Source organism: Cupressus sempervirens, chromosome 2 (genome assembly GCF_028749045.1).
Source record: "Cupressus sempervirens isolate cs-2001-9-10 chromosome 2, ASM2874904v1, whole genome shotgun sequence".
Lineage (NCBI taxonomy): Eukaryota > Viridiplantae > Streptophyta > Pinopsida > Cupressales > Cupressaceae > Cupressus > Cupressus sempervirens.
The window spans coordinates 232834823-232979001 of record NC_143119.1 but is presented as its reverse complement, the minus strand read 5'-3'; the positions used below and the strand labels follow the sequence as shown (position 1 = coordinate 232979001).

The 144179-nt window shown below is 36.4% G+C and overlaps 1 protein-coding gene across 1 annotated transcript; it reads right to left on the bottom strand.

Annotated features, from left to right (window-relative positions):
* Positions 1-28211: 28211 nt before the first annotated feature.
* Positions 28212-116406, bottom strand: LOC149571898 (uncharacterized). Its single transcript, XM_089813301.1, has 8 exons — positions 115839-116406; positions 115295-115427; positions 115004-115137; positions 114733-114807; positions 36808-36927; positions 36611-36709; positions 35812-36082; positions 28212-28580 (listed from the first exon to the last, which is right to left on the bottom strand). The coding sequence occupies exons 1-8, from the start codon at positions 116229-116231 to the stop codon at positions 28480-28482; spliced, it is 1326 nt and encodes a 441-aa protein (XP_089669427.1). The 5' UTR covers positions 116232-116406; the 3' UTR covers positions 28212-28479.
* Positions 116407-144179: the final 27773 nt, after the last annotated feature.

Sequence of the window (144179 nt, the reverse complement as noted above, 5' to 3'; positions counted from 1 at the left end):
CAGAGCTTCCTACTCTCAAAAACAATGGGATGCTTCTCCTGCATCAAGACTGCTCTGATCCCATCTCCTAATGCATCACAATGAAGCTCAAATGGCTTTGTGAAATCTGGTAGAGCTAGTACTAAACATGATGACATCACCTTCTTGAAATGATCAAAGCTTCTTTGAGCTGCCTTTGTCCATGTGAAGGCCCCTTTCCTGGTAAGGTCTGTCAAGGGTGTAGTGAGCTGTGAAAACCTTTTAACAAATCTCCTGTAAAATCCACAGAGACCAAGGAATCCCTTAAGTTGTGTAAGATTTTTTGGAGTAGGCCAATCAACAATAGCCCTAATCTTTTCGAGATCTACCCGAACTCCCTTTGCACTGATAATATGTCCAAGATATAGTAGCTCAGTCATTCCAAACTCGCACTTAGATTCCTTGGCATACAATAATTCTTTTTCCAAAGTAGACAACACCATCTCAAGATGTTGTAAATGCTCCTCCCAAGTCTTACTAAAAACTAAAATGTCATCAAAGAAAATCAAAACAAATCTCCTAAGCTACTCCTTAAATACCTGATTCATGCAACTCTAGAATGTAGCAGGGGCATTGGTTAGCCCAAATGGCATTAACCAAAAACTCGAAGTGGCCATAGTGACACCGAAAAGCTGTCTTCTCAATGTCCTCCTCCCTCATCCTGATCTGATGATACCCTGACTGTAGATCAATCTTTGTAAAAAAGCATGCACCATGTAACTCATCAATTAGCTCATCTATTTGTGGGATGGGATATCTGTTCTTAATGGTCTTCATGTTTAATGCCCTATAATCAATGCACATGCGCATTGTCCCATCCTTCTTCTTTACCAACACTACTGCTGAAGCAAAGGGACTCTTACTAGGCCTGATATGCCCTATTTCCAACAACTCCTTAATTTCCTTCTCTATCTCATCCTTATGTTTCTTAGGATGACGATAAGGAGTAATCATGATTGGTTTGGCTCCCTCTTCAAGCTCAATAACATGTTTTATCCCTCTGTTAGGAGGAACCCCATGCAGAATCTTGCCAAATACCTTAGTGTGCCTGTCAAGTATCTCTTGAATCTCTAGTGGATGACTCTTCACCTGTGGCTCTTGTGAAGTTGGCATTGTGAAGCATTCTGCTGCCCACTCTATGTTACTATGCTGAAAAAAATTTTGCATTCTTCTCAGGGAAACTACTTTGCAACTCCCATCTGAAAGTCCTCTAAGTACCATAGTTCTTCCCTCATGCTAAAACTTCATCTCCAATTTCGCTAGGTTAAGTGTGAACTCTACTAGCGAGGCCATCCATACCATGCCAAGGATGATATCATAGTCTCCCATCTCTACCACATAGAACTCATCTTCCAATTCATAGCCATCTTCAAACTTGATGTGAAGATTAGATATCTTCTGAGTGCATAATAGTTTGTCACCATTAGCTACCATAACTCTAAATCCGGCGTGCTCCTCAGTCTGTAGACCTCTCTTGGATACAAATTGTGCATCTATAAAAAATTATGTGTAGCCCCAGTGTCAATGAGTGAGATCACTTTCTACCCTTGGATAGTACCTCTAACCTTAAATGTGATTGCCTTCTGAGCCCCTGTTAATCGTGCTAATGACTTCTCATCCTCAGGAATGGTGCTCTCCTTTGTAGTGTTGTTGTCATCTGAATTTGAGTGTTGATCCTCTCTCTCTGACTGTGACTCTTCTGCTAAGAAATACTCCATTTGATTTGCCTTAGCCTTGAGAGGACACTTATGAGATAAATCCCAAGGCTCTCTACAATGAAAACATAACTTTTTCTTTCTTAAATCATTCAAGGTGTCATTATCCAACGTATCTCTTTTGGGCTGAGCATCCTTGTGAAAAGGTTTTTTGTCCTTCTCCTTGTCCTTTTTCTTGTCCTTCTCCTTGTCCTTTTTCATATAAGAATCCTTCTGCTGAAATTTGCTCCTAAATGAAGAAGGTGCTAAGTCACGAGCCTTTTTAGTGGCCCCCTGCAACATACCTGGGTCATGTCCCTTGACCCAACCTCGCAAGGGTTCTAAGAGTCCATCCATAAACAACACTACTAACCTCCTCTCTGAAATATCTGTGACCAACACAGCTAACGTCTGAAACTCATTGATATATGTTTCAACTGATCCCCACTACTTGAGTTGTGCCAGCTCCTTAAACTGTAATTCAGGATCCCTAGTATCAAATCTCTCTATGAGCTTCTCAGTGAACTCCTCATAAGATGTGATCTGATTATGTCCCAAGGTTACCATGCCATGGTGCCACCACTCATGTGTTGGTCCATCCAAGTGAATAGTTGCATACTTTATAGCCTCCTCTTCAGGCATAGGATTCAGCTACAAGTATGTATCCATATTCTGCACCCAAGCTCGTGCGGTCATCTTCCCTGAAGCATTGTAATAAGGTAAAGAAAGTTTCCCCACTTTCTTTCTCAACTCAAAGTCTTGACTTCGTCCTCCTGATCTGGGCATGTGTCTCATCCTCAAGTCCAAGTAATCTTTGTGAGAGATATCCACCTGAAACTCTAGCCCACTGGCCTCCCAATCCCTCCTAAACTGATCTTGTAACTCTACAATCTGTGGCTCATTAATCAGTTGAACTAGTTCTTTGGGTGGAAAGGTGGGTAGAAGAGGTCTTGAGCTGGTGTTCGAGTTTGTCGTGCAACATGTCTAAAGTTATCAGCCTCATTTCCATTGTTTTCATGTCCATTATTACCATTAATTTTGTCTCGGCCTCCATTATCATTACCCCTATTATTGTTGTTTCCATTGTTGGCATCACTTGGATTAATATTGATGCCCATCTGTCTAGCCATTAGCTGCAACATCATATTCATTCACCTATTTTGCTCCTGTTGCATCATATTCTACTCCTGTTGCATTCATTGCCCCTCCTCTAATGTACCCAGTAACCTGAATATTACATTTTCTTGGTCGAAACTAGTATTTCTATCATCTTGGTCACCCATGTTGCTGTCTTGTTCAAAGAATGTCTCCTCTGTGTCTGTATGATTGGATTGTATGTCCCTCTGCACAAACAAACTATCTCGTTCGTTAAGCAAGTTCGAACTCCTACTTTGTCTTGCTCTGGTATTGCAAAAATTATAAAGCCCTTATCGCATGCTCAAACATAAATGCTTAAGATCTCCACAGGATGGCAGGACTTATAGCTCTAATACCACTGTAATGGACACCTAGGAATGCCCAAAAGCTGAACCAAGACTGAAATTATATTAATGCTGAGAATGCTGCAATCAATTACAAAGAGATGTATTCCAAAGGCCAAACCCTAAGGGAATGATGTCTAGAATGTTACAACAGAGAATGAACGTCCTCTATTGCCAAAAGAAGGGAGTGTGATTCACACATCCAAGCTCTTATCAAATGCAAGTCATAATCATCCAATGATTAGCAATGAAATTTTCAGCCCTATTTATCCTTTTCTTCATCCTTCTGGAAGGAACTAAAACATTAATTAATTGCAAGAGCTAGAAGCTTCCTCCTTCCAATAATTAATGCATACCCTAGAAATTCCTCCTCGGCAATAATTAATTAAATCACGAAAGGCTTTCGTCCTTCCAATAATTAATACATACCCTAAAGCTATTAATACAAAGTCACCTTTTAATTTTTAATTGAATGACTTTAATTTTTCTTATCCTCCACTTAGACTTTGGAGAACATGAAGGCTAAAACATGGGAACATTACATTTCCCTTACATCAAGCCTTGAGCATAGCGACTCTCAAGGGGGTCCCTATTCAGACTTAGTTACTGTTCCTAGTGTGTTGGATATCGCTCCTCTTGTGGGTTGTCCACCTTCCCTAAATAATACAGACCAAGATTGGGGAGGCGAGCAATACGCTTTAGTTTATGTGTGTTTCTTTGTTTTGATTTACTTCACCTTTTTTTTTTTGTTATATGTTTCTTTATATTTCTTTAAATGACCCTATTTCTCTATTGGTGCAAGGTGATAAAGGAATCAAAATATTGTATCCTTCTTCTATTTGTATCAAAATTATTCTATTTGTTATTACATGTTGTGTTGTACATATGCTAGTGAGTGTGCATTTGTCCTTGTGTTCATTCACTTGAATTTGCAACTTGGTAGAACCAATTCTTTTTGTTCTCCATGGCAATAGTCCAAAAAGACTTTTTTTGTAAACTCTTACGTGTCTTTATTCCATTATTTTGTAGTCCTACTTCCTTTGGAAAATGATCAGCTCTTATTTTCAATAATATACATATATTATCCTATGATCATACTAACCTTGAAGTTAGTAAATCCCTTTTGTGGTCTCTATATGTTATGTGATTATTTCTCTTGATGTGTCTTCTCTTGGGGGTATTTCACAATGGAAATGTCTCTAACTGGATGTGCATAAACTATGTTAAAGTCATTGCTCATGTTAAGGTGTTAGCAATGGCTTCAATATGGGGGCATATTCTCTATTCACTTTTTTGCGCACATGCACTTACTTGATAGCTTATACATACATCTTGTGAATCCCTTTATGGATTATGCACAATCCTAAAGATTAAACTCTTCATGCACACTTCCAATCCAAGATGTGTGTATCCTTAGGATGGGCTATCTCTTTCTTTTGCACTTTCAATATATTAAATCCCATATACGGGTAATGCATTCATATTCAATATGCTAAATACCATACACAAGTAACGCATTCAAATTCAAGCACATGGTACATCCCACACACAGGTGATCCATTTTTTGTTTTTGTTTTTTGCATGATTCACAATGAGATGTAGACTTCTCATTGGACAAATTAATCAAACCTTTTCTTGCTTTGCTTCTCTTAGTTAGTGATTTCTCTCTTGTTATGATTTTGGAGTTAGAAAAAACTCAATCCCTTGGGGGGCTTGATGGATTATTTGTCTCCTTCATTGTGATAAAATTATCTAATGCCTTGTGCTCTACTTTACCAAGAGTTTGGATTGAGTCCATACCCTCGCTAAAGTGAGGACTAAATATATCATCTTAAATTGGGAGCACTTCAATTAATAATGATTTAGCACCTATTTAGTGAGATTCAATGCTAGACTTGCATTTAATTTCCATTTTTCTCATTTCTTTTTATCTCTCCTTAGTCTTCCTAGACAAAATTTGGGTAGGACCTAATAGATCCTCCTTGGTATTCTTATTTCATAACACAAAGCTTGAGGTAGGATCTATCTACTTGGGTCCTCCCTTTCCTCTTTCCTATTACTCAAAATCTCTTATCCACACTAAAAATGGGTTTTCTTAGAACTCGTACCAAATTTCTAAAAATTGAGACCTATTTTGGCACAGCGAGGTAATCCTAGGAATTTTTAGACCTAGTTAGTAGGGACGTCACTTCTCAATTAGGGATGCAATGCATCCCTACATGAGGATTAGAGACACAATGTGTCCCTTATTGGGTCCCATTTTAGGTCCCCTTCTTAGGCCTTGAGTTAGGGTTGGTCTGATGTATTAATTTTGATCCCTAATTAGTCGACAGAGAAAGTTATTTTGAGTCTTATATAAGCCCACACATTTGCCTCATTTTGCATCCAAGCATTCCATCCATGATCCATAAACCATCATTAAGCACTAGTACTCAAGAACGCAAGTACTTGAGTCTTTAAGCATTAAAGTCCTTAAGGTATCTTTAAGAGAATTCAAGGAGGTCCTTTTGCAAGTCATTGGAGAGGAGATCTCTTGCAATCAATGTGCTTTCAAGGATCTTCAAGGAGCTCATTTGGGGGATTCATCATCTCTTCTCTCTTCATGTTACAACCTTCCAAGATCTAACTTCCTTCATTGGTGATAGTATAGCATGTCACATTATGGTCAACTTTGTCTATTAGTGACACACTTAGTCAAATGGTTAGTAGCTACCAAGCTTATCTTGTACAATTTACAGTGTTTAACTAAGTAATTCACGTTCTATCGAGTTCTACAGTTGCTACCAAGTTCCAAAATTAGTATTCAGTTCACACCGAGCAACATCTACCAAGTTGATGCAAATTAATGCAAACTAAGCTTCATAGTATTTGCCAAGTTACACAATGCAAACTGTGGTCTCTAGTGTTTGTTGAGTTCGCAGCATCAATGATGTGAATCAAGTGTTGACCAAGCTAGGAAGTGTCAACCAAGTGTTCAGTTTATACCAAGCTCATAGTGTTAGTGTTGATCGAGTCTTGCAGCACCAACCAAGTGATTCAGTTTATTTTCTGAGTTTTGCAGTGTTCACCAAGTCACCAGTGTTGACCGAGTTCAAACTACTTGGAAGTAATTAGCATGAACTATGCTTCTATGTCTACCGAGAGCATGATGATGTTGAATGTTGGCAATGGTTGTTGAGTATCAAAACCTCACCGAGTTTGTCTTTAGAACTCGAGTACCAGCAGTTGAGCCGACTTTATGTATTTTGGTGAAACTTGTATTGTAGTAGACTTTGATAAATATAATTTAGATTGGTATATATGTAATGTATTGTATCACATCCAAAGTAGATATAGAATAAGAAAGAACATATAGTGTGAATTAAGAAGGCTACAAGAAGTATAAGGAGCAGCAAAGATTTATCTATCATAGCAAGGTGATCATTACACTCCAAAGGAATCTCAACCAGAAAATCAAAGTTGCATATCAGAGATCAGCCATTGGTTCATCCTTACAGGTGGAACAGTTAAATCCTTTAACAATGTAGACTTAATAGTCTTTTGCAAATCTCTTTACTGAGTGCATACTTCATTATATATTTTGTAAATCCTTTAGCAAGGTGAACCTAATAGTCCTTATTGCTCCTAACAGGGAAGATCATCAGAAGTGATCAATTGTAAGCTTTAACCAACCAAATTTATACTGCAGTACTAAAGCCTGTGGGTATCATCCCCACCCCAATTTTACTTTCTATTTGGAAGGTTTATGGGTCACCATGTCTTGTGTCAAATTGTTATGAATGTTTTAATGCTTTCAGTTTTTCATGCATGCAATTAGATTTGAATATATATGAAGGATTAATTGGTGAAATAAAAATAACTTTTATTGGTTCCTAATTCACCCCTCCCCTCTTGGTAACCTAGCCTATCTTATATTTCCAACAATTGGTATAAGAGTTTTGTGGTTCTCAAAAGAAGTTTAATAGCTTGAGCAAAGATCAGAGGTAATGGAGGTATTCATGCTAGATAAATCTATTGACAATGAAAAGCTAGATTTGGAATTGGCTATTGGACAACTTAAGAAAACAAAAGAGCAACTCTCTCAATCCTTGAAAAGAAGAAAAGATCTTGCTATACAAATAAATGACAAACTCTACAGTAAAGAAAGAATTGAAGATATATATTTAGAAAGAAATTCAAATGAAGCTAATGAGGCAATTAGAGACCTATTAGAGAAGAATTGTAATCTTCAAGAAGTTATAAAACTGAAAAGAGAACAAGAAATTCAATTAGTAAGATTGTGTAAAGTCATGGAAGAAAAAGGCAATGTCAAAGAAGAGATAGAAGGAAAGAACAATGAAAATCAGCATCTATCCCTTCAATAGGCAGACTTCATTGATCAGCTTACTAATGCAAAAGAAGAAATCATGAATCTAAGATCAGAGAATAAAAGATTGCAAAATGATCTAAAAACTAAAAAGAAAACCAATGAGAGGATGATGAAATCTCAAACAGACATGAATTTGTTGAATGAGCAAAGTCAATATAGACAAAAAAGAAAAGCAAGAATAGGATACAGAGAAGAAGGTGAATCATCCAAGCAAGGAGCTCAAAAGAATCAAAGGCCTACTTGTAATCAATGTGGTAAGTTAGGTCACACATCAAACAAATGTTGGAGTAATGGTAAAGCAAAATTCAATGGAAAGTGTTACAATTGCAATAAGCATGGTCATAGAGCTAATGAATGCAAAGATAAACCTCAATTTGAAGGTAAATGTCACAAATGCAAGAAGCATGGGCATAAATTTTTTGAATGCAAAACCAAGATATTGAACCCAAAAGAATAGATTGTGAAAGCTATTTTTGGTTGGGACTACAACACATGGTGTAAATGCCACTACTGTGGAGAATTTGGGCACATTGGAGAAAATTGTGTGAAACATCACATGAAGACAAGAGACGCCACTAGATGATGTTTTATTTGTAAAGAACTTGGACATCTTGCCAAGAACTGTATGAACACTGGAAGGATTGAAGATGAAAAGAAAGCCAAAGTTGACAATATCAGAAAGCGAATGAGGTAGCAATGGATTCCAAAATCTTTTGAGAATGCAAGTTCGAGCCATGAAGCACATGTCACTCAAGAATTGGGTGACTCAAGCATTTCTACTTGATCTCCCACAGGGATGAGTGGAACTAAGACTCTAAAGCAGACATCTTACATCAGTTCTAGCCATCTAGAAGGAAAGATCCATATCAACATTCAAGATGCAAAGGGATCACCGAGTGTCTAAGGAAAATCTAGACCATACCGAGCTAGGTCGAGTTGCAAGACCTTTCTGAGCAAGGTCAAGATACACTAAAACATTATGTGGACACCAAGTTATGAATGACACTATCAAGCACTAAGGTCGAACCGAGTGGAAGACAGTCTATCATCGAATAAGAGATCGTACCAAGCATTTATGGCAATTGAAAAGTGAAATTTGTTAAAAGGAAGGGAATCACATTCATTTATAATCATGAATTTTTGAAGAGCTATTTGCAAAGGGTGATTTATGTGCCTCCAAGTGATCTATGAGTTTTTTGTTGAAAGATTTTTCGTGTTTTCATAAACCCTACTTAGCATGGCATCCTCCAATGGCAAAAACAAGAAAGGATCTGAGATGTTGGTTCAAGGGGTCAATTGGAAGGCACTAGACTTCAAATTGAGTCTAGCAATTGCAAAAGCTCTTGATCCAACCGAAGCTCAATTGTAGATTCCACCAAAGGTATTACTTATTAATGATATTCGTTCACATTTTCATTGTTTGATACAAGATATTGAAACCCTAGAGATGGATGAGACTGTGGAAAAGTTATGTGTGAATGGTGCATTGAAACCCAAGCATCAACATTTGGAGACCAAGGGTTTAACACACATTATGCATATGCTCCAAGACCTTCATATGAAATGGATAAGGTTTATCCTTAGTTGTGTACACAATGGGAAGCTATGGTTGGAGCAGCCTATTCAAATAACAAAGAAAATGATTCATCAAATCATAGGGCTCCTAATGTTGAACAAAGCAAAGACTAGCAAAACCCTAAGTAGGGTAGAACTGGAAAGCAAAACTCTTGCCAAGTGGGATGGTAGAGGCATGAAGATCAATAGTGTGACTGACATAGAGCTGAAATTTGGAATTCATGTGATAGCTCATAAGATCTATAGCTCCAGTCATCTCAACAGCATGTCATGTGAGGCAGTTAATCTGGCTCTCAAGGTGGTGAAGAACAACATGTCCTTCAACCTTGTCGAGCTAATGTTGAATCAATTCAACAAAAACATGGAGAGCATCAAGACTTCAAAGAACAACCCATGTAAGTTTGGTTCACTCTTGACTTGTTTACTCTTCTTTGTGCAAAAGTTTTTTCCTTCAAAAGGTCCAGTCATATGGAGAAAAGATGTACTAGTACTAGATCAGATTAATGAATATATAGCAAAGATGGGTGAGAACTTGTTAGTATCATGGAAAATTACTTTGATTCATTCAAGGAAAAGATAAATAGCAAATTCAAAATCCCTAAGAAACTTGTAGAAGATTACAAGGATGATGTTTGTTTTATTGTAGACTATGACAAAGTGTACATTCAAGCAGTCAAACCTAGAGTGGTGTGGATTAAGCCTCTAAATTATGAGGTTAACATTGATGACACTAAGGATGTCATTAAGACACTATTGAATAAACCTGTGGATCCCAAGGCCACATATTTTGGTACTATTGATGAAGCCAAAGCTAGAATAGAACTTGAAATTAAGCTTCCTCAAGCAGTCAGCAAAGGAAAGAAGAGGATAGTAAAACTGAGGCAAGCAAGTTCTACTCTCCTATTGATAGAAGGAAAAGGAGATGATGTGGAAGAAGATGATGTAGAAGATGAGGCAGAAGAAACAAAATCTGAAGAAGAAGAGCCAATCAAGAAGGGTAAGGTTATCATAACCAGACCTACCAAATCATCTACTATAGTATTCACAAGAAGAACATCCAAATCAAGAAAGAAATTGAAATTAGGTGAAGAAGATGTAGAGGAAATTATTTTCAAAAGGCCTCCACCTACATTTCAGGAAAATAAAAAGAAATTGATGCAGGAGCTAGCATGGCAACTTCAAATCTCTCGGATATGAAACTAGGAATGCAGATGAGAAGTAGGTTGAAGACATGATAATGTCAAAACTAGGCAAATGGAAATACTCACCTGATCAACTTGCACAGCAAATTCCCAATGAGTTTATGGAAAGAATCAAGCCTACATGGGAAAATGCTTGGAAAATTGCAAAAGATATATTTGAACAAACTTTGAGGCAACTCATGTCAAGTCTAAGTGATAAAGAGGTGAAAGAAACCATGAAGGAAAATGAGGAAAAACTCACTCTAAAATTCAACACATGCATGATATTGGTTAATGACATTGAACATGTTGTGAAGATAGCTACAACTACATGGAAGAATATCTACAAACTTCATCAACAGAGTGATTTTGTTGTTCATGTTAGTGGCATAGATGATAAGGATGAAAAGGAAGAAAATGACAATAATGATGAAGAAGATATAGAAGCAAACAATGTAAATCTAGATGATGAGGAGCAAGAATAGAAAGCTACCAAGGAGAATCTCCCTTAGATTCAAAGTATTGGAGAAACCGACCCAAAGAAGATTCTAGCAGTAGTTAAGGCCTCATTTCCTCACTCTCTGAGAAAATCTTTAATGCCATCAAGCTCAGAGAAAGCTTTTGTCAAGTTGGTTGTGGCTGCAACACCATGCATCCAACCAAACTCTACACCTATTCAGCTAAGTGCCATATTGACTAAAGTAATCAGCACTTCATCTATCAAGCAGCTAGTGCTTCCTCTATCATCAGATTTGGCTATATAGCAACTAGGTATTTCTATTGTCAGTGCAATATCTACTTTTGTTGCTAGCCCTTCTATTTCTATTGTTGTTACTATTCCAAGTATGAAAATAGTAAGCAAAAAGACAGTTGAGAGCAAGCCTCAACCGAGTACTCAAGTTCCAAGCAAAGACAAAGGTAGAGAAGAAGACATTGATCTTGATGAGGATATAGTTATCCTAGATTGGGATATCTCTACTCTGAATCCTAATCAAATGAACATCGTAGCTGAACTATTGCAGAAGAAAGCTAAGCAGCAGAAGCTTAGAGAAGAGAAAAGCAGAGAAAATCAAGTGCTTAACGATGTGAACATATTTGTAGATGCACTAAGTACGAAGGTTGATAGTACACAACCTGTTTTAGTTTAGTTAGCAAAAGTTGCACAAAAATTCAATGAAGATCTGAATGGGTAAGAAAAGTTGTTACAAAGAGCAAAGAGGAAATTTGAGAACAAAGTATTGGAACAAGTTGCATAGAAAATTGCAATATATCAAGTAGAATTGTCTAATATTCTCAGCTCATTAGAAACCTCTACAAATAATGTAAACCTCATTATTTAGCAAGTTATGTGATACATCCATCTTCACTCAAGAAATCAAAGATAAACTATCTAAGATAGATGAAGAGTTGAAGGCAAGTGCACACCAGTTGTCACTTGACTTGAGCTATAGTAATGCTCACTACTCAAAGATAAGATTTCTAACTAATATGCAAGCAGAATTATTAAGGAAAAAAGCTAGAATCAGGGCCACACTTGTAGACATCCAAGGCATGATTCTCCTAAACATGGATGCATTACAGAAACACATTGCACATGCCAAAACTCTCATCCATGATAATAACTTCTCCATAGTTGATCACATGATGGAGTTATCAACAAAAGTATAGATTGCATTACATGCAAGAAAGGTGTTACAAGAAAACTAGGACATGACAATGGCATTGATTTTGAAGCTACATTCTGACTTCTTGTCACATTTTGGCATTACCATGTAGCATACACCTTTGGCATTTATGTCAAAAAGGGGGAGAAGATGAGATATAAGATAAAAAGGGGAGAGGATGTGATATAAAGATACGAGATATATAGTAAGTATAATATGTGATATATGTATGGGGGAGCAACATAATATTCATGTGCAGTTAATCAGTAAACATCTCTTACAAAAGCAATTTTGAAAATTCTCAAAAATAGAGTATTTTACCGAGTTGAAGACACAGGATGGAGACTAAAGATTGTTTTGAACTTGAAATTTTGAGAATTTAGTTTTTGATTGATAAGTTTTTTTGTCACTAATGCCAAAGGGGGAGATTGTTGACATTATGGTCAAATTTGTTTATTAGTGACTCACATTTAGTCAAATGGTTAGCAACTATCAAACTTATCTTACAATTTACAATGTTAACAGAGTAATTCAAGTTCTACTAAGTTCTAAAGTTGCTACTGAGTTCCAGAATCAGTATTCAATTCACACTAAGCAGTATCTACTGAGTTCATGTGTATCAATGCAAACTGAGCTTCATAGTATTTACTGAGTTGCATAGTGCAAACCGTGGTCTCCAATGTTTGTCGAGTTCGCAGCATCAGTAATGTGAATCAAGTTTTGACTGAGCCAAGAAGTGTCAACCAAGTGATTCAGCTTATACCGACATCCCAGTGTTAGTGTTGACCAAGTCTTGCAACGTCAACCAAGTGATTCAGTTTATATGTTGAGTTTCGCAATCTTCACCGAGTCACCAGTGTTGACCAAGTCCAAACTACTTGGAAGTGATTAGTATGAACCAATCTTCTATGTCTATAGAGAGAATGACAATGTCGAGTGTTGACAATGGTTGTTGAGTATCAAAACCTCATCGAGTTTGTCTTCAGAACCCCAATACTAGCAATTCTGCCAACTTTGTGTATTTGGTGAAACTTGTATTGTAGCCGACTTTGATGAATTGTAATTTGGATTGGTATATATGTAATGTATTGTATCACATCCAAAGCAGATATAGAATAAGAGATAAAAGAACATATAGTGCAAATTAAGAAGGCTACAAGCAATATAAGGAGCAGCAAAGATTTATCTATCACAACAAGGTGATCATTACACTCCAAAGGAATCTCAACCAGCAAATCAAAGTTGTAGATCAGAGACTAGCCACTGGTTCATCATAACATGTGGAACAGTTAAATCCTTTCACAAGGTAGACTTAACAGTCTTTTGCAAATCTCTTTACCGAGTGCATACTACATTATATGTTTTGTAAATCCTTTAGCAAGGTGGACCTAGCAATCCTTATTGCTCTTAATAGGGCAGATCATCAAAAGTGATCAATTGTAAGCCTTAACCAGCCAACTTTATACTTCAGTACTAAAGCTTGTGAGTATCATCCCCACCCCAATTTTACTTTCTATTTGGAAGGTTTATGGGTCACCATATCTTGTGTCAAAGTGTTATGAATGTTTTAATGCTTTCAATTTTTCATGCATGCAATTAGATCTGAATATATACATGAAGGATTAATTAGTGAAATAAAAATAAATTTTATTGGTTCCTAATTCACCCCTCCCCTCTCAATAACCTAGCCTATCCTATATTTCCAACAATTGCGAGAGGGTTTCTACTTGTGTTTCATCTTTCTTTTGCATTCACATTCCTTTTGATTCATTCAATTGATAAAGTGATCTCATTTCATTTGATTTGAGAAATCTTATTACTATAAGATTAAATCATGCATTTACTTTACATTTCTAACAATTCAATTATTTCAATTTCAAGGTTATTTCCTAAACTAGGGTTTGACCAAGGAAAACCTTCCATCATCAAAACAAAATCATTTTTATTGTAGGTTGCAGATCTCAAAAAGAAAAATAGGTTACGAGATTTTATGCCCTTTTCACAAAACTTTGGAGATTCAAATTGTTTGCAATTGAAAATACTGTTGAGAAGGGATGCATTGTGGCCCTACCAAGTCAACCATGTTGCCTTAGGTCGATCCTACTACCTTAGGATGACTCTGTTAGACAACTAAAAGATTTATGGGTTTCTAAGATCTCACAATTTCAAATTTAGAATTAGGATTTGTTCATTGATTGGAGTTGCACAGACATTAGAAAATCAAATCCAATATACCTCTTCATTTTCAAGGTAAGTCACTCAATTGCTTTCTTCATTTCAGTATATCTACTTTTCATTTCTATAATCGTAATTGCATTTCATAGCTCTTGCTACATTAAGGGGTTCCAGATCTTGCATTCTTTCTCTAATTCTACAATCATTGGACCTTTGTTTGCATTAATGCTTCTTCATCATTTGGATTGCACTAATCTTCTTAGATCAAATAATTTTAGAGTTGGAATTGAAAAGGCCAATCTCCTTAACTCCCCTTTGAGGTGTAGGGTTGTCAAATCCCCACAATGTGAAGTACTTGTTACCTATTTCGATTGCTTCACATTTCACCCTGCACAATTGGTTCCTTAATTGGTTTGTCAACCAAGATAGTTAGTTTCATGGCTCTATTCTTTCCCACCTCTCTTACTTTATAGGGTCTAGGACAACATACCTTGAACTTACCAAGCTAGATTTCATTACAACTATTATATTTCAAAACTGACTAACCTCGTCAAAAATTCATTCATCGAAGGTGTTTGTCATGCCAAAAATCCATGTGTCATTGTGTGACCTCGATAGCCCATTGTGTTGTCATTCATTATTCATCCAACTTAACAAGTTAAACAAAGGTTATTTTAAAATCTCAATGTATCTTAGTCAGTTCTCTACAACCACTCTTAGACTTGGTAAGGTGTATTATGTAGGTAACATAACTTTCTACCCAGACATGAGTTGGAAGGTGTGTGCCTCATTGTCAAATTTTAGCTGGTGTGGTATGCTTAAACTATGGTTGGAAGTTTTCTTCCCAAACTCCTTGTTCCAACCCCCAGGTCTTATAGAAGATTGATACCAATACTAAAATTTGTAGATTCAACCACCCTATTGACTAGAGGGTAGTATAGGCTTGACAAATTATGGAATATCTAGAATTTTGTTGTTGCACTCCAAATGATCCGGTCCACAAAAAGCACTCCACAATCAATACTGATGGATATGGGTATGCCAAATTGTGTCATTATTTTCTCATATGGAAATCAAGTTGTGTTAAATGTCATGTTATCTAGAAGTCACTTGGGCATTACCCACTTTATTAAATACTTAGTTGTTACCACTATATACCTACATTGTCATGCAACACTTACCTTCAAAAGTCCAACAAACTTCATACCTCGCCATTTGAAGATCTGTTAGGACCATGAAGGAAATAATGGCATGAAATCTCTTTTCAAGGGCTTGTCCACCCTCCGACAAGTGTCACATCCAAGCACCAACTCCCATGCATCAATGTGGAGGGTTGGTCACCACAACCTTGCGAGAAGTACCTTATGTGTGGTTTCATTAGGCTTCATGGGCTCTTTTCTCAACCCTTTATGAGACTCCGTCAACATGCTCAATGTTCCCTCCTCCGTGACACACCTGTGTAGCATGTGGTTGAGTCGCATCTTGTACAACAACTCATTGGTGACTCAGAATGTTTTACTTTTCAACATCAATTTTGTTTTCCCTTGATAACATTTCCTAGGGGAATGTGGCAATCGACATGTATTGGCCAATATGCTCATACCAGAAAGGTAGGACTACTATTTGAAACAAACCAGGATTAGGAAATTCTTAACACCTCCCTTTCAACTGTTCTATAATTCTTTTCAGCCCTTGCCAACAATCTGCTCACAAAATTTATTTGATGGTCCAATTCTTGTGCCAGGGTGGCATCGATGGCATAATTTGAGGAATCCACATGTATGTGGAATTCCTTGTCCTAGTCTAGATATACCAAAATAGGTGCACTTACCAATCTAGACCTGAGTTCTTCAAATGCATCCTCTTGTTCAATGCCCCCTCTTGTTCAATGCCCGAGGTGAATGGTTCACCTTTCCTCATCAACTTGTCCAATGAAAATGAAATATCTGCTAACACTTTGATAAATCGTTGATAATAACCAATGTGCTTAAAAAGTACTTCACTCTTGTCACATCCTTCAAGCTTTCCATCTCAATGATAACCTTCACTTTATCAAGGTTCGACTTCAATCCTTCTTTGCAGGCAATATCCTTAAGTAGCTTACAATTTGATATTTCTTTAAGTTTCAAGCATCCCCTTTGGTATCATTCGATACATTCATGCAACATTGTGAGGTGGGTTTCCTTCCCACTATATATGGACCAATCATTCAAGAAAGCTTTGAAATTTTTTATCCATATTTTGTCAAAAATATGAAGTATGATTCTATGGAAGTTGGCATGGTTAATGCATAGCCTCAAGTTCATCCCATTGTATGTATACACCTCGTCCTCCATGAAAAATGTATTCTTCAATTTACCCTCCTCAACAATACTAATCTACTTATAGCTAGAGAACCAATCCATGAATGAGTACATCTCCAGTGTTGCCTCCTCTTCAAGTAAGTTGCCAATAAATAAAATGTAGAAAGGATATTTGGTCATGACAACATCCAAACATCTGAAGTCTACACAAATTTGTATTTGGTGGGCTTCCTTCTTGAAAGAGATCAGAATGGGTGACACCCAGTCACTCATTTGCATCTTTAAAATGATTCCCACGTCGAGCATTTTCTTAGTTTCTTCCAAAAAAATGTCGAGTTGTTTTTATTCATGCGGTGTGGTCTCCTTCCATATAGGGCATGCACCCGGTACCAAGGGTATTTGATGGATGCATAAGTCTGGTGACATGCCCTTCAAATCCTTATATATCCAAGAAAACACATCCTTGTATTCCAAAATTATTACGAATGTTGTCTTTTGTATGGGATCCTGGTAATGCTCAATGAGAATTACCTTTAGATCATCCTCCTTCCCCAAGTTCACCTTTTATATGCTCAATTCCTCATATTTTATCAATGCATCCCTTTCTAATCAATGGTATCATCCACCCCTACTAGGGCTTAGTTGCATTCCCAATACTAAGGGGAGGTAGGTATCCTTTTATTTTTCTTCGACTTCCACATTCTCCAAGATGTTACAAACTGGGTGAAAGAATTCATAATCTTCCATCTACTAGTGGAACAATCAATTTAGGGAACTAGTATCATCCTTTGAGCATCTCCCTAGTCTTAGTATCCTTCATTGTCAAGTTCCATCCCTCCTTTCATATCAAACTCTCTCCATTTGATACCAGTTCTTGAATTACAACCTAGTTTTGCAGGTCAATGACATTTTTTTTCATCAATCTCAATATAGTGTGTGCTCTTGTTCCAATTGTGATTGGTTTTTTTATGAGTGAACCCCTTCCTAGGAGGGCGACATACCCCTTCATTTCCAGTGTGATGACAAAAAAGTAAGGAAGAAGTAGTGGATCTCAATAATAACCTTTTGGGCCATAAGTGGTCCAATTAGTTTAATGTCATGTTGGTCGACACCTACCAAATGGAAGTTTGGTGGCCAGAGTATTGTCTTAGCAAGGACCTTCTATGTCTCCTCTGGCAATACATTTACACTAGCTCCACTATCCACAATGGTGTTGGTAAGTGTACAACCCATGATTTTCATCTCGACTACTATCGAAGTCCTTCCAACACTAATTGTTAACAACATTGGATCAATGGTATCATTTTTGGAAGTACCCTTCATGGAATCATCATTTTCTACCTAATTTGTCTAATTTTCCTCCATGGGCTCACCATTCTCTTGACTACCACTACTATCACCTACATGGGTGATTATCATCTTTAGTTTTGTTGATGTCTCTGAGAGGTTTGTCACTCATACTAGTTCATGCTTACAACATTTGTTATATGATGCTTGCTTTTGATGTTGATTTTAGGGGAATAATGGCAATGCCAAGTGACTATTTTTGCTCTTCCTCCATCACATGTTCAATATTTAATCTCACTTCCTTAGAGCCCTCTTTCTCCACGTGAAGGCTAGGGCATATGACATTTTTCACTTATCACCTTGTGATTGCCAAGACTTCTTCCTTGGGATGTGTGGTGTTTATCATTTTAGTCCCTTCCCCTTTGGATAGTTAGCATCCTCATGGTTGCCTAGACCACACCATTTGCACAACATGCTTTTTCCACCTTGCCTGCTCTGACAGTCTCATGTGAATTGGCCACACTCGTTGCATCTACAACATTGTATCATGGGTCGTCCCTTCATTTCATATTGGATGCAACTTCTTGGTGTGTTAGTATTGCTATTATTGCTTCCTCATCAAGTGTTACAATACCCACTCAACAATACATTAGAATTTGTCAATCTTGGTGGTGTAGTGGGCAAAGTTGCTTGTTATGTTTGGTTGAAGAGCATTTGAGTACTCCTTACCTTCTGATTGTACATGCACTCCTTAATGGAGTGTCCCAATACCTGGCAAATATCACGAAATATTTTGGGCCATTTGATCTTGGTATGTTATTCACTTTCACATTCAGTGCACTATAATTCCTTACCCACCTTTGTTTCCTTGTCTACTCACATTTATTTCATGATCTTTATCATATCCTTCTAGTATCTTCCAGAATTGCACACTGTGTCGAACGATATGAATTTCAACATTCTAGAATAACATGGGATCATTTTTGAATTGGTGGGGACTTCAAAGTTGAAATGAACCTTCGAGTTTTAGGCCAAATCCTATATAATTTTTCACCTAAACCTTAGAAAGGAAAACTAAATACCTTACTTGAAAAGCAATAAGTTTTTTTACCAAAAATGGACTAGAAGAACTTAAAGGTAATTCACCAAACTTACATGAATGCAACGTAATTCGTACACAATGAATTTTTTATAAAGCTACAGGTTGAATTCAAACACAAACTTGGTGCCTAAATAACTTACATGTGAATATTTCATAGGAAGGAAAATAATGTTTAATATAGGCTAACAGGAAAATTACTTTCAAAATCAACCTGACTAAACAACTCAATTTCATATCAAATGACCTATGTAAGTCTGGACACTATTCAAGTACATATACAAAACTAAGACTTGCAAGATTTATGAAAAGAAACTCACAACAAGAAAATAATTAGATTGGATAACTGCATAAAATAGCATGGACACAAGATAGGTTTCCAAATCTAATCCTTTATTCAAGCTTCAAGGGAATGATACAATTCATCCAGAATAAGCTACAAGTCTTTGCAATAGAGAACCTTAAAGGAATATGAAAAACTCTCTCAAAAGATGTCATTGCATCAAGTGAAACTACTTGAAAATGAGTTTGAAAACTCATTAAGTACAAACATCCCAACAACCTAGGGTTGGATGTAAAGAATCTAGATCAAAAATAGCACCTAAAACTTCATAAAATGAAGTGCCAAACATGGGAAAAGTCACATTCAAGTGCAACCATATGGACGACTCGTCAAAACTGCCCCAAGAATCATTCCAACAACTCATAAAAGCTTCCCAAAGTCTATGAAAAAGTAAAATCTGAGTCCATCCTATATTCCCTCCATGACTCCTAAATTTGTTCCTTATGTTCCCAAACTACTTCAACTTCCAAGAAGCCCACATAAGCGTAAATGGTACCTTATCCCTCCAAGAAAAAAGTCCTCATGCACATGGAAAATTAAGCTCCCTTACCCATATGCATTAATCAAAAGATTAAGTCCCTCACTCTTGCATATCAAGGAATCATAATGAAGAGGAGTTTATAAATCCACTCCAAATTCACTTGTTCAACAATGAACTCATGCAAAACAATTTAAAACTCTATGCCTAGTCATACCTATCATTTTAATAACAATTACATGCTTTAAGGAATTAATTATTAATTTACAAAATAGACAATAGGGAAGAGATAAAATAATATTAATTTAATAAATATCAATAAACAGTGTTGATTAATACCAATTACTAAACTTAATATTAGTTTAACACTAATCCTGCACAAAAAACAATCTTGAGTAAGGTATTTTGACTAATACCTAAGGCCTAGCATGGGCTACATACCCACAAGGTATTCGTTAAACTTGGGGAATTTATTAAAATCCTACAACAATCAAAAGCCTATTCACGAATCTTCTAAGGTATGAACTACCCTAACTCGATATTTGAACTTTTAACATTTGCAAACACGTGGGCTCTTCTGTAAACCCTAGTAGTCCTCACATGAAAGAAGGGTTACAAGTTTTTTGAGCAATTTTTCTCCATAGTTCATTGGAGGTATTGACTTCCTCTACTACGAGCTCCAACACTGATGGTTGTGAAGTGTTTTGCTCATTTATTGGAGGCTTTTTAACAAACTATGCTTAAAGTCATTTTTATTCTTATGCAGTACCTTCTATGGCCATGGACCTTGCTTGCTCTATTCAAAATTCTCCTCTATAGGTATGAATCCAGGATCTTTATTTGGTGCCATGTGTATTTGCCAAGCCTTTTCTCATTCTTCTTGTAAGGAATCAACTTAAATCCCATAAGGGGGTTTGATTTTTTTACCTTTTTTGGCACCGCCTTGTTGTTTTCCTCTGGTATATATATATTCAAATGTTTATTCATGGCTTAAAAGGTAACAATCCCTTGAGATCATTTTTCTCTATGTTTGAATATATTCTTCTATTTCTCTTCTTATAGATCTATGCATTTTCCTTGTACCATATGGTTCTACATAGAAAGCTATCTTCTGAGTTTTTTGTAGAATAAGCTCCTTTCACAATGTTTTGACAACTTCATGATATTTTCCTTTTTTTATTCTATCATAGATAGCCCTGGTCCTTTTTATTTCACATGACATAGATTTGGGTAGTTTTCATGACAAAATACACATTGAATCTAGCACAGGAAATGAAGACTTGTTGCTCCTCTCAGGATATGACTAATGAAAGCATTTTCATCACATCATGTTACTATCTCCAATGCATATAGATTTAGGATTTGGATAACCACCTTGAAGCATTGAAGATGTATCACTAACCATTATAGCATTTTTTATTGACTTTGACAACCTATAACATCACCATCTTCTTTGAGAATGATGTTATTTAGCTACAAGAGTGACTTGGACACTGAATTTTCGAGCTTATTCTGTTGTTCTCATAGATATCTTCATAATTCTATAGCAACAATATGATTGTTATCCTTTTGTAAAAACAACATTTGTAGCCACATAACATACACAATGATATTCATGTAGATCTTTATTTGCATCATATCTTTGATAATTGCTTTCTCTTGCACTATGTAGATTCATACACCACCATAAATTGATTCCCTTAACACTCATAATGCTTCATTGTACATGCTTTTGTAATTGTTGAAGATTTCTTCTTGGATAGTGTAACACAGTTACTGTCATGAATATCTTTACTATTCAAGCAAGACATCCAAATAGTTCTCGTGCATTTTATGGTATGATATATGCTTTTGTTCCACTAGGAATGCCATGCTCTTTGAATTTTTTAATATGATATCTGATGTCACTATTGCTTCATGTAGCATAGAATTTTGCTCATGAATGGGATATGCAAGTTCTCAGGTTGACTTGTTAAGGTTTGACACATTTTGTGGCACCTAATCATGAAGATCTTGTAATAATAATGATAACCTTCTATTTGATCTCTTGTAGTTCTTTATCATTTCTTGAAAGGTCTCTTTCACATTTCATAATGTTCCTCACATTTTGATGTTGCTCATGAATAGCAGAAACAATGTTGAACCTCTATGTTCCTTACTTTTGCAAATATAATATCATTTTATTATAGACTTCCTATTTTGTTTTAACCTTCTATGATTGTCATGAATATCATTTTGTGTCTTCTACGTTTAGCCTTACTTGTTTTCATTGTGGATGTACACATTCTTTTGTGATTTGTAGCAACCAGGAGATGTTAATGCTCTAACTGGTCACTCATCTTTTGGTAGAATGCTCTATATCGATTTAGTTCCAATTGCATTTGTACCTGTCGCTTAATATCCTCTAGTTGTTTGCAACATGTTCTATTTCCAAAGATTTTCTCTTTTGTTGCATTTTTGTTTATCTATGTGTTACCCTACCAATTTAGATGTTGAACTTATTCAAACTCAAAGGTTTCAAATTAAACAAATCTATCCCTTAAATGGGTCTTTGCATTTCCTTGCTGATTTAGTCTGAAAATTAAAAAAGTTTTCATGTATCGAATAGATGTCCCTTTAATGCCATTAGTTCCATCTTCAAATTTTATCTTTTATGCATCTAATAGATCACTTCTCATGCATCCTATATCTTAGGGGTATGTTTGGCTCAAACCCTTGTGAAAGCCTATTTACATCCATTCATCAATGATATGCATATGATAGATCAGACCCTTTTTCTCTTTATGCAAGCTTTGATCAGATGATAGCAGATAAATGTATGACTAGGTGGTTAAGTGCAATTTGTCATTGCTTAGATTTGATGGATCTAACTTCAAATCTTCCACAAATACAGGATTTAGGAGCTACATGAAAGACCAAGAAAGACCTATCACAAAGACATGCAGACAACCACCCCTATAGCCTTATTCCAACTAGCCAATCCAATCAAGCAATGACTAGTTCCTTTTGACATCTTTATTGTACATCTGTCTTCTATTATTTTATCATTGTTTGCATACGAAGAAAAGGTTATCCTCATGGCTTGTATGAGAGAATCATTTGATATTCATTAGATTCTTATATTCCTTTTCAGATGTATAAACACAAATGTATCATGTTTATGTTCAATACAAATGAAAAATTCATTGTTCGTTTATTGCAATATTCTACTTCTTGTTATTTGAATATCAATGAATGGATAATGAGTAGCAAGAAATGTACCTTTCTTTTGTATGGATATTGTTTTTTTGCAAAAATGCAGCAGTAGCAAAAAATTTTAACACCTTCCAAAGTGCTTGTATGGTTTAGGACTCTCCCTCATTGTCCTAAATCAAGCTATCATCATCATTGATTTTGTCTTCTCTCTAGATGTCCTAAATCAAACTGAGGGCCAGGTTCACTGGCCTTGCTTGAGCAACAGTGCTTCAAACATCATTTCCAAGATACTATGTCTAAGATGTCTATCTTAAACTCCCTAATTAGACCTAATGTCCTTTATGGTTCCAATGTCTGGGGACCCTCCCTCCTGACCACTTACTGGGCTTCGATGGAGAGAGTTCAAACTCTCCATCTGCGGCGCCTCATCTGTTGTCAGTCGACTACTCCTACCAGTATTATCTTAGTCAAGTTCAGTGCTCATCCTTTCAGACTTTGCACGATATTTGATCTAGTTTGGTTACTTCATAGACTCAAGGGTTTTGTGGGTTCTCTTGATGGCAGATATCGTTATTCTTACCTGGCTTACTGTTCTTCATCTTTGATTGTTGCCTTAGATTCGAATGGTCATGCTCGTTGCTAGTATGCTCAAGTTTCTAGGCTCCTTAGCACTATCAGGATTGATATTGATCACCTTCCCCCTTTCAATATTTGTTGGACACCCCTGCTCATCTCCTTCCCCCTCAGTCGGAGTTGAACGAGATTACCAGGATGGACATCTATAGGAGGTATATCCAACTGACTTGGGTCGACCCATTGGGGGGTCTCCGTCCTCGTATGGCCTTCTATGTGGAACATTTTATTGACATCTAGGACGGTATCATTGTTCGTCCCTACTATTCTTCTCACCAATGGCCCCATGCCCTACATATCTAGTTGGGCTCTTTCAGAGCAGGTTCTCACCAACTTTGTATTCAAACTAGCAGAGTTGAGAGGATTCGTCAGTGTTGTGACATGGATGCAATCGAGATCGAGATACACTTTATATTCTATTGTCCCATATACTATGAGATTAGAGGGAGGTTACATTGCTTAGTAAGTGCAGGTCCTTGTCCTCCTTTTTCAAGTATGATGACTAGCGGTGCCTTGCTCTTTTTCTATAAGAGGCTCTCCATCTTCAAGATTTCACCCTTTGGGAGTTGTCTGCCCCTAGGTCTGCATCTCTACGTCTGCTTATCACATCCTTCTTCACTTCGATTAACTCTCCTAGGGGAACCAAATGGCCTCAGTTCCCATCCATGGATACTCACACCAAATCGAGGAGACCACACAAAGACCACTTGCACCACCAACAGCAGTGTACCTCCTCTACCCAGCATCGGGCTTAGATTTCTCTGCACATAACTAGCTATCCTTCTATTTGAGTTACTTTTCCACAATTACGAACCGCTAGTTTTGCAGTTTTGTAACCCCCCTTTTGTTGTTTTTCCTCTTTCTTTTCTTCTTGTTCTGCTTGTTTCTATTCTGTTTTGTTGTACTCGAACACTGTTTGGTGGTCTAGCTGCCTTCTGGCCGCTGTTTTTATTCTTAGTCCCTTAGACCCATTTGTGGTCTCCTGTTGGACATTAATAAATTATCTTCTTATCTTATCTTATCTCAATATCTATTGCCCAGTTAAAGGCCTCTATGTAGGAAGATGGAGGCACCACCTTCATTTTTTTCGAAATGACGAACTCAATCCCTCGATGAATCATCTTTTCTTTAAGCCATATGTCAAATGGTTGTCTAACTTATCAATGTGTTCCTTTAGCCTACGAAGGTAGGCTCATACTATCTTATTTTTTCCTCGGATAGTATTATAAATTTATGCCACTACTTCATCATCATCACGAAGTAATTTGTATTCTACTTGAAATACTTGTTTCAAATTATCCCAACTTCTTGCAGAACCCATTGGGAAGTCTTTGTACCAGTCAATTGTTACTCATAAGGTTGTCAAGAAGGCCTTTAACCAATAGTTGTGGTAATCTTGAACATTTGCCTCCCATATGGTCACACATGTTTTATAGTGGTGGGTTGGTTCCTTCAAACCATCTCCACTAAATTTGGGAAGTTTTTGCTTCTCCGAAGTCTTTACCATTTTTCTTCTATGAATAGAAACTTGCATTTTGTTAGATTCAAGTGGGTTGGTTACTCCTCTCCTCATGCTTCTCTTGCACCTTCGTGCATGCACAAGTCCTATTTCCTTCTACCTTTGTCATACACACTTCAATAACCTTCCTCATAATAGTAGCACTTCCTCCTCCCAGAGATTCTTGTTCTACTCCCCCTATTATCGACTCTTTTGATATAGCAAGATTCCCAATACCCCACAAAGAACTAGCAAACAAATTTGCTACCTCACCTTCAAGATTTATTTCCTCACTATTGTCTTCTTAAACAAATGGTTTGGTTGGTACCAAGGTTGGTTGCGTTAGTCCCTTCTCACACCCATGAAATGTCCACGAGCGGCAATTCTCTTGCAATTGCTTCCTGCCCATGTTGTGTGGGTAGTGTTCCACTTTCAATGTTTGTACAAGCACCACTCTGATTGTGGGACTAGAGAATTCTTCCACTAGTTGTTGCAACTATTTTCGTCTCTCAATTTGTTCTTGAATTCGTAGAGCCCTCCTTGCTGAAATTTCCACTTCCTTTAATGTTTGTGCCTTTTTACTTGTATGTTGCCTTTTGTCCTTTTTTTGGCACAAGGGGCATTAATTATCAGAGTTGTCATAGATGTAGCTCCTACTTGTGTCATGTCATGGCTCCCCCTCCCTCTGGTCCATCTCTTCATACCATTGTAGTATTTAGTGTGTGTATTGTTCCCTCTCTCTTGCTTCATGTTTTCCTTGGAATTCCAACAATGTGAGAGACAACAATCTTGGAAGGCTACCCAGAAGATCATACAGCCAAGTGCTTACTATGAGTTTAGCATGTACCGTGTCAATCAAAACCGCTCTCTCCCAAACCTCCCACTGCACATACTCGTCAACCGACATGCCCTGCACCTAAACCAAATCTTGTGACAACTGGTCTTCTCTAGTCACTTTGTTGTTGTCCTCAACATTTTTGTCAATTACTACTACTTGTTGGTCAAAGATGTGACCCATTATGTCATCATCTTGCCTATTTATGTTGCACTAGACCTCCAAATTTGAACTTTGGCAACGACGTTGAATACTTAGCTACCTTATGGGAGTGTTGTTTCATATAATGTACATAGCGACATTCAACTAGACATGAATGAATTATAAGCCATAGCCAACAGAATATGAGCAACTAGAAATAACACAATGTAATGACAAAATGATATATCTTTAATATGAATTGTTCTTGCCTCCATACAAATAATGCTCGACAGTTGGTTAAGTCTGCCAACTACCAACAAGTGACACCATTTCAAAACAAGTGTTTTATTAAAGTACCCAATTAACTAAGGCAGGCATATTTTTGATTATTAATGGCATAACTGCCATCTACAATAACACTAGCAAATCTAGTTGTCTACATTTTGACATTTTGTAGTTGTAGCCTTTTGACCTCTCTTTTTTGTGTTTGCATATAGAATATAAAAACTCAAATGATTAGACAAAAAAGTTATTAATTTGCATATCAACAAATGAATTCTTGATTCAATTCTAATGTTCCATAATATAGTGAATATGTTGGATGCCTTATCATATGAATATTTGAAACTTTCCTATGTTTTTAGATTTCCCATATTTTTCAATTGATCTCCTAAAAATAGGGCCTCGTGCAAAAGCATACACCCTGTCCAAAAAGATTGGTCAAACATAGATATGTTCGTCTATAATCATGGAATATTAATAGCTCTGATTCTAACAACATATTTTCTTTAGTAAATCCAATTTCGTTTGTGATTCTACTTTCTTTAGCCCTGAGTGGATAGTTTTTATCTCCCTTCAAAGTTGCTCATGAACAAAAAGTGTATGTCTGTACATAGCCGCAACTGCTATCACCTTTCAAGATACAAATTTATTAGCTCTCTAATACAAACTCCCTATTGTTCGTTAGCATTGTTTGCAGACACCTGTAGAAAGTTATAAAACTACAGAATTACTGAATGAAAAAAGAGGTGGCTGGGTAAGAAATTATCGATGCATAGGCTTTTTGTCTCCCTTTAAACATTAAACATTTTATCATTAACTTATACATAAATATGGGATATGGCAATGGTAAGAGAAACAACATAAGTGACGAGGTAATTTTGCATATCTGGCCAAACTGAAACTGGAACATATGCTGTACAAAACAAGCAAAACACAACTACAATCTTCTCCCTACAAGCACTTGGGTTTTTAAGCAAACACTAGGTGTTTCCACCAAATCTTTGCCTTCATACAAAGGTTGAGAACACTAAGCGTAGGCTATAATATAAGTCTCAACAATGAGCTAATTTTTTGACCCAGGAAATCCTAGCCATATTTTTCTTTAAAAAATCCTTTCCATACTAAATCAATAAATGTGAAAGAATGTGTGTAAACACTCGTTACCAACTCACTTTAGTAAACGAAGAGATGTCCAACTGCAAACTCAATCTCACCCTTCTTGCATGTGGTTTAGCATTTGTTGGTTTCTTCTAATCTTTCTGCCCTTGTTCCTAACCCCATCTTCCTTTTTTATGGATTCCCTTCACCCCATAATGTTAAAAGCAACTCTCTTAATTCTTTTCCTCCCACAAAATTTTTATTGTTTCAGATACATGCCACCGCTATACTAGATAAATGTGGTTTAATAGTAACGTATTCTTTATTATTTCCAGACAACGCAAATGTTTTTATTTTAGTTTATATATTTGTTCATTCATCAATATTGTATTGTAATAGCGATGTATGCCTCAGTTTAAGCTTTTATATGTATATATCTCAATCTTTAGTAAACAATTATTAATTAGTCCCTAAAATTGTACTATTATAGTTAGCTATAGCTTAACAGTTGATCAAAGACTACATGTCTTCTAGGAATTATTTAAAGATATCCTTTAGGGTGCTAGGCATGTGTGCCAACGAGATGTCCTATAACTCACAACTAGAGAGGAACATTGCTAAATGCCACACGTATGTACAGGAACTTATATTTTGACCAAAACTCAATTTTGACGACATATTATTTTAAAAAGTGAAACTTTAGTTTGGCATTAGAATCTGTCTCTTTGATGAACTACAGAATCCATATCATGTTTCAACCTTGCACCTGCAAAATAAACTAATTTTCCTAACACAATAAGCCAAATAGGCCTTAGTGATCAGATAATCATAAAAATATAACATTTGATTCATAATCATGCAATTATAACTAAAACCATCATTAATTGAAATATTAAAATGCTTATGATAGCACAATGAAGCCAAGACAATCAACATATTTTTTAGGCTTCCACCTTAATCCAAACTACATCAGGACTGGGGATATCACAAGTGTGTTTCATAGGAATATGACATCATTCCCCCTTTTGATTTAAGTCAATTCAGAATTATTAAAAAAGTTTGAATATTTCTTTTAATCATGTCCTCACCGTCACATGTGGCCTTAGTCACCATTTTGGTCCCAAATGACTTTACCCTGTTGTATAGTTCTGTTTTGTAGTTGTATATTTTCCCTGTCTAGGATTACGAGTGGACCAAGGCAGATTTCGCCAGCCCCTTCCATTTGCAGTGCCTGCCAGTCAATCACATACATGGAATCAATAATATATTTCTTTAAGTTAGTAAACATGAAATGCATTGTGAATGTATAAGAGAGGACAGGAGGGAGAGTTAGTCTAAGAAACATGGCTAATCTTTTTTAAGAGCTCAAATGGTCCAATACATCGAAATGACTACATTTGCCAAATCTTATCAAAGTTTTCTATGGTTTGTCAAGAGTAAACACTGTATCAGCAAATACAAACTCTCTTTGACTCCTCATTGCGTCCAGATAATTTTAATGTTGATCTGCAACTTCTTTCGTTCTCTCCCTAATAATATTTAGTTGCTTGTCATATTCATGAACCAAGTCCAGCTCAATGGTCACCCACCTGATTGCCCAATTCATCTCATCCCTTCAGTACCCTGTATTTTCTACCATTAAGTGCTTCAAAAGGTACAATGTGACTGGAGGATTAGTACAAGCTATTAGAGGCTTTAGTACCAATGACTAAACCAAAAACTAGAGGTGAATAGCCTATCCCTACCGAATATTTTTACTGTGTCCATGCAATTTAACTGTCTCCCTTGTAAATCTTCTCGCCAAAATTTAAGCATCATCTTTAATATTGCCAAGTGTGAAGTGTGCAATCTTGGTTAGTTTGTCAACTATCAGTACAATATTGTCACAGTTACTGCTCATTTTAAGCGAACCTATCACAAAATACTTTAACATTACCAGCCATGTAGGCAATGGTAGTCATGTCTGTACAGTACTCTTGCTAGATGGCAATACTCAGCCTTAAGTCACTGGCATTCCAAGCATTTTCCAAGAAGTTAGCTGCCTCGTTCATTCCTTCCAGAAATACCAAGTTTTCAAATCCAAATATGTCTTCATTACCTAAACATATGTTTGACAAAGTAAACTATAGCTGTCCGCAATGATTTTGGCTTTTAAACCACCTTCTTTTGGTACAGATGTGCCTTTGGTTAGACAGATACCATCATCCCCTAAATGATACTCTATATTACTTCTTATTTGCTACAATTGAGCTACATTTGTTGACAAAAAAAGGATTTCTTTCCTACATGTTTTCAATGGTTTCTTGTAAGTTAGATCTCATTTATGTGATAGTCACTTTATCAATCAAACAAGGCATTTGCACCTGATTTTCCTTCCCCTTAACATGAAAAATGTCAAATCTCATAATCGATACAGAATTCCAACTAACTTCTTTGTTGTACATTTAGGTCAGGTTATGTGAAAATATACTTCTGTCCCTTAAGGCCTGTCTATATTCAATATGAATGGTCTTCCCACAAGCTAGTGCCTTTATACCTTTCATGCATGCACAAATGCCACAAGCTCTAGATAATGGGTGGGATAATTGATTTCATGGTCCTTCATCTCACAAGACTCGAATATAGCCACATGGCCATCCTAAACCAAAACTTCGCCTGGGCCATCCAATGACATTTTGTCCACACTACGAATTCCTCTAAATCTAGCACTTGGAAAATTGGTGTTAATGTTAATGGCTGGTTTCAATAGTTGGAAGGTAATTTCACACTTTTTGGTCCACTAGAACCATTTTACTTTCCACTAAGAGAGCTTATGGGATTAGCTATTAGAAAAAATTCTACGAACCTACAATAATACTGCTACCAAAACCAGAAAACTTTTTACTTCTGAAACATTCTTGGTCTAGGCCAATTGACAATTGTTTGGATCTTAGCTAATCCAATGAAATTTTACTAGCAAATGGCTATACAGCAAACAAAACCTTCCTGATGAGACCTCTTTTTTAAATTTATTGTTTACATAGAAAATTGCAATGCAGTTGTTTTCTATTTTGTATTTAATTAAAAAATGAAGAAAAAATGTCCAATCAGGCAGGCTTAGTCAGCTGCGTGGACAGCATCATTTCATTAATGGTCACAATTTTCCAAATAGTGAATCTTGCATCAAAAGAAGAAAAACTTGGGCAACTTCCTATAAAGCTTATGTTCCCTCAATCTCCACAGTACCATTCTTAGATGCTCATATTGTTTCTTTAATAGTTTCTGGATTCAATTGTGTAAAAAAAAAATTATCAATGTTTTGTATCACAGTACATGATCCATCATCAAGATGCAAGAAAGCATAAGAAGAAGAAAGATGATGACAGATTATGCAGCATGATCAGAAAAATGTTGATGATTCAAACAATTTACACAATGAATCCAGAAACTGTTATAGCTTTCATATGGATTGTGGAAATCTAATAGCTTTGCCCATATTATTCCTACAAGTCCTCAAAATAAAGTAGTATGTCACCTACGAGCACGAATACAAATTTGTCCAAATAGTCATGGAAAACATGATTCATAAGGCTCATCAGAGCAAATGGTGCATTTTTCGAACCATGCAGTACCACTAAACAATCATACTCAGCATATCTAAATCAAAATGTTGTATTTAACATACACCCATTCTTCATCCTTAGCTAGTGGTAGTTGGATTTTGGAACAATTTTGAAGGAACTTATGGTCCTAATAGGTCAATTTTGGAAGAAGGTATCTATTTTTAGTAGTGACCTTATTCAACATGCAGTTGTCATTGCACAATTGTAGGGTTACAACCTTTTCATTAATGAGAAGCATTGGAGCTCCCACAGCAACACAAGAAGTTGAATTATCCCTTTACTCACTGTTAGTGTAATTAAATATTCACTAATTACACTCACTTAAAGCTTACTTAGAATAATGCATTGCATAGTAGTTTGTCATTGAGACACTTAGGAGTTTGCACCTCAATTAAGCACATGGTGTAGGAGAATTCCACTCTAGGTAGTCATAGTTGTTATCTCAATCCACCTTTAGTGCACTTATCACATTATCATCCTCATCATCGCACATACTTCATTGTATAATGGAGGATGATCCACCTTTGGTGGACATGTGATTCCACCTTGTGTAGGTGATAGCTTATCTTCTCCTTATCTTTGTCTATTATCGCCTCTCCTATATAAGGAGGCCCATTATGTATATTTTAAATCAATCCATTGGATGTCAAGGAAGTCCATTATCAATAATATCATTCTTGCATCTTCATGCAACTGTCTTTGCCAATCTCTTTTGGAAGTTATCTTGGTCTTTCATTTGATCCTAGAGGGTGTCGTAGAGTCACCTAAAACTCTTAACATGGTATTAGAACTCTCATGGTGGGAAGACCTCTTCTCAAGAAATGCAATCTTAGCTTGACTCATTGTTCATGCAATATTTGGCAATTTGGACATCACAATTTAGAGGAAATTTCGGGATTCGTATTTTGTGACCTATTGCAGGTGAAAATTGAAGTTTGCTGGTGTAAATCAAAGTTTGGCATCATGTAGAGGAGGTCCAAAAACCCCTAAATCAAATTTTGTTTCATCCAAATCAGACATCTGAGACCAAATTTAGAGCCATTTTATTTTTGGAGGTGCAAAGGCAGTGATTTAGGAAAAATAATTTTAGAGACGATTTTCGAACAGTGATATCTCCCTCATCTGGACTCCTTTTTTCGAGCAATTTTTTTGTGTTGTGGTAGAATTTCACGATCTACATAGTGGTGCAAGTGATTTTGGATCTCTATTTCTAATTTTTCTGAAAATCGCAAATCCCATTTTTTGCAACTTTCAAGGCTTTGTTTGGGCACATCCAGTAACATTTTCAGGTGTGATTTTTTTTTGAAAGTGCATGATTTTTCATCTAGTTTTCAAATCTGCAATCAATTTTCAATGATTTGGAGTGGACATATCACTTTCGGAAATAGGCCTTTTTTGGCTATATTTGCACTTGGTGAATTCTTGGATTTCAATTTTCTTAATTGAATTAGTATTTTGAAGGCGATATATGTTAATTTCAGTCATTCTTTGGGTTAGTTATGGATTTTTCAAAAGTTCCATTGCTCACTCCCTAAATCTATCATGAATGGAAACAAACAGTTTCTAATCAGTTGATGAGTATTGGATTGCTTAGAATGATTCTTGGACAGGATCTTAAACCAACTCAAGATGTTGCAGAAAGAAGGAAATGGTTTGATCGAAGGGATAAAGCACTTGGCTCTCTTAGATCTACCATCTCTTGTGATTTTCTATATCATATTGCATCTTGCACACATCCTTTAGATGATGATGCACTCATTCCTACCATCTCTCTTCCTAAGGGGAGACATGTTTCTTGTAGGCATTTATCTTTTGTTTGCAGCGACTCTTCATCTACATTGGAGCTTCTTCATTATGGGGGGGATATCATGTCTCCTTATCTTCTTCCTATCGGGGGGTCATTCTTTGTATATAAATGATGTATGTAGTTCTTAGGGGGTCTTGAGTACTCTATCCATCCATGCATCTTGTTTTCATCTCTCTTTTTAGAGGAGGGTTTTTCCTATGAGGTTTTCTCTCTTTCTCCACTTTATGAGAAATTGCATTTCATGTATTGCTTTGCATATTGTACATAGATACCTAAAATGGCCTAGTAGCTAGGACCCATCTTGCATTGTGAGTTTAAGTGCATTCCCCTAAGTTGCACTTAAGTGGGGGTGTTGGTGTAATTAAATATTCACTAATTACACTTAAGCTTATTTAGAATAATGCATTGCATAGTAGTTTGTCATTGAAATACTTAGGAGTTTGCACCTCAATTAAGCACATGGTGTAGGAGAATTCCACTGTAGGTGGTCATAGTTGTTATCTCAAACCAACTTTAGTGTACTTATCACATTATCATCCTCATTACCGCACATACTTCATTGTATAATGGAGGATGATCCACTTTTGTTAGACACGTGATTCTGCCTTGTGTAGGTGATAGCTTATCTTCTCCTTATCTTTGTCTCTTATCGACTCTCCTATATAAGGAGGCCCATTATGTATATTTTAAATCAATCCATTGGATGTCAAGGAAGTCTATTATCAATAATTTCATTCTTGCATCTTCATGCAATTCTCTTTTCATTTAATCCTATGGGTGTTGTAGAGTCACCTAAAACTCTCACCAAATCCTACAACTTTATCTTAAGCACTCAAAAGTCAACAAAACTCATTTAGTATGAAGAATTTTAGGTAGAAGGCTCAACCCTTGGGACAAGATCAACTAAGAAATAAAATTGATGCTTGGTGGGAAACCCTCGCAATTCTTCAAGAAAGGCATCTCGAATCTCCTGCAGAATCGGATGTTCTTCGATATTGGACATGAGATCTTCTTTTCTATTATTAATCTTGACTAAGATGAGTCTGCTTCCCTTCCTTACAACTTTCTTGGCCTGCATGGATGTTATCATTCCAATGGTTTTGAACTCCCCTAGAACACAATTGGCCTCACCTATTCATCTAGGCATTCAATATTTATCTTATAACAATCAAAATTTACTCGATGTTTCCTGAACGAGTCCATCCCTAGAACCATATCATAAGACCCTAACCTATTGACCAATAGTTTTACTCAATTTTTTGTAAAATCTAAATTAACTTCTGCTCCTCTTAAGTTGGAATCTCTCCTCTGATCCAACCATACCCAAACTAAACTCCATCTCTCCTCATCTTAATCTTTCATAATTAAACATTGCACCTAATTGTCATGTCCACTTTTTATAAAATCAAATCAATTTAATAATTTAATATTTAGGTTCCCACAATAACTTTATTTTATTAGTGAAGTGCAAATAAAATTTTATTATTAAATTAAATTGGTTTTACACATGATATTTCATTTTATGGTGAGCTACTCCAAAAGGAATATTATCTTATTAAGAGTGACTTTAAAAAGATATTATCCAGAAAATTTTGCAGGGGGTTATAAAAGGAGGCTAAGGAGACAAAAGGTACGCACTCTGAGTTTGATTAATTCTCTTTTTGGAGATTTGTAATTGTGACCAGATTTCTCACTGGAGGGACAAAACTCCCTACCACTTTCCTGACAAACAATACCTCAGAAGGCAATGTGGTTCCAAACAGGGATCTGATGAGCTGAAGATTTGGAGTTTGAATTCGCAGGTGCATTTTCATGCAGGAACTGCCTTTGCATTGAATGTGGGATTAAGTTTGATTGATAAATCTACCACATTTGTGGGATTTAAATGTTAAAAGTTTAATAATGTGTGAAGCCTTGTAAGCAACACAAACTATCTGATTTTGGGAAAAAACGGAAGAGCTGTCAGGAAAGAGAATGTGGATGCTATGATATGAGGAATGTTATTCTTAGCTGAGTAATAGAATATTGGTGAGCAGATTATTACCTCATTTCCGGTCGCCTATAAAACTATACAACTCTGGGCGTATGCTTAAGGCAGAGTTTTGTGGGTTGTGGGGCCTCCATACAACTCTGGGTGTATACTTAAGGCAGATTTTTTCGGGTTGTGGGGCCTTCATACAACTCTGGACATAAAATTGGCTTGAGCAACTGCTAGTGATGTTAGTATGAGATTAGATGTCATCTTGCGAGGGTCAATGGTGGAGAAAAGCATTGTTTTGGCTGCGTATTGAGTTTACTAAGTGCTGTCATGAAGACTCCAGTGGGCATGGAAGACATTATTGCTGTGCATTTCAGTTTTATGTGGGAGCCCGGTCAGAACTGGCGTGAGGCAGTCTAAAGACATCTCTCATATATTATAATATTACTCCTTGCTGGGTGCAAACCTTGAAGTGTTTTGAGCATTACTGCTTGTGTGGGTCTCATAGGAGGCCACTTGAGAAAGTTGAAAGGCTTCATACAAATTGTGGCCCTATGCATGTGGATTGGAGGCTCCATAAATCAGGTGCAGATCTTGTATTGGTAGCTGTACATTCTACTGTAACTGCAGAATTGAATAGTGTTTCAGCTCCTCAAAAAAAGTGTGCCCTGGCTGGAATTTGAGGTCAGGTCTCAAGTTTACTGTTATCTATCTCCATAATAAGTTCTTACTCCTTACCCCTCAGAAAAAGGAAGTTCTTACATCTTACAGCAGTTTAATATATGAAAATTCCCTTATTATCAGTTATTTTCTCTGGCACATATATCTCTTGCTCATAAATGCCCAAACTCATTAAAGATCATTCCAATAATAAGTCTGCAAATCAAACAACATGACATTTGCAAATCAGAATGCACACATTTTCCAATAAAATATTGAGGTAAGTTTGGCATAGGAGTGAGCTTGAATCTTTCCACTAAAATGCACATTTACAGAAACAAAGTTATCAGTCTCTCCTCTATCAAAACAGAAATATGTTGACGAGGAAACAGAAATAGGTTGCCGAGGAAAGTACCTTTAAGTTCTACAGGGGAAGCTTGACTATCTCCTTCATGCCTAGTCGCTGCTGCATTGACTCTGGCTGTTGGCTTAGTGGTTGTATCTGGATTGTTTGGGCAATTATTCTTATAATGATCTCCCCCACAATTCCAACATCCTCCAGCTGGTCCTAACCTTCCTAAGCCTCTGGCTTTAGAAGAAGTTGCCTGCAACACAGGCTTTGCTTGTAATTGCCATTTTGCTCCAACACTCCTTTGTCCCATAGTCCCACCATTTCTCCTGAAATCCTGCGTTTTGTAAATTATATAGAATTAAAGCATATTTTGTCAATATCTGAACTTTTCCCTGATTTGCGAAGAAATTAGGAGACAAGATGTCTACCAATATGACAGTCATAGAAACAACAGATTCAACTATTATAATGAGCTGATAGTCTTCTATGTAACAGACTTCCAAGATCCTCTCTAATGCAAAGTTTTACATCTAATTTGCAGCATATAGGTATACACACATCTGATCCAGAAGTAAACAGAGATTCAGATCTACTGTCTGTCACTGATACACTACCACTCTGCTCCCTTATAAGAACCAGCAAATAAATATTAGAAGCATGCATCTAGCCATCTAGGTGGAAAAGAAACTTTATTTAACAAATTTTCCCTGTTTTGTTATGTTGTTGAATCTAGCTCCATTAGATGTTACAGCAGCAATAAGAATTGAAAAGTCACTGTTGTAGATCTCCAACATATCTAGCAGTGCAAGCCTGACTCTAGTATAAAGCTTATCAAGATAGTAACTTGTAAATATTTTAAAACCTGGTTATCTGCGAGTTCTCCCACAGCCGCACCAGCTAAATCAGCTTCAGGAAGAACTTCAGGATTCCTTTTGTGTGTAGCATCAGTTGTGCAGCATGTCTGAAAAAGCACAAACAAATAATTTGTTTGAAATCAAAGATCATAATTTTATGAATCTACAAAAAACGGTGTACTTTTCACAAGAAACAAGAACTTACAACTAATGATTTCCAATGAGACGTATCCTGGATCTCTGAACTTCCATGTGATGAAGCTTCACAATGCACAACATTGAATATAGCAACAAGGACGGCTGCATCAAGAGCAGCATAATGCAGCTGTACCAAAATACTGATATCAGAAAATGCAAATACTATTATATCGAAGAGGATAGACAAAGAGAAACAGCAAGAAAGTCCACAAATGATCACAATGATTAAGAACAATTACCATTTCTGAAATAAGCTGTAAAGCAGACTAAAGGGTTGTACCTCAATTGGTTGAGTATGACTTGTGAGGATGTCGTATGTTTCTTGATTAGGCCATCCCCCAAGGCTCTAATTCTCTAGAGCTCCAATAAAAGGAATGAGGCTAGGATTGTGGCTTGGGTGACTTTGGAATAAGGGATATCTTATATTCCTCAGCCCTTGGTTTTCAGCCAAAGAGGTGTCAGCCTGCATTTGTGCTCCTATATCAGGTTGCAAAACCAATATGAGTTGGACATAAAAAACCTCCAACCAAATAAAGAAAAATATATGAGGAAGTGGATAAGGCATATGAGTTGAATATGGTTTCAAAGATGAAAAGAAAGTAGCAAAGACGATTACCATTATCGATCTAGCAATTGATTTCAATGGCAAACAAAATCATTGCAAAAATTTCCACATTAAGCAACAGTGATAAATTAAACAAAACTTAATTGAACAAAATTCAGAACAGCTAGAAGAATAGTATAGGCTATATTGTCGAATACAATCTACGAGATGAAATGAATAGGATAAAGTTCAATGCTCACAATCTATGCACCTAAGGTGTCTTACAGCCTACCAGATGTAATATTATGTGTAGCGCACGAGATATACCAGATAATACTCAGAATATCTTTAAAGACCATTGCAGTAGGTATAAAACAATTTGTTGCAACACATTTTCTGTCACACCAAAAGATTGACCTATTAACACTCGATACAAAAACCAGAGATAAACGGATCCACAAGAGATAGTTAGTCCATGTCCCAAATCCGAAAGGAGATGTTGGCGATTAGTCCAACAATCCACCCCTCAGCATCACCTGAGGGGATTCAAACCCACGACCTGACTTTGATACCAATTGTTGAAAAACATTTGCTATTGCACCAAAATATTGACCTATAGAACAAATTGTTGCAACACATGCCGTTGCACCAAAAGATCAACCTATTCATGCTCAATACAAATACCAGAGATAAACGGATCCACAAGAGGCAGTTAGTCCACATCCCAAATACGAAAGGAGATGTCGGTGATTAGTCCAACAATCCACGCCTCCTCAGCATCACTTGAGGGGATTCAAACCCATGACCTGACTTTGATACCAATTGTTGGAAAACATTAGCTATTGCACCAAAATATCAAGCTATTAATGCCCGATACAAATGCCAGAGATAAATGCATCCATGGGAAGCAGTTAGCCCATGTCCCAAAGCTGAAGGGAGACACTTTGCGATTAGCCCAACACAAATTGCATTTTGCATCAACATAATTTGATTTACATTATCAAAAAATTATTGCCAGCAGCTTCCAACATAATTAGGAACCATTCCACATAGTTTGAAGCAAATCTGGAAAGGTTTGACCAAGTCACAGCACATGATAGGGAAGGTCTTCAACAATTGCAGAACTTTGCTGAACAATAGTGAACCAACTCGCAAGAGTCCTCAAATGACAAAGTATGGAAAATAGTTTTACATGATTTGATCCCACAAGACCACACAAAACTTGAAACAAGATCCTAGGAAGAGAATCCAGATGACTCACAAACATTAATGAAACAAGGAAGAGTAGAATCAACATCCACTTTTAACACCCACAAGTCTATGACATTATTTACAATTTGATCTTGGGACTATTATTATCATCTATGATAGTTTATGACACCATCTAGATGGTTGATTATGTATTTTGATGCATATACAAAATGATAACAGAAAAAACTATTAGGGGAAAAAATCAGCAAACCGGAAGTATAAGAATTTTTTTTTAAAAATCGGCGAAAAAAATAGATTATCAAAAGCATAGAAAATATGTTAAAAAAAAAAGAGAGAAATTCTTACCATTTTTTAATTCAAAGCATAGTTTTGTGCAATTTCTTGATGTGGGAAAGCCCAAACACAATCTGCAATATAGCATCTGTCGTAGGTAGAGATTGTGTAGCCGATGGGTCCCTTCGGAAAGGTTCTTGTTATGTAGCCGACAAGTTCCTTCGGGAAGGTTCTTGTTGTGTGTATCAGTCGATGGGTTCCTTCGGGAAGGTTCTTGTTATGTAGCCAACGGGCCCTTCGACAATTGTCATGTAGCCGACGGGCCCCTTTGGAAAGTATTTATACACCCTCTTGGGTCATTGTAAGTCATCATTAGAAGCATATTGTAATATCTTTGGCATATATGAATAGAAGGAGTTCTGTTGTTCTTATCTATTATCTGTATGCGTTGATTTCTTTACCCAGTACGGTAAACATTTGGCACCGTTGCCCGATGGACCTGGTACGATGACAAATGGATGAAGACTAAATGCCAAATCAGTTGAACAAGAATAAGAATAAGTTTAAGGAAAAGGACGAAATACGCGCAGCGCAAGAAAATTTAATTTTGGCACAACAGGCTGAATGCAGATGGAGATTTCAGCAAGTTACCAACGGACGCAGAAGCACTGAAAATTTGTTGGAAGAGACTCGACAGCAGCTCGATTTGGTGGAAGAAGCAAGGGAGGAGTTTCTAAACCTGCATACGCCGAGGGAAGGGGATTGACTCGCACGGCTCAGAGTACCAAGAGAGCATGAGCATCGAGTGAACTCTTCATCTAAAATATACTTCCGAAACAGACAGCTTCGATTGACGAAAACCCTTCTTCACCAAATAGCACGACTGTCGAAAATAGCGCAGGTGTTGGAAACAACGCGGGTGTGCAGAATAGTGCGAGTGTGAACAGTGCGGGTGTGCAGACTAGCGCGGGTATTCAAAACAGCGCGGGTGTGCAAAACAACGCGGGAGTGCAAAACAACGCAGGTACACAACAAAATCCACAACATCCAGTACTAATGGCAGGACCAAAAGAAAAGTTGCCTAAATTTGATGGTGAAGGAATCGCTGATCCGATTCGACATTATAAAACATGTGAAACGATCTGGAGGGCAAATGACATAATAGATACAAAGGAATGGGTCCAATAGTTTCCGGCCACCCTACGGGGTGTTGCGATTGATTGGTTTACTAATACAGATCCACAAAAGTTAAACAGTTGGGATAACATTAAGGATTTTATCACAGAATTTCAAATATTGCGCGACAATAATGAGATTGTAGCAGAGATATTCAATACTAAGCAGGGGAAGAATAAAACAGTCCAAGTCTTTGCCAAGAAGTTGAAGGACTTGATCAATAAAATGGAGAATAAGCCGACTGATGGCTACAAAAGAGATGGTTCATTGAAGGCCTTCACCCGAAGCTGCGAAAGAAGATGAAGATCGTACCACCATCGACATACAATCGGGCAAGGAACCTCGAAAGTGAGCAGAAGACAAAGAAGAAGAAGAAGAGTAGCTCGTCCGATTCAGATGACGAGGAACCTTCAGGAGAAGATAGCAGCGATGATGAAGGCAGCAACAAGAAGGTTCGTGCTCTTCAAAAGGACATGATTCGAATGATGAAAGAGTTCAAGAGCATGCACAAGGAGACCAAAGGAAATGAGTTATGGTGCACCGAGTGCAAGAAAGAAAGCCATACGAAGGGATCCCGTCCGAAAGACCAATTTTGTGAGATTTGCCAGATCATGGGACATTCAATAAAGGAATGCCCTTTCAACCTGAAAACAAGAGCACTGCAGCAAGTGTTTCTCACAAAGGAGGCGTTCGCTTCAAGAGGAAGTGGGAACACCAGTATGAAGGGTGCCACATCGGGAGGATACAAAAATGATCGGCGCGGTTAAAACAACAACGGCGGCAACAACAATAATGGCGAGAGGAGTCAAATTCAGTACAATGCGAATGGACGGTCGATAGTTCAATGCCACGCATGCAATTTGTGGGGCCACTTCGCCCGAGAATGCACAACGGTGAGCACACCAAAATTGTTATGCAAATGGTGCGGACCTGGTAATCATGAAGATGCTAAGTGCCCGAAGTCTGGAGTAAATTTGATCACCGTCAGGACAAACGAAGAGGAGGTTCTGGCCATCACACGAAAGCAAGCGAAAGTGTACCCCAACCTGACAGAAGATAAGAAGAGACTGGAGAAAGCACGGGCAGAGATTCAAAAAGCAATGCAGGCAGAGAAGGCCCACCTGAAGGACATGACTGGTACCTTCGCACAGAACTGCGCAGAACAGAACATCGTACGGAAAATATTACAAACCGAGGTACCAGTCAGGATAAATGATCTGTTGCTCACTATGCCTCAACTCCGTACGACACTCATGAATATAGCTCCACAAGCAACAAAACAGGGAAGGGAGAAACAAAGTGGCGCAAGTGCAAAAGCTCCGATGCTGTTAGCCCTCTCATCCGGACGCCATCTGGCAATCGTCCAATTGGGAATTCTCGAGACTGTGTTGACGGAAACAATTGTGAACGGAGGGTCTGGTATCAATGTGTTACCAAAGGACACCTGGAAAAGGTTGGGGCAGCCGACATTGTGGCCACCTACATTCCAGCTGCTAATGGTCGATCAACATGGAATCAAGCCATTGGGAGTCCTTACAGCACAACCAGTGACGATTGGAACACAGCCATTCCTGCTCGACTTCGTCATCATTCCGCTAAAGAGGAGAGGGTACAACACTATTCTGGGTCGTGGATGGCTAGTGCAAGCAAGGGTTAAGCACAACTGGAAGAAGAATACTCTCTCAATGGAGCGCAGAGGCAGAAGATTCATAATTGACTTGCACACACAAATGGTAGGTGAGGAGGCAGCATCGTCAAACTCAGAAGGTGAAAGCAATAATGATGACGAGGGGAAGAAGAGAATGGAACCTGATAAAGAGGGAGTATTGAGACTGGAAGGAGGGTCAAGTGAGGACGATCTAGACTAATTGAACGGCCTTTTTTACTCGCAGATGGAGGATTACGAGCTCTTTCCGAGCTGTAATATGTTAAGGGTCGACGAAAGTAAGAAAGAAGAAGGAAATGAATGTCCGAAGGAATACAGAGAAGCGGAAGAAGTAAAGGCGGTTACGGTTGAAGCTGAAGGGAAGAACACACAATACGAACCCGAAAGAAGGAAAGATTCCACTGTACGATCGCGCAGAAAGGAAATGTCACATCGAACCACAGATATAGCAAAAAGGTGCCGGCAGCAAGGAAAACACATCAGACGGTCTGCACAAAACACATCATACGGTCTACACAGGAAACAAAGAGGAAGGGTTTAATAAAAGTTGCAGCAATACAGAGTGGAGGTGTTACTAACAACAAGAAGGGGTAGCCGACGGAGTCCATGGTACCGAGCTTCAGGAACAAACTGGGCGATATGGAAAACCGGAGGAAGAGATCGTGTAACTTAAATAAACTAGATGAGCGACAACTGCAGGCACAATGGGCCACGAAAGTTACACAAAACAAGCGGAAGAGATGGCAGGAGAAGTTGAAGTATAATGGATGGAACAAGATCAAACCAAGCAAGTTTCAAGTGAAATGGATCAGCATGCCGTACCAGATTTGAGAAGTGGGTGATAACGAAGCAATAAAATTATGGACGCTAGATGGAAACGAAGTGGCTGACATAGTGCATAGGTCGAAGATGAATGTCTACCGTGAAAAAAATAACGCACCTCCGTGGACGAACAACTAAGAAAAGAACGATTGTAAGTATTGTATATATGTAAATATTGTACATATGTAAGATCAGTAAGGATAGGAAAAAAAAAAAATTTAAGAGGAAAAACAAAGTGTCTGTACGACAACTGGTGGTGTCTTCAAAGCCACTGTACGGCAACTTAAAGTTCTCTGAAGGGCACCATACGTTAATTGCAAAGGAAGCATACAATTTATACAAAGCACACCCCATACGGATTTGGAAGTATTTGGAAGGTTGCAAATTAAATCTCAGTGGATGTACAAATTCCCCATTCAGGTGTACGGCTTTTGCATATTTGGTGTACAGCTTTAGCATGATTCTACATATGGAATTGGCGTACGAATTTGGTACTGTTTCCACTATACAAATCTTGGAGGACACTACTTGCTGCCACCGTACGGATTTGTTTTGAATTTGTCATTGTACAAATTTGTTGAATAGAAGTTCCTGTACGGATTTCCAACATAGATCTTGGCGTACGGATTTTGGAAGACTGTAACTTGCAAATTACCGTACGGATTTCCCAGACAAAGCATGGCATAAGAATTTTAAGGTTTTCATTATATGCACTAAGGGGATATTGTTGCCGTACGAAATTGAAGAATACAAGTTGTCGTACGATGATTGAGGGTGTCCTAAAGGACACCGTACGGTGGACTTGCCGTACGGATTTCATGAATAAGACTTGGCGTACGGATTTTTAGAACAAAACTTGATGTACGGATTTTGAAGTTTTAGTTATATTCTTAAACATGTACGGATTGTGAAGGACAGATTTTTTAAGGCACCGTACAGATCTATCTTCTAGAATTTTATACTCTCCATACGGTCTGTTGGTTCCCAAAACCGCAAATTGGAATTCTACGAGCCTTGCCTGCTCAATGCTGGGATATCCAACCGGTTAAAACCAACTTGACGGAACTGAACAACACAGTCCGAGTTCCCTGCACTTCCGACTCTGGAAAACCAAGGCGGGTGTACCTGGCCCTGGCGAAACACTTAGATCCAAGACACATAAAACAGATCAACTAGAACACGAATGCAATGAAAGCTTTCAAAATGGCAAGAATTATAGAAGGCTTTAAGATTACAAATTACGAATTAAAAATAAAAGTTAATAATTGTACGAATGTTTTTAAATAAAAGTGATTATTATAGATGATTGCAATGAATGAATATATTAATTCTTCAATGGAAAGAAATGAAACAATTGCCAGCATATGGATTATAAATCAGGAATAAAAGACCAGTGCCTAATTAAACGGGCAATCAGAGTCAACATTATTAGTTGAAACGTACAACTTTATAAAGTTCAATATATTAAACTATAAATAATTTTAATAATTCAGATGTGACGGATCAATTATATGAACGCAATTTAAATTAGTCTAAAATATATTTTAACTCCTGCGGACACAAATTAGACAAATACGGAAACAATAAAGTATTTCACAATATTTAAGTTTATCTAATTTAAAATGCAATAACGACCCAGTCCACTTATCCAAATATTAAAATATTTATGGAAAATAATAAAAAATGTTTATAAAGGACAACTAAATAAAAAATTAAAACTCTAATGCAAATAAATTAAATAAATACTCCTTACAGACTGTGCCAAAAATAAAAATTATACGTAGAGACACTCCTCACGGATGATCAATCTACTGCAAATTTCAATTTTGGACTCGGATATAAATTTGCTCGATAATTCAAAACCTAGAAGCTTTGTTCAATTGCTCATTTCTCCGCCAAATAAATAATATAACATATCATCATGCATAGGATAGATAAAATTTTAAACAATAAGAATGAATATGAATATCCTCAGTTTTCAACATCATTTCACAAATGGAGGCCTCAAATTTTGCAAAAGTTTTTGGGCTCCATCACAGTCTTAGCTAAGGAAGACACCGTACGACCTATTTATTCAAGCATCGTATAGCTCCTTTTCAAGCACCGTACGAATTTCTACTAAAGGTCACCACACGGCAAGTGCCAGGTTATTGTGTGTTTCATCCGTCTAGAAATCGTCTTGGAATTCTTTGACTGGAAGGAAGTTTAATGTGATAATTTTCCCTTGACACAAGATACAGAAGAAGGGTGGCAGGAGGTTTTCTAAATTTTAAAAAAAAACGAGAGATTGAAACACTTCAGAATGCATAACGGACAATGCCTAAGGGAAGGAAAAAATCAGCAATTGCCAGAAACAGTGTGGGATCAACAGAAAATCACAAAAATAGTGTGTTCCATGCAGTTTTATGTGGGTTTCAAAGTGCTAATTTGGTCTTGGCAGCGAGGGGCGATGCCCCCTAGACCCCCAGTCGTTACAGTTATCAGTCATAGGAAGTGTGACCAGTCGACGAGACCTGGAGCTTCTGCAGGCATGAAGTGTCTGTGTACCAGAGGCACTTGGAGTAGGTGTTGGACGTGAGGCTGTCATGGTGGATGCATAGAGAGCTCGAGAGGAGCTGACCATCCAGTTGGAGGTAGTACAGGGACACTTGGCTCAGGGTACCCGGGAGTTGGAAACCGAAAAAGCGGCACGGGTGGCTATCAAAGTCAGCTAAGGAGACAGTATTGTGTTAGCAGAGGCTGCAGATGCAACGTAGTTTGGAGACCAGTTTGGTGCAGGCACAGGACAAATGTGAAAGTGATGTGACAGAAGCAAATTTATCTTGTTGTACTTAGTCAGTTAATGAAATTTGTTTGTTAATTGTCTCGGATATTTTGTAATTGTCGTTCGGAGACAACTTTTTCTTTTGGGAGGGGATGATGTCGTAGGTAGAGATTGTGTAGCCGATGGGTCCCTTCGAGAAGGTTCTTGTTATGTAGCCAACAGGTCCCTTCGGGAAGGTTCTTGTTGTGTGTATCAGCGGATGGGTCCCTTCGGGAAGGTTCTTGTTATGTAACCGACGGGCCCTTCGATAATTGTCATGTAGCCGACGGACCCCTTCGGGAAGGTTCTTTGGAAAGTATTTATACACCCTTTTGGGTCATTATAAGTCATCATCAAAAGCATATTGTAATATCTTTGGCATATACAAATAGAAGGAGTTCTATTGTTCTTATCTATTATCTATATGCGTTGATTTCTTTACCCAATACGGTAAACAGCATCTTTATGAGTGCCCAATGGAAGGAAAACTAGTTTTCACAAAGTTAGAAGATTGCAACCAATATGCAATGGCATGTGCCATATAGAAAGCAATCAGATGGCATTCTTGGCGAAGGTGGTGGTTTTGTGGGCGGTATGTTTAGCCCAAGTCCCCATGTCTTGGAAACACTCCCATATGGGGGATGTGTTTTTCTTTGGGGGAATACATCCCCATGGAATAGTGATTTAAAGGCATTTTAATAGAATAGATATATAGAGTAGAGATTTAGGGTGGTAGCCCTACATGATCGAGGGGCAATGCCTCTCATGGGGGTTCTAGTTGATGACCAACAAGGTCAACATGTAGTGCCTTTCACATGGATGTAGGGTGCAAAGAACTACAATGCCACTTCAATTGGTCATGCCCCATGTACAAGTTTGTCTTCTCTAAAGAGATTTTTGGTAAGTTGCACAATAATGACGTTTAGATCAGCAGATTCACGAGTTAAAATCCAATTCTTTGACAACCCTTCATTGTAATCAAGTTTCTAATCTGACAAGAGCTCCCAATAACTAATAGAGATCAGGAAGTAGAGACCCTAATGGGATTAAGGGGGCAGCACCCACAAGGGAATCTAAGGGCAACACCCTAGCAAGGATGAGGGCAACACTGTTCATGGGAATCTGACAATGCCCCCACCACAACACCCAAATTTATTTCATAATTTTATAACTTAAACCACGGTTAGAGACTCCTAACTTATAGAGATCAAGAGGTAGAGACCTTAATGGGATTGAGGAGGCAGCACCCACAAGGGAATCTACGGGAAACACCTTCGCAAGGTTGAAGAGCAACACTATTCATGGGAATCTGACAATGCTCCCACCACAACACCCAAATTTATTTCATAATTTTGTCACTTTAACCAAGGTTAGAGGCTCCTCCAAGTTTTTCAGAAAATGATATATATCTACAAATTATATCTAATAAAAAAAAAATTACAATAACACATGGGGACTCACACCCACTCAAAACCTCGAAGTACCCATCCCAAAGACGTCCCAGCACCAGGTACTTGGAGTACCCGAGTACTCCCATCTCCGCCATTCCACAACCACATTGCTGCCAGGATTTAATTTCTATTTGATTTTGGATTTTTGAATGTTACAATAGGGTATGTACTATGTTACTATGTTGAATGTTCAATGGTTTTGGTTCGTGTTGCAACTTTTCTATGTTATAGTATTTGAATTCGATATGTTATATTGAAACCTATGCTCCACGGAGTTTTCGGGACGGGGACATTTTAGGGGACGGGAACATGTCTCTAGTACGAGTACGGGTCAAAGCCAAAATTTAGGGGACGGGACCTCAAGGGACGGCTATAAAATATAGGGGATTTTTAAAAAAATTTCTATGGAGAATTAGACTTCTTTAGAGATATATTTATGATATGCATACCATAACATTGATAAACCATTCACCATAGAATACATGGAACATTGGAAATTGAAAACTATTAAGATTAAAATCAAAATGAGAATATGATATGATGATATATCCGAATATCGCATACAATTAGCAAAAATGCCCAAAGGCTCCAAGTATCAATCTATCATCATCATGCATGAAATGAAAATCAAAATGACATAATGAAAGTAAATACTAGAAGTTTAAATAAGATGTCCAACTCCATAATAATCAAAAGCAATAATGTATCCGAGTATCTGAAAAGCGGAAAGCCAAATATATGGCTGTCCTCTAGGAATCTAAATCTCTATCTAAATCAAGATCATCATCAATCTCATCCTCTAAATCACTAGCAGGGGTAAGCAGAAGGTCCTCATCCAAAGGAACACCAAGCAGCCCTGGGGATGTGTTATCCTTATCAATCTGCAATGCATCCTCAGGATTAACATCCCAACGTAGTGCTGGAGTCTATCGATACTCAAGACTCTGTAGCTCCTGTAGTCGCAATGCACTATGAACAGCCACAAGCTTCTCCGATCGTCTAGAGGTAAGGTTGTTCCTCTTGACCGATTGAATGAAGCTATATGTAGACCAATTCCTCTCTGCAGCAGAGGAACTCGCAACCTGTGAGAGAAGACGGGTGGCAAGGGCTTTCAGCTCAGGTGCGTCTCTACCATGCCATGTCCACCATCCAATCAAGTCCTTTTGAGCTAATGTAGCTCTATCAGTCCTCGCCTCTAGTCTACCAAATGTTGGACCACGAAGATTGGCAAAGTCAAGCCATTGCCCTCAAATTTTTGCAGCATCCTCTGCACTATACATTTTTGAAAGGGCCTTGAAGAAGCCCTCCTTCACCTATATTGAAAAAACAAAAATTAAGAAATGAGAACTTAGAGTTTATAAACTTTACAAATAAACTAAAAATTTTTAAAACGTATTATAAAATCAAAATTCTTTAATAAATTAAACTCACCTCCTCATCATTAGATGGAGGCACTCTCCCAGGCCTTGGTGCATACCATTTTGGATTGACTGCATAGGCTGCCATATGAAGTGGGTTGTTCATAGCATTCCACCTTTTCATTACAATGGGCTTAAGATGCTCCTCATAGAACTCCAAAGTAGGTTCCTTATCTTTAACAGCTTGCCTGATCTGCCCAAGCATGCTATCGAAGGTCTCATAAATCTCTCCAAGGCTAGAAGAGTGAGTATCAACATATCTAATGACCTGCACAATAGGGTCAATGAAGGAGCAAATGTATCTGCAAATAAAAGAAAATTGCAAGTGAGAAACATCATATGGTAAAAAAATCAGCAAGTGCTTAAATCAGAAATGTTTTTTTTATTAAATCAGCAATAATAACAATTATGATGTCCACCAATTCTTAAGTTACCTCATTGTGGTCCACCAATTCTCATCCAGGATTCTTCATTTGACAAGTCTTCCATCTGGGGTGCTTGATTCATGCCATCTATTCCACTCTGCATTGACCACCATGGATTGTAAGGCCTCTTGGACCTCAAGCATCCTCTCCAACAAAATGAAGTAGCTAGCATATCGAGTCTCCACAGGCTTGAGAAATTCTTTTTTGGAAAATGTCCTAAATAATACAAGAGATGTGTGATGATTGCAAATAAACATTTGCACATCTCTAGCCTCAAACACCATAGTTTTTATCCAATCAATTTTCCCAAAGTCCTTCAAGGTGTTATTCAATGCATGTACACAACATGGGGTCCAAAAAATGTGTCTATAGGTGCTCTCTACAATCAATCCAGCTGATTTACACACCTGGGCTGAATCAATGACTACTTGCACAACATTTGAAGCCCCTACCTCCTCTATAGCATCCTTCAAAATCTGAAATTGGAAGGATGCATCCTTTTTTTTCCCGAACAATCAACGGCTCTAAGAAAATAGGCCCTTGCTGTACTAGTGACAATAAGATTGATGAGTGGCCGATGTTTGATATCGGTCCAACCATCCATGATAATAGAACATCCATCACTCATCCATGTTTGCCTCATATCCTCCATCAAAATGTTTACTTTTGAGTACTCTTTGTCAAGGATAGTGGTGCGTAATTTAGTCTCTCCTAGTGGTACAAATGAGGGACCAGCAACATAAATATCTTTGCACATTTGTTTATACAATGAAGAACGAGAAACATGGTATGGTATGTCATGAGCAACAAGAAATCTGCCAATGGACTCTTCAGCTCTCTTTTTTGCTTGTATGTTAAATAAATCAGCGACATTGGTATCTCTCTTAGTCTTGGCCTTTCCCTTCACTTTACTAGCAGTGCTAGTGGGAGTCAATGAGGGTGTGGGTGTGCTGCTCGTAGGACCCCCGGATTTCAATAACTCCCCCTCCACATACAACCTATTGGCCTCAAGTTTTTCTTCCTCCGTAATTTTTTTCCAAACTTTCACCCCTTGCCCACCTATCCATAAAAGATGGCAATACACTCTTGTGTAGCTCCCAAAATAATGCTTCTTACATATATGACACTCCCATTCTCTACTACCCCCCGAATTTTTCTTCTTATTCTTGTCTACTTTTGTGGCAAATTGTAGGAGAGGTTTCTTAGGGTTGAATGGGCCTTTGGCATATTGTTTTAGGGCTTTGGAAGGGCAATCAAATGGATTAGGCATTGCATCTTCCATAGGGACATCTACATTAGGCTCATCAATGGCTGCCCTAGGCTTTTTTCTTGGTCTTTGTAATTGTGACACTTGAGCTTACATGGCAACTTCCATGCTATCACTACTTCCCTCACTCTCACTGCTGCTCATGTTTTTGCCTTTGGATTTTACAATGATTTATAGTATACGGCTGCAAGTTATAGAAAAAAAAAAATTCAATGTTTCATTAACATACCCTCTCTATGTCATTGAAAAAAATGAAAAATGACAACAAACAACAATGAAGTTTGAATCAAACAAAAAGAAAATAAAAAACATACCTGGAATGAAGTAGAAATAAAGGCAAAACCTCCTCTTCCACCTCAGAAACACACTCCTCTTTTGTTGTTGTTGTTTTCCTCTTCCTCTTCCCAATTGCAAACAACTCCAAATGAGCAATGAACTCCAACTTTAACTATTTAAGAAGACACATTAGGATTAACATCCATGTGGGCCCCGGGCAGAATAGAAAAGACTAAATAAATTTTTAAAAAACCTTTTTTTTTGTATTTTTAACACACCCGCAGCCGGCTGGAAAATAGGGACGGCATGGGCAAAAGGGTATGGGCGAGGGACGGGAACGCCGTCACCGGTACGGAAATCCGTACCCAAGTTTCCTATATAAAAAAATTTGGCGTTTCAGGGACCATCCCCTTTTCATTCAAAAAGGGACGTCGCAGGGTACGGCCAAAATTCGTACCCACATCCCTATTTTGTACCCAGTACGGGTACTAGGGTACAGAGGCAGGGGACGCGTCCCCGTGGAGCATAGATTGAAACGTCATTTCATAATAATACGTAGCATTTCAAGTTCTAAATGTATAGTATACACCATACCCCCTACCCTCTTATCACCTCTCGTCGTCCCCTCACCGACGTGAAATTGAAGCCCTATGCCACCCTATCCCTGAAAGTTGTCCGGACATCCAAACATACCCAAGCACCAATGTTATACTGTTTTTTTAATTTTATAAGAGACATTCAATAAGGTAATTGATCTCTAATTCTTTACAAATCACCTATCCCATTCCTTCGACACTAATTTGATGAAGCCACTGTTGAAATCTCCCCCTAATGACCCTCTAGAGAAGGTATATCTATATACTTCCAAAGGCTCTCCACTAATCCAATTTATATTCTTTTTATAAGACTTTGCAAGGAAGACATCTGGCCCTAGAGCTTTCTCCTTGGCAAGAGCCTTAATTGCAAGGTGAATCTCTTCAACAGTTATTTCTCTCTTTGAAATCCTCCATACTCACCTTTTTAGGGATGATATCAATGGTTATTTCCCTAGTCCTTGTCTTCTTCTAAGAGTCAATATAATCTTCAAAAGCAAAGAGCTTCTCATAGAAGGATTTAAAAGTGTATAGGATGTCCTCGATAAAAAAATAAAATCCCTTCCTCACAAATGTACCTTATCTCTTTCTTGGTTGCTTTCTATTTCAAATATTAAAAAAAGAACTTAGAACCTTATCTCCATATTCAAGCCAATTCAACCTTGATCTGATTCTGAGACCTCTAATCTTATTATTATGGATAGTCTTGTGTTCATTCTTCAAATGACACTAACTTCTTCATTACAAGGACTATTTTGAAGACCAAATTTTGTGTCTTTCAGCTTCTCCTAAATCACTTTCTCTTCACTCCTAGGATCTCTAGCCATCTTCTAACCAATTATCTGCAACATAATTCTCCAGAAGCAAACAAACAAGTTCCATCTCATTAAAGGGATGGTGTATTGTTGTGTCCCCTTATTAAAGAGCATAATGGTATTAATAGCCTGCAACACTGCCTCATTCTTGAGTAGATTCACATTAAATGCAAACTTATTGCTCTTCTAAGGTCTGCAATGAGAATGGAAAATAGAAAAATGAATAAAAATGGAATAGTGGTCTAATAAGGTAAATGGAATGACCTTAACCAGATTACCCCTTTCAATTTGCCAAAAATAAACAAATCCTTGAGAAGATAGAATCGATCCAACCTATTGTAAATCCTTTTATGTCCTTGTTGACTATTACACCAAGTGAAATAAACAGATGTGCTTTCCTCTTTCATGCCTACTAGCAGTTCAAATAACTGGAGCCTATCAACCATACCACTCCAAAAGAATGTACCTTCCCCTTTCCGTTCAAATCTAGCCCCTCTTGATTTGTCTAAAACATCCTCCACAATATTAAAAAACCCTCAAGAAACCACGGGACCTCCTCAAGATGAGCCAACCACCTCCAAAGACCAATTCTATCCTTATAATCTTTGTATGAATATACAGAGCACAATCCTACCTCCTTGTCATCCATTGATAGAATTAATCCAGATTGTCTTTTTACAAGAACACCCCCACCTCTTGAATTTATCTCTCCATTTTGGACTGATCAAAATAGCAACACCTCTTCTTCCCCTATAATGACTAGTAACATAAGAGAAAGCATCTGGTCAAATACACTTGAGGCCAGTATCTATTGTGAATCCAACTACTTTGAGTTCTTGAAGCAAAAGGAAATCCAATTTAGGATAAGATCTGGGAAATCTTCTAATAATGAATTTTCTATCTGGGGTCTCCAAACCCCTAATGTTCTAGGACATACAATGCAAAACCATGAAATCTCAATGCCTTGATGCATTTAGGCAATTGAGATCTTGGTAATCTTAGGATTGATTTTTTTGAGAAGGATCCTTTAGTTCTTCCCCTTCTAGCCTAAGAAATAATAGACTGATCAGCCCCCATTGCATAAGAACTATCTCTTTTCCCTCTCTTCTTTTTTGCAAGGGCCACTTTCTTATCTTTGTTCTCAAATTCAAAATCCAGATCTCCTACAAAGGAATAAGCTTCATGACATGGTGGAGAGTAAGGTATAATGGCTCAAATCTCATTCGTATTACCCTCTTCTCCACTCAAAACCTCCTTATTCAAAGAACAAACACCCACATCACTCTCAGTAGGAGAGATAAGCCCACAGTCATTCTCAAGGATCTACGCCTCCACAGGCTCCCTCTTCTTGTCTACAGTAGGGAAAAGAGTAGGAAAAGAGAAAATATTAACCACAACTGCCTTTTTATCCTAATGGACAGGGACCCTTGCCAACTACCTTCGCATTTGTTGTCCTCAAACTTGACATCATTAAATTGAGGGAACCCTCTGAAATTTTCTCATGAATTCGTAGATTTAGCCTTTTTTTAATGTATTGATAAGGTGTCATTAAGGCAATTTGTTATCTCCGAATTGTACTCTATGTAGCTTTGTTAATGCATTTCTTTTTGGAAGTTACCATCAAGTTTAATCCCCAATGTTTGCAAATAAGAGTTTTTCTTCTCTGATTGCAGACATTTGATTTTTTGTATAGTTTCACTTCTTTTGTTTGTTTTTCTTCTTATTGTAAATAATTGTGAGTCTTTCTTTTTGCCTTATTTTAATAGCCATTGCAAACCCACTCGTTTTGAGCTAACATAGGCCTCAAATGGAGTTGTCTAGCTCAAGTTATGAAGGAAAAGGTGGGGTTTTCCAAGCAAAAAGCGCATTGGGATTAAAAAACCTCCAAAAGTGGACTTTTTATTGGCAAAAGCATAAAATAAAATTATATTTAATATTTAAAGTGGATATTGGCATCCATTTTTTAATTTTTGTTGACCATAGTTTTTAACATTTTATGAAAATTAGCCTTTTTAAGTCTTTTCATATTACTTTATTAAAAACTATAGTCATTTTAATAAATTTAATTACATGAGACATTAGAAATGAATAAAGGTAGGGTTCTTATCACTCAGTATATATCAACATGCTACACACTTATTACCCCACTGCCAATAAATTTAAGACCTAAATGTATACTAGTGGGCTTTTTAAATATAAAAACATGTTATTTAATCATTTAAATCACTTCAGGTGGCGAATTTGAAGCCAAAAGCATGTGTTGTATTTTTAAAGTTTATTAATATGTTTATTAACTTGAGTTAGTAATAAAAAGCACATAGATGGGGAATTTAAACTCAAAAAGACATGCAATTGCCAAAACATGTGTTTTTCGCCCTCAAAAATACATCATTACTTCTTTATGAGGGGCTTTTCAATGTGTTTTTGCATAAAGTGGGCTTTTTAAACTCCAAACATGTGATTTTCAATCCTAAAAGCACGTCATTACTCATGCTAGTGTTAAAATGCATAAACTAGAGATTTTATGTCAAAAGCACATGCTTTTGCCATTGAAATGCATGTCTTTACTTTTAAAACATATATTTCTAACCAAAACCACTTAAGGTGGGAAATTTCAACCCAAAAGCGCATGCTTGTGCAACAAAAAAGTGTGTCGATAGTGATTTTTTAACTAAAAAGCACATGGGCAGCAATTTTCAACCCAAAAGTAGATGCTTTTGGCTTTGAAAAGTGCGCATTTAAGTAAAAATGCGTGAGTTTGTTTAAAGTGACGCTTTTTGGTCCAAAAGCACATGCTTTTGTAACCAAAAAGTGTTTTTACTTCGTAATATCAGGCTTTTTAATCAAATACCCAATAGTGGCGATTTTTAGCCCAGAAACACATATTTTTGGCTCTAAAAACTCCACTTTTTTGGGCATTTTTCATCAAAAACGGATTTTGCAGGCTTTAAATGCTCATTTCTTGAGCATTACTTGATCGTTTTTAATGATCTAGGGGTCGTTTTTGCTTAAAATCACCCAAGAATCACATTGGGCTACTCAAAAAGGGAGTTTGTTGAGTGTTTTATTCATTTTTCAACCCATCTAGGACACATTTTTGCTCAAATACATCTTAGTTTTGAGCAATTTGCACCATCAAAATAGAAAGTGTTTGGATCAAGGTAAGTGTGAAAGCATTTCCTATCCTTCCTAGCTTACATTCAAGTCTTTTAAATCACTTGATATGCTTTGAACGCCATTTTTCATATTCTTTGCATGTTGCACATTGCTTGGTCAAAATGATTGCTAAAATGATGCAATATCTTGCTCTAACTTTCTACACTTGGAAAGCTATGAATTTTGAAAACATACGACCTCCCACAATCACCTCCGGCGACGAATTCCCGCGATGCGATCATCCTTCCTCCGTGCCTATTCTCCGTGGTCTTTCATGGCTTCTATGATCTATGTAGATGTGGGCATTTGTGCAGTTGTAGATATTTGTTTTCTGCCTGTTGTCATGAGACCTGGGTTTTTGTTTGTGTTTTTGCTTTTGTGCGGCTCTCCTTCTCTTTACTAGTTACTAGCCATGATTCACGTGTTTAATGGTAACTGCCTCCATGAGATCTCCATGCTCAGGATTCACGTGTTTATTGGTTACTGGCATCTTTCATTTCAGGATTTACCGATGGTCGGATTTTGCTTTGTCGGATATGTGTTTGCGGGAGCTGTTCCAAACGTTGTTAGGTCTGTGTGTTTTTGCGGATTTCTTCTAGACATTGCATACAGTGGCTTGTTCTCACGGGAGTTGTATATGACATTGCCGGCAGCCCTCTCACGCAGTGCCATTTCTTTCTCTGTTTGTTCCAGCTCTCTCACATAGGGTTCGAGGGTTTTTTGTGGTTGCTTAAGCCTATGTTGCTCGATATTGTTGACTTCAGCTGCTACTCGAGTTATTGTTCAACTCGTTCAAGGGTGTTCCGGCTATCATTGGTCGACTGACCTCCTCTACAACCGTTTAGTGTCGAGTGTGTTGGCAGTGGGCCAGTTTCCCTCATAGGGTTTGCAACATGGCTTAACCACCTCCTGTGGTTCTATAAGACTATTGGTTGTATCGGGCATTGACAGGTCGATCTTTTGGTGCAACATCAACCCTAGCCTTTCTAACAATTAGTATCAAAGCTTGGTCATTGGTTCAAATCCCACAAGCCACGGCGAGTGACGCTAGGAGGGGGATTGTTGGCAGTGGGCCAGTGTCCCTTGCAGGGTTCGCAACATGGCTTAACCGCCTCCTGTGGTTCTATAAGACTATTGGTTGTGTTGGGCATTGACAGGTTGATCTTTTGGTGCAATGGCAAACCTAGCCTTTCTAACAGGGTGTGCCTCAGTTTCAAGTTATTGTTGAGGATGACTACAACTGGAGATGCAAGCTCATCACAATCACAACCTCTGACCTACCAGAGGCTCTTTGATCGGGTTACCAAGCTGGAAATGGATAATCAAATGCTTAGGGAGCAAGTACTATCTTTGACCGAGACAATTGCAGAACTCAAACATCTCACAAGTTTGAATATCTCTCAAATTAAAGTCTTCTCTGATACTTTTACTTCTAAAACGGCAAACTTAAAATCCCATCTGGAATCCATTATCGAGCAGCTAGAGGGATTAGATACTATCAAAGTACATCAATCAAAAATTGCAGCAAAACACTCCTCTCTGATTTTGGAAACTAAACGGAAAGTGAAGTCATGGGCCTCTCTTTGTAATACCTCAGCTATTTCTGCTCCTTTATCAAATCTGGAGAAGATCGTTCAGGGGAAGATTGAGGATGAATGTGCGAGATGGGCTCATGAGCTCAACCTGTGACTCCGTGGTCTCCCTCCCACTTCTGAACCTCTCTGTTGGACGTTCTTTCCTTAGTGATCAGCTTGGTATCTCTAACATCACACTGGACAAGTACTGGATGGGTCATGGTGACATCCTTTTCATCTGGTTTCTGACCTTTTCAAATAGGCTCTGTGCCCTTAGGGCGAAGAGTAAGTTGTTTTCTCTCCCCTCTAAGATTTTTCTAGATGAAGATCTCATGAAGGCTTAGGTTATAGAGCTAAAACATGCTCATGGTATTGTTGTTGAGAATAGACAGGCTGGGAAATGGTCAGTTATTAGAAATCTCAAAGCAGTTATTCGGGATTCCCCCCCAGTGGATGGGAGGTGAGACAGGCCCCCAAGATAGGTTGGGAAATGGGCAGTTATTAGAAATCTCAAAGCAATTATTTGGGATTCCCCCCCAGTGAATGGGAGGCAAGACAAGCTCCCAAGACCAAATGACTGTCTCGCTAGCAGTCGAACAAGAGGGAGACCTGCACGTGCTCTCTTCTTGTTAATTGTTGGAATGGTAATGGTTCTTTATGGTCATTACCAGGTCTCTTTCATGATGTTGTGGGGTCCGCTGATATACTTGTTGTCACTGAGACTCACAAGAGTCCCATGCATCCTCTTCCGAGGTTTACAGGTTATCAGTGGTTATCTGTTTGTAGAGAGGAGGTTCATGCTTCTAGTGGGGTCCGTGGGCCCAGTGGCACTGCTTGTCTGATTAGAGATGATATCTTCAGCTTTACTTCTGTTGTCCACTCCAATATGTATGCCGGATTTATGTGGCTCTGTGTTGATCATAAGAGTCAGCGCCAAAGAGATATCTTTATTGTTGTTTGCTACCTCCCGCTAGCTTCCTCTCCTTATGCCATACATGGTACCAAAGATGGAGACCCACATGTAGACCTAAATGAGAGTCTCTTAGTTTGCTACTTTGGGGGACATCATTATCCTTGGTGATTTCAATGCGTTGATCAGAGAACTCTAGCCTCTGCTTTATGACCGATGCTCTGATTCTATCTGCACCACAGCGATTGATCCGACTATTTTGGGACTTCAACGTATTTCTAATGATGCTCTTGGGCCGATTTCCTGCTATGGTCGCCATCTTCTACAGCTTTGCAAGTCCTCTAGGCTTGTGATCTTGAATGGTCTTTCATGCTTTCCAGGTTCTAAGCTCTTTACTTGTTGGCCTCATTGTGGGGGTGGTAGTGTTTTTTACTATGCCCTCACCTCTCCCTCCTTCATTCCCTTCATTCAGAGTTTCATCATTTTACGCCTTCCTCTCGCAAATCATGCTCTCTTCAATATTCATATTTCTCCTCACTTGTCCCCTCCTCTCCAGCCTCCTCACCTCGTTTCCCGTTGATTGCCACCCGACTTATAGCTTCCTCGACAATGATAGTGAGCTCTTTTCATCTCATCTGGCGAGGCTTCTTAATCCTACTTGTTTTAGTGATTCTTGCGAGGCCTCCTCCATGTTTGATCTGTTTGTTGTAGCCATTCGGAAGTCTGCCACCCTTTTTATCCCTCACTGCTCTTCGCTCTCCCTTAGAAGCAAACGCCGTAATACATGTCCCATGAACCAATTGTTTGATGTTGACTACAAAGCCTTTCATCACTCAGTGCGTTTCACTTTCAAATCTCATTCCCCCACTTTTGCTCACTTATGTTCCTCTTACCTCCATTTTCTTCGCTCTAAGAAATGATCCTTTATCGCCTATCAGTGTAAATCCCTATGCTCCATGCTTACCCACAACCCTCATCTTTTCTGGCGCACGTTGTTTCCCCGTTGTTCCCCTCCACCCGCCACTCTTGACTTTCGATCCCTAACCTCTCACACTATAGCTCTTTATGACATTTCTGGGCAGCCTTCTATCCACCCCAATCCGCCTCCTTAATGTCACTTGTTCTCCCCTTCTAACATTTACGAGGCCATCAAATCCATGCGATGCAGCAAAGCGGCGGATGAGGAGGGGTTTCAAGTTGAATTCTTCAAGTTTGGTGCTCCGGTTCTTGGCCCCTATCTCTCTATACTCTTTAATAGAGTGGTTTGTACTGGTTTTCTTGTTTCTTGGTCTAGGCATCTGATTTATCCAATTTACAAGACAAGACTTGTTTCTGACCCTGGTAACTACAGGACCATTATGACCGGACACACGTTTGCAGACTTTATGCTACAGCCCTGAATGTTATGTTATCCAGAAAGCTTGACAGGAGAGATTGTAGAGCTATAGGTCAGGCTGGTTCCCAGGATGACTACCAAACCATGGATCACATTTTTACTTTGCGGGCTATTATTGAGGAGGTTAGACATAGATCAGCGAACGTATACTGCTACTTTGTTGATTTTTGCAAGGCTTTTGATTCTGTTCCTAGGATGGCTCTATTTCAAAGGCTTCATTTGATTGGGATTTCAAAGATGCTACTTACTGCGATCATGAGATTATATGCATCTGTGATGGGTAGATTTAGGACTCCTGAGGGTTTCTCGGTTCTGATCCATAGTACCATTGGGGTTAAACAAGGCTGCCCTCTCTCCCCCACTTTGTTTGGTTTGTATATCGACGAGCTTGAGGGCTTTCTTTTGAAGTCCTCTCTTCCAAGGCATGGATGCTACTTACATCAGGTCTTGGTCTCCATTCTTCTTTCTGGGGATGCTGTGGCTCTTCTTGCTTCTTCTCCTGAGAGTTTTCAAAGGCTTCTTGATGGTTTGGCTTCCTTTTGTGATCAGTGACAGCTTGTGGTTAGCCTAGGTAAGACTCAAGTTATGGTCTTTAATTTCTTAAAGACCTCTCATCTTCACTTTTTCTTTCAAGGACAGGAGATTGAGGTCACTTCTTCATATATGTATTTGGGAGTGAAGTTTTCTGGACCCTGCTTCAGTATGAGACCTGTGATCCAGTCCAGAGTTAGTAAGGGTATGGATCTCTAGCTATGCTTGAGAAACAGGGTTTCAGACACCATTTTCAGGATACCTCATCCAAGTTATCCCTCTTAGACTCTCTTGTTAGACCGACTGTTCTTTATGGCTTAGTGGTTTGGGGACCTTCTCTCCTCGTCTCTAACTGGGCCTCAATCGAACCAGTACAAACATTGCTTCTACAGCGTATCATTACATGTCATAGGTTCATTTCTCATAGTATTATTCTTGGTGAGTTTGGTGCTCATCCATTCAGACTTGCGGCCAAATCTTTACCTGATTTGGTTCCTTCATCGTCTTCTTGGTTTTGCGGACTCGGCTGGGGATCAGGATAGATATTCATACTTGGCGTACTGCTCCTTAGCTATGACTGTGAGATTTGATACTAGCTCTCGTGCCCGTCGTTGGTATGCGCAGGCATCCTCTCTGCTAAGCTTGATCGGGATTGATATTGATCGTCTCCCTCAATACCAGTTTTCACTGAATGCCCTTGCTCATCTCCTCCCTTCTCGTCAGGAGTTAAATGAGCATATAAGATTGGATATCTACAAACAGTACATTATTACTACCTGGATTAACCCTCCTAGTGGGTTAAGTCCGAGGATGGCCTTCTATGTTGAGCACTTTATGGAGATCTGTGATGGGGTTATTGTTCGTCCTAGCTACCTATATTGACGATGGTGTCATGCTCTACGTATTTCTCTGGGGTCCTTTAGGGTAGGTTCTCACCGCCTTCAGGCCTAGCCGAACATCATATTGACAACAGTGAACGGGCTTTCCAGATGTGTACTTTAGCAGAGGTCGAGACAGAGACACTTTATTTTTCGTTGCCCTATCTTTTATGAGATTGAGGAAGATTTCATTGTCTATTCCGAGATTGTTTCTCTCTTTCATCTTTCTTTTGTTACATTGACCAACAGTGTCTCACGCTTTATCTTCAAGAGGCCACCTTGCTTCGTGATAGCACTTTACAGTCACTTCTTCCTTCCTGGCCTTCCTCTAATTAGCTCATTACTGCCTTTTTCTCACCCTTATCCCTGTTATGGGGTGTGAAAAGACCATCCAGTTCTACCGGTCATTCCAGATCCATTAGACCTTGAAGTGATTTCTAACATCAGTGACACTCATCCAGGAGCTCATAGCAACAGATCAGGGCTTTTGTTACCCCACAATCTTATCCTTCTGTGACTGATTTCTTTTCGGCAACAAAGGATTCCTAATCTTTGCCAAGTCTTCTTGACGCTTCTCTTCTCTTCTCTTTTCCCTTGTTCTTGTTGTTTGTTTTTCTCGGACACCGTTTGGTGTTCCTGCTATTGTCTGTTGTCCTTTTGTAAACTCTCAATCTCATAACCTTTTGTGGTCTTTTGTTGGACATTAATACTATTATCTTATCTTATCTTGCAAGCACTGAGTCAAGATTCGAAGTCTATTTAACACTTCATCTTGCAATCTTTCTAAATCCAAGAAATCTCTTTGATTGCTTTTTCAAATTTTTAAGGGTTTGTTTGGTTGTTGGAATAGGAATAGAAAATTTGGAATACATTTTATATTTTCCGTTTGTTTTGTCAATTGGAATAGGGAAGAGGAATACATATTCCCATTTTGCCTCTGAAATGAGCTTATACCCATTCCAAAAAATAGTTGTTATTGGAATAGCCATTCCTATTCCCAATATGCATTTGTATTCTCCATTCCTATGCCTGCAACCAAACCGGCCCTAAGTGTTTAAAAGGGCTTCTTTCCTTGCCTCTTGAGGAAAAGGTATGATTCCTTGTCATTTTTCATAAAATAATTGTTGCATATATTTCTTGTCTTGTTTATGTAAGTCTCTTCATTTCAATTTTCGGATTACATGTATATATAATGTGCTCCTACTTTTCGTTTTCGTCTACATTCTTTAAGTTGCATGTGCAATCACTTCATCCTGCGTGTACGGGCAGTCTAGATTAAGAAACCCATACTTAAAAATAACTCCCATAAAAAAAGCTCATTCACAATATGCTTTGCTTTCAAAAAAGCCCCATCTTCATCCTCACATGTGTTCCTTTCATATCTTGCATACTGCTGTCATATATTTCAAAACCCATAATAGTGAATCCTTGCATGTGCATGCACGTTTGTTTGTGACGAAGAATACGAAATCTCATCATTAACAAACATCTTTCCATCAATTTTCCACACTTTTCATTAGAATACCCTTTCTGTCCACACATGTTTGTGTTTGAAAAACTTGTTTTGGGGTATTATGACCATATAAATGCATGTTTTTGAGCTAAAATCATCATTTGCATTCGTTGTCCCAATAACTTTCAGCTATACCTTTCATGCAGAAGTCCCATATTCCACGTTTGAGGGCTCAAAATTTCACCATGGATCCTCCTCTTAAAGATGTACATACATTTGGGATTTCCATGTCTAAAGTGCTTACACATACACACTTGTTATGATGGAGGATATTGTACCAGGTAAAGGTGAAGAAAGGCGAAAAATGAAGTATTAGTATGATTAATATCATAACTCCATGCCTCCTTCACAAGTTTCCTCTTATTGTGAAGGCATCAAGGACACCGATATCTCACATTTTGATATAGAAGATTTTCTGAAAAGGGTAGATGAAGCATCCGCAATCAATATGGTGTACATCAAACAAAGCAACATCCATCTATTATAAACTTTTCCTTTAGCAGTTCATGAACCCAAGTTCATATTTGCATGTGCCAAGAATTTTGATGTTCCATCAAGAACAATCAAAGATCAAGATGGTAAGACTATTATCAGCTTGGATCCAGAGATCATTGACCGAATTTTCAAAGTTCCACCTACTCCATTGGTGACTAACATCACCAAACAAAACACATTGGAAAGATGGAACAATGACATGGCTAAATGTTGTAGGTATGTTAATGCCAATTGGTTGATCAACAAGAGAACAAAACTTGTTAGATGGCCAAAGGGTGTGAGTCGTTCGTTTTAAGGGATCAATGATCTCATCACTTTGCAATCGCATTGCCAGACTCAACGAGTCTAATGTCTTTGAGCCATGGATGTATAAGTGCATCTCTCTAATCATTCGTTCAAAGCAAAAGATCTTTTGGGGAGAGCTGATAAGTGATATGCAGCTAGCTCAACTTTCTTCTACTATTACCTTCTATGTGAATTCATACCTAGTATACATTGTCACTGCCCTAGGATCTTTCTCAAGTCTTTCCACCAAGGGTGACCGTATAACAGTGCCTGTATAGATGTACTACAATCAACTCACACTGAGATCTAGTCGCATGCATTATTGGAGGGTACAAGATGCCTTATTTGGGAATTATACGTGCTTGTTCGACAAGAAACTTCCAAAGAAGGGGGTATTAGATGAAGCATGGACAAAGTTAGATGTGTATGGTTGTCTCTTCCTCCAATTTCCCAACTTTACCTATATGAGTGTTGGGTTTTTCAGAGATGACCCATACTGATGAAGGGTGCTCCCCTTAATACCACGACAAACAACAAAAACAGAGAATACAAATTGAGAGAACAAAACATGGGCTTCTTATTATCGCTGCAAATGCGGAATTACAGAATTACAATATGCAAACCCACATGGGTGCCTTTCTTACAACAATATGCAAGACAGAGCTGTGACTATCACCCAGAACTGCCCTAGACAACCTTCGAGCCTTCCTTATATAGGCACTTTTAACCACCCGAGAAGGTTCTAGACACTAAGCCCTAACCCTTGTGGCCGACCAACCTCATATTATATCATTTCACTACACTTTATTACATAAGATCGACTCAAGACAATTTACAAACTATATTTTCAGATGGATCCACTTCTGGAGACCATAACTAGCAAATCGTTGACCCGATGGGCTATTATAACCCCATTCCAAAATCCTCGGCTACATTCTATAGCAATATGCCGTGTAACTGTCCACCCATCGAGGTTTTGCCTCATTATGGAGCCATTTAGGCCTTCTTCGCTAGACTCAAAATTTGTATAAGCCAAAATTCATACCAAAAATCAACAATGACTGCACCAATACTTATGATATGACAATAAAACTCAACTGGTAGGCTGATATGTCTAAGATGAACCTTCATATGTGAGATTAGAACAATCTGAGCACATAATACCAATTTATGAAAATTAGCATGCTCCCTCAAATAGCAACTCTATACAAGAATAGCCCTTATTAAAAACACAAAAACTGGAAAACTGGGAATAGAAATATTTTTGGATGATGCAAGATTTCCCTTACACCCAGGATGCTCCTGCATCAAATACCCGAGGTAATTTGAGAAGTGACTTTGTCATGTCTTAGGTAGTCAAAGAAAAACCAAAAAGGTCAACCTCTTCCCATGCTAGCCATGATGACTCCTCCACTGGCCTCCCTTTCCATTTGACCAGATACTCTTCATATGTTTTGTTCCTTGTACTTCTCCCCTCACGACTGTCCAATATCTCCTCAATCTCCTATGTAGCTGAAGTAAATGTCGAAATACTCCACTATGCTTTTGCAACTTCATCTCCATCACCTCCTTCAAATATTCTATTAAATCTGAAATGTTTAACACTGGTGAAATGTTAATTCAGCTAGCAACTCTACTTTATAGGCATTTCTAGAAACATGCATTTTCACTATCTTGCATGGTCCAAACTTCGTCATTTTCAGCTTATTATATGTACCCATTCGAAATCTCTCCTTCCTCAAATGAACCATAACTTCATCACCAATCTGAAATTCCTTATACCTCCTTTTCACATCTGCCTTAGCCTTATACTATGTATTCATCTTTGTAATGTGCTTCCTTGCCTCCTCATGAATGTTCTTCAAATGTTCAACAAAATCTTCTGCTTCAACACTACTTATTTCCCCTTTATCCAACTACCTCAATTCAGAAGCATTTCTGGGATTCCTCCCATAGACAATCTAGAATGGTGATTTACCAGTACTCCTATTGACAGAATTATTACATGCAAATCTTGCCTATGGTAAAATCAGATCCCAACCTTCTAGCTTATCTCCAACCAATCATCTCAGCAAATTCCCCAAACTCTGGTTCACAACATATGTTTGTTTATCAGTTTGTGGATGATGGGATGAACTAAACTTCGAATCTATCTTCAACTTCTTCCATAATGTATGCCAGAAATACCCAACAAACTTGGTATCTTGATCCAAACTATACTCTTTCGCAAACCATGTAATCTCACCACTTCTATGAAAAACAACTTCGCCACATGAACAACATCACTAGTCTTCTTGCAAGGAATGAAATGTGCCATTTTTAAAAATCTGTCAACCACCACAAATATTAAGTCATGTCCTCGTTGTGTCCTTGGTAAACCAAGAATGGAATCCATGCTCACATATTCCCATGGCTTCTCAAGTACAAGTAATCACTAATATAACCCTGTATTTTGCTTCACTTTTTTCACCATCTGAAATAATCTACAACTCTATACAAACTTCACATCTTGTTGCAACTATGGCCAATAATAATTCTCAGCAACCAAAGCAATGGTTGTCTCTACCAAAGTGTCCAGTCAATCCTCCACTATGCTTTTCTTTGATGAGATTCTCTCTCATAGAACTTCAGGGAATGCACGATTGGCTTCGTTTGAACAACATACCATCTTGGATTATGAAATCCAACCACTTTGCCCTATCAAGTGTAACAGGTTGTGTACAAGCTTTCCAAGCCTCACCAAAATCAGAATCCTTTGGATACAAATTCTTGGGTTCTTTGAACCCAACCACCTCAATCTGCATTTTTGTCAGCAAAACTTATCTTCTACTAAGAGCATCTGCAACTTTGTTAGACTTCTCACTCCTGTGTTTCAAAACAAATGTATAACTCTGCAAAAACTCAACCCATTTCAAATGTCTTTGGTTCGATTTTCCTTGACTATTCAAATATTGCAAAGCTTGATGATCAGTATACAAAACAAAATCCTTAGGAAGAAGATAGTGTCTCCACCTCTTCAATGCTTGAACTATAGCATAAAATTCCTAATCATAAACAGAACACTTTCTTTTGGCATCATTCAATTTCTCACTAAAATAAGCAATAGGTCTACCTTCTTGGCTACGCCTATTGCAATACCACTAGCATCACAATCTACTTGAAAAACCTTATTAAAATCTGGAAGTGCTAAAAGAGGCTTCTCTGTAACTTTCTGTTTCAACAAATTAAAACTCTTATCCACTCCTATAGTCCACTTAGATTATTTCCTATCTCCCATTGTTTCAATCAAAGGTCCACAAATACTGCTAAAACCTTTGATAAAATTCCTATAACTAGTCCATTAAAAGATCTTACCTCTGTTGCACTCCTTAGAGTAGGTCATTTGAGGATAGCCTTCACTTTCTCATGATCCATTTTCAGACCTTCTGCTGATACCACAAATCCCAATTACACCAATTCCTTCACAAAACTACACTTCTTCAAATTTATCAGCAACTTTTCCTCCCTCGTCTTATCAAACACCTTATGAATGTGCATCAAATGCTCCTCCAATGTTTTACTATAGATCAAATATAATCTAGGTAAACAATGACAAACTTACCCAGAAACTTCTTCGTTACCTCATTCATGAGCCTCATGAAAGTGCTCAATGCATTGGTTAGCCCAAAAGGCATGACTAACCGTTCGTACAATCCTTCCCTTGTCTTGAAAGCAGTCTTCCACACATCTCCTCTCTTATGTGAATTTGATGGTACCCACTCTTCAGATCTATCTTTGTGAAATGCACAACTCCACTTAAATAGTCCATAATCTCATCCATCCGCGACAATGAAAATATGTATTGACTGTGATCTTGTTGATAGCTCGAGAATCTGTACACATCCTCCATTCTCCATTCTTCTTAGGTGTCAATACTGTTGGTACAGCACATGGACTCAAACTCTTTTGAATCAACCCCTCCCGCAACAACCCATTAACTTTTATGTTCAACTCTTCACTTTCTGATGGTGGCATTTTGTGCACTGCCTTGTTTGAAAAACTGGCTCCTGGAATCAAGTCTATCTGGTGACTGACCTTCCTCACTGGGGGTAATCTATCATGTACATTATTTGACACTATCAAAAAATTCTCCCAACAAATTTGCAACTTCGGCAGGTACCTACTCTACTTCTTTACCATCCTTTGGGATTACAGTAAAACACATGTGCTTACGCCTCATACCCTTGAGAAACTCCTTTCCATCAACAAAACATATTTTGTTAGTACTACATACCTTTTCTTCTTTCTCCTTCAATGGCTTCAACTTATGTTTCACTCCATCCTTTGTCAAAGTGTAGGTATTTGCACGCCCATCATGTACAGCATGCCTATCAAACCGCCATGGCCTACCCAGGAACATATGACATATGTCCATAGGTATGATATCACATAGCACCTCATCCTAGTAGCTTCCAATCTTGAACTTCACTAGGCACTCCTCATTGACCATGACCTTGTGGTCATCCTACACCCAGGCAATACGATATGGGTGTGGGTGTTTTCGCCTCTTAAGATTTAACTTTGTGACCGTCTTTTTTTACACTAGATTGTCAGTACTTCCACCCAAATGATCACATCACAGCACTTATCTGCACATTTGCACCTTGTGCAAAACAAACTCCTCCTTTGATCAGGTTCATTCTCACCACTCAATAAGACTCTTCTATTAACTAGGACTTCTCCTCTTTTAGCATCTTCAAAATGTGATGATTTTGCATCTTCATCAACATACGCTACTCTGGCCTGGCCTTCAATTCTTCTATCACTCCTAACTTGGTGCTGGGAACACTCAAATGCTCTATGCCCTTCTTCTCCGCTGTAAAAACATTTTCCATGGAAACCTCCTCTTCCAGATCCTTGCCCTCTTCCTCTTCTTCTCTGATCTCTATTTTCAAATCATGGAAACGATTGGAATTGTTTCCTCTCTAGTTCTAACAACTACTACTGGTCTCATCCTTGTTCTTTTGATCATCATTTCGACCTTTATAAGACCATCCACCAAATCTTCCACCGCGACCTCTTCCACTATTTTTGTTATCGAACTTCTTGTTTAGCTTTTCCTCAACTCTTAGGGCAAACTGGTGTGCTTCAATATTATTCATTCGGACCAGATTCGATTCCTCTTGAATACTTGGCCTTCACCCATTAAGGTAATAGGCAACTTTCTCCTTATCAGCTTCTACATGGCCTGTTCTAATGAGAACTCGATAGAGCTCCTCGGCATGCTATCGAGCAGATCTTCTCGCTTGCTTCCACCCTTCCATTTTCTTCAATAGATCAAGCTCATAATCCATGAGAATGAATTGTCACTTCAATTTGGTTATCATCCGGTCCCATCTCGTGATTTTGTCCTTTCCTCTTCTATTTCACTCCAACTGGATCTCCTGCTACCAAATCTTTGCATGACCCTTTAGTTTGGCTTTTGCAAATTTGACCCTATCTGGATCTTCAATATCTTCATTCTCAAGGTATTCCTCCAATTCATTGATCCAATCGATCAATTCCTCCGGGTTAAGATTTCCCAAAAATGTGGGAACCTCAAACTTAGGTCTTTTCCAATCTTGGAAATGGCCCTAAAAGGCTTCTTCTTGTGGGTTCAAAATGGCCTCTTCTTCAACATTTATGTCTCCTTCTTCATCCTCACTTTCGTCTCTTATGGCTTTTTCTGAAACCCTGGTGCAAACTGCCTCACAATCGTCGATTTGTCTACATGCTTAGCCCAATCCACAGTCCTGGTGAAAACTGCCTCCCAGTCGACGATCTGTTTACACACTTAGGAACTCCCGCTCTGATACCACTTGATGAAGGGTGCTCCAGTTAATACAACAACAACAAAAAAAGAATACAAATTGAGAGAACAATATATGGGCTTCTTATTATCGCCGCAAATGCAAAATAAAAGAATTACAATATTCAAACCCACATGGGCGCCTTCCTTACAACAATCTGCAAGACAAAGCTGCAACTATCACCCAGAACTTCCCTAGACAAGCTACAGGCCTTCCTTATATAGGCACTTTTAACCGCCCGAGAAGGTTCTAGACACTAAGCCATAACCCTTGAGGAAGACCAACCTCATATTATATCATTTTATTACATAAGATCGAGTCAAGACAATTTACAAATTATATTTTCAGATGGGTTCACATCATTAACCCGATGGGCTATTATAACCCCATTCTGGAATCCTCAACTAGTGATCTACGGTAGCTTATTGGGCAAGCATTCATCAGCCGACGTTTCACCTCGATTTGGAGCCATTTAGGCCTCCATCGCTAGATCTGAAGTTTGGATTGTCAAAATTCATACTGAAAATCTGCAATGACTGCACCAATACATATGATATAACAATAAAACTCAACTAGTAGGCTGATATGTCTAAGATGAACCTCCACATATGAGATTAGAACAATCTAAGCACATAATACGAACTTATGAAAATTAGCAAGCTCCCTCAAATATTAACTATGTAAAAGAATAGCCCTTATTAAAAACACAAAAACTGGAAAACTGGAAATAGAAATATTTTTGGGTGATGCAAGATTGCCCTTACAGCTAGGATGCTCCTGCATCAAATACATCTCTTTTGAGGTATCGCACTGAAAAGATCATTTTCATGTAGTTAGTGAGACAATTGATGTCAATGCAATCATATCAATCCTCATTGCATAGGCCAAGCATTGGTATCTTGTCAAAGAATCCTTTAATATTGGTGGTCATTCACTGGATACAGTACCAAAGGCCAAGATCATGGAATTTAAACTTCAAAGAATCACCTTGAAGAAGTTCATGGCACGTGCTTGTTTTGCTTGGAGAGGAGTGAATGGAAAAATTAAAAATCATACATCCATGTTCATCGCCTTGAAGATATTTGGGTAGATTTGTGCACAGAGCTTGATATTCACAATAATGTTGACCCTAAAGCAGATTGTGGACATTAACCTCGCAATTTTCCATGCAAGAGTTGAAGATGATGGTGAAATCCTAGATCCAGAATATGTCGAGCAGCACCTTCATAGGCTGCCCATTCCACCACCATCTTATTCATCCAAGGAAAGTGTCTCTATTTGGGACCGTTTTCAACCTATTATTGTCAATACTAACATTTGCTGGAGGAAAAGAGGGTTGAAAGCCATCAAGGTGAAGTGGAGGAAATATTTTGATCTAGCTGGTCCAATTGGTCTAGGGGTTGAGATGAGGAGAAAGCAAACAGATGGCACAGAATCTTCGGCAACAACTATTCCAAAGCTCACCATTGAAAGTGACAAGGGAAAGGGTTGTGTGCTTGAGGTAAAGTCTACTGAACCTCAAAAGGTTCACATTATCCTTAGTGATGACGAGCTTCCTCCTTCATCGAGAAAGTACTCACCAAAGAAATATCCTCCTAAAGTCCTTGGTGCAATTGTCATTCCTGATTCTGCACCAGCCTCAGATGAGTCAATAGATTCACCCTTACATGTTGCTATGGATACTTTGTGCTTTAATCCATAGTATATCATTTCAATTTGGATAGTTGGCAAGATACTTTGTGCCTTTTAGTTAATCACCTTTTGTTCAAAAAGGATTGATTGTAAGAAACTTTGGGTTCTTATTATCAATCACACAATTTAAGTTTTAACTGTTGTCTTAAGTTATTCTTACATCAACTACTAAGCCACCGGTATTATCATAGCCGTGGATTCATTTTGTTAAATTTGCTAGTAGTTGTTAGCATAAAACCATTCTTGAAAAAAGAGAAATTGATTTAGAGAACCACCCATTGGTCAATTTCAGTCAAGTTTCTGTTGTAGCCACCTACAGTAAGAAGGTAGCCTCCCCTATTGCTGTGAGGAGAGATTTATCTCACTACAACATTGCGTAAAGTTTCCATTTTGTAAGTTGGAGTCTTAGTAACTTAGAAATTTTTTAGCCAACAATATTATCCCTCTCAAAGATGGGTGTTGGTATTTGTCCAACCAATGAACCAGCAGAAACTTTTCTTCCTATTTTTGGGTAGATTTGTTTTTTTGTCCTTCTCCTAGTCTCCTCCGCCTTTTTCAACTTTTCAATAACCAGTTGTTGAGCATTCTTAAATCAATGTTAGGTGTTGGACTCTACTTTTTAACCCTTAATTTTTTAGGACAATTAGTCTTGGGCTTCACCTCAAATTGGGGGTTTTTAGGTTTGACAGCCTCCTTAATAGCTTTATATGGAGACTCAAGCCAAATAGTTGATGCATTTCTTTGTAAAGCCCCCAATTCAAAGGACTAATTCTTCAAATCTTTTGAAGGGGGAATCTAGTAGTTAAAGGAATGGGACGAGACAAACTCCTTAGCTTTGACATTCTTGTTCATGGAGGGAGAGTTACATTTACAAAGGCCTTCATAGTGATGACTTTGTTTTTATTCTTCAACAAAGGGTGAGCCCTTCTATGGGGTCCATATTTCCAACACAAGAAATAAGCATTCAAACCCCCAAGAAATTCCACAAGGCACAAAACAATTTCCTCTTCAAGTTTAATGATCAAAGACTTCAACAAATCTATGCCCGACTTAATAGTCACTAATAATTGAGCATCCATATGGGGAAGTAGGGATGATGTTTCTTCCATTCTTGAAATGTTCCCTATAGATTCTAGGGTTTTATAGATGACCTTCACAATAGTGGTGGGATGGTTTTTACAGCTAGCCATCTAGGGCACGAAAGTGCCATAACTTCTTCAACATCAACATCTAGGACCAAGAAACAGCCCTAAAGCAGCCATTTCCCACATTCCAATATTCTTTTTCCACAACTTCATTTTGAGATTTAGGGTCATGGAAGAAGATAACAAACAAAGCCATTTGAATCATCCGAAAAATCAAAAAAACTTACAGCCTAATTTATTATTCCAAATAGTCTACAACCAATTATTCAAGAAATTCCTAGAAGGCAACTTTGAATTATCTAGGATTATAAAACATATTGAAGTATCTTGAAGCATTTTCTCAAAACTAAGTTCATCTCCAAGTTAGGTTTGACGACAAATGAATGTTGAAATAGAGGTTTACTTCCTTTGTCGCAATCCACTACTCCATGCTCCATGCTCCACAGTATAGTTTGGCGTTGCTTCCAAAATGAATTGATCCCTAGGGTTGCAACTTTGATGCCCTACCACCACCTCTGAAAATGACTTGCTTGGTTGATCTGTGTATTTACCTAGGGATTCATTCCCCATACAATTTTAATAATTTGCTCAAAAGGTGAAAGAAATGCCAACTAATAGCAAAGAAGATGCAGAGGAAGGGCAAGGACGTGATAGCCCTCATTGAGTGGTAGAGGCTTGCCCGCTTGTGCAAGGTTATCACAAAGTTGCAGAGCTCTATTGTGAATGACTTTTTGATCCTCCTATCACTCTATATTATATATTAATTATTTCAAAATTAATAATTTATAAGCACTTCAATTTACCATTAAAATGTCATTAACTTAAATTTTAAAATATTATGATTAATAATATATTTGAATTGAAATGCTTTTATTTTGATCAACTTGAGAAAATCCCCTTATATTAAATCAGACAAGCAATATTCTATAAAAACTTATGTACAAAATCAAAATACAAATTTTAATAGGAAAACCAGCCATATATTTTATAAAATTGTTCTCTTTTTATGGAGACAGGATATTGAATTAATTTATCAATCCATCAAACAATGCCTACCAAGTGCATGAAGAAACTACAATTTTAAATTATTCTCGTTGGATTCTCCCATCATGGTTTTGAAATGAAGGCATAAGTCCTGCTAAGCCATAAAATAAAATTAATCTTCATAATAAAAATAGCCAATCAAAATAAACAGTACGTAATATTCCAAATCAAAAATAAAATAATTTATAAGTAAACAAAATATCTTATTAATTGGATAAAAATAAAGTGTATAGTATAATTATATTACAAATACTTCAATAATTTTAGAATTAAAACAAAAATTGCATACATATATTTAAGATTGTTAAGAAGTGAAGTCCATGCCTCACAACTGCGGGGGGGATCAATTGTGCATAAATAAAATTGATTCCAAACTTATAAAACTGATCACCAACAATCAAAATAACCATGCACACTAACAAGAAACCATACACCATAACACATTGATTTGTGTTCTTGAGGAAAAACCTAGTGGGGATGGTACTCACGAAATGATGTAATAATATATAGGTTCCTTGTGAAAGGATATGAGTCTATTAGGAGTCAAATACAATGCATTTACAATAGTCCCAATTAAAGAACAAATCCCTGTTAGGAGACCTTGAACCCTTGCTGAAGGTTCCAACCCTATTAGGAGTTGATGAGAACAAAAGGCTCGCTACCCAAGCTCACTACTCAAAGGATGAAAGGTTAAACCACTTGTGCAATAGGATAACAAATCCAAGATTGTGAACTAATTGATCTACAACTTACTTTTAGTATGAGCTTCTGGATTTGATTGTGTAGCAATATTTGAACATCAACGTTTCGAATAACACTCCGTGATCCATCATCAGGATGCATGCAATTAAGTGTAAGATCGACAATAGATAGTCATGGATCATGGAGTGTGATACGAAACATTGATGTTCAAAAATTGCTACACAATCAAATCCAGAATCTCACACTAAAACTTCTTATGGATTGTGGAAATCTCTTTGCATTAATCAATACCCTTCATGGGAGGGAGATGTGTTTCAAATCTAAACTACTTGTTAAAACAGTTATTTTGAGGTCCACTAGGAGTGGTAAATTGCACTCATACCTCTTCTCAAAGCCTCTAACAACATCACAACTCTGCTCTAACAATCCAACTTCAAGGCTCGCATCTATACTTATCATTCCATACATTACATTGAGGAAAATAACGTTCCTATATACCAATTACAAATAGTTAATTAGGTCAACCTGTTAGGGCTTCCCCATTGCATAATTAATTACATAGGACCATGTTAAGGCATACACACCTTCTCAAGCAATTATACAAACATTATATGAAGTGATTCACATGTTACAATACATATTTAACACTTTCCAATAATAATTAACATGCTATAATGATTAAGTCGGCTGCTAGTGAATTACATTGCACGTTAAACATCAGCAACCTTTGCAGAATAAGACAAATGATCCACAAATCCAAATATACGCACACCAAACAGTTTTCTAACATCTTCCATGCTTGCCAGCATTAATTCTTGCTTGCCATCAAGCTACAGCCAAAATAATGCAACTACGTCTAGCATATATTCCTGCTCACTAGTCTGCTACCATTCTTTACTTAACAACTTGTAACTCAACTAGAACATCAAATAAAGTACAGCAAACATATACATGATGTTTGCACTCCTACACAAATGTAAGCTTGCATATCCAAATAAGACAATCACTGCCTTTATTGAACTAATCAATAACCTACAATATACAGTCTAAATTTGTCCGCAACCAAAAAAAATATAGTGATATCAGTGACAAAATATGTCATCAATACAACATGTCTGCTACCCAAATTTACCAATCCAAGTGCTAACAATCTCTCCTTTTTCTAACATCTTCCATGCTTGCCAGCATTAATTCTTGCTTGCCATCAAGCTACAGCCAAAATAATGCAACTACGTCTAGCATATATTCCTGCTCACTAGTCTGCTACCATTCTTTACTTAACAACTTGTAACTCAACTAGAACATCAAATAAAGTACAGCAAACATATACATGATGTTTGCACTCCTACACAAATGTAAGCTTGCATATCCAAATAAGACAATCACTGCCTTTATTGAACTAATCAATAACCTACAATATACAGTCTAAATTTGTCCGCAACCAAAAAAAATATAGTGATATCAGTGACAAAATATGTCATCAATACAACATGTCTGCTACCCAAATTTACCAATCCAAGTGCTAACAATCTCTCCTATTCCCAACAGTCTCCCCCTTTGGCATTTATATGGTGAACAACCACCAATCCAAAAGTAACATCTCTCCCTCTTACATAATATCCTCAACATATACAGTCTTCCAACTTCTCTTACACATACCTTCCCTAATGAAAGGTTTTTTACATGACTCTCTCCCCCTTTGACATCAATGGAAAAGGGTGCCAAAAATGTCAAGTAGTAACATCTCTCCCCCTTAGGAAGATCTCTCTATCAAACAGATTGTCTTTCATTAAGAAAGATATGCAATTCTTCTAATCAAATTGTTGGAAATTTGTTCAGCACTCCCCTCGAGATTCATAACAAGGGCTTAATTGCCTCATGTGTACTATACATTAAGTGGCTGCATCGGGCATTGACAAATCGGTCTTTTGGTGCAATGGTAACCCCACTCTAACAAGTGGTATCAAAGCTTAGTCATAGGTTCGAATCCTCAGACCTTCGGGTAACGCTGAGGAGGAGATTGTTGGGAATTTGTTCAGAACTCTCATTGGGATTCATGACAAGGGCTTAACCTTCTCCTGTGTACTATAATTTGAGTGGTTGTATCGAGCATTGACAGATTGGTCTTTTGGTGCAACGGCAACCTCACTCTAACACAAATAGCTACTTTGGATCAAGCCAATATGCAACCAAAAGGCAATGTCAAGTGCCAACAAACGCTGTCACAAAAATCTGATCAAATAGTAGCTCTCAAATAGCTTTGCACAATGCAACCACTCCCCCTAAGGAGAAGTACCAAGCATCACATCAAGATGAATGAATGTGCTCTAATTGTACTAGATTGATGTATCCCTACATCAATTATTCTTCATAAGGAGGGGCCATCACCCCAAGCATACCTCATAAATATTCGAAGGTGTCAGGCAAAGGCTTAGTAAAAATATCTACAACTTGCTATTTTGTACTTGCATATTCCAGTCTAAGATCCTTCTTTGAAACTTTTTCTCTCAGAAAATGATATTTGATAAGATAAGATAAATGTATTAATGTCCAACAAGAGGCCACGGAAAGGGTCTAAGGCACTGAAAGCGTACAATCAAGGAGGTTAACAACAGCAGGATCACCAAACGGTGTTCGAAAAGAGCAAAGGAAAGCAATAACATGAAAGAGAAGAAGAGCAAGAACAAGAAAATCAACACAAACACCACCTAGGCAAGGACTAGGGATCCTTGGTGTAAAGAAGTCTATAACATAAGGGTAAGGCCCAGAACAACCAAGAATCCTAGTGCATCTCTGAGTACCCTTGGAGGGGTGACACTAACATGTAAGACCGCTGCAAGGTCTCGCAGATCTAGAATGATCAATGTTAGAAGTGTCGGTGAGTGCTTGTTTGGATTGGACATCATATCGAATCTCCCCTACCTCCTGCTTGAGGGTGTGAAGTGAGCTGATCCAAAGTCTAGCTCTATAGAAAAAGTAGTTGCAGGGTATGATCACGGAGTTGCATAGTCTCTTAAAGGTAAAGCGTGAGACATCTCTGGTTTGTATAACTAAAGAAGGTCGAGAGAGATCGGCAATCTCTGAAATAATAGTAATAGCTCCCTTTAATCTCATAATAGGTGGGGCATCAGAAAATGAAGTGGGTCTCTATCTCTACTTCCGCCAAGGGACATAACAGATAAATCCGGTCCTCCCTATCAATGTGGTGATCGGTCTGGATCCAAAGTCTGTGAGAACCTACCCAAAGGAATCCATGATAGCTATATGTTTAATTTTTTAATGTAATGCAGAATTCTTTGACATGTTTATAGTACTTGTATTATCACAATGCATGATAATAGATTGAAAAGAAGTTATACCAATGTCCTTTAGCATCTGTTTCATCCATATCAACTGATTGCAATTATTTGTTGTTGCAAAATATCCCTCTTCTCCAGTAGATTGTAATATACAATCTTGTTTTTGACTTATTCATAAAACCAATCTTCCTTTTAGGGAAAATGCACCTCCACTTGTACTTTTCCTATCATCAATGTTTCTTGCCCAATCTGCATTGGTATAAGCATATGGTGTAAAATCATTAGATCTATTATACCATAAACCAAATTCAAAAGTTCCTTAGAAGTATTTGAAAATTCTTTTCATTGTTGCCAGATGCGATTCTTTAGGTTCTGCTTGATATCTTGCCACAATACCAACTACACTTGCTATCTCAAGTCTAGTATGACTTAAGTATTGTAATCCACCAATCATAGATCTGCATCTTGTCTGAAAAGTGCTAGGGGAATCATCAGTAGTAATCAATTTACAACCTATAACCATAGGCGTCCCAACTAGTTTTCAATTTTCCATACCAAACTTTACTAGCAATTCCTTAAGATATTTAGTTTGAGATATAAATATACCAACTTTAGTCCAAGTTATTTACAATCCAAGAAAGTATTTCATTTCTCCTACCATAGACATCTCGAATTCACCTTTCATTTCCTCAAAAAATTTATTACTTACCTCATCATTTCCTCCAAAACTAATGTCATCCACAAATACCTAAAAAATCAACAAACCATTAGAATTAACTCTCAAGTATAGATTATTGTCTATGGTACCTATCTTAAATCCAAAATACAATAAACATTTATCTAACCTTGCATACCAAGCTCTTGAAGCTTGCTTCAATCCATAAAGTGTTTTCTTAAGTTTACATACCATGTCTTCTTGCACTGTCAATGGAAATCCATCAAGTTGCTCAATGTATACCTCTTCCTCAAATTCTCCATTCAAGAAAGTTCGTTTAACATCCATTTGATACACTTTAAATTTCTTGTTAGTTACATGTGCCAAAAATAGTCTAACTGCTTCTAATCTAGACACAAGAGCAAAAGTTTGTTCAAAATCAATACCTTCCTATAGTGAATAACCTGTACACACCAGTCTTGCTTTATTTCTTACCACTTCTCCTTGTTCATCCATTTTATTTCTGAATACCCACTTAATTCTTATAACACTTTTATCTTTAGGCCTACAAACCAATTCCAATGTAAAAATTTGTTCTATCTTCACTAGCTCTTCCTTCATAGCATTAACCCATGATTCATCTTTACATGCTTCATTAGTATCCTTAGGTTCAACTTGTGAAATTAGACAACTCATTTCTCATTCTTTCTTTAGTTATTACTCCACTACTTGCATTTCCAATAATTTGTTCATCGGGATGATTCAAAGCTGCATACCTTGGTGTTCTCTGTTTGTCATGTCCCCATTTTGGTTGACATCGTTTAGCGTGCCAGATTTGCCTATCATGGACTCTCGTAGGCAAATGGTTTTGGTGAGAGTCATTCTGATAATTATTTAAGGATTGGATGGTCTTATTTGCTCTTGGAGAGATGGTATTTATTATATTTTTATTATTATGTGTTACGCGGGGCCAAATGTTATAATTTTGAGTTGAGTTGCACTTTTTATTTTATAAAGTTACTTTTTATATAAAAGTGCATTATAAAAGGATTTCATAAGAATATTTTATGGATACTTCTAGAAGTTCTAGTGGCTTCTTAGAGAAGTGAATAAATAGAGTGCTTGGCCTCTCATTTGGACATCCCATAACTTGAGTTTACACTACCTTTCTCTTTGAGCATTTGTGGCGCCATCTTGGTCTGCAGATTATCATTTCTTCTTTAGGAACAGAGTCTCCTAAGGATTTTGCATAACTGAGGAAGTGAAATATCCTTTGAAGGATTACACATTTGGAGGTGATACTACAGTCACTTCAGCTAGGGCATCATTGGGCTGAAGGCCATTTTCAGCATTTCAGGAGGCATTTTTAGCAGGGCCGAAATTATAGGTCGTTTTTAGCAGGTCCAAAATTATAGGGAGCCATTTTTAGCAGATCCGAAATTGTAGAAGGCTTCTTTCAGCAGACCCGAAATTATAGGAGGGCATTTTCTGAGGACTATTCATTTTCAGTCATGGATTGATTGCAGGACATCTTTAGAAGGCTTAATTGTGGTGGAGGAAAGATTTATAGCAGCTGGTTCATTTTTGCTACAAGTCCGATCCAATTTTCAGAATTTCAGGATAGGGCTTTGGAACCACATTTTTTGTTTATATCTTCCTCATTACTCAGCATATCATTCTGGGTATTGTTGCATTCAATTGCTATCGTTGAGACAATCATTTCAAAGACAAATTCGAGGAGCTTAGAGGCTGCATTTATTATTTTTAAATATTGCAAGGCAAGAACAGGGGCGGCTGGGTGAAAGCATCGATTGGCCCTAAGAGAAGTTCATTTTGCTTGAAACTTGATTCTTTTATCAGCTATTTTCTAAGGCATCATCATTTCTCCAGGTTCCTTTGTTTATCATTCATGTTAGCATTGCATTTTTGTTGTTATAAGTTTCAGCTATAGGTGTGCATTATACCAACATTATCATATTTTGTAATCCATGTAAATGCCAAGAGTCTTGGCCATATTTCATGAGCATTGTATTAGAAATTTCATTGCAATTAAGGAGATAATAGTTGCTGGTGTCATTTGAGCAATTCAATATCATTTATTATCAGCTAGTTAGTTTGCATACCAACTGTTTGTAAAAATGTCAGTTGGTTGTAGGTGTTCATTTCTCATGCTTAGATCATATATATGCATTGAATATTGCCAAAATTAGTTGCACATTCATGTTAGGTCATTGTTTAGACAATCTGGAGTCTTCTTGCAAGCACTCTTATTGATGCAAATTGAAGAAAAGAGTCATTTTAGCAAACTGGAAAGTTATATCAGTCATATGACCCTTGTATGCAAAGTGTTTGACAAAATTTCTTGAGCCTTCAATCAGATTTGAGTAGGGTCATTACACTATTCTTCTCTTCGCTCCTCAATTTAAACTTGAACCCTATTGTCTATCTCAAAGAATTGTTCCTGTTTTGCATTCTGATTATATTATTATATTCAAATATTTTTTCTTGCACCTGAAACCTTTCATCAATTCTCACATTTGCACTTTCAATGATCTTCTTTAGTCTTCAATTATAGCATTTGTAAGCTTTTCTCTTAGTAGACTAACCAAGAAACATGCCTCCATCACTTCGAGGATCAAATTTTCTTATCTCATCATCTCTTTTGATATAGCATTTACTTCAAAAGAGTCTGAAGTACTTAACTATTAGTACATGACCAAACCAAAACTCATAAGATGTTTTAACTGATCCATGCCCTATTTGAACTCTGTTCTAAGTGTATACCGTAGTAAATACTGCTCCTCTCCAATGTACATGTGCTACCTTACCTTCAAGCAACATAGTTCTTGTTGTATCAAGAATGGTTATGTTTCTCCTCTCTATTACACCATTTTGTTGTGGTGTCCTAGGAGCTAAAGTATGTCTACGAATACCATGTTCATCACAAAATGCATTGAACTTATCAAATTTAAACTCTCCTTCTCTATCAAACCTTAAACATTTTATCTTTAATCCAAATTCATTCTCTACTATAGCTTTATAGATATTAAACTTATCAAATGCTTCAGATTTTTCTCTTAGAAAACCAACCCACATTATCCTAGTGTAATCATCAACAAAAAGGATGAAATATCTCTCACCATAGTATGTTCTTGTCTTTGTAAGACCACACAAGCCTGTGTGCACCAATTCCAACTTCCCTGTAGCAATAAGTGTCTTTTTTTTAAAACTATTCCTTGTTTGTTTTCCCCTTACACATTTCTCGCACCTCGTGTTAGTAGGTTTCATAATCTTAGGTAGATCTCTATCTACATTAGAATTACTGATTCTCACCATATTATAAAAGTTTATATGACAAAATCTTCTATGCCACAACCATTATCAATTTTAGCAACATAACAACTTACATCAGAGGGATTTAATTGAAAAACATTACCTTTGGTCTTAGCAGCTATGGCAATCAAAATTCCTAATCGAGCATTTTCCATCTCTGAACTGTAAGTGATAACCCTTGTTTACAAGTTGTCCAACACTTAGCAAATTAAGTTTCAAACTATCAACAAATAGGACATCATTTGTGTTAGTTTTACCATCAAGAGTTATAGAACCTTTTGCCTTTATCAAGAAAGGAGTATTGTCACCAAATCTGACAACACCACCATCATACATTTCCAATTCAACAAACTTGTCTTTGTCACCAATCATATGATGTGAACATCCATTGTCTATGATCCAATCTAATTTCTTCTCTACATGTGAAACTAAAGCTTTTTCTTCCTTAACAGGAATTTCATCTTTAATTGAAACAAATCCTATTTCATTTTCATTATCATTGTCCTCAAATTTAATATCCTTAATATCAATCTCATCATCACTAACATAAAAGCATTCCTTACGAAATTTTGACTTGTAGCATCTAGGCTTAACCTTAGATTCTCTGGTAGAACATCTAGAAGCAAAATGAACAGTTTTCTTACATGAATAACAGACTATAGGTAGTTTGCCTTGAAATTTTCCCTTAACTCTCAGTACTCTCTTCGCGATCAAAGCCTCAAGCTCATTCAGCTTTCTTTCTTCTTCCTCTATTTATGCCCAATCCTTAGCATAATCTTCAAGGTTTCTACTACTAGTACTCACACTCTTTGTTAGAATTATTTTATCTTTGTGTAGAGCAGCCTTAAATGCGAATTCAACTTTAGGTAAAGAATCTTTTAATTTAGCAGTTTCAAAAGCTTGTAACTTACCAGTCCATGTCACCCTATTGAATATCTTGATGAGAGGAACCACTTCCTGAATAACATTCACTTTGTTCTCATAGGATGGTGTCAAAGATCTGAGAATTTTCAGCACAGTCTTATCTTCAGTATTTATTCCTCCAGTGTTCCTTATTACTATCACAATTTCTATGATTCTTTTAACAGTCACATCTTCATACATTCTTGCATTCTCCAATCTTACTTTTCAGTTCTACAACTTCGATTGCTTGGTGTACTCATCTCCTTCATATAGCTTCTCTAGTTTAGTCCAAATCTCATGTGCTGAATCTAGTCCCTTTACCTATGTAAACTTTGCTTCTGATAATGTGCTAATTAGTGCCTCTCTAGCAATCATGTTACATTGAGATTCTTTCTTATCTTCATCTATGCATGAAGATAGCTCGCTCTCTGATTTTATCCAAGTTTCATTCTTTGTGATCATCCAATAATCAATTCTCATCTTGTTCTTCCATCTATCATAATTGTCTTATAGGCTTTGCATTAGGTTCAAGCTCTATTGCATGTTGAGTCAACTTAGGGTCAAAACCTCTTAAATCAGAATAATCCCACGTAAAGACATCATTAAATTCCTGAAATAATTCAATAAAAGCTTGTCTTTCTTGCTGGGAATTAATTTTACCAACCTTGAGTTTTCCTTGAAATATCTCCAGCTTTTCATAGTGTTCCTCCTTGACCAATATGTTGGTTTTATCTCTTTTTACCTAGTAATTAGGACTGAAAATGGTTTCCAATGTAACCAAACCCGTAGGCAATTTATTAGACTTCAACTAAATAATTTGGTCTCCATATTGATGATTCAATTTATTCTGATTAGAGACTGAAAATACATACTCTTCTAACAGGAAACTCACAATTTTCTCATCTGAATCAGAAACTTGCCAATTGATGTGATTATCAAGTATTGAAGGTCTAACAACCACTTTTACATGCTGCTGTGAATTTTCCTTGTTGATTTCAGTGGGAATATCAAATTGGGCACCAAGAGTAGCTAACCTATATTAAAAGCAGAGAATTCTTCAATAACATCCCAAACTCTATGTCTATACAGCTTATCATTTTTAACTGCATTCAGACCTCTTACCTGGTTAACAACCAGCTCACTATCACCAAATACTTTGATACATTCAGTTCCTCTTTTGCGCACCCATTCAAGTCCTTGGATCAGTCCTTCGTATTCTACTACGTTATTAGAACAAGCAAATGAGAAACAAAATGCAACATAATACTTCTCTCCTTGAGGTGAAACTAACATAGCTCCTCCACCAGCTCCATTCTTGCTTTTCTAACCATCAAAAAACATTTCCCAAACTTGATCTTGTTGTTCAGAATCTTGAATAACGTCTTTGACTAGATTAGGCATGATAGCATCAGGTTCAAAAACCATATAGGCACCAAAACCAGCATCTTGCATATTGTTGTTCTGGTTATCATATACATATTTTGCAGCCCATTCATCCAAAAGGATGTCTGGAATCTCTTCAATGTGAGTTTTTTGAACATCATTATCACCATGCTCTTCTTGATCAAAAATAACACAATTTGCCTTAAGTGGACTAGGAACATAAGGTTCAATATGATTTTTGGCTAGTGTTTCAGACCTGATGGTTACCTTAATACCATATCTAGTTCAGAATAGCATGTGTGACCAGTCACTAGACAAATACCCACCTATTTTTACAATAAGATCTCGCGATAAACATAGTGCAAAATACGGAGGCAAATCTATGATGTATACATCTTGGGGAATGGAAAAATTTGGACAAGCATGTAGAATTAGGTTGGCATTTTTGAGAGAACATATGGTATTTACTATTGTACCATCTAACTGTACCACAACCTTTTCTAATGGTTCATATTTCAATCCTAACTGATCAGCAATCTTTTTGTGCATCACTGAACTAGTGGCCCCACTATCTACCATACATTTGTGAACTAGCTTATTCCCTATGATCAATGAAACATAAAAAGGAGGCGGTTCTATATCTTTACCTTGTACTTCTTCCTCCTTTTTATTGCTGTTATCAGGAACAACAAGCTGATTTATTAATACAGCTTTACGAGGATCATGAGCTGCTTATTTAGGAATAGCTTCACCAAACAAAGCTTCCTTCAATAGATCAGTTTGACCCAGTATTGCCAAAGGAATCCCAAATAGACATTGTAATATTCATTTTTTTTTATTCTCCACAATGTTGAAAGGTACAGTCACATGTACCTTTGGCTGAATCTTAGCAATAGCAGGTTGTACTTGCTGATTTTGTTGTTCTTTATTGGAACTTGGAGGATTATTTCGTGGAACTTCTTGATCAATGGGGCCTAGATGATCCATTGATCATTGTGTTACTTGTATTGCTACCCTTATTGACATTTTCATTGTCAAGTGCTCTTTTTTTATTTCTGGTATAAACAGCAATTTGAGGATTATTGTCATTGACACCACAAAAGTCTTCTCCTTGCCAATTGAGAAAAATCGCATCAATAGGAGGTGCATCTTCTTGTTATTCATATTCAACTTCAGGTATATGTTGTGTACTTGTAGCATTCTGAACCATCAAAGCTTGGTTTATAACCCCATTGGAACAGGTAGCTTGATTGTGGGGCTGATTACATGGGTAACACCACTCATAATCTACTGCCAAGTTATTTTGAGTGGGTATAATATCCTTAATAGGATTAGCAACATTGAGGGGTGTTGGATTATAAGGTCTATATGCCCTCTGATTTATATTTTGCTTATTTCCAGCATTAAATCCTTGATAATTTTGTCTATTTTGAAACTGACCTTGATGTTGTTACTGATATCCTTGATTTTGTTGTTGATATCCTTGATTTGCAGCAATAGTTTGAGTTTGAAATGGCTTTCTAGGTTGGAACTGTTGTTCTTTTAGGTTGACCAGCTCATTACCAAAAGTTTGCATCAAGCCTTCAATCTTTTGCTGGTTGTTCTTTATCTCTTACAGCTCCTAAGAAGGTCCTGCAACTATCATATCTTGGCTGGAAACAACTGGCAAAGGATTGAAAGTTAGTATTTGCAGAGGCATATTAGGCTCTATGTTGGGAAAAATTGGCATAGGTGGCTTAGGAGCAATCTTACCTGCCTGACTGAGACTATCTTCTGCCCTTACCGCTATAGCAAATGCTTGAGGCAATGAAGTACCTCCCATAGACTGAATCATGACAGATATGTTGCTGTTCAAACTCTTCAAATAGGACAAAAATGCATGATCAACACTTGGTCTAACAGCAACAAGTGTCCTATTCCACATTTTTAGAAAACGTGTGTTAAAATCAATCATCTGCTCTTGTGGAGACCTCTTGATAGTTGTCAATTGTTCTACAAGTGACAAATGATCAAATTTGTCTTCAAAAAACTCGGTGAAAGCGTCACCCAATTCGTCCCATGTGTTGACTGAAGCTACTGGCAAACTCCTAAACCACTCCAATGTTTTTCCTTTGTATGAAGCTGCCAATAACCTAACTGCTACGTTTTCTTGTGTGATATGATGAAAATTACAAAGAGATGCTATGTCTCTAATAAGCTCGAAAGTTGTAGTTTGACCTTCTCTAGTAGAATTTGGTACTCCTTTAAGAGTTTCCAAAGGAATGTCATTATGTTTTTGGAGATTCAATGGGCTTCCTTGATTAAAAGGCACAAAAGTGAAAGCTCTTGGTACTGTCATTAGTAGTGGCTGAAAATTAATCTGTTGTTGCTGTATTGAAACTACAGCAGGTACTGAAAACAATTTTTTTGTGGAACTCCAACTTGCTATTTTATCAGTGAAAATAACAAAAATCTCGAGTTCAAAAGGCTCAGTTCTGCAAATTGGACTTGTTGAATGCTTGATATTCTTCTCACTTGCACAATTTCTTCTTTGATAAACTCGAATATCAGGTGGTGACCGCTAAGTCCTCTTTGTTCGCTTTGTTCTAGCAAGAGTTCTCCCACGTCTTTTTGGTATCTCCAACTACAGATACTCAAAAGCATTGGAGCTTATAGTCTATACTTTTCTCATGAACAGCACTAATCTGCACTTTTCTAAGCTACAAAGTCGCCAATTATGTGGATTAAAATATCTTTGAACAATAAATATTAAGACCCTGTTGTTTGCATATCAAAAACAACAAACTCCTAAAAATTTAGGCAAGTGTCCTACCAAGCGTGCCAAAAATTGTTATCTCCAAAAATTGCACCCTGATGCTAACATCTTGAAACTTCAACAATTTTGGAGCAACATGGCATCAATCAAAGGTTTTGGGTAACCTGTAACCTGACTGAACCTCCAAGTTCTAGGTCGGTTCCTATATGATAGATTTGATGATCTCACCTATACTAATAAAAATGTAAACTTGTGTGGAAAAGGGACCAAAAGGGAGAATTGTAAATGGAAAACTTTAAGTGATGAAAAGAAGGTGATATACCAGAATAGTAATGCAGATTACTGTTGTATTACGACACAATGAACATCCTCAACAGACAACCACTAGACACACCTTGAAGAAATTGTCAATACATACAAATATTTCGAGAGAGCAAAAAATGAATATTATGAAAGGTAATATATCATCAAGAAAGCACAACTCAAGACCTATGAATAATAGATATTAGACATGGAAGATGTAAAAACACGACATTACCCAAAAGGTTTTTGGATGAAACGCATCAATCACCAAAGGCATACAACCAAATCTATCTCCAAAAAAGTTGAGTCCAATGAAAACTATATTATGCTCAAAAGCCTAAAGAACAATACATCTGCATGAATAGCTCAGAAAAGTTGAGAAAAAATTCTAAGGACACAAAAATGTCACATATACATCCCTCTCCTCTCAAAATTTGAACCCCTTCTCTCTTAAACAGAGAAGTATATATCAAAATCCAACTCAACCATCTTCCCACAAAATCAGGAAGTGAGGGTCAGATATCAGAGAAATCTGCTCAAAAAAGGACTCAAGAATCTTAGAAATGACGCCAAACGTCCTCCAAACTCTCTCTTTACCAAGTCTCCATGATGACAACTTAAAGAGAACTCTAAAAACTCCAAGAATCTCTCCTATAATGACTGAAAAGTCATCAGTAAAACTCAAGGTCTTAAACAACCACTAGGATACATGGTGATTACAAATTGCCACCACTAGCAAGCTATTAGAAGTCTCCAACTTATATTTTAAGAACTACAAGCAACCCCTAGCACATGGCAACACATACTTGACATGACTCCTTCCATGACTCAAGTTCCCTTTTATTACTATTGCATCCAAAGCTTAATTCTAACAAACTGATTTATTTTTCATCAACTTATTAATATTAATTACATATATCTGATGCAAATAATAATAAATCACTTATTTTGTTTGAATTAAACTTATTATTAATTAATTGATTTATAAAGCACCAATTAATTTAATAATAATTTCATTTTTACATATTTACAACAAAATAATAATATATTTATTAACATAATACATAACTTTCAATAAGTAAAGTCGTATAACTTATGCTAAATAAATACTATATTCTCCTCCAAATCCAAATGGGTGGACCTGAAATGACATTGCCATGTAATTGAGGAACAAATAAAAGGTAAAACATAAGTCATTTTTGTCATTTGAATGTTTTGAAGTTGGAGAAAGAGCTTGATTAGAAGGGTTTGAAACCCTAGCCGCCATGATAGAAGAAATCTAGAGATTTTCTGTTGTATTTGACATATTATTTGCTAGATTCTTGGTTCGAGCTGGCCGTTATGGATTGCTACCCGGACCTGGTCCTTTTGCCTTTATTTTGGAGTTTACTGGAGTTTCACAAGGCCCTTTTATAGCCGTTTTCAATGCTTCTTGGAGTCCTTTTAGTCACGACTAGGTCTTTTAGCTAGGCCAATGCCATGATTGGGATTTTCTTCTGTCAAGCTTTTGGAACTGTAAGTTTTTTATCTCCTCAGATTTTTTTGATTATCCACAAAACATGGCTTTGACTTGCCAGTATTTGATTCATGAGTATGGTCGCCATTTATAGTTTATTCTTGAGATGTTGCATCTGTAAAACTTTGCCATATTCTCATGTTTCCCTCATTGTTGCATTCTAGGTTTGAATTTTAACTCATTAAATCCTTGCAGCTACAAATTCTTCTTATTTAATTTCTGCTAGTGGAAAATATAGGTCTTTGTATATGTGCTTCTTCTGATAACGGTGGGCCCTTTCCTTACAGCTAATACTAGGTGTCTTTGAAACACATGTGACTCTATTTTCCAGCTATAACATGAATCTTTTATTTTGATGTATCTCTTCTTTGTAAGCATAGTTTCTTCATCATTTTTGTTTTCGAGGTTGCTATCATTTTGATGGCTACTGGTATGGCAATTTGAGTGCATATGGATCACCACCATCTTGATATTTTGATGCTATCATTTGCTGGGCATGATGCATTTGCTTCCTCTTATGAAGATGAATATCTCTTATGTTTCCATCATTCTGCTACAGGGTTTTTTAATGAATTAAGAGTATGACCATCTTTTCATCGCATACCCATGTGTTGCAATAATATAGTTAACACCATTTGAAGAATTTTGTAGTTACTATTGCTAGCCCTGAATCAAGAAATTTTTCATATTGTGAGCAAACTATAAAAAATGAATCAAAACGTTTAGCTGGGTTCTCATATTTTTCGTCATTTTGATATGATTTGAAGTAGTCAACTCCATTAAAGACAATTAATTTATGTTTTGTTTCATCTTGACTTGACATATTTATATAAATGATAGCAAAATTTTTTCTGGGCCTTCGTATATTTCAAATAATCTGAGCTGTGTAATGTCCCCGTCATAAAATAAATGTATTTAATTAAACTTTTGTAATGGGCCGATTGATTTAATGTATCTCAGACCCTTCTTTTTTTTTGTTTCCGTACTTTGTGTCGCCATCGGCTATCTTTGTACACCCTCGGAAAGTTTCCTGACGGGTATTTAAGCACAGCTTGTAGGTAGTCTGTAGGTATGCTTGGATGATTTTTGTCTGTATTGCAAATTCCTATTGGAGTTCTGGATTGTTCGCCATTTTGGAAGTGAAAGATCTTCCCTATTTGGCTGGTGCAGTTTCGGTGGGATTCAACCTCACCCTATTCCATCGATGTTCACTCAGTCTGTATCTGGCAAATTGGAGTGCCATCATTATTTGCAATGCTTATATCTATACCAATTGTGAATGTTCTTCCACACTTGTACTGGCGTTATTTGGTATCACTGGCAAATACAATCTTGGACAACATCTCCCATACACCACCCATCCGTACAACTACTCCATACTGCATATTTCCTTACTGTATGGCCATTGCCTAGCTCCACAGTTAGTACTTACTCCTCTTCATAATTTTGTACGGCCCTCATCTTTCCCTCTGTGCCATTTATCACGTTATTGTACAGCCTAAGATTTCTGGATTACAACGTATGTCCACATCTCCTACATCTGCATCATTCGTATGGTCTTCTTTAAGGCACTGTATGGCCTCATACAAGCCAGCCATACGGTCTCATATAAATCACCGTACAATCTCATATAAGACAGTGTACGGCCTCAATTAAGCCACCGTACAGCCCTCTGATATATCCGTACGGGCTGTCCTGTATAGTGCTCAGCCGGATTTTGCTTCCTGTGACTCCGTACATACCTTCGGAAACCAAAATACCATTATACTATTGTCTTTTTCAGACCCCAGAGGAAGGTGGGAACATTACAGGGAAGGCGGGAACATTACAAGCTATATTTTCCTTTGTATGTCTACTTCATGGCTGGGAATGTACTTCTCTGTAGATAATACCATCTTTTCGATGATTTTATGAATAAACGTATGTCGTTGTTATGAAGATCTTTCATGAGCAAGATGTGAATTTGATTTGCTAGTTTTCTCTTATTTCTTTTTGGTTTTAGGAAACCCGAGATATTCATGTGAAACTGAACTATTTACTTGAAATTTGTCTTCATCTTACTATTCCTTTCTATAGCATCAAATCTTGCTAGTACTTGTAGCATCTTGCACTAGAGATTCTAGAAATAATGTATTACTTTTTTGAAATTCTGCTGCAACTTTTCCTTGTACTTTCTTTCAGCTTTAAACACTTGTTCTAGCAGCATGTTTTAACTGCAAAACAAAAGGCTTCAAATCATAATAACATGTCCCTTTAATGTTTTATCTGATATTGAACTAGCTGAAGTATCTCTGTTGTAGAAGCATAAGGTTTCATAAGTGAATGCATCCCTTTAATACTTACGTTCTTACTATTTAGATCAGCTTCATAGGTCCTAACCTTTATAGGCACGTTGGGCTCAATAACCCTCGTGGGAGCCTACAGTTATATTTACGTACTTATAAGAAATTGGACGTTGCAAAGGAAACAAACATATTAGTAATAAAAATATTTGAATCTGATTGTTTGCCTCTTCCTCTGTTGTTATATGTTCTTGTTTTATGGAAGTGCATAGCTTGACAGTAGCATGAATAGTTATATGAGGTGAGACACTTCATCATTGCTTTGATCCATTGGAACTAACACTTTTTACTTATGAATGCAAGGTTCGAAGGCTTGTAGGGAATGTGGTTCAAGGTAGGGAACAGGTGTAAGTGGACGAATGCAACACAACCAGTCATTACAGGCAATGACTAGTGCCCTATGACCCTTCATTTTTCTATTCTCTTCTTTCATGTCATGCATTTTAATAGAATAGAGACATGTATTAGTAGACTAGGGGCCACTCTCATGGTCAATTGTTTGACGGGATTTACTTTCAGCATTTTCCATTCATTTCAAATTTGTAAATATCAATTGTATAATACAAAGGACATTCATGCTATTCTTTTGTTGTTCAGAATTAAATATGATTTAGTAGTTTGATCTTGAGCTGAAAGTAAATGAATATGTACCTTATTTTCACTTGTACAATATTTAGAGCTGAATTTTAACATGAGTGAAAAATCAGTAACAGTTACACCAGGACATGTCCCCTATTTTTAGCCATCTATAAAACGTTCCAGAAATCCGTCTCCTACCATCCGCCCAAAGCCATCCTTGAAACACCCTGAAACATGATTATTTTCTCTTCTAGGATCGATTGTGTGATAGTTTTTAGCATCAACATTTCTGGTCATACTACATGATCCATCATCAAGATGCAAGAGAGCAAAGGAATTGAAAATCAACATTTTAAAAACCAACACAAGTCAATGTTTTTCTTAAAACTAAAAAGCAAATCCAAGTGGGCCTTGACATTAACTAATGGTTGTAAGTCAGCCCTAAGTTAAATTATATGTTTCATGCATACATCAAAGTGTTGAAGTTGCAGTCCTATATTGTGTCTCAAACAAGATATTTTCTCATTTCATCATAAATGCTGTCATTAAAAGTTATTAAAAAACATAATAAAACATATAATATATTAATATATTCTTAAAAAACATCATATGTATATATGTACACACACACACACACACACACATATATATGTATATATGTAAACGTATATATGTGTTTGTGTCTGTACATATATATGTATATATATGTGTGTGTGATGCATGTGCGTATGTGTATAAATATATGTATGTGGGTGTGGGTGTGGGTGTATAAATTTGTATATTGTTGTCCCCTAGCATCCCCTATTTTTGGCTTTCTAGGAAACATCTAGAAGTGCATCACCTTTTGTCCTGTACTTGTCTTTGAAACGCCAAGGGGCATAAATTACTGTTAATCTATTGGGCGGAAGCTTGGGGATTCACATCAATATTAGTTACAGCCTTCACAAAACAAGGATAAACATCTATACATCAATCCATAGACTCTTGGCCTTCCTGTCATAGATAAGGGAAAAGCGGAAGCAGTAAAAGGTGCTGAAATCACTTAATAGAAGCATTCCAAATACACAGTGCAGAAAGCTTGGTCTATTTCCACCACTAGAGGAGATTTATCTAACCATTTTTTCCATAGTAGAGAACAGGTGAAACAATAGCAAGCAAAAGTACAAGGAAGAGGAAATACGCAGTGCAGTAAGCTCGGTCTATTTCCACCACTAGAGGAGATTTATCTAACCAATTTTTCCATAGTAGAAAATAGGTGAAACAATAGCAGGCGAAAGCACAAGGAAGAGGTTGAAGCACTCCATGGTAATTGATTGCAGGCATGATCATTCTTCAAAGAGGCCACTTAGTAAAATTGCATAGTTAGGTAAAAAGGAAACAAAAATATTTTCCCATGCAGTCCCCTTCTAAGCATACACCTTTATCATGTGTAAGGTCTAAAGTTTTTTCAATCTAGTTGAACTATTTGTTGCATATGAAGAATTTGTCAATTGAGCTCCAATTGCCATGGAACTCCACTATATGTTGTCTTCACTACCATATATACTGAAATCAGCAACATATAAATTGAAGCATGTGTAGTGATTAGTGTCAGCAATAAGTTGTGATATTATAGGCCAGATAAGGCCTCAAGGTTTCCAAGACCATGTAAGGGGTTGTAACAACCTACCTATGCAAAGAGCAGATCTTGAGACCACTGGCAAGCATAAAACAACACAATCAAAATGAGAAAAGAAAGATTCCATAATCTCACCAAGGGAGCTTTTGCAGGGAAAGGCATGATCACTTGTTGATCAAAGATAGTCGTCTAGGATAAACATAGCATCAAGTTCCACGATAACAAATGGCACCTCAAAGAAGGTATAGGAGAATTCCTAATCACCTGGACGTGCACAACAATGTTTCGAACAAATCCAGAAAAGTTTCACCATGTAACATGCAAAGATGCCAAGCCCTTATAGTCAGCAATAAGAGAATCCGTATTATAATGGAAAAGTTCTTGGATGACTTGAAAGTTGTAGTAAACACCCATAAGTAGAGTCAAAATAACATCTAATCACTAAACCAATCCTTTCCAAGCTTAGGAGAATCATGCATGCATGATTCATTACACCTTGGCATTCAGGTGAGAGACATGAAGAGGATGTAGAGAGAAGGGAGCAAGCAAGGCACTTAGGAGACTCCAAATAGTAGCAGAAATTTAAAACTCCACAGAAAATAATTTGCATTTCCCCACCTATAGAACATCGTTATGGCCAGTATCTTCCCTCTGGGAAGGAATGAAGAAAAAGAGTGCACCATAAAATTAAAGCTCAATCACTCGATAAGAAAATTGTAACATTATCACTATTACATGACACCCTAGCAAATGATTTTCATGGGACAACTAAGGAATCAGTCCCTTCCAAAACCTAGCAGAGTAATTTGGAACCTTATGAATTCCATTAAGATTTTGTAAAGGACATGATGAAAAAGTTGTCATCCTCAATTTAGTTACCGAAGAATATCCTACATCAGTAGCAAAATGAATGAATGAATGATTTTTAGTGACATCCACAAGACCAAAGCAGTCTAAGGGACCAAAGGACAGCCGCACTAGGTAATTTCCAAATTCCTTTCCATTTCTCATCTTCTGATATGGATCTTAACCAAAAATCCAGCAGTCCGCTTTATCTTGTCCACTACAAATAAGCCATGTATGTTGTCCACCTTCAAGATGACATCATAGTGAGTTTGGATGTTGTCGTATGTTGTGCATTCTGAGATAAAATGTCATTCCGTTTCAACTACTCCCGACCTACAAAATATGCAAGTTCTCTCCTCCCATCTTCTTTGTGCCTCTTCTATCTTCCCATCTCGCACCTGAGGTGATGAGATCATGTCCTCAATTGTGCCACTAATAACTTTTCCTTTCCTTTAATAGCAGCCCCGAGATACACTTTCTCACCAAGTTCCCTGGTTGGGTTGAATTCTTTGATAAATAAGCTTTTTTTCTATCAATGTTATTATTCCACATGGCACTATGAAACTTCTCTCCAACAAACTTTCTTATGTCCACATTTGTGTTCGGGTACTCCTATAATTTGATGTTCCATTTAGCCATTCATTTAATGTTTTGCTTCATCTAGATTTTCTTACTTTGGTTACAAGCCTCTCCTTTCACAGTTTTCGGCCAGCAATGATCCTACATGTTTTCAATCTTCTTTAGGTAACTAAGTAACCGAATTACCGTTGAAGCCTCTAACGGAAAAGCCCCAGCCTCAACCAAAAGAATTTCATAAGGCACAGAAGTTTTGACTTTAAGATTACTTGTGATTAATTGTTTATGAATTCTCTCTATTGGTCTCCACCCACATTTTGATATGCTGCCCCCCCACACCTCGCAGCTATAAAGAACCACCGGCATGACCAGCAAACCAAAGAGAGTCTTCTTGGTTTTCCAATCCCAAAGTTCCGTTGTCCTGCATCTATTCTGGAGTAAAAATGAAGCTTTCCAACCCCCTTGAATCCTTTTTGCTTGACAAGTCTCCCAACTAAGTTTATAATGGAAATCAATCCCAAGGTACTTGTATTCTTTCACAATTTCCAGTGGGCTTCCTTCAAACAAGAGAGTAATATGCTTTTCTTTTCTCCTTAAAGGAAAAATCATGACTTTGGTTTTAGTAATATTTCCCAACTTCCTGGCAAAATTGCTCTAAGGCCCCTAAAATGATCTCTTAACCCTTGAGCAGTTTTTGATATCAAAATAAGATCATCGGCGTATAGAAGAAGCTTCCCCACATATCCTGCCAAATGAACACTCTCCCCCTCAGTTTTATCTAACCAAGCTTCAAGTCTATCGATGTACAGCCCAATCAAGGTAGGAGATAAAGGGCATCCTTGTTTAATGCCAATGTCACTCCCAAAACATTCAGACATTCCATTACTTGTTCTGATTTTGGCTCTAACTTTGTCATATAATCTATGCACTGCTTCTCTATACTCATCCAGAATGCCCAAACCTTTCATTATGTTCTATAACTTGTCTCTAGGGACCGTGTCAAAGGCTTTCTTGAACTCTACAAAATAGTAGTAGGCTTCTTCTCCCTGATTGTCCCACACTTTCTCTATTATCAATTATGTGTTGAAGAGTGATGCAATGATCAATGGTGGAGTGTCTGGATCTGAAACCTGCTTGCCCTCTAGCTCTCTTACCTTCATTTTATGCCCATTTGCTGATTCTACATTCTATCATGCTCCCAAAAAGTTTACCCAAAAGCGGGTTAACCATAATAGTGTGGTAGTTTGATGGATTATTGATATCTCCACTCTTAAAAAGGGGGATAACCACACTTGTTGTCCAATCTAACAGGAAAGTTGTTGAAGTTGTAGCTTCAGTCGGATAAATTCGATCTAAGATACATTGTTGTTATTGGTAAATCATCATTTTCTATATATACGTATTCATGTAATAATAATATATATTATTATATATCTTATAATATATAATATATATATATAATATTATACATATATTAATATATATATATATATATATATATATACACACACATATATATTATACAAATTTTTATTATTAATTATATAAATTAAATGATGATTAAACCTTAGAGACGTGTCTCTTCATGAGACATGTCTCCTCTCATATTTATATGAGATCCAAATCTGCATTTGGAACATATCAACAACAATGGCCATATAATGAGATTTGCGTAAAAGATTCATGTTACTCAACATGGTATCAGAGCAAGGTTTCTTACCAAATCCTCCAGAAGATTCATAGAACTTGAATATGGCCTACATTCCATTGTCTAACTAACAAAGTTTGCAAAGAAATTATCCCACCATTTCAAGTATTTAAGTATATTGCAGAAGTCTCCATGCAACTCAATATTCATAATATTAAATGTTGGACAGTTCTTGTCTATAGCGAGGAGGTTCTATGTGCTCAGAAAATAAATAAATAAATAGAAGGGGATAAAGCCAGAGTCTGGACATTACATAAAAGCCTCGTTGTCTTCCTATTAAAATTATAAAGTTTTGAATACTCTAATAATTCTGAAACTCGATTCATTTTGAGTTTGTATAGTTTACTACAGTGTGGGCCTGATTTGTATTTTATATTTTAAGACATAATTTATGAAACAATACATTTTATATATATGTATGTATTTGCAGATGTCCAAAGATATTTGACACACTTGATTAAATCACAGGCTATGAATATTTCGCAGGCTATGATAGAAGTTTATAAAATTAAAAAAGAAAAAATTCATGCCAACTTTTTGGGAGCTGAACATTATTTGAAATATAGGGACAGAAGATGCGTAATGCCATAAGAAAAATAAAAATAAAGTATCTACTCAATTTTTGTAGGGGAAATAAATGACTAGAGGTGACATCAATTAGTCAAACGCATGACAACCTGCATTCCATCTCCTTTATCGAGCCTTCTCCAATTAGCGTAAAAGGGATTTGTACAGGGAAATGCTAGGAAAAATCTTCTTACATTGAAGCGCAATTCCTTTTCAAGATGGTAATTGACGTATTCTACAATCAGCTAAAATTATCCAGAAAATGCTTAAGAATCGTAGTCAGCAAAAGATTATAACTCAATGATTGGCAGTAATCGATCCAACACATTTGGAGTGGAGGTAGTAAAAGACACACGCAAGTTTCAATATATAACTCGGTGATGGACCAGAAGAAAGGAGGAATATGAGTGGAATTGGAATTGTTTCAAAGGATGCATATAATGAATAATTGAACTAATCAATGAATATAATCCACATCACAAATTATACGTGCAGATTAATTTCTGAAAGATGGTTGAATACTAATGATATTGTTCATTCATCAAGGATGTAAGTATTGGCCTATGACAAGAGTAGTATATCTCAAATGTTATCAATCAAAGAGAAAGACAATCAGCTAGGCAGTATACATATTCCAAATTTATGGTCGAACTTACAGACCTAGTATTGGAGTGATGGGACAATCAATGTAAGACAAATTGGGAATAAACAATGTGAATAAATTCAACAAAGGCATCAATCACTACTATTATTCTCAACCAAGAAAATAGAAGTGTTATCTATTCTTTCAAATATAAATCTCAGATTAGCTGTATTGGAGAATTGTCAATGAATATAATCAGAAGTTCATCTCATCTGTAGTAGAAGAAATAAAATTTAAATATACCAATAGGCACCTATTTAAAATTAAAGTGCGGAGAGATTGATGAGCCTTAGATAATGAACTAGATAAGGATAACATTGTGAACACAAAGATACTAGACAAGTTTGGAAAAAAATATATAGCTCAGTTGACCAGCATCCAATTTAATACCAAACAATTACATAATTTTGGGAGTCATACTCTCTTGATAATTTTAATTGAATCTACTATACATTACAATCAAAGCATGATTCATCAGAGTCTTCCTTACATCTCATATCAAACATTGGATTTTGTCTATTAAGATTAATATTTGCACCATCTTAAGTAAAGCTATCATTCTTAAGGGAACTCAGTAATACGAATTAAAAGACATCACAGAGGGGGAAAGAAAGTATTATGGGCATTTAGAAAGTATTTACAATTAATAGAGTATCCAATTGCCGTATAACCAATCAGCACATCAATATTGAATAGCCATTTGAGTATTATATTGATATGAAGATAAACTCCGCATTCGGCATAACAAGGACCATTCATGGAAGCAGAACTTCATTACATTCCTCAAAATACGAATTGCATAGAACGAAATGATCGCTCATGAGAACTAAGTATCACTAAATAGACACTATCACTCAACAATGTTGATGGAATGAGTGGGAATTTTACATTGTGAGGGGAAAATAATTACCAATGTTTCATTCCCAATGGTTGACAAATGTTTATAGAGAGACATCATCTTATTTGATACATATGGACCTTCATTGGAGCAACTTGTATCAAGAAAATTAATATGCAAATAAGTATTTATTATCCTTGAGTATTATATTTACTTGCTTATTATAGTCTCTCTTATTTGTAATTCTACACATACTATAAGAGTTATTTGCCTTGGTCTTTTCCTTTGTCTCTAAAGTTGATCTTGCAAGAAAAGAAAAATGACATGTTAGGCACAACAGTTTAAAAGAAGTTGTGATTAGGCTGGATAAAATGAGGCTCTTGAAGCAAGCATCTTTGATGATTGAAATTATGAGTATCCTTCTATATTAAGAGGGAGTATGACATTTCTTTGAAGGCAACGCAGGAGCTTAGAAGATTAATACTCAGAGAGAATCAAGAAATACATGTGTGTGATTGCATGATTTTGATGGACCTATTGTTGAGTGCATCATGAGGAAGTATAGACTAATCACCAGAAAGTCAGAAGGTTAATATCAGATTTAGAGGAAGTTTGAAAGGCATCCTTGGGTGAAGAGAGCTTCTAATGGAGTAACTAGAGGACCTGACTTCCCAAGATCATTATTCAGAAGGAGAATTTTTGAGGTGTAATCCTTTGTGAATGATATCTTCTCTATAAGGAGAAGTTCTAAGTGAAACTCCTTGTAATGCATTCTTCTCTGTGAGAGAAAATTAAGGTGAAAGCCTTTGCACCACCCTCTGACTGGGCTCATGGTGGTTACTATTTCACATATGATATGTAATGAAAGGTGACAATCTTTCATTGACATATATAAATAGAAGGTAACCATTGTAAGGTGATGCTCTTATAAATAGTAGACCTGTTATCATGACAAACTTCATTAAGTTGTTGTCCCAGAGTGTTGGAAGTCATGATAACAAACATATCAACCAGAAGGTGACGACCTTATCAATAGTTGACCTATCTCTGTACACCAAAATATGTTGGAGCAAGTGTTATCATTGTTCTTCGGGCTGGATTTTACTGAACACCTTGATAACCAACTCATTATGGTTATTCGGGCCAGATTTTACCGAACACCATGAAAATCAATTTGTTATGGTTCTTCGGGCCAGATCTTGCCGGACACCATAACTTAAATCTATCATAGACCACACTTAAGGTGGTGTTATAATCTTGTATTATAATTATTGCAATTCTCTCCTTGCTAAAGAGAGAGTGTTGAGAAATTTAGCCTCATAGTGAATTGAAGCAAATTCCATATGTAATATATGTTTATATATATGTGTGTTGATGGATTTACGTTGATATCCTTACATATGTCATTCCAGGAATATCATACTAAGAAAATATTTCTTCGTATACTTGAGAGCACAAGGTGTTCTACAAATCCTCCCTAGATAAGAGAAAGTGTTAAAGTTGTAGCTTCAGTCGGATAAATTCGATCTAAGATGCATTGTTGTTATTGGTAAATCATCATTTTCTATATATACGTATTCACATAATAATAATATATATATTATATATATTATAGTATATAATATATATAAATTATATTATATATAATACATATATATTATACATATACATATATATACATATTATACAAATTTTTATTATTCATTATATAAATTAAATGATGATTAAACCTTAGAGACACGTCACTTCATGAGACATGTCTCCTCTCATATTTATATGAGATCCAAATCTGCATTTGGAACATATCAATTACAATGGCCATATTATTACATTTGCAAAAAAGATACATGTTACTCAACAAAACCCTCACAAGCAACACGAGTGAAGATATCCTTTATATGAGGTGCAAGGATTTCCACTCCCTATTTTAAAAATTCAGCTTGAAACCCATCAATGTCCCTAGCTTTACCATTTGTCAGATTCTTTATCCCTATTTTGATATCATCAACAGTGAAGATTTTCTCCTTTGTATTCACAAAAAGAGGAGTGTTCTCCTCTTGTAGGCACTCATATAGCAGCTTAGCATACTCAAGCCATTGAGCATTTGTAATGTTGTTATATATTTGTTTTCTCTCCTGCTGCGATTCTGTAAAAAACTTCTTGGGGTCGTGTCTTCCAAATGATATTAAATTTTGTCTTCTTGTTGTAACATACTCTTTCTTTTTTTTTGAATCAGTTTTGTATACCACTTTTTGAGCTCTTTGTTTGTTTGTTTCCCTTTCATAGATCTCTTTGGTGCCTTACACTCATTATACCATGGATTCGTCGGAAAAGTATTAGTAGCCCTCTTTTTTGTTGTTGAACCTTTTACACGCATCTAAAGCCTTATGTATACTAGAGATCAGTACGCTGCTATGAATCAGTTCACATTTCTCATTAAACTTGTCACCCACCAAAAGATTATTACTTTCCCGGAGTTGTTGCTCAAGGACCATCTTGAAAATAACTTTGTTCTCTTGAATTAAAATGATATTGCCTTCATTGGTTGTTGTCTTTTGCACATGAGGATCATGTTTATATTGTGGGTTGTTTGAGGCGAAGTCCATCTTAAAAAATGGAGGTGTGTGATCCGAATTCATCTCTATGGGGCAAACACCAATGTTAAACTCAAGCACCTTTGCTATAAGATTTTGCGAATAAATTACATAGTCACTACACTTTGGCCATTATATTTTTTACACGTGATATGTAATGTCCCTTCTACTAGAGTTGGCAAAACCTTTCTTACCTTCCTCTTTGCTTGGTCCATGTGGCTCTATCCTTAGTCGGCCCTTCAATGAATTATTCCTTCTAGATTATCTTAACTCTATAATTATTCTCTAAAATTCTCCCTTTTCTAATTATAAGGAAAGAATGAAATTTACTTTTTTGTTCTTCTTTTCCAAGAGTCACAACCTTTCATACTAAAAATCCTTTGAAAAGTCACAACACTTCATAGTTATAATCTTTTCAATAAGTCACAGCACTTCATAACTAAAATAATTTAGAAAAGTCTTAATACTTTATAATTACAATATTTTTGAAGAATCACAAGTATTCATAATTATGATCCTTTCGAAAGTTCACATCCTTTCAATATCATTGATACCTTTTCAGAAAGTCACTTCCCTATTTTCTTCATAATACTTTCCTCTTCTCTCCTCTTCTTTTTTCCTTCTCTAAAATAAGCTCTCCTCCCTTTTATATCTTTATTTTAAGGAGTCATGTCTATTTGTTAAATATCTCGACTTTTCATTAGATTTAGTTAATTTATATTGTTCTATATTATATTATTTATTTACTTACTTATTTGTGTTTATTATTATTTATTATTAAATTCTATTTAGAAAGTCAACATACTTTCTACAATATTATCTCTTGTATTTAATTTTATTTGTTTATTTATTCATTGTAATATTATTACTTTTTTTATTTAAAATACTAAATATTATTACATTGATAATATAGATTAAAAAATTATTTCTTTTTTTTATTTTAGTATTAGTTTTAATTTAACTTTATTATCATTATTTATTTAAGAACATTGTATTATCTAATTATTATTAAAATTCTATCTTAAGACAGGGATATGACAATCCACCCTTACTCAAATTGCTTGTCCTCAAGCAATTAGATAATTTCTTTTGTTGAGTTGAAATAGATATTCTTTTAGTCTGACTTCTTACATTGCTATCAAGGATATGTTTGAATACTTTCTAATAGTCATTAACTTTCTACATTAGTCTTTCATATAAATTATTTTTGTATATCCTCTTTAACCCTATAGAATGGTAAGATCATGCTTTGATTACACTCTAATGTCCCTTCTACTAGAGTTGGCAAAACCTTTCTTACCTTCCTCTTTGCTTGGTCCATGTGGCTCTATCCTTAGTCAGCCCTTCAATGAATTATTCCTTCTAGATTATCTCAACTCTATATTTACCTTCTAAAATTCCCCTTTTTTTAATTATAAGGAAAGGATAAAATGTACTTTTTTGTTTCTTCTCTTCCAAGAGATAACCTTTGATAATACAAATCCTTTGAAAAGTCACAACACTTCATAGTTATACTCCTTTCGAAAAGTCACAGCACTTCATAACTAAAATAATTTGGAAAAGTCTCAATGCTTTATAATTACAATATTTTTGAAGAATCACAACTATTCATAATTATGATCATTTTGAAGGTTCACATCCTTTTAATGTCATTGATACCTTTTCAGAAAGTCACTTCTCTATTTTCTTCATATTACTCTCTTCTTCCAATTTTCTTTTTTGAACTTGTAATGTCCCTTTTTTGGCAAGGCGGTGCAGTTGATGGAGTTAGCTCATCATAGCAACCCTCATAAGCTAGCAGGGTGTTTTGGGGGTCCCAGCTGTAGATTTACTATTTTCAGTAGGTCTATTTTTGACAATTGCTATTTTTGGCAGTGCAGTGAGTGGCTTCGGCAGTTGGTCGTCACCTATAGTAAATTAAGTTAATAATTGCATGAGCTCTTATTTATTCATTAATTATTAAGTTGCATTATCATAATGATATTTATATTATTATAATAATGACATTAAGAGATATTTTTAAAAAGTATGTTAGAAAGTTTCTAGTGTTGAGTTCGTTTGGGAAACTTCCACAATTTCTAAAGTGGAGTTTTTTAGAAACTTTGGCCAATGAAAGATTATAAATGAGAGCTCATTTCATTGGAAAAAGCACGCTTGAATATATATTAGCTTTTTTTGCCTTTGTGGCTTTTTCTTGAAGTTTGAATTGTGAGCCCTTGCTGAAGTATAAGGTTCTCTGAATTTCTAATGTTTGAAGTCTATGCTGAGGTATAGTAGCTTCACTGGTCAAATCTCCTAACTGTTATTTTTTGTGTCTAGGAGATTGGTGTTATAATTCTGGAATTCATCTCTGAGTATTGCGGCAAATTGTTGTTGTTGTATAGCAATTTGCTCGGTCTCCTATAAACCTGTGGCTAAGGAGAACGATCTTGATTTTAATAAAAAACTTCTGGAGTACTTGGCTAAGGGTTTTATGAATTCTGAGAGCTCTGTGATTGGGATTTGAGGTTGTCATTGGCAATTGCGCTGAAGTAAGCAAATTGCTCAATTCTCCTATTGTATTTACTACGCCTAGGAGATCGAACTACTGAAGGTAATAGTGAGGAATTGATCAGTAATTGTGTGGTGAATTTGATTGCAAATCTGCATTGGATTTGGAGGCCACAATTTAATTGTTTCAAGTGGCTGATTCACCGTTGAAGGCAGTGTTAGCATTGTTTAGGGCAAATATCAGACCAATTCCTCACGTGAGGTTGGTTGGGCAGCACTCATTTTGAACATGCGATTCCTATCCAGTCAGTGTGGAGGCATTTATAATAGCTGCAGGTGTAATTGGAGGTTTGCAAACTGATAACCGCTGCATATTCTTCACTATGGCATTTGCATTCCAATTTGACGGCTACAGGCATTGCTATTTGGAGGAAATTGCAGAACTTTTGCATTGTGCAAAGTGGGAACGAAATTTGGGTTCCATTTGTTATTACTTTACAGTTGTGCAATCAGATTTATATATTTGTTTCATGGTGGTGAGAGATTGTAATTAGTTTGTTTGTCAATTGGTTGTTGAGGTTTAAAAGAGTTAGTCTCAACATTGGAATTTGATGCTCTCTTAGCTACTACACGAGTAACAATTTCAGTTAGCATTTGGTTTCAGTATTTTCATTTGAATGTATTTAATTTGCAATTCATATATGCCAAAACTCAAAAAAAGTACATTCCAAATATGCATATATACAATAATGACCAGCTATGTGCCAAATGTTTAACAAAATGCGAAACATCTGATTTCTGAGGAAGAACTAGTGAAAATTTAGAGAAGATTGGAATTGCTCAAGTTATAGCCAGTTAAGGGTTTTTACAGAACTCATACTTCTGCTCTTCTTTTTTCCTTCTCTAAAATAAACTCTCCCCCCTTTTATATCTTCATTTTAAGGAGTCATGTCTATTTGTTAAATATCTCTTGACTTTTCATTAGATTTAGTTAATTTATATTATTTATTACTTACTTATTTGTGTTTACTATTATTTATTATTAAATTCTATGTACAAAGTTAACATACTTTCTACAATATTATCTCTTGTGTTTAATTTTATTTATTTATTTATTCATTGTAATATTATTATTTTTTATTTGAAATACTAAATATTATTTCATTGATAATATAGATTAAAAAAATATTTCTTATTTTATATTTTAGTATTAGTTTTAATTTAACTTTATTACCATTATTTATTTAATAACATCGTATTATCTAATTATTATTAAAATCCTATCTTAAGACGGGGATATGACATGATACCCCCTAATTTTGGCCAACTCTTCAGCCCGTTGCAAATCACCGTATCAAACACGCTACACAACCCCAATAATTTAGATCCAAAGTGTGAGACACCCCCTTCGCCATCATCGGATGCCCTCTTCCAAAGTTGATCACTATCTTCTTCCAGTCATATAGGGTTATTTGCGTCTTTTTCGCTATCAGTTAGTTGCAAAGATTGATTATTAGTTGTCCTAGCATTGAGGTCACCCACTAACATTATGTCTCTGATGTTGCTGAACTTAAAAAAATCTTTTTTTAGTGATGCATATGGATCTTCGTTGTCTAGCTTCCTCTTCTTATAGAACTTAAAGTTTTGTGGGGCAAAGTAGCATGCAGTTATCCTAAATTTATTTGGTTCACTGATATTTGCAGCCAAATATACTGTTTATTTGGGTCCTCAAATTTAACAATGCCATACCTCTCCTCATAAATCAGCACCATAATCCCACCATGTCCTTAACTTGTCTCATTCTCTTTATTCCAAACTGAATTTTTTTTGTAACCTTCAAAAACTGGTACCTTGCAACCATCATGCTCATGCATTTCTACAAGGATGATAATATCCCTCTCTTTCGCTGTGGGCCCCACCCCCATGCCTCTTCTCCACAGATAACCTCTGCAATTCCAACTTACTATACTTAGGCAGCCCTGTGGGGTCTCTAATTGCTATTTCTCTTTCAAGAAACGCTCACTGATTTGGGCTTTCCCATTCTTCAACATAGCCCATTTCCCTTGATTTCTTGTTGTTTTCACCTTTTCCCACTCGCTTCTTTGATCCCACTCCCTTCTTCGATCTTGTTGGGACAAGGTTAGATCTTCATCCTAGTAAAATGTGTGCCTCTGAGCAGCCCTCTATTCCTAAGAATGATGTTCTTATCTTCTCTATTTTTCAAGGCAACCCGTATATGTCTATCTCTCCCTCTATCTACCCATTTACCAATTTTGTTTTCATGTTGAATACCACTTGTCCACTTCAGCTGATCTCTAAGAAACTCTCTCATTAGTGTGTCTGTTTTCTCATTCTCTCTGAAGCTTTTCACCCTTTTGACTATGATATTAGCCACTTTGCCCCGCTTGTCTTGATCTTCTTTCATTTGTAGTTTGACTTGTCGTTCAATAATCTCCTTTTGTTTATCCATTAATCCGCTAACCAACTGAGACCAAGATCTCACTTCCACTATTTGTGCTTTTAATTGGGACTCTTTGACTTTCATATCCACCATGGCTGCTTGAATTTCCTTTATTTGTGTTATGTCTACTACATTTGTTAGACCCGGCCCTTTGTTTTCTACTGATCTCCATTGCTCCAGTTCTTATTTTATTGTTTCTAGCTCTTGCTGTCCTATCCCTATTTTCTCCTACATGCCTGAAATCTGCTCCTTTAAAGCTTTGTTTTCCTGCTCTATCTTACTTGTGTACTCTCTTGCTTTATATACTTTGTTCTATTCTTCCCAATTCCTCGTTTCTACAACTTCGAGCCTCCTTTTTAAGTCCATGATCTCCTATGCGTATAGTTTTGAGCACCACATTAGTGTTGTTCTAGTTGGGTTGTAGTATATTTTATCGTCTAGTGATTCTACAGTGTTGTCCAGGTTAGCCGCTATGCCTAACCCTGAGATATGTAAATGAATCGGAGTTCTCGCTTGCTACTGCTTGCTTTTGAATCCCCTCAACCTCTTTCTCCTCTAGCCCTGTTTGTTCCACATTGGATTGGCCAATGCTGTTTAAGACACCATTCACATACGGCAAAATCATTGCAAGACGCCTCTTATGCAGTTGCTTGAACTTCCGGATCTGCCTAAGTCTTAAAGTCCCTTTGTACCATTTTGCATTTACCAGTATCAACCCTTTGTCAACATTATTTTCTTTTTTTTGAAGAATATCCAGCATGACAGCCTCCCATGTTAGGATTAACCACAGACAGAAATAACAGTTACATGCAAATATAACCAATATCAGAAAAATAGATCACATAGAAGAAAACACAAGACACAAAGATTTAACGTAGTTTACCCAATCCCTAGGCTACGTCCACCAACAGCAAGTCCAATATTATTATTATCCAGTGATTACGATCCGCACTCTCTTACAGCTCAATACCATCAAAAGAAGCTACAATCTCATCATACATTATGAAATCCCTAACCCTAAGCCATTTTATACAAGCTTTTATCGCTTACAAAATTAGGGTTAAAATAAGTCATCCAATAAAAAAATAGTAGTTGGCGCCTTTTACAATAGTAGTCATTTTTGGCTCTAGGGGCGCTGTCCCTCAACCCCACTTGTACTGCGACAATGAGTGCACCTAGGCGCTGCCCCAAGACCCCGCAAGGGGCACTGCCCCCAACCCCCGTAAAAATAATCTTGGGGGAAACCGCGTAAAATAAACCTCTGAGCCTGATTAGGCTCCACATCACAACAATCTCCCACTTGGAGACTGATCATAACACCGCTAAACCTGAAGCTCCCACTAGAAAATCAAACCACCCTAGACTCTGTTCTTTTATTTTGTTCAGTTTGGAAGACCAATCGAGGCTGAAGAGCAGTTTAGTTTCTCCCTTGTTACTACATTGGTAAACATATTTGCGGAGTTATCATCTGTATGTATCTTCTCCAGCTTTAATTGTCCATCATCCAAAACTAACTGAATGAAATGGTACCGCAACTGAATGTGTTTTGTCTTTGAATGTAGAGCAGAATTTTTGGCAAGATGAATGGCACTCTAACTATCTGTAAACAAATAATCCTCCCTCTGTGGGTGTCCCAATTCTTCCATGAAGAACTGAACCATATCATCTCCTTCGTTATCTCTGTAGCAGCAACATACTCTGCCTCTATAGTGGATAAAGCATTCACCTTCTGTAACCAAGAAACCCAGCTCATTATTGCCCCACCAACTATAAATACATAGCCTGTAGTACTTCGTCGGGTATCAATATCCCCTACCAAATCTAAGTCAACATAGCCCTATAAATCAATAGTAGAACCCCCAAAATGTAAACACTTGCTAGATGTTCCTCTCAAACATCTGAGAATCCATTTGACTGCATTACAATGCTCACTCCAAGATGACTCATATACCTACTAACAACTCCCACTGCATGTGCAATATTTGGCCTAGAATATACTATGGCATACATTAAGCTTCCTATAGCTGAAGCATAAGGTACCTTGGACATTTTAGCCTCCTCTTCCGATGTCTTTGGACACATCACCTTAGTCAATTTCAAATGACCAGGTAAAGGTGTGTTGACAGCTTATCTCCATAGAGAAACATTGCAACACCATATTCAGCCTAAGATAATATCAATTTTCTATTCTTCCTATCTCTATAAATTTTCATTCTAAGGATTTGTTTTTCTACCCCCCAAATCCTTCATAGCAAATGAATGTGTTAACTATTGTTTTAACCCCTTAATGTAATCCATGTTAGACCCACTACAAGCATATCATCAACATATTAACCAAAGTAACGAAGATCGGAATCGGATCGAAATCAACAAGACCGAATCATATTGTGAATTGGCCATGAATCGCCCATGAATCGGCTATGAATCGGCAAATTTAAAAAAATCCTTTAAATTTAGAGATTCTAACAATTTAAAACTTATTTCATGCACCATTTATTGAATATAACTTAACACACTATAACATCATCAAATAGAAGTTAAAACTTAACATACATAAACATGGAACATAAATGATAAATCCATCACATACGTAACTATGTTACATATAAAATATAAATTGTAGGCTAGCTGAAGTAAATAGAAATCATATGATCATAAATTCATAATGATTCAAATCATAAAATGTATGTAAGATAAAGATCCATAAGACATCAAATCATAAATGTATGTAAGAATCTAAGATGAAGATCAATGAAACATGTCTATTAGTATCAATATCCATAAACAAAATGAAAAAACAAGGCTCCAGCTCAAGCCTCATCATCATCCTCAAGCTCGATCACAGCCTCAGCCTCTGAGTATCCAGTCTGCCTACTAGAAAGGCGTCTAAGGTAGGTCCTAAAGGACCGCTAAGCCATATCCCCCGCATGTAAGATGGGCTCATTAACATCACTACGGCCTGTGTTTGTGCGTGCGCATATGCGCCTACCAGTGCCTGAACGTGCTCTAGTTGCCTCCTCTATCATAGCCACTGCCTCAGCCTCTATAGCCACCTGATCAACCCACTCATGGTCTTCCTCAATGAAGACTGGATCCACAGCCTCAGTGAGTCACTCTGATTCTGGATCAATCTCCTCTAGAATGATTGGAGAGGAGTTAGCGCCCAAAATCTGTCTGATCCTAAGATGAAGGTTGTAATGAACAAAGACAAGATCATTCAACCTCTGCACAGTCGACCTATTTCTCCTCTTTGAGTGGATGTGCTCGAACATGGACCAACTGAGCTCACATCCAGAAGTGCTACTTGGCTGACTCAGAATACGGATGGCAATTTTTTGAAGTTTTGGGATTGTGGGCCTAAACATTTGCCACCATCTATCTAAAATAAGGGAAAACAAAAACAATTAGTCTCATTTACAACTTTAAAATCACATAATCAACAATTAAAATTTAAAATGCACAACTTATAAGTCATAAACTTTAGATTCATGAATATATTATTTAATTTTTACCTGGTTGTGTTCATGCCAGAGAAAAGTGGCCCTTCTTTATTATTGAACTTGTTAAGCTCAATGATTGCATCTACGCTATCCTCATCACTACTCAACCTCTGGATCACTATATATAAGCCGATGAGAACCTCCTCCTCCACCTTGAAGTCAGGATGGAAACAAAATGTCAAAGTCAAAAAGTAAGTTGTTGCATGGATGGGTCGATGGAGCTGATTCTGCCATCTCCTATCAATGATATCTCAAATAAGGGCATACTTCTCCTGCACTCCTGCCTACTGAGCTCTAATGGTCTCCTTGGCCCTATCCATGCCCTCATATATGTAGCCCATAGAGGGTTTCTCCCCATCAGCAGTTCATAAGAGAGATACAAGGGACTCAGTGACCTACATATAAAGTAAAATGAAAATTTGAGTTAAAACTTAAATATAAAATAATATAACTTAAAGTAAAACTAAATCATTAAACAATTAAATATTAAATATTAAATACTAAATAGTAAACTGTAAAATACTAAATGTTAAATTGCAATAAATTTACCTTAAGGATTTCTTTAGTAGGTTTCCAAAAACCATCATCATCAAATATGCAATTCACCACATCTACCCCTGCAATGGTCGTAGCATAGAAAGATGAAATCCACTCTCGCCCAATAAACATGCTCCTCAAATTGTCCTTTGATGTCAACAACGACTATAGTATGATGAAATTCGAGGCAAACCTCATGATGCCTGGACGAGCTAACTCCTTGCCTCCTGTGTACTTCCTCATTATGCTAAGAACAAGTGAATGATTATAAATAAACTTGCATATATTTTTGCCCTTTCGACACAAGATTTGACTCACTCAAGCTTGCCAATTTCCTCCAACATGAGGTCAATGTAGTGTGCCACACAAGGGGACCAAAATATGGTGGGGTGTCTCTCCATCAAAAGTTTACCTATAACAATTTTAAGTTAATTAGAAATTCAAACATGTTAGAACTTAGGAAACTTAGAATTAGAAAAAGTTTAAAATTCAAATAAATTTATTTTCAAAACTTGAAAAGTTAAAAGTTTACCTGCAGCAACATAACTTATTGCATTATCCGTCACCACCTACACCACATGTTGTTCCCCCACCTCTACTATGACTTCCTCAATAACCTCACATATGTGGTGTTTTTTATATGAGCGGAAGCATCAATAGATTTGAGGAACATGATATCTCCTACAAAACAATGAGTTATAATGGATCATCAACAAATTAGCAATCAATAAATCAAAATTTGAAATATTCAATCACGATTCACAATTATGTATGTAGGAAAGTAGAATGATCAATCACCTCCACAGGATACAAGAAAACTGAGGAGTGTTCTATTCCTCGTATCTATCCAAACATCAATCATGATGGTGCAACCCTTTTCGATCCACTCCTTTCGGTTCTCCTCAAGCTCAACCTTCATATCCTCTACCATTTCATCAAAGAGGTATTTACTCAACTCAACCTCAATTGGGGCTTTAAACCCCGGACCACAAATAGCAACTGCATCTATCATGTTTTGCCAATAAGAAGCCCTATCACAAATAGATTATGATTAGAAATTTAGATGTCAAATCATTATGTAAGCTTGTAAAGAAAATCTACGATTAATCAATGAATCATAAAACAAGAAGATATTATTAAAGTTTTACTTTTAAGTTTAACCTTAAAAAAAAAAAAAAAAATCAATTACCTGGCTACAACATATGGAATGTTGCAAAAGTACCAAAATTTGCAAATCTCTTTTCTGACAGCATCATGAATCTCATTGTTCAAACCCATGCCCTCAAGCGTGGGTTGTGAGCCAGGAGTAGTGCAGGGCACAAAGTAACTATCCATTCTATTTTTTCGCACTCTAGGCTGCAATAGGTTGGAGTTGGACTCAATCTCAATATAAGACCGACTAACGCTAGCACTCGCATGAGAACTAGAACTAGGACGAAAAGGAGGCCTGGAAGAACCCTCTCCAACACAACCTATGGATGCGGAAGCTGATGCAAATGCAGATGCGGCTACGGGAGCATGCGAGCCAATAGCCCTTAACCCTTCAAGTTGTCTTATTCAATTTCTCTTGTTCATATTTTTCTAATGCCACTAAACAAGTGTGTTTTGCCTCAACAGTTTGTTGAGTGCAAATTGTAATATCATGTCCAAGTATAGCAGCAATGTGGTATTTGAATCTATAAATACCTCCAAAATTTATTTCTCTACAAAACATATATTTTGCTTGAAATTTGTTTCTTCCAGGAAACTCTTCGATATATTTCCAACAGTCATCTTTTTTTACCCATTGTGGAAAATGCAAACAAAGGGTTGCTGCAATAAGAAAATTTAAGTAAAATATCAAAGTTTGAAACTAATAAACAAAAGCTACAAAACAACAAACCCTAGTTTGCAATTTAGTAAAACTAAAAAACATTAAAGATTTGCAAATGAAAACTAAAAGAATTTAACAAAAAAACATAATACACTAACATGCAAAAAAAATCAGCACTTATCTTTTTCAAATGAGTTGAGGAGTGTTGATATTGACTCCTTAATGCTCCGAATGCAATTTATGGCCTCCCCAAATAGAATTCCGATCTCTTTGGTGCTCTTCCTTCTTGCCCGTTGGAAACCTGTGGTTTTTCTTTTCTCTTCTTCTCTCTCACTTTTCCTCTCTTCTACTCATGCTCAACAATTAGAAGGCCCTTTAGGGTTAAAACAAAGAGGAAAGGCCAAAAACAAAACAAAAAAAAATGTGTTTTATTAAAAAATTAAGTCCACTTAAAGTCCTGTCGCGCGGCCGATTCATGGAGCCAATTCAGGCGATTTTTTCCGTGAATCGCATGAATCAACGATTCAGGCAATTCATGGCAAAAAATCACCTGAGCCGATTCATGACTCCAAAAAAATTGCCTAGCCTGAACTGAATTGCCAAACCGGCGATTTAAGCGATTTCAAGGCAATTCTGGGAACTATAATATAAACATAAAATAATGTAGATGTCATCATCTAACCTCTTAAAATAAACACAATGGTCAGGATGACACCAAGTACAACCATGCTCATTCATAAAACTGTCAAATTTAAGATACCATTGCCAAGGTACTTGCTTCAAGCCATATAAACTTTTCTTCAATCAGCACACTAAGTTCTCCTTATCGTTGACCTCGAATCCCTGTGGCTATACTATATATATCTCTTCATTCAAATCACCATGAGGAAAAGTTGTTTTAACATCAAGCTACTCCAAATGCAAATTTTCAGTAGCCACAATACTTAAAACAATACAAATAGAAGTCATTTTAACAACAAGAGAAAATATCTCATCAGAATCAATGCCCTTTTTCTATGCAAATCATTTTACCACTAACCTAGCCTTAAATTGTTTCTTACCTCCATCCTCTTCTTTCAACCTGTAAACTCATTTATTTTGTAAAGCCCTTTTACCTACAGGCACCTTGCATAAATCCCAAGTCTAATTTTTCAGCAAAGAGTCCATTTCTTCTTCCATTGCAAACTCCCACTGAATCTTTGTATCCACCTACACAGCTTCATCATAAGATTCAGGTTTACTAGCATCTGTTATTAAAATAGAATAAAAAGAGGGAGAAAATCTTTCTAGAGATCTACTTAACCTTGTTGACCGTCTAATATTAACTAGGGTGTTTGGTATTTGTTGTTGCGGTTGTTGTGGAGCATGAGAAACTATTGGAACATCATCTTTTGGAGTATCATCCAGCACTACATAATCAATTTCTTTCTTCTCGTGCTGCTGCAGTAGATCTTTGTACAACACTTCCTCATTGAATATGACATCCCTGCTTCTTACAATTTTACAATTTTCAAAATCCCAAAGCTAATAATCAAATTCATCAATGTCATATCCAACAAATACACGTTTCTTTGACTTAGCTTCCAGCTTGGTTCTATTTTCAAAATCAATATGTGCAAATGCTTCACAACCAAAGATTCTGGAAAAAGAATAACTCACCTTCTTACCAGTCCATACTTCCTCTGGAATACCACAACCCAAAAGAGTAGAGGGACCTCTATTGATCAAATATATAGTGGTATTGGCAGCCTCAACCCACATGTTTAAGGGCAGCCCAACATGCAACCTCATGCTCTGTGCACACTCCATTATTGTCCTGTTCATGCGTTCAGCCACTCCATTTTCCTGTGGAGTTCTAGGAACAGTTTTTTGTCTACGAATACCATTAGTGGAGCAATAATCTTCAAATTCTTTACTACAATACTCACCACCATTATCACATCTGAGACATTTTAGCATTTCACCAGTCTCATTCTCAACCAAGCATTTGAATTTCTTAAAAGTTTGAAATACATCAGATTTATGTCTAAGGAAATAAATACATGCTTTTCTAGTTGCATCATCAATAAATGTAACATAATAATGAGAGCCACCAAAGGAAGATACTTGAGTTGGTCCCCATACATCTGTATGCATAAGCTCTGATTTCTCATTTTTCTTTTCCTTCCCACTTTACAAAACTCACTCCCTTTTGTTTTCCATACACAACTTTCACAAAAATCCATATTGACACATTTTAGACCTAGTAAAACTTTCTTTGAATAAAGTAATTTCATACCTTTCTCACTCATGCCCAAGTTTGTTGTGCCATAGCGTTGTATCAAATCTACAACTGTTTGTTCTCCCTACTCAACTGCGGCAACTGTTCCTGAACATTCATTTCTCTCTGAAACAATTAAAGTAGAAGGAAGAGTGTGACCTGTTCAAAGATATAGGGTGCCTACTTTCACACCTTCTGCTACTACAAGGGAATCTTTTGAAACCTTCCAATTTTTATCATTAAAAGTAACTACACAACCCTCATCACCTAGTTGCCCTGCTAAAATTAAATTCCTACTTGGCCTTGGAACATGTCTTTACGTCATGTAGTAGCCAATGATTCTCATTCTGCAAATTAATCTTAACTTTTCACTTTCCAACAATCTAACAAAGTTCATTATCCCCCAAATAAACAACCCCAAAATCCTCGTGGACATAATCAGTAAAATAACCTCTATGAGGTGTAGCATGAAATGAAGCCCCAAAATCGAAAACCCAAGAATCATCAACACTTTCTAAAGAAAGAAGCAAATCATCCCCTTCAGATTTGTTACTTACCACATTTGCCTCCTTGTTTCATCTTGTTTGTCTCCTTCATTGTTCTTTCGAGTCCAGCAATCTTTCTTCTTATGCCCTGGTTTCCCACAGTACCAGCAATCTCTTGATCCTCTGGATTGAGACCTCTTCCCTTTTGATATTCCTCTTGATTTCTCACAATTTCTAGAATTACTTCCTCTCTCATTCGTTTTGCCTCTGCTTTGTGTGTTCAAAGCACTTCTTGATGTAGATCCACCTGAGGTTTTCCTACGAGTATCCTCACTCAGAATAATACCAATCACATCATCAAATTTTAGGGTGATCTAGAAATAAAATTACTCAGCCATTACCAAGTCATTCCAACTTTCAGACAAAGAACACAAAATCAAGAGAGCCCTAATCTCTTCATCAAAATTAACATTCATAGAAGATAACTGACTAGTAACCGTATTAAACTCAATTAAATGATCTGCAATAGATCCACCTTCTGCATCTTCATATTTAAAAAATGCTTCATGAGATATACCTTGTTTGAAGTAGAGGGTTTTTCATACAGCTTTGCTAGGGTTTGCATCAACTCTTCCATCCTCTTCACTTTTGTAATGTTAAATGTCACTAATGGTGCCAAGCATAATTGAATACTTCCGAGTGTTTTTTTGTCTAAAATTTCCTAATCCTCATCTGTCAAAGTTCCTTGTTTCGTGGCTTTTCCTTCCAATGGCCGCCACAAATCCTTCTAATAAAGATAGTCCTCCATTTGCATTTTCCATAACTGAAAGTTCTACCCATTAAACTTCTCAACCTTCAACTTACCCTCGTCTGCCATCACTCCCACTCAATCGTGAGACTCTCACTCAACCATGAGACTCATTCAATCATGAGACCTTCTTGTAGAGGATAGCTAAAAAAAACGACAATCTGGGTTTAAAAAAAAGACAGTCTAGCTCTGATACTACTTGTTAGGATTAACCACAGACAGAAATAACAGTTACATGCAAATATAATCAATATCAGAAAATAATAGATCGCAAAAAAGAGAACACAAGACACAAAAATTTAACATGGTTCACCCAATCCCTAGGCTATGTCCACCAATAGCAAGTCCAATATTATTATTATCCAATGATTACAATCTACAATCCCTTACAACTCAATACTGCCATAAGAAGCTACAATCTCATCATACATTATGAAATCCTTAACCCTTGACCCCACCTTGTACTGCAACAAGGAGCACACCTAGGGCACTATCCCTTGACCCCGTCTTCCCCGTCTTGGGGGAGCTGCCCCCAAACCCTGTAGAAATAATCTGGGGGGAAACCACGCCAAATAAACCTCCAAGTCTGATTAGGCTCCACATCACAACATCCCACACACCTATTAAACCATTTGTGTTGACCATAGATAGTGGCTTTGTATGCCTGGTTGTTTTCTCTCTCAGAAATTGGTTACAAATACTCATCAATTCAAAAAAATCTAGTGGCAAAATATATGCACAGATACATGAAAATATGAAATGGTCATTTAAAATATAGATTGTGGCAAACAATTTTCATACAATAAAAAATAGTAGCATTAGGAGAGTAGAAACTCGGTGATCATAATGTTTTTAGCATAATATCAACTAAAGTTGGGAAAGATGCACATACATGGAAATATTAAAATGGCCAATTAGCATCTTGCCACTTATACACAATCGTCGAACATATCAAAATAGCATTAGGAGAGTGGAAACCTAGTGGTCACATTGTATTGACTAATGTTTGGTGGAGGTACCTGGTACAAGTAACACTCCATGCAACTAACATGACATTCAGAAATTTGCAAATGCTCATAAGAAACCCAAATCGAGAAATCATTGAATACTTAGTTGCAACACAATATTAAGGAAACAGGTCCAAATAAAGAGAAGTTGCCAACAAGTAGATGGCAATAAGCAATTGATGATATGCACCATTATAAATTCACTTAATACTAATCAATATACCTGGCTATGGGTCAAGGGGCGCCTCTCCCAGTTACTCATCCGTCTTTGTTTGTTTAACTCCCTTCCCAATAGAGTCTGGTTCAAAAAGAGCTCTATGGTTGTCAATTTCAAAATTAAGGAAGATAGATAGAATATATTGAGAATATATTCATTTGATGTGAATTTAACTTGTCTCCCATTTTAACAAAAAATATACAAGCTAGTCAAAAGACTACTTCATGCAAAGTATAGAATTGGAATGCTTATAATAGATATTTTTGCAATGTCCCACCTTTGCAAGGCCAGAAAGGCCACCCTTTGGTCCATAGAGCTTTTGAAGGTCCAAAATACCATCACAGAAGTGAAAACACTCTAGATCTGTGTATGATTCAAAAAGCTGCTCCAGATCGTGCTGAAAACCATAACCTTCAAGAAAATCAACCAGTAATCATTCAATCTATGAGCAAGACGCAAACCAAGAGTTGTCTTCCCATAAAAAATTATGAACTTCTACAGTTAAAAGGATTTTTTTTAAAGAGAAAGGCGAAAAAAAAAGAGCTGCCGAAATTTGGAAGAATCGTACCTAACTTCAAAATACTAGGAGAATGAAAAACAACTTTTAGGCAGGTGTCCAACGCATTAGGTTCTCTCTCAAATAGTCCTATCAAATCAAATATTAGCACTTTTTTCACAGTAGCAATTTGTAAAATGGAAACCTGTGAGGAAGGCATTAAAAAACATGTTAGACTGGAGTGTTTCCAATTCCCAATTCTTTACGTGGCATTTTAATCACTAAATGTAAACTGGAGTGTTTTTTTTCCAGGCACAAAATAGGAACACAATAGTCAGCTACTTAAGAACTACAATTTAACATTGTCTCGAAGTCCATATAATGGAATGGAAAAGATGCAAGTTAATTTAGAAGGCGATTGAAGCATCTAGCAATAGCTTTCTTAATCGACATCCAGAGTTGAATTTATAATAAATTTTACTCTACTGCAATTTTAAGCTAAGAATGTGATTATCTCAAAATTAGTGGTAGTCGCTTAAAGTTCAAAGTGCAATTTCTTCCATTTTAAAAATAGATAAAGGATGATCTGGAAAACATGAAATAAGTAAAACATTACCTGATTTGGGTCCTCCCCTCTCACATAGTTTGGCTTCCACTCGCAATCTATTCCAACCAACTTAACCTCGTCAGAGCTAAAATAGCTTCTAGCATCAGTCAACCCCTCGATTGTATCAACCCACCATATAACATTTTCTTCTGAATCAACCACGTCCGACAATTGCAGGTAATAGTGGCATTGCTCTGAATTCGTTCCCCAGAGCTGCCAATTTTGCATTTTCTCTGCTGCCGCTTCCCAGCCATTCTGAGCATCTCCTCCATTATGCTCTGCTGCCGATTCCCAACCATACTGAGCATCTCCTCCATTATACTCTGCTGCGGCTTCCCAACCATACTGAGCGTCTCCTCCATTATCGTTCGCCGCCTCCGGGTCTGGCCATTGAGACGCCATAATCAATTGAAGCAGGAAAAATTTGAGTTACTAAGGTTTACAATTTCCAATGCAGGAGGATCGTGAAGGCAAGAAACAACTAAACTGCGAACGATTTCCTGAACTTCAGTTTTTCTTCATCTTTATTAACGTATATGTTTTTGAGGGCCGGGAAGCTTTTGGGAAAGTACTTTACACAAACTTAATCGAGGCTAATTATATAAATCCACAAAATTAATCATATAAATTTAATTTAGATTATCAAACAATTTTTTTTTATGAATACTTCTTTATTATTAATTTAAAATCTTAATGGATGTTGATCATGGATGAATGAATCAACAAAAAGAAATAAGGGCATAGTACAGAGAAAACTACTTGAGGCAGTGAGAGCAGTGTTAGCTAGAGGATGTTGATCATCTTTTTTGTCTTATACATTAGGTGAGTCTACGGGCGGGTTCACAAGAGACCACACATCTTCATCTTTTTTTTTTTCTTTTTTTTTCTTTCCTCCCTCCTAGAAGGCAAAATTGTCAATTCCAAGCGAGGAAACCACTTGGAAGAAGCGGCAATGGGCTAAGTAGAATCTCTACCGTCAGCAAGCCACTTGGAACCACCAAAACTTAAAGGAGAAGAAGTAACAATAGGCCAATCCGAGGTAGAGCTATGACACGGTGGCAAAGTTTAGTAGTGTTGTCACACATCACTTCCCCCATTAGAGGAGAGACAAGGGGTCAAAGACTGTGTAGTCTATGAATGACAAGCACAAGAGCTGCAACCATAGTGACGGCCACAGAGTAGAGTGTGAACAGTAAAACTAGAATACAACAACACTCTGGCAACTATACATAGGGCATTTCCCCAATGTTCTAACAACTCTTGTAGGTGGGCCACCTCAAGAGCCACTATGTAGGCTTGTACTTCTATCTCCATTAACATATTATTACAAATTCATGCTTTAGTGTACATGGACACATTGATATCAAGAAAAACTTGTGAGTGAAAAGAAGAGCATTTCTCTCCTTCCAAAGTGTGAATAAGATCTCCATCCTGAAAGCATGCCATATATGGAAAATTTTAAAAAAGATTCTCGGTGAATCACCCAGCAAGCTCATATGTCAGGAAAAAGGCTCTAGCCTAAAAGGCCAAAGAAATCATGAATTCAATGCTAATTTTGTTGAGCTCTTCTACTAAACCAAAAAATGTACATAAACATTATTGGTTGACCACAAAAAGGGCATATGGGGTCAGGGGCCCCCAAATGTTTGAATATGGAACCCAAGGCAACCCATAAAAAAGAATACACCTAGCAAAGTATGTAATCTTGGGTTCCATGATGGCAAAGCAATTGGAAAGAACTAGAAGTCTCCAAGTTTTTTGAGAAGACTACATTTAATAATGTAAATGTAAAGGGCTTGAGGAAGTACATGTTTCTTGTGAATTAATGATGAGAATAGAATTAATTAAAAATAAATGTAAAAGATTCAAGGAAGCACATGTTTCTTGTGAAATAATGATGACAATCAAAATTTATGGATCATTCAAATCAATGACTTTTTATAAGAATTAGGAATTATACATTTATAACATTTAGGGGAATTATAGTACTCTAAACTATGATCTTGGGTTGAATTTATGTCATATAGGATTGTTCTTGTCTATTATAGGAATGACTTTATGCATGGAAGACATCTATTATGTGTGGGAATGCATCTATATGGTTGATAGATATAACTTATTTTGATGTGGTATCTATTCTTTATTGACTCTGAGGGATCAACAATATTGAAAAATACTTTTGGGAGATTATTGAATGGCAACTTGGCTAACTTCTACTAAGTCAAACTCCTAATTAGGCCAACTTTATGGTTGTGAAAATGATCAAAGCCAACACTTCTTGGTTATGCAAACATATTAGAATGATTATATAAGAATGAATGCATACATAGGTAGGATTTAGATGAGTTGTGTAGAAGTAAGTCTAAATGAGGTTAGAGAGGAACTTTGCACATTGTATGTTGATTTGTAGTTAAGACCTTTCATTGAAATAAGCTCTAAACTAAGGATTTAGCATGGATGTGTAAAGTTTACCATTGTGTAAATTTTACCATTGTGTTTTGCCCCTATGTTGGGATGCCTCAAAATACTAGGATAACCATGTATCTCAAAGTGTATAAACACACACGACCATGTTGGCAGTTTGGCTAAGGGGATACTATGAGGTTGTTATTTATGGCAAGGTATATGCTATATCCAATTAGTAGACTTTGGAGTTATGTTTTGGAGAAGATAACTCAAAAAATTATCTAAGTATAACAGAAGTTAATTGTTAGTAAAGACACCTTTTTTATTGGTGAGCTTCACAAAGAGCGAATTGCCATGTGTGCAGTTAATAGGAGGTAGTACTAGCATTGAAGATCATATCCCCAAGTGCACATGTCATAATGAGTTGTATGGATAGAGTTATTAAAATTTCACCAGTTATAGTCATGTATAGGTATAAAAGAATAGAGGCAAGGAATTGGTAAATTATGCTAAGGAATTATTTTGGTTTACAAAAATTATTACTTAATTATATGGGATGACATCCTAGATGTTAACTGTAACTTAGAATAAAGTAATTTTATGTTTTAGGACATGTTTGAAGGCTTGAAGACTGACATGACAAAACAATTGGGTATAAAGGAAAGATTTTTGGATGTGAAGTTATGTGATGAATATGTCATTGTGTAGTGATAATTATATGATGTGAACTTTATGTCATAGAAGAGCAAAGGCAATGTGTGTGAAGTTTTGTGAAGAGAGCCACCAAGGACAAATCAGATATTGAAAATATCTACACTATCAAAAGGTTTTTGTATCTATACCTTTTATGTACATAATATATCATTGTATATGCATGTTTGAGTAATGGGCTTAGTTTGCTACTTTTGTAATTATAATACAAACTCCTAACAGGGTTGAGGCTTCTAACAAGGCCTAGTCATCTAACAAGGAGAGATACACTATACAAAAGTAATAGACTCCTCATAGAGTCAATATCTTTCACAAGATACTTTTGATTAGTGGATCATTTTGTGGGTATCATCCCCACTGGGGTTTTCCCTTAGCTAGGGTTTCCCTAGTTAACAAATAATGGTGTTATGTGTTGCATTGTGTTGTTGTTATGTTTACTTTTTAGTTTAAACTTATATGCATACTTAAATATTGTTAAAGATATCCATAGTTGGGCAAAAGTTTATGGAATATTGATTCACTCTCCCCCCCCCCCACCCTTTCTTTGTATTTCTTATTTCTAACAATTGGTATCAAAGCACAGTTACTCAAAGGAGGCCTGTAATGCCCCGCCAAGGAACCCAAAAGAAATTAATCAAAAGTTTCTTTAAGTTTGTCAAACATTGTTTTTTTGAAAGATAATATATAACACATCCACATTAAAGAGTAGCTACAAGTACAAATCCATTTAAATAATATGCAATTATCTCAAATGCCACTTGGCAATAACCAAAATGCACAATCATCCACTGTATAGGTCACAGGTATGAAAGGTTGAAAGAATATGCATCATAAAATAGATTACAACATCTCTTACAATTCATGAAATCAAATATGATGCAATAGAGTATAACCATCTAACAGGAATACAAGATCAAAAAGAAATGTACAACAAAACAGGGAACTCCAACAATGACATCAAATTGTTGTATCTCAATGGTATAAGAAAATGCACTACCACCCAACCTCATGGAACCTAAATGGCCCACTCCCACCGCGTTGAGGAGATAAACTCGAGTCCCATACAGATATCAAACTCATAGATCATAACTAACATCTAGGTCAAGGAAACACCTGAAAGCAAACTATCTCAAAGGGTACCAAGACACAAGTATCAATTAGTCCCATAGGCAACAAAGACACATAGGAAATCTACTATGTAAGTGGCCAAGTGTCATCGCATTAGCCAACTCCAAGGTTACCATGGTAGTGTTTTAATACTCTAGCCCCCTAGTGTCTCTATGCAGCACTAGTGTCCTTTCGTACAAACAAGGCATACTAACAAAGCAAGGTTGCAACCAAGCATCCTCTCTACTCCCATCCTAGCCTGTACTAGCACTCAAGGCATGGGCGAGGAAAAATAATGACTCTTGTTAATTCATTTTAAACTCATTTAATGAAATGTTATCACTTATTAAAATAACTTACAATGGGTTACCCATCAGCTTCTTTAGGGCCTCGACCTCCATTGCAAGCCACTTCCCAAGATGACATACAGATAACCTACCCTAATCTTAGCAAAAGAAAAAGATCTCAAATGACTATAAACCACACATCAGTTCTTAAACAGAAACTGGAAAGTACTAAAATATTACTGATCATAATCACAGATTCCACCAATATGATCATCCTAATAGGACCGATCCCAAAACAAGTAAACATAAACCAAATCCACATCATAACATGACATCACCAAGACAAATCACCTCAGTCCTATACAAGCAATTGGGAAGCAATCCAAAGACAACTGATCGAAGACTCAAAGGTTATATCAAGAAAGACACATCATCCACCTCAATTCTACACAAGAACTAGAAAGCACATCAAAATCTTTGATCAAACTCATCATAACACACACATGACACATCACCATGGTCGAGTGTAAAAGATTATAATCAAAACATCATCATGACATCACAAAATAAAACTCCCAAGCCTCTGGTAAACATCCTGATTTGGTCAAAGCTAAGTCAATCCAAACCCAATAGCAGTAAACCACATGTCATAAAGAGTACATACAAAAGTAACTTTTCATAATTCATTAGGTTTTGGAAAACACACAAGTTTAATTTTCACTATAGGTTTCCAAGTTCTCATTTTTTGTTTTCAAACACAAAGATTTGATGTTTAAAACTACAGTTTTAGTTTTTTTTTCCAAGTATAATAGTTGATAATGTTTTTTATCTCAATCAAGGTTTCATAGTTGCCAAATTCACTATGGTTTTCGAGTTCACTATAATCCCAGACGATTCAACAATTCATATAAAGTTGTTTAAACATTGTTCCATAGTTCAATTCATTTACAAAACACAAGATTTTAGTAAACCTACACATAATAGTTTTTGTCTTTTTAAATATGTTAATTACTAAAGTTTTCGAATAAGAAAATTTCCCTACCAATATGAATCATTTTCATAAAAAATTGAATCATCAAGCACAACTCAAGTTTACTAAAGATAACCATTCAACCCAATTTACAATTATCAAATTTACCTCATTAAAATATTATTAATAAAGAAATTAATAATATGTTTAATAAAGAAAACTAATATTAAACCTTTCATGAAATTAAATATAATTATCATCATCATTTATAATAACTATTAATTACTAATTAAAATATTTATTATCTTATTAATAAAATAATATATTTATGAGGATGACCCCGCAGCGTGACAGTATGTCACGAGCCTCGCCTATGGGAGATCAAAAGGTCAAATTCAGGTGGAATGGTGTTACGTGTAGTCTGTGGTTGTGTCGTCAATAGGTGGTGGAGTTCCATTGGTGACATGATCGTGCAGTGGAGGGGACGGAGATTTGAAATGCTTGGACATGCGGTGGTTGACATGGAGTGGTGAACACGGGGATTGAGTTTGGTGTTGGCATGGTTATTGACCCTGGGTGGATGTGATTGGTGCATGTGGGGGAGACATAAGGTGATAAGGAGTATGAAGTGGTTGGAGTGATAAGGGGAATTTTGCATGCTTCAAGGTGGACGCCACATTCAAGAGTTATAAGGTGTATAATGGCAGATCTCGGGGGTCATGTTGTCTTGGAGAGATACGATGGAGTGGAGTAATAATGTTTGGAGTGATAAGGAGTGTGAAATGCATGGAGTGATAAGGAGATTTGAAGCGATGAGGAGGTGCAACGGAGCAATAAGGGTTGGAGCGATAAGGTGTTATGGAGTGATAAGGTGCAGGGGAGAGATAAGGGTGATGTTAGGCGAAGAGAAATACAACGGTAGGTCTATCCAAGGGTGTTGGCTTATCGATGGATCACCCAACCACATCGACTATCAGCACAAATGGTGACGATCAAGAATAATAAAAAATCACAGGGATGGGGTCCCCCATTGTGGCCCCACTGGTTCGAAGCTCCAGTCAAAAGTGATTATCGACCAAAAATAATAATAATATATTTATATTATAATATTACTAATAATAAATATTAAAACTACGTAATATATATATATATATATATATATATATATATATATATATATATATATATATATATAATATAATTTTATATTTAAATTATATTATAAAATATTTATTAAATTATTAAATATTTAATAGTTTTAAATATATATAAACTTTTAAAAAACAAAATGTGATTTTCTCATATCGCATTCCCCAAAAATTGGGGTGCGGCCAAAGTCGCACCACCCAAGGTAGCGTACGCCTGCCTTGGCAGCAGCGGACTGTCCTTGGACAGTCACACGTTGCCTTAGCAGCATACTTGTCCTTTAGATAGTCGTTGCAAATGGCAACCGACCCCCTCCAGAATTTTTTTTTTTTTTTTTAAATCATCTCTTTGTTATAAAAATAAAATTTAAAAAAAAAACAAGGAACCAAAACAATAATCTTCCCCCATCCAGTTAAATCTGTACAGTCCGGACTAGCAAGATAATGATCAACAAGACATTTTTATTAGAATATATGTACATTAATTTACTGTGATGATATATATATATATATATAGATTTACACAATAGATCTGTTAGAACAAATACGAATAACAAACAATTTGGTATTTCAAATTTCAATTTCTTTTCCAAAACCCCCATCTTGATTAAAATCAAATCCAAAATGAATCACCCAATTTGAATCAAATGAGGGTTTCTAATTTCCAACTCAAATACAAATTTCTCTCAATCGAAGAGCAGTAGATCGCATACAAGTGTTGAAAATAGATTGAAAAGATCATTGTTGAGAGAGATTGTTGAATTAGATTGAAAGAGGGAGATTTTTGAAGAAGACTAAATTGTTGAAAAAGACTGTGTGTTTCAATCATTATTTTGTCACTAATGTCAAACCTGCTATTTGCTGGTAAGACAACTGCTTATATGATTCAAGTACTATCACTTATTTGATTGATGAAGAGGATTTGATCAAAAGATGTAACAATAACACCTAGAGGAAAGGTTGAGTTATGATTATGTAATGAAGTACAAGGATCAGTTAAGAAAGTGATGACATGATGTATCAATAATCTACTTAAGGTTACAAAGGCTGGTTACACTAAGAAAGTTTAGAAGAACAAGTTACACAGAGTTTGTCTACCAAGCTTGATTGAGTGGATAGTAGGTACCGAACAAAGTCAATGCAAGCTGAGCAAAAAATTAGTTGGAGCAGAGTAAAAGTCCATTCTAGTGTATGCTGAGTAGAATAGTGGATGTCGAGTAAAGTTTATTTGATGCCAAACACCAGTAAACTTGAGTTCATGCCGAGTAATTTCACAGTGGATGCCAAGCAACGCAGTATGTCTCGAGCATCAAAAGCTTGATAATGTCGAGCTACTGCATTATTTAAAAGATCATGGATTTAATGAATCTAAGCTAACAAGTTTATTTTCTTGGATTGTGTAAACTCAGTGGAAGATAAGGTTGATGAGCTGGTGGCACAAAATTCAAGGTAAACCACTTTTAGGCAAATTAAAAGTGGATTCTAGGGAAGAGATACAAGATATGGGGTAGATACAATATTTACTACCTAATCCATCCAAACCCTAAATTGGATGATGGAAAATGAGTAGAAAAATATCTTAATTTCCTATTTATAGGAATGGCTAGTCATGAAGCAAGGCTATCATGTGCGAGAACCTAAGGGAGACAAGGAGTCAAGGGTTTTGCTTCATCGAGTAACCTAAGAAAAGAGTCTGTAATGGCATGTTAAGCAAGAAGGCTTAAGGAGATGAATACTTGAAGGGTGAACAAGCTATTAGAGCTGTAACATATGAAGGCTAAGCAAAATTGAGGACTAAATATGAATAGAGATATATAATCTGCAAATCAAGTTATAAGTTGTATTAGATCAAAGCCTTACTATTACTCTCTAACAATTGTATCAGTCTAGGATAAATCCTTTGGATTAAGGTTGACCTAACAATCATTTGTAAATCCTTTAACCAGGTGACATTCCAAGTGAATGATCTAAAGTCCTCTAACAAGGCTCACTCCTAATAGGGTGATTGAAATCCTTTAACGGGATCACATTTAGTAGTGTGTATTATAACCTTTAACAGGGTTGGCCTTTCACACGGCATCACTTCAGAAGAGTGAAAAGAGTAGCATGTTATTGGTGGTTTTTCCTAAATTGGGTTTCCACATAAATCATTGTGTCAAGTGTGTTGATGAATTTGTTATGTTACATGTTTTACATTTATGCAAGTTGATTTGATAGTAACCTACAAGTTTTAAGTGATTGCATAATCTTATGGACGCATGCATGAGTGCAAATGTTTTATGGGTTCACTAAGCTGTGAAAAATTTTATTTATACATTAGGAGCTTGGATAACTGATTCAACCCCCCTTTTAATTATTCTAAAGTATTCCAACAATTGGTATCAGAGCCATTTGCTTAAGAGGACTAGTTTAAAGCTACTAGAAGCACAAAGATCAAGATGTCAAAAAGAGAAGTACCCAAGCTCAATAGAGATAACTTTCCTATATGGAAAAGTTTGATGAAGCTATACCTTGGAGGACTTGGAGATCATGCACAATCTACCATTTCTGTGGAACATGTTAATCCTATTGGTGCCCCAATTGATGAGGATATGAAGAAGAAGAAAGAACACAACTAGGCAATGCTAGAGATTGCCTCTGCCCTAAGTTATGTTGAATTCTATGATATCAAAGATCTTGACAATGCAAAGAAAATGTGGGATGCCCTAACCATTATCTATGGAGGAGATGCAAATGTTCTAAGAGCCAAAGTTAAAAGTCTCAAAGGTAAGTTTGATGATATGAAAATGGAAGAAGGTGAGAATAATGCTCAATATGTTGAAAGGATAAAAGAAGTTGTTAATGCAATAAAAGGAGCTACTGATAATATAGATAATGATACTATACTAAGAAAAGTTTTAAGGACATTATTGCCTATATATGCTATTAGAATTTCTACAATTCAAAAATTGAGATGTATTCTAGGGAATAAGCTATCACTTGAAGGTTTGGTAGGTAGACTCACTACTTTTGAGCTATCTAACTTTGATAATTACAAACTTGAAAAGATTGAATCTACTTTCAAAGCTAATGTGTCATTAAAGGAACTTGATGAGAAGAAGAAGAAGAAGAAGTATGTGTCCAGTGGCAGTGATACAGATGAGGAGGATGTTGAACAAATTGAAGCACTACTGGCAAGAAGATTTCACAAAGGTAAAGGCAAGTTCAAAGGTAAGTTACCATTATTATTTTCAATTGCAATGAGGTTGGTCATATTGCTACTAGATATCCAAAGAAGAAGAACTACAAAGGTGGTGATAAGTACAAAAGTAGAAGAGATGAAGACAACAAAGATTACAAAGACAAAGGCAAGAAGTCTTGCTACATTGTCGAAGAGGAAACAAAGGATGATTCTGATGAACATGATGATGAGGTGGTGTATGTTGCAATGAAGGATGAATCTGATGAAGATGAGACAACTGCACTTGTGACTTGTGTGAACAAGAATAATAGATGGATCATTGACAATGGATGTTCACATCACATGACTAGAGACAAAAGTAAGTTCATTACCCTGAATTGTTACAATCAAAATATTGTAAGATTTGGTAATGATGCACCATGTTTGATAAAATGAAAAGGTTCTATCAAACTCATAGATAAGATTTTATGTAACAATGCTTACTATGGTGAAGGACTTCTATAATTTGTTGAGTGTGTCACAAATAAATAATTTGGGATGTAAGGTTGAGTTTGAAAACAATATTGCTAAGATATATGACACAAATGGGAAACTAATTGGAAAGAGCGATTAAACTAGAAGTAATCTATTATATCTTGATATAGAGGATGCTACTTGTCTTGTTGTAAAATTAGATGATGTATGGCTATGGAACAAGAGGTTATGTCATGTTAACCTCGATAACTTGGTTATTATTAGTAACATGAAGAAAGTTAAAGGTTTGCCTAAGTTGAAGAAGCCTGACAATGTAATGTGCAAACAATGTCAGTTAGGCAAAATGACAAAGTCAAGTTTTAAGAGTAAAACTTATACCTCTAAAGGGATACTTGAGATTGTTCACACTGACTTGTGTGGACAAATTGATGTGCAAAGTTACAAAGGAGATAAGTACATTATGTTATTTGTTGATGACTATTCTAGGATGTTGATAGTTATGTTTCTGAAATAGAAATCTGATGCCTTCCAAATGTTTAAGTGGTACTTAGCAAGAGTTGAAAAGGAAATAGGTAAAAGTATGAAGTGTTTGAGATCTAATGGAGGAGGAGAATTCACATGAAATGAATTTGAGGTTTCTGTAATGACTAAGGAATCAAAAGACAGACATCTGCCCCTAGAACACCTCCACAAAATGGAATAACTGAAAGGAGGAACGGATCTATAATGGATTGTGTTAGAACACTCATGATGGAGAAGAATGTTGCTTTGAAATACTAAAGCAAAGCTGTAAGTGCAACTATCTATACCTTGAACCATGTGCAAATCAAGAAAGGTACGCATTCAACACCTTTTGAACTATGGTATGGATACTCACCCAATGTAAAATACTTTAAGGTATTTGGAAGTAAATGTTACATTCTCAAAGATGTTAGGAATGGTAAACTCGATGCAAAAAGTGAAGAACATATATTCCTAAGATACTCCATAAGAAGTAAAGCTTATAAGTGTTTAAATACTAACACTAACAAAACTGTGGAAAGTGCAAATGTAAACTTTGATGAATATACAAAAGTTTATGAGGTTGAACCTACGAAAGAACCAGAAGAATACAAATCATTTGTATACTTTTATGAAGGTATGCCTACTAAAGAAGATGTTGCAAATCAAGCTACAAATCAACAACAAGTTTTAGTGACTATTGAGTCACACCCTATGAACGTCGAGTTGCATTTAGGAATTGAGCTACATTCAGATGTTGAGTTACAGAATGAAGTGGATGCACATTCTGATTATGAGATTAGTGTACATGAAAGAGATGTTGAACTACCTGATAGATATATACATAGTGATTTTGAAGTTGAAAGACAAAATGAAGAAACAAGAGTTGAACCAAGATTGTCTAAGTATGTCAAAAGACATCATCCTGTTGCTCAAATCATTAGAGATAAAGATGTTAGACCAATGACAAGAAACAAATTAAGAAATGATACATGTTTTTTGAGCATGAAGGAACCCAAATCAGTGAGAGATACATTAGAAGATGTGGACTGGAGTAAATCCATGGAAGAAGAAATTGAAAAAATTGAGAAGAACAAAACATGGAGTCTAGTTCCTAGACCAGAAGACAAAAATGTGATTGGTACCAAATGGGTATTTAGAAACAAGTTAGGTGAAAATGGTGAAGTCACAAGAAACAAAGCAATATTAGTTTGCAAGGGATATGCATAAGAAGAAGGAATTGACTATGGAGAGACATTTTCTCATGTTGCTAGATTGGAAGGAGTAAGAACGCTACTTGCTTATTCTGCATACAAAGGTTTCAAAGTCTATCAAATGGATGTTAAATTTACATTTCTAAATAGTATATTAGAGGAAGAAGTTTACATGGAATAGCTAGAAGGTTTTCTTGATGTTAACAATAAAAACATGGTATGTAGACTATAAAAAGCACTATAAGGTTTGAAACAAGTACCAAGAGCATGGTATGAGAGAATTCATAATTATCTTGTGAAGATTGGATTTGAAAGGACTGATGATAACAACAATCTGTACATGAAGACAAAAAAAGGAAAAGGTATTTTGTTATCTAAAATATTTCTTGATGATATCATATTTGGGGGTCAAAATGCCTTATGTAAGGATTTTGCAAATCAAATGAAGCAAGAATTTGAAATGTCTATGTTTGGAGAGATCAAATTTTTTGTGGATTTGCAAGTACATCAGATGCAATATGGTATATACATCACTTAGTCAAAATATGTCAAGGAAATATTGAAAACTTTTGGATTGGAAGATTCCAAACCAATAAGTACACCTATGGTAATAGGACATCGATTGTCAAAGAATGATGATTCAGCTAAGGTGAATCAAACATTGTACAGGTCTATGATTGGCAAATTGAAATATATAGTACATGGCAAACCCAATATTACATTATCTGTAGGGATATTTGCAAGATTCTTTGGTAATCCAAGGGAGAACCATTTAATGGCTATGAAGAGAATAATGAGATATTTGAAAGGAATATAAGAGTTTGGTCTATACTACAAGAAATTTTAAAAAAATTCAATTAAGAGCCTACTCTGATGCTGATTGGGCTAGGAACATTGATGACAAAAAGAGCACCAGTGGAGGAGCATTTTTCTTAGGAAAGAGACTAGTTACATGGACTAGCAAGAAACAAAATTTCACTTCACAATCTACTGTTGAAGTTGAATATGTTGTTGCTGTTGTAAATTGCACAAACATTGTTTGGATCAAATAGCTACTCAAAGGTATGAAGGAAGAAATCACAGAACTAGTGATACTTTATTGTGACAATACTAGTGCTATCAACATATCAAAGAATCCAGTGATGCACACAAAGACAAAGCACATTGCAATCAAGTATCATTACTTGAGAGAGTTAGTTCAAGATAAAGAGGTGAAGATGGAATATGTCAACACAAAGGAACAAATTGCTAATATCTTCACAAAAGAATTACGTAAGGATGCTCATGAGTATCTAAGAGGTAAACTAGGGGTGATACCCCTCTCAAAGGCTATCTAAGTAACAAGAGGAGTGCTCTACATCAAACAAGTTGATGTTCATATGTTACACATTGATGCAAAGGATCTTACGTTAGGAGCTGCCTAAAGTAATCAAAGAGCTGAAACTCTGAATTGGTCACAAGCAATGTGATAGAGGGAGAAACTGAAGAAACTGAAAAGTTTTATCTGTCATGTTAAAGATGACAAGTCTTTGGCATTGTTGTCAAAGAGGGAGATAATTAGCTAATCAAGCTAGTATAAATGTTGAGAGAAATAGTCTACTAATCAAGAGGGAGATATCAAGAGACAATTGTTGAAGGAGACAGTTGTTGATCAGAAGAGCACAGAAAGAGAAATCCTAATATTTGCCTAGTTAGAGGGAGATATAGTAAGAAGGAGTTATAAGAAAGTGTTTTGTAACCTACTCAGAAAATGGAAGTTACTGATAGAGGGAGAGATTTCAATACAAGGAATTATTTTATTTTTGGTATTCTCTTACTGTTTTAACATAGTCAATTTGATTGGTTTGGTTGGTTAGTTTGGTTTGCCATCAATGCCAAAGAGGGAGATTGTTGAAAATAGATAGAAAAGATCAGTGTTGAGAGAGATTGTTGAATTAGATTGAAAGAGGGAGATTGTTGAAGAAGACTATATTGTTGAAAAAGACTATGTGTTTTAATCATTGTTTTGTCACTAATGTCAAACCTGCTATTTGCTGGTAAGACAACTGCTTATATGATTCAAGTACTATCACTTATTTGATTGATGAAAAGGATTTGATCAAAAGATGTAAGAATACCACCTAGAGGAAAGGTTGAGTTATGATTATGTAATGAAGTACAAGGATCAATTAAGACAGTGATGACATGATGTATTGACAATCTACTTAAGGTTACAAAGGTTAGTTACACTAAGAAAGTTTAGAAGAACAAGTTATACAAAGTTTATTTGCCAAGCTTGACCAAGTGGATAGTAGGTGTTGAGCAAAGTCAGTGCAAGCTGAGCAGAAAATTAGTTAGAGCTAAGTAAAAGTTCATTCTAGTGTATGCCGAGCAGAACTGTGGATGCCGAGTAAAGTTTAGTTAATGTCGAGCACCAATAAACTTTAGTTCATGCCGAGTAATTTCATAATGAATGCCAAGAAATGCAGTATGTGCTGAGCATTAGAAGTTTGATAATGTTGAGCTATTGCATTATTTAAAAGATTGTGGATTCGATGAATCTAAGTTGACAAGTTTGTTTTCTTGGATTGTGTGAACCAAGTGGAAGATAAGGTTGATGAGCTGGTGGCACAAAATTCAAGGTAAACCATTTTTAGGCAAATTCAAAGTGGATTCTAGGAGAAGTTTCTAGAAGAGATATGAGATATGGGGTAGATACATTGTATCCTACACAATCCATCTAAACCTTAAACTGGACAATGGAAAATGAGTAGCAAAATATCTTAATTTCCTATTTATAGGAATGGTTGGTCATGAAGCAAGGTTGTCATGTGTGAGAACCTAAGGGAGACAAGGAGTGAAGGGTTTTTCTTCATCAAGTGACTTAAGAGAAGATTCTGCAATGACATGTTAAGCAAGAAGGCTTAAGGAGATGAATGCTTGAAGGGTGAACAATCTATCAAAGCTGCAAAGTATGAAGGTCAAGCAAAATTGAGGATTGAATAGAGATCTATAATCTAAAAATGAAGTTGTAAGTTGTATCAGATCAAAGCCTTATTATTACTCTCTAAACAATTGTATCATTCAAGGATAAATCCTTTGGATTAAGGTTGACCCAACAGTCATTTGTAAATCCTTTAACTGGGTGACATTCCAAGTGAATGATCTAAAGTCCTCTAACAAGGCTCACTCCTAATAGGGTGATTGAAATCCTTTAACATGGTCACATTTAATAGTGTGTATTGTAACCTTTAATAGGGTTGGCCTTTCATAGGGCATCACTTTAGAAGAGTGAAAAGAGTAGCATGTTACTAATGGTTTTTCCCAAATTGGGTTTCCATGTAATTCATTGTGTCAAGTGTGTTGATGAATTTGTTATGTTACATGTTTTACATTTTTGCATGTTGATTTGATAGTAACCTACAAGTTTTAAGTGATTATATAATCTTATGGATGCATGCATCAGTATAAATATTTTATGGGTTCACTAAGCTGTGAAAAGTTTTATTTATACATTTGGACCTTGGATAATTGATTCACCTCCCCCCCCCTTTCAGTTATTCTAAAGTATTCCAACAACAAGGTTTCAATTTAAATCACAAAATTCAATAGCAGAAATCAATTTTTCTCAAAGAAGGGTTTCAACAAAATCTAGAATTACGAAAATGAAAATTTATCCAAACACAAAGAAGACATGAATTTGAAGAATGGAAAACTATTGCGCAAATAACCCACAAGATTCTTCCTGAATCTAATACTAATACAACAAATGCACAGAGCATGCAAGTATTCCCCTTTGTTTCTAAAAACCTTCCTCTCAGAAATTGCTCCTTCAAAACCCGGTTCTTGAGAAATGAACTCTAAATCTCTGATAAAGAATTCTTCCCTAAATTTGGGGCTTCGATTGTACAATCACGCGAGAAGATTCGTTGATCTTTATTATTTTATTATTTTATTATATGTTGATATTCATGCACAACCTCGATGCAATTTAATTAAAATAAACTTTATTAAATTTATGTTTTCTCTCTTTAGTTAATTACGAGACGTTTTGGTAATATATTTATTAATTCAACTAATAATATTATTATTTAGAATTTATTATTTTAAAAAAAACTCTTGAATAATATTATTAAATTAAATAAATATAAATATGACTAAATTAGACTTTAATAAAATCTTTTAAGTATAATTATTTTATTTTATTGATTTCACAATTAATTAAATATTGATTTTTCCTTATAAAGTTTTCATTAAATTAAATCATTAAATATCTTTTAATTTGATTTAATTATAACAGAAAATCATCACAGACCCACAAGACAAAATACAAAAAACCCATCATAAAATATAGAATACCAAAACAAAATCTAGGGTCAAAATCATGAATTCACATCACTTGAAGAATTTGAAAAGGTGAAACTAAAACTAACTCTGATACTTGTCTTGTTTTCTAGGACAACTGGCTTAGGTTAGGATTTGGACTCAAGAGTTAACTACCCACTTATACCATTGAGATACTACGATAGGGTACGCTCATCCTGGCAATTCAAGGAAGTCGATATCCGATACTTGCAATCTACAAAAAATCCACACATGTACAAACACATATATTCTAAACTAAACAAGTAATGGTAGGAAGTGGTACATCATGTAAATCCTAACTAGAAGGTGACTACGACTCCCTCCCTCAACCACATCAAGAACACCAATCATAAAGTAATACATACACGTACACCATACACATGCAAGTATGGGGTAACCATAGAAAATACATATAAATCATTCTTCTAACTAACATCATGAAATAACTAAAAGTCATTAAATGAACATATATATCATCATTGAAATAATCCTAAAATAACTTAGTAACTCATCACATATAAAAACTGAGTATGAAATACATTTAATCTAATCTGGTAACCAAGTACCGATAAACATAAACATAAATTAGGCCTAAAAGAATCCGACAATACAATCAGAAAATTCAAGTAGGGGTAGGCATTACAAGGCCTAACAACTTGAGTAAGATCTCTATGGATATGGATCAGTTACAAAAGATCTTAGAAGAACCTATTGAGGAACTTTATGTAATTGCAAAAGAAGAGACAAATTGAAGATCAAACTTAAAGATGCACAAGATTTTATTCAAAAGTTGAAAGAGCAAATTGAATATACTAAATCTAAGAAGAAATAGTCATGTGATTAAAATAAGGACTATGAAGGAAATTAAAGGTTTAAGAAAGAAAAGAAAATCATGAAGCGTAAGCTAGAGATTACAAATCTAAAGTTGAGTACGAAGGAAGATGACAAGAAGATTGAATTGGATTTGAGGTTTGAGAACACATATTTGAAATCCAATCTTATCAAAGTGACATATGAACTTGAGACTACAAAGCTACAATACACATAAATTGGGAAGTACAACACTATTATGAAAAGGGAGCTTACACAAACAAAGCAACATCTTGAGAATTTGTATTCCCACACTGAGAAGCTAGATTAATAGATCATAACATAAAGACCTAAAGGTGGTATGATTGGTATTGGCTACTATGAAGGAGAAACATCTAAGAGGTATGAAGTTATTGAGGAACCAGATCTAGTGATCCAAAAGCCTTAACAACAACAACAAGATCTAAATAAGGAAGTACCCAAACAACATGAGTAACCTAAAGAAGTGAAGAAATAATTTAATAAGAGATGATTTGCTTGCAATGAAATTGGTCACATGAAGAAGGATTGTACAGTTAAGTACACTAACCCTTTTTCTGGTTATTGTTGTAATTGTTATGCTTATGTGCATAGAGCTAATAAATGTAGGACACCTAGAATTAATAATGATACATATCAAGGTACTAACCTTATAGCTAGTAGACCTATTGGAGAAACTAATTTCATAATAAATTGAGTTATATGTTATAAGTGCAACAATTTTGAACATATTTCTAGAGATTGTAAATTGCACATCAATCAATTAGGACCTAGATATGGAAACAATGTCATAGCCTGTTATAATTGCAACAACCTTGCACATACAACAAGATTTTGTAGATTTAATGGTTTTGGAGATAATATGAGGACAAATAACATGATATTATAGAATGCAAGGACTCCTAATTATAGAAGCAATGCAAACAACAAAATGAGAAGAAATGAAGACAACAATGAAAGACAAAGAGAAAATGTAAAATAACATATATAGAGAACTTCAATGAAACATTTGTTAAAGCTAAGACACTTGCAAGCACACAAATATGGGTAGAAAAGAAGACAAATGATTCATCTAAGAATAAGTTAAAGTTGGTGATAGTAGCTAACAAACCTTTATCAATCTAAGTAATCAATTCATTAAAAGGATAAAGGGGAAATGACATTAGAAAATTATTTAACCCTTGAAAAAATGAATTGAGATTGTTAGCATGAATGTTGATGGTATTCCTTTGGGGGAGTATACTAAGCATTGCCAAAGCATGTGGAGATTGGTAAGCATGATTGATATGTTGCATTCATGATTGTGTTTGTCATTAATGACAACATAGTATGGTTTTTGTGAAGATTGGCAGAGTAACAAACTGAGATTGTGGTTGTATGGACAGAGGTTTAATGTTCAGGTCAAGCACAATTAAGGATGTATTCTACACTATGTTTTGACGATGAGGTTAAGTGTGCATCAAGTAAGTCAAAGATATGCAAAAGGAATGCATGATTTACAGAGAGTAGTATACAGACAGAGCATCTAAGAAGAAGTTTGCGATGAATGGATTGTATCTCCTAATAGAGATGGAATCATGATATGTGAAGTTATACAGTGATAAAGGATGGTTTGATGATAACATCAGTAAGTGTCCAAAGTCTAGAATCGCATGTGTGATAAGTTGTAAAGACTATGAGCCGACAATGTTGTGTGATTGTAATATAATTAATTATCTTAATATAGTCCTATTATAATTAATTGGGAAAGCCTCAAGGCTGAATCAAGGAATTATTTTGAGGATGTGATATAAAGGAAATATATTTTCCTTGTTTGAGAAGTGTGTGTGCAAGTGCATCAAGTGTAAAGATGTTAACAAGAGCAGAGCATTTGGTAAATATGTATAAGCAATCCAAGGGATTATTGGATGTGAAATTGGTGATCTAGTATCGAGACAAGAAGAAGAATAAGAGAAGTCTAATTGATAGGACAAAGGAAGAGGAAGTACAAGTACAACTCATTTTTATTATTCTGCAAGGAATAATAAAGAGATCATTTAAACAGTGGGTTCATTGGTCATGCCCCTGAAGCTGTTTGGACAATGAGTCCATCTGCCCTTGTACAACTCCTAAAAGGGTTGGCACAACCCTTAATAGGGTTGGAATCTCCTAATGGGGATTCAAAATCTCCTAACAAGGACTGATATGTACTAAATGTATTTCACTTACTCCTAGCAGGGTCCATCCTCTAACAAGGAATATTTATATTACTACATCATGTTGTGGTTATCATCCCCACCAGGATTTCCCTCTAATCAAGGGTTTCCCTAGTTAACATATCTAATGTTTTATTGTGTATGAGTATCTTGTTATGGTTACTGATTATATTTCTCAATGATTAATAAGGTTGATGATTGTTATAATAGTTGCATAACTTATTCACACACACCCCCTTCCCCCCCCCCCAATTATATTGGTGGACTTTAAATTCTAACAGTTTGTATCAGAGCATGAGGTTCTTAAAGAGAAAGCTTAATAGCTTTGGGAGATCAATAGCGAGTCACTTCATAAAAGAAACTCCAAGTTTGATGGAGTTAACTATGAGAGTTGGAAAGAAAAGATGACTCATCCACTATGTATGGGTCTAGGATATTGGCTTTTGACAAAGGATAACAAGAAGATTGTAGAAGAAAGCAAGCTTGAGGAATGTAGTGAAGCATAAAGAGATCTGTTAATGTGCAATATGAGAACCAGAGAAGCCTTGCTGGCAGTTCTTCATGGAAAGGAATACAGTCAAGTAAAATCACTAGAAACATCTCATAAGATTTGGAAAGCCTTAGATTCTACTTTTGAAGTGCAAAGATAGTAAGATTACATAATTGGATATGTTTGTTTCAAGATGCTAAAATGTTAGAAGATGAATATGTGAGAAGCTATATTGGTAGGATATCTGAGATTGTGTGGAAAATTTTGACAACACCATGCAAGAAAGTGGCACAGATGATTGAGCTTTGATACCCTACACTGAGAAGTTTACCAGAGAGACTTTTCTTGGAACTTTGGAAGTAGCAAAATCAAGATTGAGACAATCTAGAGAATTGACAAGAGTGGAGACAACTTTCAGTGCTTTGAGTGTTTGTCCCTTCTCATCTAGAAGCACAAGTAGCCATGGAGATTATACTATCAACAACAGATCCAGATATGAAGAGGACAAAAAGATTTAAGTAGGTATAGCCTTGCTTGTGAGAAGAGAACTAGATGGTTATAAAATCTTTAAATGTTGGAATTGCAATGAATTTTGTCATTATGCTTCTAAGTGTCCTAAAAGAGAGAAAAATTATAAGAGAAATTTCAAGCGTAGAAAACCTAGAGATTGTTTATATGCAAATGAGGATGATGAATCTGAGGAAAGAGTTCAAAGTGATAGTGATGATGAATTAGGATTTGTGTCTATAAAAGAAGAAAGTTCTGAAATTGAAGTTAGAGAAGAAAAAGCTCTACTTTTTCAAGTTAAAAAGAAATCTAATAGGATAATAGATAGTGGATGTTCACATCATATGATTGGTGATGTGAACAAGTTTGTTAAATTCAAAAATCATGATGGAGGTATTATTAGAGTTGGAATTAATGTGGCTTTTCACATCACAGGGATAAGATCTATTACTCTTTATGGGAAGACTAACACTGATGATGTTTACTTTATTAATGGTTTAAAGCATAATTTGTTGAGTGTTGGAAAACTAGTGGATAAAGTTTATTAGTTGTAGTTTACAAAGAAGACTTGTAATATCAAAGATAAGGATGGTAAGTTGATAGGAATGGTCACAAAGTCTAGAGGGAATGTATTTCAATTAAATCCTACCGAAATGACTTGTTTGGTTGCAAAAGTGGACAATAGTTGGTTATGGCATAAAAGGTTCTGTTATATAAACTTTGATAATATTGTGAAGGCTAGTAGCACATTTGCAGTCAGAGATTTGCCTAAAATCATGAAGCCTGCTAATGTTGTTTGCAAAGAATGTATCATGGCTAAACAAAACAAGGTATCATTTCCCAGCAAGAAGTTCACTACCACAGAGAAGCTAGAGATTATTCATACAAATATGAGTGGCCCTACTAGAACAAGAGGATTCTATGGAGAAAGATACTTTATGATTTTTGTTGATTTCACTAGAATGACATGGATAACATTTCTTAAAGAAAAATCTGAAGCATTTGAGAAGTTCAAGATATTAAAAATAGAGTTGAGAATGAATCTGGAGGTTAAGATCAAATGTTTGAGATTTGATAGAGGTTGAGAATTTACTTCTAGAGAGTTTAAAATATTTTGTGAAGAAAGTAGAATCAAGAGACATTTAACATTACCCAAGTGATGCAAGACAAAGGATGAATAACTAGGGCCAAAGACTCACCTAGCTATCCAAACCACTCTACAAGAGTTAACACAATCGAAGTAAACACAAAGAATAGCAACCAAAGGAGGAAGAAGAGTGAAATACTTTTATTGATTCATCCAAGCTATCCAAATCCATCCTATGAGAGTTAACACAGCAACGCCAATACAACACCAAGGAGAGAGAACAAGATATCTTTATCAATTCTTCAAGTAAATAGCATACATGCCTGGTTGTAAGGCCTTCTGGGTTATGACCAATACAAATTACAATCTTCAAATTCTCACTTCAAGCACCTAAATTTTTTTTGCACTCCTGACCTCTAACTTCTATCTCCTTATCCCTCTTACCATTAAAACCTAACCTTAGACTTCCTTAAATACTTGCCAAAATGGCTTACAAAAGATTCTAGAAAATAGAAAGGCCACAAGTTGACTCTTTACAAATATTAGCTACCTAAAAGAAATTAAATGCAAGTAGCCCAAACTGGAACTAGACACAGACAACTTAGCAAATGAAAACTGGCACTTGGCATCCACACAAGCTCAGAATCCAAAGGAATCACTTGGCAACAACTACAAACTCAACATCCTGTAATGCTCGACAACCAAAGAAAATCACTCGGCATCCAAGGCACTCAACAACCAAAGGATTCACTTAGCATCCAAAGAATTCACTTGGTAACCAAAGGAACTCGACAACAACTAAGAATGACTCAGCATCCAAAGGATTCACTTGGCAACCAAAGGAACTTGGTAGCAACTAAAAACTCGGTAGTCATAGAAAGAGAAAAAGTGCAAGATTGCAAGGAAACCCAGGATGCTCCGGGTTGGAGAAAATGATTCTCCTAAATCATGCAAGTGTCACAACCTGAGTTGAATCCAACTCAGATTGAGAAATCCATGAAGCATCTTTAATAGGTCTATTCTTCCACTCACCAAATACTCATAGTAATCTTTTCCTCTTGTGCTCTTATGAATTCTTTGACTCAATATTCGTTCAACTTCTTCAATTTGTTTCTTAGGGTAATCATTAGGTACAACAACTTCATCATCTAACTCATGATACTTGTATAAAGCAGCAATATTGAATATAGGAGATATATCCATGCCATCAGGTAACTCAACTTCATAAGCATTACCATTGTCAAACTTCTTCAAGATCTTACAAGGTCCAAATTTCTTCATCTTCAGCTTATTGTATGTTCCAGCAGGAAATCTTCCTTTCTTTAAATGAACCATCACCTCATCACCAACTTCAAAATCATGGTGTCTTCTAGACTTATCAGCATTCTCCTTATACTTTTGATTACTTTGTTCCAACCTCAACTTCACTTCCTTATGCAAAGACTCCATAAAATTAACAAATTCTTCTCCTGCAATGCTTCTCTTTTCTTCACCAGCAAAATCTCTCAAATTTGACATAACTCTAGGATGCATTCCAGCAACAATCTCAAAAGGTGTTTTCCCTATACTTCTATTTATAGAATTTTTATATGCAAATCTAGCTTGTGCCAATACCATCTCCCAATTACTTGGCTTATTCCCAACAAAACATCTCAGCAAATTACCCAAGCTTCTATTCACAACCTCTGCCTGTCTGTCTGTTTGTGGATGGAATGTAGAACTAAACTTCAGCTAATTACCTATCTTCTTCCACAAAGTCTTCCAAAAATAACCAACAAATGTACTATCTCTGTCAAAAATAATGCTTCTTGGTAATCCATGCAATCTCACAATCTCTTTAAAGAAAAGTTCAGCAACATGCTCAGCATCTGATGTCTTCTTACATGGTATGAAATGAGCCATCTTAGAAAATATTTCTACTACAAAAAATATGGAATCATACCCTTTCACTATCTTTGGCAATTCAAGAACAAAATCCATATTGATGTCAGTCCAAGGTTTCTCAGGAACAATAATAGGTGTATACGAACTAGTATTTTGACTCACCCCTTTTGCAACTTGACAAACTCCACAACTCTTTAAAAAAAATTGAACATCCTTATACATTTGTGGCCAATAATACTTCTCTTTTAGCAAACTCCATGTCTTATCAATTCCAAAATGTCCAACCAATCCACCACTATGCTTTTCCTTAATTAGATTCAACCTCATAGAACTTCTAAGAATACACAACTGAATGCCTTTGAACAACATACCTTGTTGAACGAAATACTCACCATACTTACTTATGTGATATGTTATATTTGGTGCTCTGCACTCTCTCCATGCCTCATAAAAATCAAGATCTACATCATACAACTCTTTCATTTCATCAAAACCAAGAATTTCAACCTTCATTTCAGTCAACAAAGAACGTCTTCTACTCAATGCATCAACAACTCTGATAGTAACTCCACTCTTATGCTTAATAACAAATGTGAAACTTTGCAAATACTTAACCCACTTCATATGTCTTTAATTCAATTTATGTTGACTTCCCAAGTATTGTAAAGCTTTATGATTAGTATACAACACAAACTCCGTAGGAATCAAATAATGTCTCCACTTCTTGAAGGCTTGAACAATAGCATAAAACTCTTGATCATACACAGAATACTTCCTTTTGGCATCATTCAATTTTTCACTAAAGAAAGCAACAAGCTTAACTTCTTGACTTAATATAGCTCCTATTGCATTACCACTTGCATCACATTCAACTTGAAATACTTTGTTGAAATTAGGCAAAACCAATATAGGTAATTTAGCAACCTTTTGTTTCAAAGTCTCAAAACTCTTATCAGCTCCATGTGTCCACTTGAATTCCTTTTTATCTCCCCTCATTGTTTCAGTCATAGCATTACAAACATAACTGAAATTCTTTATAAGCTTTCTATAAAAACTAGCCAAAACATGAAATGATCTTACCTCACCCACATTCTCAGGTGTAGGCCATTCCAAAATTGCTTTAACCTTCTTAGGATCCATCTTCAATCCATCAGCTAAAATCACAAATCCCAAATACACAATCTCCTATTGCATAAAAGAACACTTTTTCAAATTAATCAACAACTTTTTCTCTTTCATCCTCTACAATACTTGGCTAATATGCTCAAGATGTTCTTCCTTACTCTTACTGAATATTAGAATATCATCCAAATAAACAATCACAAACTTACCCAAGAATCTTTTCAGAACTTCATTCATCAACCTCATGAAAGTACTAGGTGCATTAGTCAAACCAAAAGGCATAACCAACCATTCATACAAACCATCTTTTGTCTTGAAAGCAGTTTTCCATTCATCACCTTCTCTAATTCTGATATGATGATAGCCACTCTTCAAATCAATCTTGGTAAAATACTTTGCTCCACTCAAACAATCCATTATGTCATCCATCCTTGGCATAGAAAACCTATATTTCATTGTTATCTTGTTAATAGCTCTAGAATCAGTACACATTCTCCATTCTCCATTCTTTTTAGGTGCTAATACAGTAGGTACAACACATGGACTCAAGCTTTCTCTGATCAAACCTTTCTGCAACAACTCATGCACTTGTCTGTTAAGTTCTTCATTCTCTATAGGTGTCAATCTATATGGTGCTTTGTTTGGCAAACTAGCTCTAGGAATCAGATCCATACAATAACTTATACTTCTTACTGGAGGTAAACCATCAAGAATATCATTAGCAATAATGTCTTTATACCCATTCAACAATTCTGTAATTTCTACTAGTGCTCGGATATCACTATCTACTGTCACTCAATCATTACTAGCTTTTGTTGCTTGGTCATTACTACCAACACTTGGTCCTCTAGGAACTATAGCAAAACAAACTTGATTCTTCTTTACTTCCTTTTCAAATTGTTTTCCATTAACCATACAAACTTTTATTATAGTACAACTGATGTCATATGGACTTTCAATCAAAGGCAACAATGTTTATTTCTTCCCATTTACCAAAAGAGTATATTGATTCAATCTAGTCTACCCAAAAAAATATGACAACAATCCATGGGCATAATATCACACAAAAATTCATCAAAGTAATGTCCAATTTTGAAATGCATAAGGCATTGCTCACTTACCAATATCTTATTCTCATCTTTGATCCATGAAACATGATAGGGTTTGGGATGTTTCAGCCTCTGCAACTACAACTTGGTAACCAACTCTTCTAATGCCAGATTTGTAGAACTTCCACTGTCAATGATCACTTTGCAACATTTTCCAGCCATCTTACATCTTGTCTTGAAAAGACTTCTCCTTAAAATTGGTTCCTCATTACTTCCCTTATTACATAAGGTTCTTCTCACCATCAGATTTTCTCCAGCCTCAATTCCACTTGGTGAACCCTCATCATCTCCTTGAATCACAATATTTATGTTACCTTTCCCACTTTCAAAGGATCTACATTCAAAAGATCTATGTCCCTCTTTACCACATCTTAAACAATTACCATGAAATCCACCTCTAGAGTAAGAATTACCTCTTCCTCGGTAAGAATTAGTATCTCCTCAATAAGAATTAGCACTTTTCCATTCGGTCTTGCTTTTGTCATCATTCTTCCATTCAGATTTGCCTTTATCCTGCACAAAATTTTTAGATCTACCACCTTCACCATAAGATCTACTTCTGCCTCTTTGGAATCTACCACCTCTACCTCTTTGTCTTTGTTCATGCTTCTTTTTCAAGATCTCCTTAGCTTTCAAGACATATTGATATGCTTCTTCAACACTTTCCAACTTCACAAAACTTATTTCATCTTGTATTCCAGATCTCAATCCATTTATGTACCTTGCAATTTTCTCAACATCGTCATCCACATGTCTAGATCTGATGTCCAATCTATAGGATTCCTCAGTATACTATTTCATAGTCATGTCTTTTTGTTTCAAATTTTGCATCTTTCTCAACAATCTAACTTGGTAATCAGTAGGAAGGAATTTTTCTTTACCTTGTTCACCATCTTTTTCCACGTTATGATCTTCTCCTTTCTTCTCCTTTTTCTATCAATTTGCAAGTGCTCCCACCATAGTAATGCATGACCTTTCAACCTAGTGACTGCAATCTTCACCTTTCTATTATCCGAAGTGTTTTCATACTCAAAGAACTTCTCCATATCTAAGATCCAATCCAACATAGTATTGGTATCCAATTTTCCATCATAAGGAACAACTTCTACAACAAGCTTTGAATTTTCCCTAGACAATAGTCACAACAATCTTTCCTCATCTTGATCTTCTTTAGGTTCTGGATTATGGTTTGGTGTTGTTGCTTCATCATCACTTACATCATCAAGATGTGCTCCTCTCCTCTGGGTTATCTCCATAGCATCAACTGGCTGCAATTTGTCTCAATTGATCCAATATGGCATTATCAACATTAGTTCCTCTACCATGAACCATCTTTACAAATTAGGTTCCTGCAAGATCGTAACCCTCTACAAGTTATAGGTCAAATTTGCAAATCTACCACCCTACAACCAAATCCAAATTAGGGTTCTACATGATCCAATCTTCACAAGGATGAACCTTAAGCTATGATACCACCTGACATAGGAAAAGGACGAATAACTAGGGCCAAAGGCTCACCCGGCTATACAAACTACCCTGCAAGAGTTAACACAACGGAAGCAAACACAAAGAACAATAGCCAAAGGAAGAAGAAGAGTGAAATACTTTTATTGATTCATCCAAGCTATCCAAATCCACCCTGCGAAAGTTAACACAGCGAAAAAATCCAACACCAATACAACACTAAGGAGAGAGAACAAGATATCTTTATCAATTCTTCAAGTAAATAGCATACATGCCTAGTTGTAAGACCTTCTGGGTTACGGTGAATACAAATTACAATCTTCAAATTCTCACTTCAAGCCCCTAACTTCTTTTTGCACTCCTGACCTCTAGCTTCTATCTCCTTATCCCTCTTACCCCTAAAACCTAACCTTAGACTTCCTTAAATACTTGCCAAAATGACTTACAGAAGATTCTAGAACATAGAAAGGCCACAAGTTGGCTCTTTACAAATATTAGCTACCTAATTGAAATTAAATGCAAGCAGAGTCAGCCCAAACTGGAACTAGACACAAACAACTTGGCAAATGAAAACTGGCAATCAATATCCACATGAGCTTGGCATCCAAAGGAATCACTTGACAGCAATTATGAACTCGACATCCTGTAACACTCAGCAACCAAAGAAAATCACTCGGCATCCAAGGCACTCAACAACCAAAGGATTCACTTGGCATTCAAAGAATTCACTCAATAACCAAAGGAACTCGACAACAAATAAGAATGACACGACATCCAAAGGATTCACTCGGCAACCAAAGGAACTCAGTAGAAACTAAAAACTTGGTAGTCACTAGCAGAAAGAGAAAAAGTGCAAGATTGCAAGAAAACTCAGGATGCTCCTGCATCACCAAGACCCTTGAGAAAAATGGGATAGCAAAAGGGAGAAATAGATTAGTATTACAGGCAACAAGAGCAGTGATGTTTGAGAATGATGTATCCAAAAAATTTTGGAGAGAAGCAGTTAATATAACAATATGCACCATGAAAAAAGATCAGATAAAAAAAGGTACAAATAAGACTCCTTATAAATTATGGTTTGGTCATACACCCTTAGTGAAGTATTTTAGAATTTCTAGAAGTGTTGCATAAAGAGAGATCATGATATTGGTAAATTTGATCCAAAAGGAAATGAAGGAATGCTCCTTGGTTATTATTTGAAGAGAAAAGGTTACATATATTTTAATCATAGAACTAAGATAATTGTTGAGTGTGCAAATGTGAAAGTTGATCAAAAGTTTGGAGTTAAAGAGAGAATGATAGA

Coding starts and splice junctions, on each gene's coding strand:
- LOC149571898 (XM_089813301.1), bottom strand. CDS start 116,231: ATGGCGTCTCAATGGCCAGACCCGGAGGCGGCGAACGATAATGGAGGA. Junction 115,428..115,838: donor GAGGGGAGGACCCAAATCAG/GTAATGTTTTAC, acceptor CCTTCCTCACAG/GTTTCCATTTTACAAATTGC. Junction 115,138..115,294: donor TCCTAGTATTTTGAAGTTAG/GTACGATTCTTC, acceptor ATTTTCTTGAAG/GTTATGGTTTTCAGCACGAT.